The 144,179-nt window shown below is 35.2% G+C and overlaps 3 protein-coding genes and 2 long non-coding RNA genes across 8 annotated transcripts; 2 read left to right on the top strand and 3 right to left on the bottom strand.

The window, feature by feature from the left end:
* Positions 1 to 39,958: 39,958 nt before the first annotated feature.
* Positions 39,959 to 71,090, top strand: LOC117566954 (tyrosine-protein phosphatase 10D). 3 transcript variants are annotated; one of them, XM_034246607.2, is made up of 11 exons: positions 39,959 to 40,301; positions 56,406 to 56,652; positions 57,739 to 58,026; positions 59,104 to 59,776; positions 61,370 to 61,815; positions 62,978 to 63,409; positions 64,323 to 66,496; positions 68,072 to 68,330; positions 68,398 to 68,526; positions 69,081 to 69,473; positions 69,900 to 71,090. In XM_034246607.2, exons 1-11 carry the CDS (start codon positions 40,176 to 40,178, stop codon positions 69,929 to 69,931), a joined length of 5,199 nt encoding a protein of 1,732 aa, XP_034102498.1. In that variant the 5' UTR covers positions 39,959 to 40,175; the 3' UTR covers positions 69,932 to 71,090. The 3 variants fall into 3 exon arrangements, with proteins under 3 accessions (XP_034102498.1, XP_034102489.1, XP_034102507.1); XM_034246598.2 differs by having other exon boundaries at positions 69,063 to 69,473; XM_034246616.2 differs by lacking the exon at positions 69,081 to 69,473.
* A 2,236-nt stretch (positions 71,091 to 73,326) lies between these two features.
* LOC127565472 (uncharacterized) lies at positions 73,327 to 143,355 on the bottom strand. 2 transcript variants are annotated; one of them, XR_007954774.1, is made up of 4 exons: positions 143,213 to 143,355; positions 102,405 to 102,442; positions 87,700 to 87,766; positions 73,327 to 73,380 (listed from the first exon to the last, which is right to left on the bottom strand). It is a non-coding gene; the product is annotated as an uncharacterized LOC127565472 (long non-coding RNA). The 2 variants fall into 2 exon arrangements; XR_007954773.1 differs by lacking the exon at positions 102,405 to 102,442 and having other exon boundaries at positions 143,213 to 143,342.
* On the bottom strand, positions 73,508 to 73,998 carry LOC127565471 (uncharacterized). Its single transcript, XR_007954772.1, has 2 exons — positions 73,748 to 73,998; positions 73,508 to 73,679 (listed from the first exon to the last, which is right to left on the bottom strand). It is a non-coding gene; the product is annotated as an uncharacterized LOC127565471 (long non-coding RNA).
* On the bottom strand, positions 83,431 to 84,625 carry LOC117577888 (uncharacterized). Its single transcript, XM_034262866.2, has one exon. It carries the CDS (start codon positions 84,478 to 84,480, stop codon positions 83,536 to 83,538), a length of 945 nt encoding a protein of 314 aa, XP_034118757.1. The 5' UTR covers positions 84,481 to 84,625; the 3' UTR covers positions 83,431 to 83,535.
* On the top strand, positions 140,751 to 141,440 carry LOC117571993 (uncharacterized). Its single transcript, XM_034254505.2, has one exon. It carries the CDS (start codon positions 140,824 to 140,826, stop codon positions 141,421 to 141,423), a length of 600 nt encoding a protein of 199 aa, XP_034110396.1. The 5' UTR covers positions 140,751 to 140,823; the 3' UTR covers positions 141,424 to 141,440.
* Positions 143,356 to 144,179: the final 824 nt, after the last annotated feature.

Raw genomic sequence — 144,179 nt, 5'->3', positions numbered from 1 at the left:
TCAGCGACGACGCAGTCAGTGAGGCACTCAACACGCACACACACACATTCATACATACACACGGACACTCACCCACACACACACAAACACACACACACAGAGAAAAGAACCAAGTTTTTGGTAGTTTGAACACGAAATATTTTATTATTATATATAATTTGCTATTATGATGATTATACGTGGGATGTGGATTTCGATTTGGATTTGGATTCCGACTTCGACTTCGATTTCGATTGCCCGCCCCAACTCTATATATGTATGTATCTATGGATATGAATTCCGTGTTCGTCGTCGTCTGTTCAGTTGGAGTTTCTCTCGCTCTCGATGTTGCTGTTTCTGTTACTATTTCTGCCGGACACTGCATACTTTATAGCTGTTGCCTGTTGGCACAATCACGGCCAAGCTTCGGCTTGGAGAGGGAGCACTGCCTTCTCTCTCCCTCGCTATCTCTTTCTACCAAATAGAATTGAATAGATTTCAGCATTGTGCCTGCGCCCACGTTTTATGCACTCGCAAACAGATGATGTCCACAACCCGAGGGAAAGACAGTCTCCACCTCAATTTACAACACGTAATTCCACATACGACTTCATAGCGAGCAGACAGTTGAATATTTTCCATATTTTATTGCATTTGCAATGGTGTTGTGTATTTAAACTGGGCCGATGTCTCGAAACAGTTGTCAGCACTAGAAATTGATTAAAGTGCGAACAAAAGTTGTTCAATCAAACTTCTTTATTCTCTTCTCTGAATAGAATTTAATTTTATTTAAATGACTTATCTTTAATCTAGTTAATTAGCTGTCAATCGTATCTTCAATCACGCCTCAAATAAGAGAATGCTATATATTCATATATTTATCAGCCATCAATCAAGCATCAGTCATTTAATTTTATTTGAATGACTTATCTTTAAGCTAGTTAATTAGCTGTCAATCGTGTCATCAATCATCAGTGAACCGTATATAATTGAATTTCATTTGAATAGCTGTCATTTAGCCAGCTAATTAGTTGTCAATCGTGTCTTCAATCACGCCTCAAATAAGAGAATGCTATATATTCATATATTTATCAGCCATCAATCAAGAATCAGTCATTTAATTTTATTTGAATGACTTATCTTTAAACTAGTTAATTAGCTGTCAATCGTGTCATCAATCATCAGTGAACCGTATATAATTGAATTTCATTTGAATAGCTGTCATTTAGCCAGCTAATTAGTTGTCAATCGTGTCTTCAATCACGCCTCAAATAAGAGAATGCTATATATTCATATATTTATCAGCCATCAATCAAGAATCAGTCATTTAATTTTATTTGAATGACTTATCTTTAAACTAGTTAATTAGCTGTCAATCGTGTCATCAATCATCAGTGAACCGTATATAATTGAATTTCATTTGAATAGCTGTCATTTAGCCAGCTAATTAGTTGTCAATCGTGTCTTCAATCACGCCTCAAATAAGAGAATGCTATATATTCATATATTTATCAGCCATCAATCAATCATCAGTCATTAATTTATCATACAAAAGTTAAACAATCAATCACATACAAAATGCTACATAATCATATTAATCATGAGTCTATGAGATATCAATGAGTCATGTATCAGTTGTCAATCATACCTGTAAGCCTTATCAATCAATCATCAATCAGTCATAAATTTGTTTTATTTTATATTTATTAAGCAAGGATCAGTTATCAATCAGACCTTCAGGCTTTATCAATCAAACATCAATCATTCATCAATTCGGATCTCTTTATTAAGCATCAATCAGGACTGCATTAATCAATCTTAAGTCAAACATCAATTAGACATGTATAAGTCATCCATCAGTCATCAATCAGGCCCGTAATTGGCAGATCCTATAAATTAATTATCACGCAGCTAATCATCAATCGTCTTCAAAAATGATGAGCCATCAATCAAGCATCAATCAGACATCAATTCATTAACATGACGTATAGAAATCAAGCAATTGGATGTGTGCCAACAACCAACACTCATGTAACAATTAAAAAGTATCCGTACGTCAATCAGTCATCAATCACTTATTAAAGCCAAAGTCTGCCTTTCTTTAGCTCTTGTTTTCCACCTCTTTCCGCACCCGAAGGCCGTGAAAAGTTGAGCCAAATTGGATGGATTATCATGGCCAAAATAATCATCAGATTGTCAGATTTGCTTGCAATGCAGACGAGAGAAAAGTGCGAGGAAGGCAGAAAAGAAATCACTTGGCGCATAAATTAAGAATGGATGGGGGACAGAGACGGGGATAAGGCAAAGAGCTTAGCGGAATAAACTCAAGTTGCACTTAATTAACTGCAATAAGAAACTGAAATTAACCCCCAAGCGAAGCGACGACAGGCGAGAGGCAAAGTTTTTATCGCGATGCCGCAGCGCAGATAATGAAGCTGCCAATGAGTAACATAATGATGATGATAATGATAATGATGATGCAGATGTAGATGATGATGATGATGACGATGGAAAGTGCAACAAAGGCGCGCAAAACTTTTTGCCTCATAATTTCGTTAGCTAATTTGCGTCGTTAGATTCGAATGGGAAAGAAAAGAAGTTGACAGATAAAACGAAAGAGAGAGAAAGGGAAAACGAGGGAGAAAGAGAAAGAGATTGCAATAATAATTGCGTTAATAATTACTAATGGGCAATCATTCGCAATGTCGAGCGATGCGAAAGTTGGTAGCAAATGTTGCCAGCAACATTTTGAGTTAAGCAACATGTTGCCAGCGGAAGACGACGACGAAAACGTCGCGACGCCTCATCGCAATTGGCTTGATTCGTTGTTGCGTTCGTGTCGACTTCGTGTCGTCGTCGTCATCGTTGACGTTGCCACAAAATGCAGCAACCAGCAACCAGACAAGTCAGGCAAGTGATCCCACACAGTTGTTGACGATTGCCACAGCCACAGCAACAGCCACAGCCTCTCTGCCACATTCAATTTCAATTTCCATTTCTGTTCCTCCGAGTGTCAATTGAACTTGTGCTCGTCTCTACGTTTACTTCTTCTGCTTTGCGAAAAAATTTCAAGTATTTTGCCAAGCCGAATTTTCCCCAGAAGGCGAAACGAGCCTTTTTAGCATTCCACGCATTTTCACAGTCACACAGAAAAGGCGTAAAAGAGGAAACACAACACAACACAACACAAGAAAGAAAGAAAGAATCTCTGGCCAAAAATACGCATTGTATTCGACAAAGCAAAAGAAAAGAAATCGTACTGTGCAAAACTCAAACGGAGTTTCGACTTAACCTTTAACCCGACCCGACCTTCTTCTTTTACTTCTTCTACCTGTGGCTTTGTAACTTGTGCTTCTCCAACTGCTTAAAGCAACTGCAATCTCAAAGCCTGATTTCCTCTTTTTGCTGCGTGCTGTGTTCTCAGTTTCACAATCTCCTCCAATTCCTTAGGCTGACATTGAAATTCCCCAAAGCAATCGCTTATTGAGTTTACATTTCAAAACAAAGCCAACTCCTTCCCTCTCTCTCTCTCTCTCTCTCGCTTTTCCACACATCATGTAAGGAATTTGAATTTGAGTTTCCTTTCTCTGATTTCTCAAACACATTTCTTTTTGTATTTGTTTTGAAACTGAGTCAAATGGTAATCAAAGAACACATTTTTTGCTTAACAATTTTTGAAATTCATTTCATTTATTTACTACATTAACTTCAACATACATGAGCATTAAAATTACTGTACTCTTATATTTATAATATATAGTAATATAAATTTATTATAAATTATAATATAACACTTATTATTATTTTCATTTAATTTTAATTGTAAGTTGAACAGATTTCGTAACTAATAATTTAAATGGAATTGTGTACGTTTTTATTTTCATTTATTCTTTATATTAAGATGTTAAACATTTGTTTTTTTTTCCGTTTTCTTTTCCGTTTTAGTTTGTATTTTTTTTATTATTTTCATTTAGAGTAAAATTTGTTCTTTTTCAGTTTATTTTTGATGTATTTTATTGAACATAAGAAAAAAAAGGGAATCATAATAAACATGTGGAAGTATGTAGATGGATAACTGCAGTCAAAGTTAATCAAATCAAGACACAATGTAATAATGCTAGTTGAATGGAGTCAAATGCTGCGGGAAAATATGCAAAAGGATGAGAGAGAGAGAGGTAGAAGTAAAGAGAGAAAGAGAAAGGGAGAATGGGTGGCCACTTTTGGCAAATTTAAACTGAAAGTAATTCCACTAAAATGTTTTAACAAATTCAAATACAAATGGCAATGGCGCGGAGAGGCAGACAGCCAAAAGGACAGACAGACAGACAGACAGACAGACAGACAGACAGTCAAGATGCGGAACAGTTTATATATACTATATATATCTATGAATGTAACGGTATTCGAGGAGGCGTCGCACAGGTGAACCGAGACAAAACGATGCAAAAACTGAGAACTGAGAACTGAAAACTGAACGAAGTGGAACGAAACGTTGCGCATTGTTTACCCATCGTCGTCGTCGACGATTTTTCCTTGATAGATGGTGTGGGGAGGGGGAGGAGGGAGTTGTGGAAAAGTCGTCTGAGTAAGCAGACGAAAATTTGAAAGTGAAATCAAACAATGCGAAAATAACTTGTACAACAATGTCAAGTGTGTTGTTGTCCCCCTTTTTCTTTTCTATTTTTTGGAGGAACGAGCTGGAAGAATACTTTTGCACCAGAAGAAAAGCGATAGCAGCTTTTCCACATTTTTCAAATGCTTTACTTTGATTTGTTTGCCACTTTTTTCCAAAGCATTTTCCTAATATCTTAACGAGCTATTTAATTGGCTAATATCAAAAAGTTCAAAATCGCACAATTTGTTTTTAGCCCTGTGCAAATTAATAAAGTATTTTATTTGATATTGAATTATGAAATACTTTTGCTTCTATTGCAAACAATTACAAATCTTGTTTTTTTATTTTGCCAACTTTCAGCTTTGATCTTTTCACTCTGTATTGAAGATCAAAGCTATTAAATATTTGCACAGGTGAGTTTCACTTTCTCAACTTTACTAAATATTTAATAAATATTCTTAGAAGTACATTCTGCCTTTTGTTTTTCAATATATCATTGATGTGAATTGTTTAAGTCCGAGTTTTTATTGATGTTTTAAAACTTTAAAAAGTATTTGCATTCACTTACCTATAACTTAAAAAGAGACTCGTACTTCAAAAAGGATTGTATTAAACTATCGATACTTATTGACAGTGTGCCCAGATGAACAGAAGTAGGGTTGCCAGGGTTGTTAGATGCACATACAACAAAATTTAAATTCAACTTTAAGATCTTTCTTTATGTTTTAACAACTTGTTGATTTAAGATTCTTTTTTAATATCAAGTTCTTTATTGAATTGCACAATTTATTGTTAAATTTAAATTTAAACTATCGATACTTATTGACAGTGTACCCAGATGAACAGAAATAGGGTTGCCAGATGCACATACAACAACATTTAAATTCAACTTTAAGATCTTTCTTTATTTTTTAACAATTTGTTGATTTCTTAAATCTTTTTTCTTGTTTTCTTGTTAAATTTCAATTTAATGCACTAGCCAATTTAATTCATTTATTGTTTTTGTTCTTAAATACAAAATTCAAATTGAGTTTAATATACTATTCATTTGTTTATCCTCTAACCATAGGGTAGTAGGGTATTATAACTCTGTGGTGGCAGGAAATATGTAATTTGATTGCGATCGAAAAAAGTTGTAGAAATTATTTAAGAAATACTTTTGTCGGGTCTTAGCTTAGCTATTTTGGCTGACAATGTGGTATATTTTGAACTCTATGGTATATTTTGATACGATAACCAATATTCGGTATACTTTAGTATTTATGTGGTATATTATTTGGTATATACTAAGAATAATACCGCAGTGTTGAGTTTAATAGAATGTTTATTGTTAAATAATTTTGAATTCTTTTTTGTTTACACTTTCCACTCAAATTTCTTTTATTGACAAAGTTCTTTCATTTTAGTTTTTCTTTTCTTCAACGATATACCAATATTCGGTATATTTTAGTATTTATGCGGTATATTATTTGGTATATACTAAAAATGTTTATTGCTAAATCATTTTGAATACCTTTTGTGTACACTTTCCACTCAAATTTCTAGTATTTACAAACTTATTTCATTTTAGTTTTTCTTTTCATCAAAATTCTGTGGCACGTTTGAACATTTTGCGTTTTGAATTTCGCTGCGTGTAGACGCGTTTTAGGATTTGATTTGACGTGGCTTTGGCTTTGGCTTGTCGTCATCGTGTTATATATATTTAATATATATATATATATATGTATATTGTAGACATACACATATTATGTTGCTGCAACCGCAAACAGTTGCGAGTTGTGGAGTTGCGAAGCCGGCAGGACACTTGACTCAAGTGCATCCTGCTGGGGAAGCGAAGGTAAACGTTGAACGTTCAACGTTCAAAGTTGATGCCATTCAGCGTGTTTCATCGCACTGTCAGTGAACGAGGAGAGGTTGTTGTTGTTGTTGTTCTGGTTGTTGTTGTCATGATATCCTTGGCTGGTTTGTGTGGTTGTGTCGCCAAGTAAAAGTTAACTTAAGCAGCTGCCAAGTGACTTGAAAGCACTTGAGCGCATCCTTAAGCAGGATATCAACTGGCAAAAGCGGCGCTGCGAAACGAGCAACAGCTCTCTTGTTCTCCTTCTCTCTCTCTCACTCGCTTTTCTCTCTCTCTCTTTTGCTCGCTCTCAAACTCTTTCTTGATGCCTTGCAAATCTCAGCCAATGTCAAAGAGGCAACACAACAAATACACACCGAACGACAACGCAGAATGTCGCCCAGAATGTGTCCGCATCCTGGACACACACCCGCAACGCTCTCCTCTCCCCTCCCCACCCTCCCCCGTTGAACTGGTCGCGACCGCGTTGGCAGCACGTTGTGGTCTTTTATTAGATACGTGCTGTATCTCTGTTTACCAACTTTGATGGTGTTAATGCCTTTTGTTCTTCTTGTTGCCACCGATATACATCTATGTCAACCAGACACACACACACACACACACACACCGCCTCCTCTTCTTCTTCCTCCTCGTTAAAAGTGCAGCGTATGTGCTTTTTTTTTGTTGCTAAAGAAAGAGCTGAGCAACCTTGACTTCAAGCACTTCAAGCCACACACACTTTAATGTGCAGCTTTAATTTTGTTGGCCTATTTATGGCCAACTGAAAACTGACTTCGCAACATTGTTGCAAAAATGTAATTAAAACGGCAATTGCACAAAATGGGCGACGACGATTGTCCAACGACCACAGCAATAGCAACAGCAACTAGAGATAGTTGGAATAATGTCAGAAGAGGGGAGGGGGGGAAAGGGAAAGGACGTGCAGCAACTCTGTCGTATGCAACAAGAATTGTTTTCGGACTCCAATTGGAGGTCAAATGCCAGGGGCGTAGATTTCAACGGGGAGCGGCAAGGTTCAAAAATATAATAGAAAAAGTAAATATAAAATAAGATATATAAAATATAAAATATGAACGAAATAGATTATAAAATATAAACAATTAAGGAAAATAGAATAGAAAAAGTAAATATAAAATAAGATATATAAAATATAAAATACAAAGAAATTTAAATACAAAATATGAACGAAATAGATTATAAAATACAAACAATTAAGGAAAATATAATAGAAAGAGTAAATTTAAAATAAGATATATAAAATATAAAATATGAACGAAATAGATTATAAAATATAAACAATTAAGGAAAATATAATAGAAAAAGTAAATATAAAATAAGATATATCAAATATAAAATACAAAGAAATTTAAATATAAAATATGAACGAAATAGATTATAAAATATAACCAATTAAGAAAAGCGTATATTGAATAGAAGAGTTGCTATTTATCTTATATTTATTATTATTATTTATTTTTAATATATTTTTAATTTACATTTTATTTAGTTTGCAAAGACAGTTCAAGAAATACATAGAACATAAACTAATGCAAGAGCATTAATAATAATTTTAAATCTGATTGAATAGATCTTACAGATTGAGAAGATAAAGAGGGAAATAAGAGTGCGAAAGAGAGATAGAAAGAGAAAGATTTGTAGTCAAAGAAAGATTAAGATATATCAAATTTGATTGGCTTTTTCTTTTTTGTTTTTGTTTTTGTAAAACAAAGTATCTGTTGATTGAAAAGCTGCTAATAATAATTTCTATATTAAAATTGTACATTATGAGAAGACGACTAAAAACCATGATTATAATTAAATTAAAAACCAAATTTCAAGTATCGAAATATTTGAAACTATGCAACTTATCGATAGTGACTGCATTTTTACATCTCAATTGCGAAGCAATAAACAAAAATTGTATTAATTAGAAACAGTTTCAAGTAGCAATCATTTTAAGTAAAGGGTTTATTACAGTCAAATGTTGAGTGCAACTTTTTAATTGGATTGAAATATAATTTCGTATTTGGTTTTATTTATTTCGTTGTTTAAATATGTGATGTTTGACATCCGTAATACAACTTCATTTAATCGAAAACGAATTTGAAACAGTGACAAATGAGAGTAATGAAAAGTAAAGGGTCTATTGCAGTCAAAACTCAAATGTGATTTTCTTAACAGTCTTGAATTTATTTTATCATTTTGGTTAAATATAATTTAATAGATTGGTTATAAAATTTTTTATTCAAATTTACAAGTATTTTAGTATTATTAATTATTTTTACAATTTATATGTTAATTAATAATTATCAAATTAGTTTTTCTTCGAATTCTTTTGAGCAATTTATGTGATTTCCATTAAGGTAGACAATATTTTGAGTTTTAAGAGTGCCACAAATTTGGAAGCAATTAATCTAAAATAAGTAAAGCAGTAAAGATAATTAAAAGAAGTCAAGTAGTATATACTTGATACTATAAAATATATTTAGTAAAAATTGAGCGAAAGAAAATGAGGTCTATGACCCTCCAACGATAGGAGTGAGACTATAAAGATTTTGGTTTGCTCTGAAGGACTTTCCTCTGTAACTACGCCATTGTAGTGGTAACCACAAGGACAGCACGGCAGAGGAAGCTAGCGACAAGGGATAGGAGGAGGGGGATGAAGGGATGAAGGGATGTTGGAACTGCAGCAAGCGACAATCGCTGAAACCGGAAATGCGCAAAAACTAACGGATAATGGAAAATGGCGTTTGGGTAACGTTGACTGCGAATGCTAGAAAGAGCTGAAGAGTATGATGAGGAGGTGGGCGGTGGGAGGGGGGGAAAGAGGGGACAAGGATGCACACATAAACTGGGAAAATAACGCTAAATGTCATGGTTATGTTTACATGCGGTGAGCATAGCGAATGAGGCGGAAGCGAGCGTTAAAAACATTCCAAGCGCATCGCGGGGCCAGTTGCAATTAAACCAAATTAATGCAAAATTCATGTCGTAGATGGGGCAAGAGATGGAGAAGAGCGGGGGAGCGGGGAAGGGGGGAAGCTGGTCAGCGATAAGCTGATGAAGCGAAACGCTGACAGCAATCAGCAAAGCTGTAAATTAACCAAAAACACGCATAGAGAGGGGCTCGGCACAGAGAGGAAGAAAGAGCATATGTCTGTGTGTGTGTTGCAGCTGTTGTGGCATGTGGCACGATGCAAATGACATGCTGAAGCAGAACAGGCAATGCTGTGCCACATATGCAAATGCACGTTTTTGCCAGCGGCTCTTGCAATTGATCAGTTCAGCGTTCAAGTTTTGACTTTTGCCAGCAAACTTGTAGAAATTGCCATAGACACTAAACACTCAACAGGTAGAGAAAGATAGAGAGAGAAAGAGAGAGAGAGAGATAGAGAGAGAAGAAGCATAAGAAGGAGTCACAATTGCCAAAGTAATCCCAATGTCGTGGCACGTTGTGGTAATTAAATTATGTGCAAAGAGCAGCGGGTGGCAACAACAACAACAACAACAACAACAACAACTTCAGCAACAGCAAGAAACATTGTGTGAAAAACGCAGCAGGTAACAACAGCAGCTGGAAAATGTTGCCCAGCTGAAGTATCCAGCATTACAACTTATTGAGAATCGTTTAGAAGAGCGCAAGAAAAGATAGTTTACGGAAAATTAGATAGAACAAGTAAGAAAGCTACAGTCGAGTGTACTCGACTGTGAGATACCCGCTACCCATTTTGAATAAAAGAAATATATTTTGCAGTATTTTTTCAAAATATACGGAAAATACAAAAATACTAAAAATATACCAAATAGTATATTTGGTATATTGATATAGTACCACATTCAAAATATACCATAGACGGCACAATATACCAGATTGTCAGCCAAAGCAACTAAGACCCCTAGTAAGTAGGCATTTTTGCCCATACAAAAGTATTTCTTTAATAACTTCCACAATTTTCTGATCACAACCAAATTCTCAGGAATCGTAACTACTATACTAATTATTGTATATACCAAAATTCGCAACTCTAGCTTTAAAATTACGCTTGTTATTCGACTTTTTTGATTTGCGGGGGCGGAAGTGGGCGTGGCAAAAATTTTAAATAAACCTGATCTGCGTGCAAACATAACAAATGCTGTCGAAAAAAAATTATAGCTCTATCTCTTATAGTCTCTGAGATCCAGTGTTTCATACGGACGGACGGACAGACGGACGGATTTCAATAAGAGTAAAACAGTCAGAAAGCATTAAATACCAGAAAACTACTCAAATATACCAAATAATATATTTGGTATTTCGATATATTAATATTTCACCGAAATGTGTAAAGGAAAATCTTGATTATCGATAGCTTCAAGTGCAGTGTTTAATTTGATTACAAATATTTTCTTTCTCTGCAATTGTGTTGCAATTATTTACAATCATTTCCCAAAGAGCTCAATTTCAAATAAAATAACAAAAGACTAAATGCAGGGCAAAGTGCAAAAGACTATGAACTATTTTTCTGACGATGCCCAACTTCGTCTGCAGTTCGCATAAGACGAGTGAGTGCCTAATATTTATTTATTTTTGCCATTTTATGGCATCTACCATTGTTATTGTTATGCCCCCTTCCCCCTTCCCCCTGTATCTGCCACATGAGCTGCCACATTTGGTTGTATATTCATTTCTGTATTCTTTTTTTCCCTCTCTCTCTCTCTCTTCTGTGTCAAAAAAGGACTTGCCAATTTGCCAGACTTTTAATTAGTTTGTGCAAAAGGCCACAACACACACACACATGTAAAATAAAAAATAGTAAATAAATAAATATGTAAATAAATGCTGGGAATATCAACAAAAGAATTCAATTATGCATGCCTAATTGCATTTGGGACACCTCACAGTTTGCCTCTCGTTTCTTGCCCCTCCTTTCTTCGACTCCTTTTGCTAATTTAACTTTAAATTCCTCGGCTTGTGGTCGGCTCCTTGGCTAATTCAATAAATGACCTAAGCTCCAACACAATCTTATTGAAGTTTACATACTCTTTCTAATATTGTATAAGGTATCTAAATACCAAATATTGCATTTGGTATATTTTTAGTAGTTTTATGGTATTTATCAATAATACAGTTTAAAACTTGCATTTTGTTGGAAAACATTTTAGTTCTCTTATTTCGACATTTTAAGTAATCATAGTTTGTCATTTCTATTATCAATTCACTGAATAAGTTAATTTAGTCTAGTTTTGAATTGGTCAAATCTCAGTTTCTGTTATGGTAATTATCAATAATACAGTTTTCTGTTAAATCAGTTTCTGTTAAATCACTTAAGTGTTTCATTCTTTAAGTCTTCAACTATTTTAATCAGCTTTAAATGTAGTTTGCAAGTAAATTATATTTATAATTTTATTTAGAAAATGTTAGTAAATTAAATTTAATTATTTCAAGATATATTTAAAGTCAAGTTAGTTTAAATAAATTCGTTTTTCATATGCTGTTTCTGTTCTGATTCATCTTGTTGTCCACAGATTGATTGCATACAATTTACAGTGTAAATCAGAGGCCTGAGTTTTTTTCAGAATTTCAAATCATAACTTTTTTTATTCGTTTGGCAATTTCCCTAGTTTTGTCCGCTCAACTCGATATTGTTGCTGTTATAGCTTCTTGATGGCGCTCCCGGCACTTTCTATAATGCGTTCCGTTTTATTACATATTGTGAACTTATTGTTATCTACACACACACACTCACACACACACATTCTCCCACACTCACTTAGAGACATTCACATACACTTTCTATATGTTGGGGGGGGAAAAAATATCGAAGCAAACTATTCCGCAAATGAAAAATCAGTAGAGCAACTTTTTAATACACTTCAAGTTTCGTGTTTTGAATATAAATAATTTAGTTATCATTTTATTAAAAAATTCAATTTCAATATTTTACTATAATAAAGAAAAAGTTTTTTAACCTCAAAACGATGATTGAAGAACTAAATTAAAATTCTTCAATCTAAAAATCTTGTTTCAAGCTTGTTTTTTTTAAGATCGAAAAGTTCTTAAAATATGATTTACAATCTTCTTTTCAATCCAGGTTTTTTCTCTCAGTTTTCATATTTAATTTAATAATAATACTATCCAATCTAATAAATTAGAATTTTTCAATCTAAAAATCTTGTTTCAAGTTTGTTTTTTTTTAAGATCGAAAATTTCTTAAAATGTGATTTACAATCTTCTTTTCAATCCAGATCTTTTTTCTCTATTTTCGTATTTAATTTAATAATAATACGATCCAATCTAATATAGATATAAGTAATTTCGATTATTATTTTGACTTTTATCATATGAATAAATGCATTTTCCTTACTGATATGTATTGTTAGTTATTTCAAAGTTGAATTCTTTTTACCATATATCATTATTTTCTAAAATTTAGTTTGTATAGTATTTAGCATTTAGCAAGTGCATTCGAACTTATCAATAGACACATGAGACTCCTTGTTAGAGCATTGAAGAGTGGCCAAGGACAGCATGATAGCAAAATAAAAAGGGAAAGAGGAAAACAGAATGCCCCAGAGCCCAATAAGGGATGATGGGAATTTTGCTAAGAATTTTTCATTTCCTTTAACGCATCGTGTATGTCAAGTGGGCGGAGGGCGTGACAAGACGAAGAAGGGAGTAGAGGAGGGGTTGGGTGCAAAGATGTTATTGCTGCGCCCCCCTCCCCCCCCCGTCCCAGGACAAACAAACTCCTCGTACCAATTTTAGTTGCCTCGCAGATATCTTCCATACAATTTCAATACAAAGACAGAGACAGAGAAGAGAAGCGTTTTGGGAGCTTTTCAATATATGATAGTATATTGGCAAAGAGGAAGAAGCATTCGTATATCATTTATGTTATGTAGTTGTATATTTTTGGTATATTGTCATTTTGTGGCAGCCAATGACGTGTCCACCAATCGACTCAGCTGTAACTAGTACTAACATCGAATCTGGGGGCGGATATTGTCAAAACGCACATTTTGAGTTATGACCACTCACAAAACTTTGGTATAAGCTCTAAGCATCGAAATCGAACAAGTGTGGGCAAATAGTATTGCCGAACTTATTAGGTCAGATTTGTGGCTGTGATTGCAGAAATAACTACCAAAAATGCTTCTACTCTATAATACCACTAACAAGTTGCTTAAGCAAAATGCTTTGTTTGACTAGAATATGGTATATTTTGTATTGTATGGTATATTTTGCATGTGAAAGTTATAACCAAAACAGATCTTAATTGCTTTGTTTGGCAATCGAGTATTTTTTATTCTTTGGTATATTTTGCATGCGGTAGTATATTACATGCATATAGTAGTATATTATAATACCAAACACAGAAATTTAACCGGTATATTTAGTTGAGTATATTTACCGCTTTCTCATTTCTGAACATTTATTTGGTATATTTTGCATGTTGTAGTATATTGCAATATCGAATACAGCATTTGGTATTGGTATAGACATTCTACTCTATAATACCACCAACAAGTTGCTTAAACAAAATGCTTTGTTTAACTATGGTATATTTTGTATTGTATGGTATATTTTGGATATGAAAGTTATTCAAGTGGTTATTTAATATAACCAAAACAGATCTTAATTGCTTTGTTGGTCAATCTAGTATTTTTTATTCTTTGGTATATTTTACATGCGGTAGTATATTACATGCATATAGTAGTATATTATAATACCAAACACAGAAATTTAACTGGTCTATTTAGTTGATATATTTACCGCTTTCTCATTTCTGTACATTTATTTGGTATATTTTGCATGTTGTAGTATATTGCAATATCGAATACAGCATTTGGTATATTTAGTTGATATACTTAGTTCATATATTTCGATACCTCTTTCACACTACTGCATCTTTCGGGCTTGTTGTATGTTATCTTTAGTATGTTACAATACCAAACAAAGCATTTGGTTTATGTACGTATTTCTTTGGTATATTTAGTTGGTATATTTTATCTTTAGTTTTTTTTTTAATTTTTTGTTGGTTATGTTATTAACTTATATATTGTTCAATTAAGCTAAAGTCACTAATTGAATATTTTTAGGAAAATTAATGGCAAATTTTATTTGCGGCATAGAAATAAAAGATTCTTTTAGTACAAAGTTTAAAATAATAAAAAGCAAAAAGTTCGCTGCCTGTCAAAATTGCAACCTTGTGCTTCGTTATCTTACAGTGATGATGATTAAAACAGCGACATTTTTTTTTTGGCAATTTGAAATTGTTTTACTTTTCCTTCACTCGCAATTTTACACTTCGCATTTTCCGACTGTCATGTACAATAAATGAAATCAAAAGAGCAAAACCGATTACACAAAGTTGTCAAAGTTGTTTGGCTGGCTGGCTGGCTGACTGGTCGACAATCTACTGATAATTACTATCTGGGGACCACTAACTTATAGCTCTCCTAGTCATTCTCATTTCCCATTCCATTCCATTCCCGAACGTCTTGTTGCTCCTCCCCATTTTTGGCTGACTTGTTTTCGATTCAACTTGTGAATACTTTGCGGCAACTTGAACTTTGCTCAATTGGCTTTTTTTGCTTTGCCTTTCGTTTATTTTAATATGTATTTATTTTTGTTTAGGTGGCAGAGGTTATTTTTTTATTGTATTAGTTTAGTTGAAAGAACTGAAATGTAATGTTTTTTATTTTCGTATTAGTAATCACATTATGATAGTATTAATTTGATTGGATTTTTTATTCTTATTGGTATTATCTTAGTATTTATTAGTATTTTTTAATATTTTTCAGTATTTACTTAGTTGTTTTCTTATTAGTTTGGGACAACTTTAACTTTGCTCAACTTGCTTTTTGTTTTTTTTTTTTTTTGTATTTATTAATTTTATTGGATATTTATATTAGTATTTATTAGTATTTCGTTAGCATTTTTTAGTCATTTTCTATTTAGTATGTTTTCTTATTCATTTGAAACAACTTGAACTTTATTTTTCTGTTTATTTGTTGTGTTAAATTGATTGGAATTTGTTATTCTTTATTTTATTAGTATTTATTATATTTATAACAATTTATTAGTATTTATTTGATTGGTCTTTTTATTCATTTCATTTTATTAATATTTTTGTATATTGAATCAGTATTTTATTAGTATTTTATTGGAATTTTATTAGTATTCGTTAATTTAGTATGTTTTCTTATTAATTTTTAATTGCAGATAAAACATCAATCATTAATTGAGAAACCCAAACTCAGCTTCAAATATTATTGCCACATAAATTAATGTTAAACTACAGAGAAATTTTGATGGATTTAAGAAGAGGTAAGTGGAAATCGATTTGACTATTTGTGCTGATATTAATTAGAGCATCTAATGTGCGACAAATGCGTTGAACTTGCAACAAAAAAATAAAAAAGAAATTGAAGAGAAGAGAAGAGAAGAGAAGAGAAGAGAAGAGAAGAGAAGAGAAGAGAAGAGAAGAGAAGAGAAGAGAAGAGAAGAGAAGAGGATATATAGATAGAAATATTGGGGCAATCAGCGACAGTAGCAGGGGAAGAAGAAGAAGAAGAAAACAAGACGTGCAACACGATGCCTGTCAAAAGTTGCAAGCACTCGTTGCTGTTGCTGTTGCAATTATTTAACTTTTCATAACTCATATAACTAATAATGCAATATTACGGCAAATATTTGTTGACAACACACACCGTCACACATAGAGCAGGGGGCGGTGGGTGTGGCACATGTGACGTGTGTGACAACATTGTTGACTCGGCTCAAAGTCGCAGTCTCAGTCTCAGTCGCAGTGGCAACTCTTGCTACTACTTGCAACTTGGGATTTTGTGCCGAAAATTACTTCATAACTGTTTGCCACGCTTTGTATTTGTTGCATGCAACAAACATTCGTTGCTGTTGCTGCCACGATGGTGGAGAAGTGGAGAAGGAGACCAGAGAACAGCATCCCCATATTTCGTTGCAGCATTGCGCTGACTAATTAAATATGATAAATATGAGACGAGCAACTTTTTGTGGCGCGTGTCAACAGCTGAGACGCTGCTTACGCTGCCACATGCCTCGTGCCTCGTGCCCCGTGCCCCTTCATGCTGTCAGGGCTTATAAAGTTGCAGTTGCCAAAAACCTCGAAAACATTTTGCAGACCCGAAAACCCCAAATGCGAGGCATTCGTTTCGGTTTTTATGGCATCGAAACGCGAGAATCCCACAAAATTAGCCAGCTCCAATGCGAACTTTCTGCAGCTAATGAGAGCGAAAGAGAGAAGAGAAAATGTGGAGGAAGGACATAAGGATAGTACTAAAAAAATTAATATCATAAAGAAAGAGAAGTATAGATATGATAAACAGTGCAAACAATTGACAAATATCTCTGAGAGAAGAGAACAAGAGGAAATCCATTGAAACTAACAAATAGTTAGGATGAAATTAAATTGAATATTTTTCAGTAATTGCTAAAATTTCAAATGCAATAAGTGTGAAGAAAAGTGTAGAACAATGGGAAGCAATGCACTCGGTAAAATAAAATTGTACCTAAAAGACGAAACAATTACTGAAAATGGTGCAATTGAGATTAGCTAAGATATGAGTCATTAGATTGGACACACAATTAAAAGGACATTAAGCTACTTTAGATCTATAATTTGTTTGTGAAATCTTTTAAATACAGCGAAGCAATTCATTTTCTTATAGATTTACTGATTAATTAAATTTTCAATGTCTCGTATACATTGTTAATTACTTTCATTTTCGTAGCCAAAGGCTAAAGCAGACAGCGCTAGTAAATTTACGCTAGCTTATAAATTAATTTATAATCTATGCCTTTAATAACTAAATAAATACTTTCATTTGCCAATTCTACTCGTTACTTCTGATCGTTTCTTCTGATTGTTACTTTTGCTTGTTACTTTTACTCGTTACTTTCACTCGTTATTCTTACTCGTTACTTTCATTTGCCAATTCTACTCGTTACTTTTGATCGTTTCTTCTGATTGTTACTTTTACTTGTTACTTTTACTCGTTACTTTTACTTGTTACTTTAACTCGTTACTTTCACTCGTTATTCTTACTCGTTACATGTTCTCGTTACTGCTACTCGTTAGTTCTGATCGTTTCTTCTAAATGTAACTTTTACTTGTTACTTTTACTCGTTACTTTCACTCGTTATTCTTACTTGTTACTTGTTCTCGTTACTGCTACACGTTACTTCTGATCGTTTCTTCTGATTGTTACTTTTACTTGTTACAATTACTCGTTACTTTCACTCGTTATTCTTACTCGTTACTTGTTCTCGTTACTGCTACTCGTTATTTCTACTCATTACCTGCACTCGGTACTTCTACTCATTACTTGATTTCGTTGGGTTCACTAGCTACTTTCAATCGTTAGTTCTCCTCATTATTTGTATTGACACGTTCTACTCTTATTTTCATAAAATACTTACACTTTTGTCTTCCACTTTAGTCATTATTTCTGCGCTTTACTTTTACTCGTTGGTTCTACTTTTTACTTCACAAGCTGATTTCAGTTAATACTTTTATTCATTACTTTGAATAGTTACTTTCTCACATTATTTAAACTCGTAACTTTAACTTGTTATTTCTACCAAACTCGTGTTCTTCGCGATACTTCTAAAGGTAAATTCTTAACTGATAACCTTTAGGAAGCCATAGCTATCTATTAAACTAGAAATAAATTAAATTCGAGTTCGTAAACGAATTTTGATCACATTTAAAATGTATAAGGTATAACACTTGGCAGCTTGTATGATGTAGTCTACAGAATGGAAACTCTCCACTCGCTATTAATACCAACGAGTAACGAGAACAGCTTTAAATGCGCCTAGCAACTGATAGCAGAAAGCACACACTCAAACAGCGAATGTGGAAATCAAAAAGTCGCGCAGACAATTAGCAAAAGTCAGGCAAAGGACAAGGACGTGAACAAGGACAACAACAGGCGAGTAGGACGCTTGGCGAGTGCGAACATGTGTGCGAATGTGAATGTGAATGAGAATGTGGTTGCCAGTGGAACTGTGAATAGGACTGTGAATGGTACTGTGAATGCCTCAGGCGGCAGTCAAGCTCAGTCTCAGGCTGAGGCAGGACATAGGTCACAGGTCGCCGCCAGTTGTTGCCACTGGGCCAAATGGGGCAACAATGACAAATGCCTGCTGTTGTTACTATTGTTGTTGTTGCTGATGTTGTTGCTGTTGTCCTTGGCTCTAGGCCTCTGTCGACTGCTCGACTTGTCGTTGTCTGGCATGCAAGGGGAAGTTTTTCGATTATGCGCTCGTAAAAGTTGCCTCGTTTTGTTTTTGTTTTGCCACCGTTGGTTGATGCTGCCGCCTCATGAGGCACGCAGCTATCCTTTGTCCATGGCGTAAAACAAAAGCCACATGCTCCGCCAGGGGTTGCGTTGTGTTCTGATGATGGGTTGACGGGGAGTTGGGGAGCCGGATTATGCCAATGTCATAAACAAGCAATAAAAAAATATAAAAAAAAGAAAAGAAAGCAAAGCAAAGAAAAAAAGCTACAAACGCTTCGCGCTGTGATTACCATGTGATCATCATCAGCAGCGTCGCGACGACATCCTCCGTTCTCCTTTCTCCTTCCTCCATCCTTCGTTCGCCCCCAACCTCTTGCAATGCCATAAATCTTCCCGTTCCCCCCTTTGCTTGGCCATTTTTCTACACATTTGCTCACACTTTGCAGCTGTTTCTTGACGGTCTGTCTAATGACAACTTTGAGTATCATTTTAGGCGTCAACTTTTTGACCAAATTCCAACACACACAAACGCCTGCAAATCGCCAAAATTTCAACGAGAATGGAAAGCGAAAGTAGTTGGTCAATTTCTGCCAAAATAAAATATAAACTACATTATCACATCAAAACAAGATTTCTGCTTAATAAACCATCGCAGAAATCTTCTTTTGACTTTGTTGAATACTTGAAACTAATTTCGCTCTCAAATCGCCACAGAATATAATTTTATTGGAGCACTTTTTGGCTGTTCGTTTTTCGCAAACGTCGTATGCTTTAGTTATTAACCTTTAACACAATCTACAATTTATATGTCTTTTTCATTAACTTTCTATAGTGATAGTTGTCTTTAACATTTATTAAGAATTTGCATTGAATTTTCTTTTCCCAATTTCACAAGTAATTTGGTATTCAGCTTTTTTTATCTTCAGTTCCAATTAGTAGCCATCTTCGCCCGCAGCATTAGCCGTGTTGCCTTTTCATATATGAAATTATTAATATTCTTCTCAAGCTGTCTTTGAACTGCATAGGTCTTGAATATATAATCAAATTGATTTTAATTAACTTAATTTTGTATAAACCTTCTAAATCGTTTATATTTCAATATCAAAATGAATTCGATGACCCTCTATGGTATATTATGAATGTAGTAGTATATCAATATACCGAATATAGGTTCTGGTATATTTTAGTATTTTAATGTATATTAATTTGATATATTTTTATTATTATTTTGGTATATTTTATACTCCATGTTGTATTTTCGATGTAGTAGTATAACAATATACCGAATGTAAGATTTGGTATATTTTAGTATTTTAAAAGGTATATTAATTTGATATATTTTTATTATTATTTTGGTATATTTCCTACTCTATGGTATATTTTGAATGTAGTAGTATATCAATATACCGAATGTAGGATTTGATATATTTTAGTATTTTAGTGTATAATAATTTGATATATAGTATTATTATTATAATATTTCGGTATATTTTGTACTCCATGGTATATTTTGAATATACCAAATGTGTTCTTCGGCATAGTTTACTATTTTTGCGGTAACTTAGTATATTTTTACAATACCGCACTAATTTTCATTTAATTCACAATGACTAACAGGTATCTCACAGTCGAGCACACTCAAATGAAGCTTTCTCATTTGTTTTAAGCAGCATCGCGGGTCGAACTTGTCGAAATTGTTGTGACCATCAGTTAAGTTGTTGGTTGCGATTGCAAGTGTAAAGCAATTGTTGTTGTCAGTTCGTGTTGTTTAGTTATAATTTTTAGTTGTTGTTGTTGTAGTTGTTGTTGCTGTAGTTGTTGTTGCTGTAGTTGTTGCTGTTGTTGGTTAGTTTACGAGCCACAGAGTGTGTTTATTGTTGTTGGGCTATTTTTGGCACGTTTTGTTTGCTGCAGCACCATTTGCTTTGCGTGGCCACACACACACGTATACACATACACATACACCCAAACACACACACACACACACACACACCTTAACATAGATTACAGTGTCCCACTTGCAACATCAACTACGCTTCTCACTCACTTTAATTTTCATTGCGCTTTTCATGAACGTCTGTTGTTGTGCGTAAGCTGTGTGTGTATGGTTGTGTGTGTGTGGGTGTGTGTGTGGCTTAAGGTGTGTGTGTGTGCTGTTTACTTATGCATGCAGACTTTAAAGTCGCTGTGCCCCCCAACTGCTTGCCACATGTGTCGTGTGGCACGTTGTCTGCCTACACAAACAATTCATTTTTAATGCAAATATTTTACTTTATTTTTCACAATTTTAATGTTGGACCCGAAAATCATCTTTTCGCTCGATGCCAGGTGCTCAAGCATAAGCATCAAGTGTGCCAGCGACGTCGACGTCGACTGCGACTGCGACTGCGACAGAGACGGAGACTGAGCGAGGCCGATCAAAGGTTAAAATAAACTGGGGCACGTCATGTAAATGTTTACACATCATCACCAACATTCAGCTAAGCAAACATATCGACCTCATCGAGTGCCAACAGCAGCACCCAGAGGGAGAGAGAGAGGGAGAGAGAGGGAAAGAGAGGGAGAGAGAGAGGGAAGCTTGGCTACATTATTGGCGCATATGTTCAGCACAAATTCCACAGATTGATGCTGGAATTTTTTTATTAGCATTTCTATTTGCCCTGCGAGGCACAGCTTCCCCCCCGCTCCCTTTGTGCCACGCCTATGCGCGACAAGCCTGCAGAAGGGATAGAGGAGAGGGAGAGAGGGAGGACGTAGCTGACTTGTTGTTGTTGTTGTTGTTGTGTCCTTTGTCTGCAATTTTGCAAACAAAGGCATTTTTCAATTGTTGTTTTTACTTTTTTACGCCCCTCGCTTTCCTTTTTTACTTTGATTTCTGTCGAGTATGTGTGTGTGTGTGTGTGTGTGTGTGTGAGGCTGATAAATCACATTGTAGGCGCCGCTTGAAGCGTCAATCGATTGATTACATTGATTCGGCCTCGTTTTGCAGACGCTTAAAAAGGTCAATAAACTTGGCTAATAACGAAGCAACAGGTTATTAAAATTGACAACAGAAAAACGCAAATTATATGTTATAATAAGCACAACAATGCGAAATTCAGCTTGCAACTCGAAATCATATTCACATTTAATATTTATTATATCCGCTACCCAAAGCATCCAAAAGGTATGAACACCTAGATCTCAGAGACTATAAGAGACAGTGTTATAATTACAATCTGGTATATTTTGTACTCTATGGTATATTTTGAATGTACTGTACTGCACAAAAATACCAAATATAGCCTTTGGTATATTTTAGTATTTTTTGTTTTATATTATTTTGGTATAATTTCAAAATACAAACGCTTGTAACAGACGAATCTCCAAACTTATAAAGTATATATAATATATATTATCGATCAACGTCAACAGCCGAAATGATATAGCCATGTCCGTAAATATCGATATACCAACTATAGCCTTCGGTATATTTTATTATTTTTGCGGTATTTGGCTTATTTTTTATTTCATTTTTTTTTTAATATATAATTTTGCTGTAATTCTTCATTTTATTTTTATTTTTCATAAGTTTTTATATTTATATCTACATTATTTTACAACAATGTGGTATATTTTTCACTTTATGGTATATTTTAAATGTATCACTGTACAAAAATACCGAATGTAGCCTTTGGTATATTTTAGTATTTTTTGTTTTATATTATTTTGGTATAATTTCAAAATACAAGCATTGTAACTGAAGATCTCTCCAAACTTATAAAGTATGTATATATTATCGATCAACGTCAACAGTATCTGCTGTAGCCATATCGATATGATGTAACGACTATAACCTTCGGTATATTTTATTATTTTTGCGGTATATTAATTTAGTGTATATTAAGATTAATACTGTATTGATCTTATGTATAGCTTATTTTTTATTTCATTTTTTTCTTAATATATAATTTTGCTATAATTTTTTATTTTATTTTTATTTTGTATACGTTTTTATATTTATATCTAGATTATTTTACAACAATGTGGTATATTTTTCACTTTATGGTATATTTTCAATGTACTAAGTGTAGACGTTGGCATATATTGTAATAATTTGTTATATTTAAGAATAATACAGCAATGTTTTTCTTTTATTCAAAATGGGGAGCGCGTATCTCACAGTCGAGCATACTCGTCTATTACTATCGTACTTGCTTTGCATGTATTTCTATGTTGTTTGTTAATTTCGTATTTGAGAATTACTCATAATTAATTCATTGTCATCATACTTAAACTTTGAATTCAAATGAAAGTATTTAGTATTTAGTATATTTGGGGATCTACTTTCAAGTTTGTGAAACAGCAATTTAAGTGAAAATGAAAGTGCTGACTGCTAATAAAAATTTTCAGCTCGAATTCAAGATCAGGATGGCAGTAAATATTCTTACCTTACATATTTTTTGATATTTGAATTATTACCTCGACAACTGAATTTGTCTCCTGTTTCAATAGCTAAAGAGAAAGAGTTGAAATTTCGTGCAGAGTTGACTTTCCACAAAACAAACAAAAACTTGACACTTAAAGTTGCGTTTTTTTTTTCAATTTTCAATTGTCGAGAAGGAAAATCAATTGCAATTGATTGAAATAAAATGAACTTAAAATCTTCAAGTGTGTCTTGACTTGCGTTCGACATCGACAACGACCCAAAAAAAGGGGGGCGAGTGGGGAGAGTGGGGAGGAAAGCGAGTGGCAGCTCCATTTAATGATTTATACGTATACAAGGGTTACGACTCTACAACTTTAACTTGAGCATTTAACAACAACAGGGTGAACTCTGAATACAAGTGAAATGGAAATAGAAATTTCAAAATCTGCAAATAGAAAACTCACTCGTGAGAGCGGAGGGAGGGGAGCAGAGAGAAGAGGAGAGTGCTTAAAAAGAAAGGGGAAGTCACGACGAAATGTTATATTACGTATGCCAAACACGACACGAAACTTAAAAACTTTGCACGATAAGCCAGGCAAAAGTGAGTTGAGTGGCAAAAGGGGGAAGTGGGCGTGGGGAAGGGGGGTGAAGAGGTGGAGGTGGAAGTGGAAGTGGATTAGGAGGAGGTGCACAGCTCATTCAATCCTCCAGCGTCAACTCAGCGTCAGGCTGACATGGGAAGTGCTGCCAAGGCAAGGCGCAGGCAACACACAAAAAAAAAGAACGTAGAAAAAACTGACTTTTGTATACTCTTAAATTATGTCAAAATTCTTTGCTTAAGCGCTGTTTAAGATGAACACATCTTTTGAGTGCGGAAAAACAATATACTTCGCAAGTTCCACAAATATTAGTGTGACCGTATTTAACAAAACCATATGACCCTAAATTTGACACAGAAATGGTAAATTTAGGGTCACACTAATGACAAAAAAAAAAATAGTAGATGAAATCACATTCATATTCTATTTCTTTGGCGACAATACTCGTATTGCAATATTTGTTTAATTTTAAATTTAATATATGATATAGTCTTGCGACTCAACAATGCTAGAGAGAGTAAATTATTCTTAATCTTTTTTGAAAATTATCCATTCATAAATATATTTACAGCACAAAAGTTTGTAAAATAGAATAATATTCATTTATTAACGTTATCAGCATAGCATTAATTTTACAATATTTTCATGATATCTTCAATAGATTAAAATTTGCAAATATTCTTCTATTATTCATAACATAGTTTATCATATAATATATTCAACTGTTATCGCGTTGATACTGTGAACACTTAAAGCTACATTAAACAGCTAAAACTCTACCAAATTTCAGCCAAATTGCAGCGCTCAAAACTGAGTTCACATATGTAGTTAGTCACATTTATAAAAGTATTTAGTATTATTATTATTAAAACATGGATTACATATGACGTTAATTTACCAGCCTTTGGCTAAAAAATATTTAGTTCGTTTCTAATAACAAAGAATATGAATTCGATCACTTCATCTTTATTAACCCTCCAAGACCCATTCTATAAATGTGTAATCTAAAAAATGAGAGAATTTTCAGTAAACATATGATATGTGATATTTTTAATATTTGATTATTCGCTAATCACACTTATATGAAGATCGGTAACATATAGCGTATAATCAGTGAACAAACCGCTTTGCAGAACTATAAAACTCTTGCTAGGGGTAAAAGAAATATGTTAGGGCATCAACCAGAAAATACAAAGTGAAATGAGCGCCAAATAGAATAAAGCTGAAGGTTGACTATGTGATTGCAAGGGGTGCCAAATTGTCAGAAGGTTGTCAACTAAAGAAAAAGCGAGAAAAAAACGAACGAACGCAGAAATGTCAGGCAAGAAAAGTAAGAAAGAAAGAAGAAAAGAAAAACTGGAAGGAAGAAGAAAATTTTGGCATTAAGGCTGAAAATCACGTACGCCGGATTTTCTGTTCCTGTATTTCTATGTCAACGATGCCGAGCCGAGGATGATGACAATGACGGAACGCGATGATGAAAGCCAGCCAACAACAACAACAACACGATGATCATAGCAATAGGTTGGTGGTGGGTGGGGCAGACTGAGAGAACGAAGAGAAGGAGAGGGAGAGAGAGAGAAAGAGAACTGAACGAATGTCTCTCGCCTTACTCTTTAGGCCTTTGAAAAAGCGTTTGGCGAATTGAAATGAAATTGAAAATTATACTAGTGTGGGTGCATGTGTTTGCCTGTTTGTGTGTGAGTGTGTGTGTGTGTGTGTTGGTGTTAGTGTTTGTGTTTGCAGCCTTGTGATGATAATGAAGCTGCCTGTTTGCCTGCTCTCGGACTGGTTAATCAAGTTGTTAAGTGAATTGGCTGAGTTCGCTATATTGCCACAGTCAAGACTGCCTACAATAAACTGAAAACACATACATACATATATCGAACATAGGTTGCTCTTTTTTTTGCAAAGTATTTTAAACATCTCCTCAATTTATTCGACATCAAAACTCTTCAAACTGTTTTCAACATATTAACTTTTCAATAAAGCAGTAAATTTTTTTATATTAAAACACTACAAAAAATTAATAATTTAGAATAATTTTTTAATATTTCAAATAATTTAATATATTTTTGTATAACATTAACAAATTTAATTGAATGCAAATATATTTGATATATAAATCAATGTTTAAAGCTTTCTCAAATTTATTTTTTTTTTAAAACATATTTGAAATAATGTAGAATAATTTTTAAATATTACCAATATTCAATAATTTTTATTGTTTTCACAAGTTAAATTGAACTCAAAATTTAAATCTAAATCTTAAAATAATGCCACCGTTTTTTTCTCACATTTATTTATTTCAAAACATATTTAAAGTAATGAAGAATAATTTCTAGAAATAATAAACACAATTTTATAATAAATAAACATTAATTCGTTTGAAATTTATTATAACTTACGTAAACTCTATGATAATCAATTTCTGCCATTAAAATTTTAATAAAATAAGTAGGCTACAGAAATTTCTTAAATCTAAATGAATACTGAAATGATCTCTTTAGATGCTCAGTTAAAAACAGTTTGAAGAGCTTTGATTATGTTCTTTGTCTGTCAAATTTTCCACACTTCTTTGCTAGTAAATATGTTTACAAAACAATTACACTGAAAAAAACGTTATATAATATCAAAATTAAACCAAGAAATTATCCTAAATCAAGATCAAAATTCTATTAAAATTCCAGATTGCACAATCTTGAAATCCACGATTATAATCTTGTTTCAAGACAAATCTAAAAATTGATTAATTCAAAATTGAAAAAATCTTTAATTAAGATTTGCAATCTAATTTTCAATTTAGATTTTCTTCTTTCCATGTAGAAATAATTGTTTGACATAACAAAATAATGAACCTAATTGAATTCGTGGATTGGATTTTGTTAAATTGGTGAATTAAATGCTGTAAAAGTTTGTTAACATTTAAGAGATTTTTTTATATTTTTTTTTTGTTGCTGTTTTATATACTTTTTTTTTATTAGTTTATTTGTTTACAGTTTCCATTTTCAACATCTTCAAAGCTAAGCTTGCTTACCATTAATGAAATAAATTTGATCGTTCTCTGTAGCAAATTTTCACTGTAGTTTGCAGCTCGTTAGCAGCTCAGGTTTTCTTCATGTTTTTGATATTCTTATGAAATTTTGAGTAGCGAGTCGAGCTGCTTTCAATGTGGTTGTTGCTTAAGTAACTGACCACCGCACCACCGCATCGCACCACCGCTTTGAACCGCTCGCTACACCACCGAAATATGACGTTGGCAAAAATGATGCATCTTATCTTAAACTGTCCTGTCGAAGCAGCTAAAGAAACTCTTTTCCTCCCTTTTTATACCCGCTACCCATAGGGTAGAAGGGTATTATAAATGTATGTAACAGGTAGAACGAGGCATCTCCGACTCTATAAAGTATATATATTCTTGATCAGCGTCAACAGACGAGACGATCTAGCCATGTCCGTCTGTCTGTCTGTCCATATGAACACCTAGATCTCAGAGACTATAAAAGATAGAGCTATAATTTTTATTCGACAGCATTTGTTATGTTTGCACGCAGATCAAGTTTGTTTCAAATTTTTGCCACGCCCATTTCCGCCCCCCGCAAATCAAAAAAAATCGATTAACATGCGTAATTTTAAAGCTAGAGTTGCGAATTTTGATATATACAATAATAACTACAGTAGTTATGATTTGGTTGCGATCAGATAAAAATTGTCGAAGTTATTAAAGATATATTTTTGTATGGGCAAAAACGCCTACTTACTAGGGGTCTGAGTTGCTTTGGCTGATAATCTGGTATATTGAGCCGTCTATGGTATATTTTAAATGGTGTACTACATCGATATACCAATCATACCATTTGGTATATTTTTAGTATTTTTAGTATTTTCAGTATATTTTGAAAATAATACCGCAATATTTTGCCTTTATTAAAAATGGGTAGCGGGTATCTCACAGTCGAGCACACTCGACTGTCACTTTCTTTCTTTTTTTTTTGTTGGCTTCCGCTTTGCCTTGTAGTTACAACCGCAAGCTTACCCCGCTCTCTCTCTCTCTCTCTCAGCTGCAGTTGCATCTCCAGCTTCTTCCTCTTCTTTGTCCTTTTCTTAGCCCCTTCTTCGCTGTTGCCCCGCCTCCCTCTTCTCGGCGTCTTTCGCTCGCTTCGTTGTCGTTCACAGTTGAGAGCTTTTCCTTCCACTTTGCCTTTTAAAATAAACACAATTTTTGCAGCCCTTTCCGCTCTCCCCCTCCCCCTCTCTCTCTCACTCTCTCTCTCTTTCCCTTTCTACTCTCCGCTTACTATCTGCATATTCTTTCACATCCTTTTCCTCCTCCTTCTACTTTCTTTAGCCATTTGCGCTGCGGTCGCTTGTTTCATAGTTTCCAATTGCCCCGTCTCTCCCCCGCCCCCACTCCATCCCTCACCTCTCCCCTCAACCACAGAGTGAAATGCTTGTAGTTTCATTTTTCCACATTTCCAGTGCACCCCCCTTCCCCTCCCCTCCCATCTGCCCGGCTTTTGGCCGCGTTCCATTTGGTTTTGGCTAACGAAAATTTTATTACAAGTTTTCTATAATCGACTTTGCGTTGGCTGCGGTTGCAGCTGCAGCGAGCTTTTACTGCATCTTTTTGCTTATCGCAAATATCATAAAATTCTTAGTTAGCCGACGTCGCCACCCCCTTCCCCTTCCCCTTTCCTCACCCACTTAATTCATTCTTCTTCTTCAAGAGGATGGAACGTGCTAATCGAACTCATCTCTAACGACAGTTATCGATTGCACACACACGCGGCTCACATCAATTGTCATGCTTATCGAATATTCATAAAAATTTCTTTCGCCAAATTTTCTATAAGTCGATTCAATTTTATATTGCTGGAGTCTTTGGTAGTCAAATGCAACTGCATTTAAGTTATACGTTATAACATTCGATAAATTAATCGAGTACACTTAAGGCAACGTTTGCACATTCGATAAATTAATCGAGTACACTTATCCCAAAGAAGCATTTTAAGCTTAATCATCTTTAGTTTGATTCTTTTTTATAAGTTTTTATTTACATTTACATGCTTACAGCAATATCTTATGACAATTAAGTTGTCTAGCAGAATTATTGAATATTCGATAAATGATTCGACTACAATTTATAGCAAAAGTGACGATTTGCTTTAATTAATCGAATCAAATGTATTATATGATTTGCATTTGTTATGTTTAGCTAAATATTTTGTAATATTTGATTACATTTAAGTTATTCCAAATTATTCGATACTAATCGATACATTTGTCGACTGTATTCAAGGCATTTATCGGTAAAAATCATCATCAAGTCACCGTCAGCTCACCACTCTTTACTTCAATCCATTTCATTCAAACGAATTATACATTCATGAAATATCTATCACATAATTTGATAAAAGTTCCAATAAAGAAGCAAATAATATTTGCCAAATATTAAATATTGATATCGAAGAAAGAAAAAGAGGAAAATGCAAAGAGTAAACCGAAATCACTCGCTGGCAAATTACAAAAGTAACGAGTGGTAAAGCGACGAGTCAACGCAATAATGAGACTAACGATTGGAGGAAATGGGAAAATGGGGAAATGTGAAATGTGAACTGAAAACGGAGACGTGTTAAATAGCAATTGTTGCTGGCATTTTGTGTTGGCGCTTTAGAGGAACAAATTGTGGTAGACTCGTTATTATTATGGGACACCCACAACACACACACACACACAAAGGAAGAGAGAGAGGGAGAGGGAGAGGAAGACAGACAGAGAGGCTTGAGCGTGTGCTGGCAAACTGGAGCGTGAGGCACTTGTGTCATTTGTAATTGAAAATGAAAATGCAAAAACAACAAAAGGACACACACATAGAAGAAGCGAGAGATAGGCAAAGAGAGAGGGAGAGAGATGGAGAGAGTTGGGTAGAGTGAGACTTCTGTCTGTCAATTTATATGCCGTTAGCGTGCTGTCGAATGAGCATGAATATGAAGCGAATGCCAGAGTTACAATAAATAAGTAGACGAGTATACTCGACCTTTGCATACCCGCTAGACATTTGCAGAAAATATTAACAATAGTTTGTCTGAATTACAGTTACATCTCACTTAACGGCCACAATATATTTACTATCCACTTTCACTTAGCAGCATTTATTACTCGCTTAAGGGCCACACAATAAAAACACAAAGCAAAGTAAAAGCTTAGACAACAGAAAAATTGTTTAGCTTTAACTTTTAGCGACATATTTGTTTGTTTTTGTTTGTGGCCGCTAAGTGAGATATGCGTGTATTCAAATTAGAAAATGTATATTTTAGTTATTTAATACAAATTATACATTTATTTCGTGTATTTCTATTTCTATTTCCGTTTTAAGGCAGTAGAAAAGCAAAGTTAGTCACTCATTATTTTATTACCGTTAAGAACAGATCTAAAACAGTGTGACCATATAGTTCGCTTAGGTATTTTTATTACTCGCTTAAGGGCCACACAATAAATACAGAAAGGAAAGTAAAAGCTTAGACAACAGAAAAATTGTTTAGCTTTAACTTTTAGCGACATATTTGTTTGTTTTTGTTTGTGGCCGCTAAGTGAGATATGCTTGTATTCAAATAAGAAGATGTATATTTTAGTTATTTAATACAATTTATACATTTACTTCGTGTATTTCTATTTCTATTTCCGTTTTAAGGCAGTAGAAAAGCAAATTTAGTCACTCATCATTTTATTACCGTTAAGAACAGATCTAAAACAGTGTGACCATATAGTTCGCTTAGGTATTTTTATTACTCGCTTAAGGTTCACAATACAAAACACACACAATAAACAAAAAGCTGAGAAAACAAAAGTGATAAAGCTTTAACTCTTAGCGACATATTTGTTTGTTCCTGTTTGTGGCCGCTAAGCGAGATATGAGGGTATTAAAACTGAAAGATGTAAGTTTTAGTAATTTAATATAAATTGAACATATATTTTGCGTATTTATTTTATTTTCAAAGCATTTCAAGGCACAAGAAAAGCACACAACTTTATTCAGCAAGAGAATATCTGAAACAGTGTGACCATATACATTGTTTAGGGATTTTTATGGTGTTAATCAACGACACATCGATTATGTCATTATTAGAAGATATTTTGGTTTGAAATCTTCTGTTTATCCGATCCCTTACTGGCCACTTCATGATTATACCCCATTAATGTTCTGTGAGTACCGGGTATTCACCTGCCGCACTGAGCTACACAATGGAATGCTCCACTCGTTGCCTGGCTGCCTGCTTGGTTGGTTAGTTGGTTAGTTGGTTTGGCGGTCTGTCGAACGAGACGCATTCGTCAATCGTTTTGGTGGCTGCCACTAAAAACTAAGGACACACTAATCAACAAACATTTACGCCGACATTGCGTGCATATTAAACAGCACACAAATCGCCTCCCCCTCTGCCTCCGCCTCCACTTCGAACTCCTCTCCGTTGTCACTTGTCGCCGGCAACAGCGAAAGAGTTATTAACTTGACTGCCACAATGCCATACACCTTCCCCTTCCATCTCTCTCGCTCTCTCTCATTCTGTCTCTGTTTGGGCGTTACGTAAATTATGTTCTGCCATTTATCATTTAAAAGTTTAATGTGCCTCTATAAATTCAAGTTGCATGACTCGGAGCGTGGGAGGAGGCAAGAGGCAGAAGGGAGGAGGCATGCCTCGCTATTAGTTGCAAAATAAATTGTTAAGCCCACGTCTTCGACTTCTACAGCGAGTGGGGCAAACAAATTCTCTCTCGCTGAAGGTCAAACTACAGAATACAGCAAATCGAAGTGTATCGAAGTGAATGAAATGAATGGACTCATTGAACAAAACAATGCTTCAAGTTTCCACAATCTAAAGCTTTACTTAAGCACTTGCTCTTTACTTGAGGTTTTCAATTTATGTAATATTTAATTATATAAAATAGTATTATACAATAGAATAGTGCCCTTAAATTTGTCCGACTAACCAAATTTATATTTTTTTATAGGTAGACTCGGATTATTCGCTGAAGAGATTCTCACTTTTTGTTAGAGGTATGTAAGACGGTTTTTAATTATATTTATCTTATGATTAAGTATATATACATTTTAAATTATGATTTTTATATTACTTATATAGTGTAGAAGGGTATTAAACCTTTGTGCCGGCAGGAAATGTATGTAACAGGTAGAACGAGGCATCTCCGACCCAATAAAGTATATATATTCTTGATCAGCGTCAACAGCCGAGACGATCTAGCCATGTCCGTCTGTCTGTCTGTCCGTCCGTCCGTCCGTCCGTATGAAACACTGGATCTCAGAGACTATAAGAGATAGAGCTATAATTTTTTTTCGACAGCATTTGTTATGTTTGCACGCAGATCAAGTTTGTTTCAAATTTTTGCCACGCCCACTTCCGCCCATGCAAATAAAAAAAAATCGAATAACAAGCGTAATTTTAAAACTAGAGTTACAAATTTTGGTATATACGGTAATAACTATAGTAGTTATAATTCCTACTTGGTTGCGATCGGATAGAAATTGTCGAAGTTATTAAAGAAGGGTCTTAGTTGCTTTGGCTGACAATCTGGTATATTGTGCCGTCTATGGTATATTTTGAATGCGGTACTATATCTATATACCACATATACCAGTTGGTATATTTTTAGTATTTTTGCAGTATATTCTGTATATTTTGAAAATAATACCGCAAAATATATTGCTTTTATTCAAATGGGTAGCGAGTATCTCACAGTCAAGTACACTTTCTTACTTGTTTTTATATTACTTATATACTTTTTTTCTAAGCGGTAACCATAGCTGTAGTGGAGTTAATATAGCTTTCGGTATTTTATTTAGGTATATTAATTTGGTATATCATGGCTTCAAAATTAATAGGTATAGTATGTTATATTGTTGTTATATAACTATAAATTTTTCATTATATTTATTTTCAACAAACAACCAAATATGTTTTCCGGTATATTGCAGTATTTTTTTGAATATATTATATTAATTAAGCATATTATTATTTCGTTACTATATTCGTCATACCCTGCGTATACTTAACATCGAGCATGCATTTCTTAACCCTTGCCAATTTGACTTTGGGCTAGGGTTTTTGCTCATTTTTCTTGTCAATATTGATGCCAGATATTCAGTAATTTCTGTGTTAAGGTTGCACAATTTTTTTGGGTTCGACAAGAACTCGAAAGTAGGCCTTGGTTTTTTCTCATGTGAAAAGTGGCATTTCAAAAATATTTGAGAAAATGATCAGGAAGATACAAATGCCAGCTTGTTCGATGCCAATGAAAAATTCAAGGCGATGATCATTGTCATTATGCTGATGGTTTCTTTGGCTTGGGATTGATTCATCTACTCAACTGGCTGTCAAAATATTTGGTTTTAGCCGCAAGTAGATAAAGATTTTATATATATCAAGGACTGTTGAAAATGAGCTGAAACTTAATAGAAGATTGCTAACAAAAAATATAGTAAGGCATAAATATTTAAAAGGTGAAGAGCAAAGTGAAATGAGGACTGGTCAGAAAGTGATTCTTCATTTATATTATTTTTTGAATACGAGTGAAAATAAGTTCAATTTGTAGTGTTGGTAATTGAAGAATAACGCGTAGTTGTGGCAACTTGAGGTGGCACAAAAAGAAAAAAAAAGAAAATGAAACGCAGCTGGAGGGCAAAGAGAAAAACAAGAAAAAGAGTTGAAGGATATTGGGGCGAAACTATTTGCGAGGCGACAGAAAGTGGTTTAGGAATGCGACAGACTGACGTCAGACTGTGTGGCAGCTTGGCCAGCACGTGGCAGAGTGTGGCACGTGGCACGTGGCAAAGTGAGAGAGCGAGAGGAGAGCAGAGGACACTTCTTACACTTCCTTTTTCTCACTTCCACTTCCACTTCCACTTGACTCCGTGCCATGCGGCATGCAATTTGTTTAGTGTGTGAAAATGAAACATTTTTTTGCCCTGCCGCACACTTGCCTCTTCCCCCTCTCCTCCTCCTTTCTCTCATCTGCGTTTGTTGTAAGACGTCGCACAACACGGCGAATGATTGATGGTTGTTCCGAAACGCAGAAGCGCTGCAAAACAAATGAAACTTTTGTTTCTTGCATAATAAAATAACGTAAACAGCGCTGGAGGAAGACTTTGAACACTGCATCTGGATAGGCTAAAGCAGGACACTTCGGGCAGCAGGCTGAAAGGAGCAAACAGGATGAGTTAGCCAAAGACAAAACCCCAAGAAAATGACAACGAGAGAGAGAGAGGTGAGATATTTGTTATACGGTGAGGCAGAAGTCGTAAGAATAACTAGTTTTTCAATCACACGGTAAGGGAAATGCTCTTAAAAAAAAAACTAATAATATTTTTACATAATATATGAGTAGATGAACAACACTTTTTATACCCGATATTTTAACTTTGACCTGGCAGGAAATGTATGTATTAGTTAAATGTACCGACCCTGTATAGTATATATATTCTCAATCAGCGTCGACAGCCGAGACGATCTAGCCATGTCCGTCTGTCCGTCCGGTCGTATGAACACCTAGATCTCAGAGACTATAAGAGATAGAGCTATAATTTTTTTTCGACAGCATTTGTTATGTTTGCACGCAGATAAAGTTTGTTTCAAATTTTTGCCACGCCCACTTACGCCCCCGCAATTTAAAAAAATCTAATAACAAGCGTAATTTTAAAGCTAGAGTTGCGAATTTTGGTATATACAATAATTACTATAGTAGTTATTAAACATACCATTTGGTATATTTTTAGTATTTTTTTAGTATTTTCGGTATATTTTCAAAATAATACCGCAATATTTTGCCTTTACTAAAAATGGGTAGCGGGTATCTCAACTTAACTTTCTTACTTGTTATAATTCCGAATGGACTTGGGGGCCTTGGCTGACAATCTAGTATATTTGTGTGCACTCTATGGTATATTTTGAGTGAACTACTTTATCAGTATACCAAATACAGCTCTTGGTATATTTGTAGTATGATTGTGGTATATTTTAAAATTAACATCCCAATTTTTCCTGTCATTCAAAAAAGGTATCTTGCTTTCTTACTAGTATTATATTTTATTTATTTTTAATTTTAATTTTTTTTTTTTGTGTTTTAATTTTTTTTTATTATTTCATTTTTTGTGTTTTACTTTATTTAATTTTATTTTTATTTTCGTTGTATTATATTATTATTATTTTATTTTATTTTTTTTATTCTATTTTGATTTTTGTACTTCATTTATTTTTAACTTTAATTTTTTTTTTGTGTTTTAATTTTTTTTTTGTGTTTTACTTTATTTGATTCTATTTTTATTTTCGTTGTATTATATTATTATTATTTTTATTCTATTTTTATTTTTGTACTTTATTTATTTTTAATTAATTTTTAATTTTTTTTTTGTGTTTTAATTTTTTTAATTTTTTTTTTTTGTGTTTTACTTTATTTTATTTTATTTTATTTTATTTTTATTTTCGTTGTATTATATTATTATTATTTTATTTTTTTTTATTCTATTATTATTTTTGTACTTCATTTATTTATTTTTTTTAATTATTTGTATTTGAATGTCTGGTAGTGAAGTTATTTTTTATCTATGTAAATTAGTTTTTCTTTATTAATTTGGAGTCGAAAGATTTCGAAATGATGTGAAATTGTGATAAAGTGATTGTTGAAAAATAGAATACAAATGGCACAAAAATAGGCAAATACCCGGACGAAGAAGAAGAGCAGCGAGTACGAAGAAGAAGAAGCGGATGAGTGAGTGAGTGAGTGAGAGGGAGATATGTACAACTAACGCTTAATTCCTGCAAGACGAAAAGAATTTTTCAATTTTACGCCAAAATAAGTTCGGGCCGAGCGACGTAATTTTTCAAAATCAACGCTGAAGGGGGGAAGCGAAGCGGGTGAAAGGGGGAAAGAGAAAGGGAGAGGAAAAGGAAAAGTCGACTTATTAGATGGCGTAATTACTTGGTAATCATTTCAATAAGCGCAACAAACAACAACAAAAGCATTTTAAAGCCTTGCCACAAGCTCAAGTTGAGTGTGCTTGTGTATATGTGTGTGTGTGTGTGTTAGACATGTTACCGAAAACCGAAAGTGTCAAAGCTTATAAACGTCAGACATAATTATGCCTGCAGGATAATTGTTTAGACACATGAGCATAATGAAAACATGACACGGCATCCTGCGAGGATCAAATGCGAGTGTGTGCGCGACTCTCTCTGTGTGTGTGTTGGTGTGTGTGTTAGCTAATGTGCAAAGTGTGTGCCAGTCCCCCTACCCCTACCCCGCCCCCTCTTCCGCTCTCCCAGCTGGCAACACTTGGGTTTTAACAAGCGCCAAAGGCGTCTGGCATTTGGCAGGCGTTGGCACTAGACTGGGGGGAGGGAGAACGGGAAGGGGAAGGGGAAAGGGAAAGAAGAGGAGAAACTGTAGCTGTTGCTGTTGCTGAAGACATCAAGCGACCACGTGCAACGCCAACAGTCAAAAGCACAAACAAAAGAGCGAAAGAGATGCAGATAAAGATGGCGATGGAAATGGAAATGAAAATGGAGAGAGCCAGAAACGAAGAGAGAGAGAGAGAGAAATGAAGCTACAGTTGTTGTTGCTGTTTGCTACTCGACACTTCACACACACACACACTCGCTCACACACACACACTTGCACACACACACTCGCATTGCCCTCACACGCATTTTAATTACTGTTATCATTATGAATCGCATACACTTGCTAATTAGTGTGTTACACTTTCATCTATGTAGTGTTTAGGCACACACACACACACTCTCTCTCTCTCTCTCTCACACACACACAGTGTTGGACACCCTGCAACCCCTGCAGCTATTGGGCAAGTGTTTAACATAATGAACACGCGTATTACGCATGGAATTAACATGACAGTTAACAAATTATAGCTACACTAACACAAAGAGTCAGCACGACCTAAACATACCCTCTAAAAATACGTTTAATATGCCAAAGAAATGTATTAAAGACACTCTGTATTATGCGTATAATATACCAGTTAACAAAAAACACACAGGGTCAGCACGACTTAAACATACCCTGTAAAAATACGTTTATTGTATCAAGGAAATGTATTAAACATACCCTGTATTATGCGTATAATATACCAAAATGACGGTTAACAAATTATAGCTGTGGAACACACACAGGGTAGGCACGACCTAAACATACCCTGTAATATGTTTACACCCAACCAATGTATTAGCATTATGTTTTGCATGCAATGCTTAAAAATTAGCTCATTTTAGTATACGCTAAGTACGATTACAGGGTATAATGCAGTCGGTTTGCCAGTTTGCAAATTAAACTACAATAATTTATAAATTATATACAACAAAAAAGTACTGAAAGAAAAGGCAAGTGAATTAAATTGAGTTACTCTAGAATCTAGACGAAGTACAGCCGATTTACAGGGTATAGACAATCAATTCAACCAAAGAAGCGTTGAACGTACAAAACAAATATTTATGCATGATAGAAAGTATAGATACAACATAATCAAGAATTCGAAAAGTAAAGAGCTGCAACCCATATACCCTCCGCATACCCTGTGTGTGCCTCCTTAAGCCGAGTTCAACTCTACTTGCTCTGCATATATAATAATTAGTATATAGAAAATTGCTGTCACTAGGGTTTTTAATCGCTCTAGAGGGAGCTCTTTTTGAAAGTCATTCGCTGGACAACGAAACACACGCAATTTTAAACATATCTCCAATTACCTTTCCAGTTAACGTTTGAATTCGGCGCCCACTTATTGACTGCGATATTGATAACTTCAATCGATACTTTGCTGAGCGATTTGGCACTAAATAATCCAGCTGTAAAGTGTGCGCGCCAAACACACATTTTCAAATAATCAACTACAGTTTAATTTACTTAGTACAGAATGCTTATTAATAATAGTTATTATATATATTTCAACTCAACAAATTACGTTCTTCTACCTTGTTACAGATGTGATGCGTTGGCAACAATCGATAGCTTGGCAATCAGCCTGCCGCCACATTTTCCAAACACCAGCTGCTTACAAATTTTGTTGCATACTTTCGGGCGGCGCTTGAAATAGAGGTAAGTTGCTTGCTGCTTGCAGCGTTTGTTACTAAATTATTATAGAATATTGTATTTAATCGTATACTAGAAAGCAGTTACGTTCAGCATTGAAGAATATTTAGTAATACAAAGTACAAGTTGTTAGGGTAAATCTCTTGGTATTTCAATTGCAAAACTTTAGGTGATGCCAAAAATGTCAACGGGCCCCCATTTCCGACCACAAAAGCGAACAAAAGCAAAAGCAGATATCTCGCATATTACGCTCATTCAGTTTCATTGTTATGCTTATGTGCCCATTACAACGCCCTTTTCTTACACGTTGCACTTGAGGCGCTGCAACCAAGTTTAAGCTGTTTTTAAGCACTTCCTAGTGGCCTTAGAAATGGGCTAAAAAACAAGTAAAACACTTTCCTGCACTCTGAAAATAATACTACTAATATTAAATGTAGATATACATACTTTATTTAATACAATTTAAGTCAGCATTTAAACTCGGTAATTACCTATCGCTGTTAATGCACTGTTAGCTATCGATATCGATTACTTGCTGAGTTGTGGGAGTTTTGCAGGTGCCTCTACCGATATACCAAAGCAACACTGTTTTGGTATATTTTATCTGTTTATTTTTGGGCAATTCAAACTGCGGTCACGCTGGCCGTATTGTTTTTGTTCATTTTTATGCTCTTCTTCGTTCGGCTCGGTTCGCTTCGGCATATATATTTGTGTTTGTTGCTTGCGAAGCTCCGCGCGCATTTAATTTCGTCATTTAACAATATGTTTTAAACAAATTGTTGCGCCGCGCTACGCTCTCGGATTTGTGTTTTTTTTTGTTTTTTGTTGGCGCAAAGCCAAGCCGCCCCTGCATATAAAAAGGAAATAGCACAAATGTTCAAGTTATCGGCAACAAGTAAATAAAAAAAAAAAACAAGACTCCCGTGTGTGTGAATTTTTTTCCCCTCGTCTTATTTATGTGCATGTTGTGTTATGCTTGTGTGTGTGTGCGAGAGTGTGTTGGAGTGTTTACAACGCCGCCGTGGCTGCTGCCTGAATTAATTTGTGTGTGTGTGTGTGTGTGTGTGTTACTTGTATTAGTTAATAACTAATTTAAAATAGTTGCTTTTTTCTTTTGCTTTGAATTTGCGCATAAAAATGCAGAGCGGCTGCGACAGCGGCGTCGACGTCGACGGCCATTGAAATTTCACCGAAAAATAACAAAAAGAAAGAAACAATTTGTACTAAAAGCATCAACCAAAACGTGACTAGTTTATTTTATTAATGCAGCAGCGACGTCGCCAGCAGCAGCAGCAGCAACAACAACAACAACAACAACAATTACAAGTGAATTTATTTTGTCTTCTTTTGTTGCGACGTCGCTGCCGCAGTCGCTGTTGCGCCGCCGCATTTCGTACATGAGAATGAGCGACTGGCTGTGAGTGTGTGTGTGTGTGTATGTGCGAGTAAAGGGCGGCGACAGCAATTCACAGTGTTGTTGCTGTTGTTGAAATAAATGCGTGCAATTAGCATTAATATAATTACAAATGCTGGTGTAGGTGGAGTGGGGGTGCAATAATTGTAGAAGAACAGCTTCAGCATTAAATCAGCAACAACAACAACAACAACAATTGCTTAGTAATTGCCGTTGCGAACGCGCAGTTATTTCGTAATGCAGCCAACAGCAATAACAGAAGAAGAAGCAGCAGCAGAGGAAGAAGAGACAACAACTGCGTCGGTTGTAAAGCGCCGTTATTACACGCACTCGCACACACACAAAGAGACTCGTGCAGATGTGTGTATGTGTGCGCAATGCACATTCACACGCACTTGTGCGTGGCTCTCTTTGCACCACAGACTGCAGCGACGCGTCATTTGCTTTGCTTTGCTTTCTACCTGCAGAAACAAGTAGCAGCGCAGCGTGCTCTCTCGCTCTCGCTCGCCTGACATTATTCAAGAGAGGATCTTGCTGGCGCTCTCAGCAGCAGCATTTTGGCAGCGACGCATTCCTTGAATTGCAGTCAGCGTCGCTCGCGTCATCAACTCTGCCGCTGTCGCAGTCGCAGTCACAGTCATTAGCGCAAAAAAAAAAAAACCAAAAAAAATAGCAACAATTTTAAAAGTAATTCTTGTTTTTGTTATAGTACTACATATATATAGCTAAAAACGCCGCCTTCGCTGTCACAAAACCAAGTGCAATATTAATTAAGTGAAAGAAAGAGAGAGAGAGAGAGAGAGTGATAGTTATTCACGCACACAAAACATAAAGACAAATGATGTTATAACAAAAACAACAACAACACAACGACAACTGCAAATACAAGAAGAAGAGCGACTTTTGGGATTTCTACTGTACTCGCAATGGAGCAGCAGCAACAAAAACAACAACTGCTACAACAAAAGCACAACAAACGAAAAAAACATCAACAGCAACAACAACAACACACTTTACTTGCTTTTATCATTTTGACAATTTGCTGGCCACAGGTGAGTGACGTTATTTCAACTCTCTTTCCTCTTTCCCCTCTTTCTACGTGCCTTTAGCTACCTTTCCTTTTCCTTTTCGTTTCATTACATTTGACCCCTTCCACACTTTCCACTCGTTGTTGGGCTTGCTGGGAATTCCGAACTTCGTAATTCACTAAAATTCGTCACACACACAAATGTACAGTGAACGAAATTAACGGTGTACTTGGCCAAACTATCGATATATCGATAACTAGCTTGCAATTACACAGCTTCGAATTCTCCTTTTTTATTTTCGATTGCAATATTATAATGGAATATTGAGTTCGTTTGAAAGATTTAAATTTATATTTTAATATTCGACACACACACTTGTATTCGTTTATGTCGTAAACAATTTTATTATTCTTCAATTAAAATATGCGAAAAAAATAAATTGAATTAAATTTCGAATGCAAATCTTTGGTTTGAATATTCAATAATTGAAAAGTACATTAATTGCAAATATTTATTTAATTGCATTCAATTAAAAGATGAGATCGGCAAAAAGTTCTATAAATATTTGAAAAATAATATATATTACTCAATATTTATTATTTTAGTTAAATTTTTAGTTTTCAATTTCGATTTGGGTTCGTTAGAAGTAAAGAGTAAATTATATTTGGATTGCGTATATATTATTTGCATCATTTAAAAAGAATTTGAATTTCGACGAAATTTGTGATTATTTTTAATTGATGATTAATTTGAAAGTATAGAAAAAGAATAGAATTGTTTGGAATTAACGTTGCATTTACCGTTTTGCTGAAATCTGAAATCTGATAGAGCTGCAAATGTTTTGGTTGAACTTTAATCACAACTCACAGGTCTATATATCAGATCAGATCTATAAATATTTCGCACGAATTCGCTTATGAACTACACAAACACCACACAAATGTGGGGAATAAGGGGAAAGATGAGAGGTGTGACAAAATTCCAGAGAAATGAGATTGTTGCCTGTTAAGTACACGTCGTACTACGACGAGTATTTCGGGATCATAAGATAAATTTCGCTTGTTGAAGCGAATTGAATCAATAATACTCGTATTTGTATTTGTTTGTCTGTTTAGCGAACTGATGATCACTTCAAGATTGCTCATTAACTGGTTGCGATCTGTCCTCATTCAGTATTTAGTATTCTCCAGTCCATTCGAATATCATATTCAAATACTTTGCTTTTGTACATATTATAGTACATTGTACCATTTTGGGTTTTCATTAAATAAACAACTGCAACAACTTTCGCTTCTTCCAATTCAAAATGATACCCTGTACAATTTCAGGTTGAGAATGGAGAAGTGAGAATGAGAACGATGCAATCAAGTTATGCGAGACATTTTTTTTCTGATTTGTTTTTTTTTTCATATAATTGTTGAGATCATCTTTTCAGGTCAGCAGCAGGTCTGTATATTAATGTTGTTGTTGGGCAAACTTCAAGTGCATTTTTGTTAGATAAAGGTCGGAGTTTTTTTTTTTTTTTGGGTATGTTTTTATGTGATTAAATTGCGAAGTTTAAAATTCGCTGAAATTCATAATGACAAAACTTCTGAACAAGTTTTTATTTCATTTGTTACGGATAATTTAACAAAAATATGTTTGCGACATTTTGAAGAAAGGTTTTTTAATTCATTTTTACTTTGTAAAAGTCATTTGCAAAAGTTATTCATTTGCATTAATATATTACTTTACTTTCTGAGTGACAAAATTCGGAATTTCTTTGAACTAAATAGTCTAAACAATTTAAAGGAATTATAATAATAATAATTTATCAGGGTTGTGTTTTGAAGCAATGTTCAAGAAATATTTATTTTAATCAAATTTTACTTTGTAATGAGCCATTCAATCATTTGCATCAAAATATTATATTTTCTGACAGACAAAATTCGGAATTTCTTTGAACTAAATGGTCTGAAAATTTCAAAGGAATTTAAGAAAATATTTGTTTATCAAAATTTAATTTGTAATAAAAACGGCAAAAGTCATTCATAACAAAATTCGGAATTAAAAAAAATTCTACAAATTTCATGAATTTTTCATTAGTTCTTACAGGGTATTTCTCTAGTCGCGACACGTTTTATTGTTTATGTTTCTGCTTCTGTGTTGTGTTTTTTTTTATATTTTCTGGGTGAACCCGTCGTTAGAGTCATTAAATTTCGATTGTTATTGTGGCTCCGTTGCAGGTCAATTGGGAGATTTACTAAGTACATCTGTTTCCCTCCCTCCCTCTCTCTCTCTGTCTGTCTCTCTCTCTCTCTCTCTCTTGCTCTTGCTCTTGCATACGCAATTAGGTATCAACAGACAATTTATTCAAATCTTTTGCTTAGCTTTGTACATTGTACATTTTGTGCATTTTTATTATTTTGTTCTTCATGTTCTGCCTCTGCTGCGTCTCCTTCTCCATCTTCTCCTCCTCCTCCGCCTCCTCCTTCTCCTCGTTTTCCTTTAGTTGGTGTCATAAACTTTTTAATCACTTGCTCAGCCGGTTTTGTTATTGTTGTTGTTGTTTTCTTGTTATTCGATCATTCCATTCCACTTCATTCCATTTCATTTCGTTCCGTTGCGTTCATTGTTTACGTTGAATGGGAGTTAAAACCCGCGATTCCATAACATCGTAATGTCACCAATTATTTGTAGCTTTATTGAGAATTTCAAGTTACATCACATAGCTAATTACTATAATTTATAATTTTACGATATATATCTTCCATTCTCTAATATCTAATATGCAATTTAGTTATTCAATCTTTATATGGTATATATATATAGGGTATTACTTTAGTCGCTGCTCGTAATTCTCTCTGAATTTTTTGGCATTTACCTCAATCTACAACTGGTTTCTTTTAGAATTAGCTGCGCATAGCAAACAGCCAAATACACTACAATAATAATAACTAGATGCTCACATTTCTTTAGGCATTTAGCAATACGATTTTATGGCATTTATTGATGAATCAAAGCTCCATTCTCACCTTGATATAAACAAAGAATCATTTGCAATGTCGTAACTCGAATCCAAAATTTAAATTCCTGTCGTAATTCAATTTGAAGACAGATGTTTCGCTTATTTGTTTATGCCCCGTCGCATAGAGTATACAAAAAGAAAAAAGAAGCAGAAAAAAAGTACTACTTGTAAATCTGAATAGTCTCTCAAGGTTGAGTGACTACTGTGTGTGTGTGTTTTGTTGCTTGTTACTTGTTTCTAGCCGGCTTAAAGTTGTCCTGTCAGATCAATACAACAACAACAACAAACCGTCTCTCTCTATCTCTCTCTTGGCATTTTGTTTATATAAAATCTGAGAAGAGAATTGTCGCGTCTCAAAGTTGTTTTTTTTTGTGTTTCTTTTGCAGTTTTGCAATTAAAGTCATTCGGAATGCGGCCGCTGACTGTTGTTTCGTCTTGTGGCTCACGTGCCAACACAAATAACATAAACAAAAAGAATAAACATAAAAATAATTGTTGTAATTTTATTATTTTCTTTTGAAGAATAAAAAGTTTTGCCTTGACTTTTGAAATGATCATGATTACGTGTCTCCAAAAACCAAAACCAAGTAAGAAAGTTACAGTCGAGTGTGCTCGACTGTGAGATACCCGCTACCCATTTTGAATAAAAGAAATATATTTTGCGGTATTTTTCTCAAAATATACTGAAATATACTAAAAATATAACAAATGGTATATTTGGTATATCGCATTCAAAATTTGGTACCTCATTCAAAATACACCATAGACGGCACAATATACCAGATTGTCGGATAAAGCAACTAAGACTCCTATTAAGTAGGCGTTGTTGTCCATACAAAAGTATTTCTTTAATAACTTCGACAATTTTTATCTGATCGCAACCAAATGATAACTACTACAGTAATTACTGTACATACCAAAATTCGCAGCTCTAGCTTTAAAATATCGCTTGCTATTCGATTTTTTTGATTTGCGGGGGCGGAAGGGGGCGTGGCAAAAATTTGAAACAAACTTGATCTGCGTGCAAACATAACAAATGTTGTTAAACAAAAAATTATAGCTCTATCTCTTATAGTCTCTGAGATCCAGTGTTTCATACGAACGGACGGACAGACGGACATGGTTAGATCGTCTCGGCTGTTGACGCTGATCAAGAATATATATACTTTATAGGGTCGGAGATGCCTCCTTCTACCTGTTACATACATTTCCTGCCGGCACAAAGTTATAATACCCTTCTACCCTATGGGTAGCGGGTATAAAAACTTGGCTGCACACAATCCACATTCGCTACTCCACCGCTCACTACTCCATTCACTACCCACTACCAATGAGTAGTCAACAAGCACACTCCCAACTCAGCTCAATTCAACTTGATTCAATGCTTACTAAGCGCGTCCTCCCCCCAAAAAGTGCGATGACATCAGCGCTTGAAGTTTGCTATTGTTCTTCTCTCGCTTTGGTTTTTTTTTTTTTTTGTAGTATTATTATTCTTTTTTATTATTATGTTTTTGTTTGTTTCATTTTTCTTTTTTATTTATTTTTTATTATACTCTTCGTCGCTTTGTCGATTGTTTTAGATATGTAAATGATGCGCTAATGTTGCCAACTTGCTGTTCTGTTGTCATCAGTTATCTGGCAACGCTCGGCATAATTCAATTTTGGAATTACGCTCAAAGATCAAACGCAACTTTAATTGGAAAGCTCATCCCATTGTCAGCACTTTCTACCCTCTCTCTCTCTCTCTCTCTCTAAATGAAGCACCCCGAATTGAGGGTCTATTAACTCTGTCTCTGTGTGTGTGTGTGTAACGTTGTTATTAGTCTCAATTACATGAGGCAATTGGATTGTTTGATTTATATTTTTCCTATACCCTGCAATCATCATCTGTGGTTGTATGTTTATGACTCTCGTATTGCACAACTGCATTTTTATGACACCGCGAGTTCGATTTTCCCTCGATTTTAATAACTAAATACCAGTTTTAACTGGCACTGTTCTTCTTCTTCTTCGCTCGCCGCAAAATTCAATCGATGCAACATTGTTGCATTCGATTATTAGCCAAAATCTGTTAAAAGTTGATTTGTTCGGGGGTTTTCTTTTTTGTTTATGTTTATTTATTGCAAATGTTAATATTTGTGATTTACGTGGAACTTTTATGTGTTTTACAACTACACTTTGAAATCAAGTATGAGTTATTTTTCCATATAACTGTTTACATTTTTATTTATTTAAATGCGACACTTGACAGTTGAAAAGTTTAGCAAATCTAGTATATTTCTGATGATCAAATTGCAAATCAATTGCAAAATAACTTTAAAGTTCATTTTCGTGATTTTTTGTTAAATTTATGGAGTATTATTTATGTGTTTTGCAACTTTTTGAAATCAAATGTAAGTTTTTTTTCCTTATAACTGTTGATAATTTGATATATTTGACAGCTAAAAGTTTAGCAAATCTCGTTAGTATATTTCTGATGAAAGAAATTTTAAAATTTCTTTAATTTCCTACATTTTTATAATATATCTATAGAGGATAATTACTGTATTGTTTGGTAATTTATTTTAGAGTCGATATTTGACTTAATAAATTTCGAAATTACTTTAATTTGCTATATTTTTATTATATTTCTCTAGAGGAGAGTTTAAGATTTAGTTGGTAATTTATTTTAGAGTCGATAATTTATTTATTGAATGTCTGTAATGTGTTTTTTTTTTAAATAGGGTATGTCACACGTCGGTCATAGCTGATGAACACTCGTTGAATGCTGAAGTTGTTTGTAAATTTGTTGCTGTAATTTAAAGTTTACTCGTGTTCTTCGTTCTGTTTATTTGTTGCTGTTGCTCTCGCTTTTGCTTTTGCTGCACTTGCGATCGTCTCTGATCTAATTTTAATTAATTAACCCGTAAACGAATCCGTATTTTTTGGGGGCAGCGGTTTTCGTTGATTTCTTCTTCGTGCTCATTCAATTTCGATGCCAATTCCCATTCCCTCAGGGTGTGGTCTGCATTTTTAGCTTCGTTTTTTTTTTGTTTACTGGAATGCATTTCAGAGATGGAGTTATTGCTCATTCTGTGGTTATTATTGGTATGCATAGTGTCTGCTTTTGTATCTTCTGTGTAAGAGATTCTATGCCAGTTAATAAAAGCTGGCCCCAAAAATGGATGAACTAAAATTGTGCAGTTTATGTTGTTCGTTTACAGCTGGTTTTTGTCGTCTCGCAACTTCTTGTTGCGGTTGGAAGACAGCGCAAAATAAGTGGAGGAGAGATAGTCAAGTCAAGTCCGACTGTCATTTGTCGCTCCCAACACTGAACTCTGGGATATTCCACAACACATCTACATCTACATATAGATACATCTGTGTCTGTGGGATTGTGGCATGCACCCATCCGGCATTGCCAGTCGTCACTTGATGGAGTGCCTTTTTAAAAATAGCCAACCATTTAGCGGCAAATTATTTGTGCTGTCAGGCACCGAGTGCTGTGTAAAGTAGTGTAAACTAGTGTCAAGAACAGGGCTCATTTTTTCTCTGTTTTCTGTTTTTCCTTAGCTTCCCTTACCATTAACCCATCGCATATCTGCACTTCTTTTTTTTTCTGCCACTCCGCCTGTCACACAAAATAACTTTTGAGCACTTTTACCCGGAAACCCGGAACCTCTGCATAAATCTGCCACAACTTTACAGTTATCGATAGCTAATTATCGTTTTGGGAACTGTTGAGGTTGTAGTTAAGATTTCTTATGGTGTCTGAGCAAAGCATCTAAATATCGAATTTGTTTATCATAAACAGTATCTGAAAAGTAAGAATTTGAAATAGACTTTCTTTGAGACTTCAACTAAATATCGAACTCGCTTATCATAGAAAAACTTATATCTGGAAAAAGTAACAATTTGAAATAGATATTTTTTTAAGACTTTGACTAAGTATTGACGAATTTCAATTCGTTTGTTATACAAAAAATTAGTCTGGGATAAGTAACAAGTTAAATTATAAAATATATCAAGGAGAAATAAAAAGTTTATAATCTAAAATAAAGATATATATGTATATAGATTCTATCGCAGATAGAAGATAAAAACAAGTAAGAAAGATACAGATTTTGAGTAAAAGCAAAACAGTGCTTAAAATATACCAATATACTGCAAAAATACTAGAAATATACCAAAGGCAATGCTCGAAATATTGATTTGGTGCTACATTTAACTATTTCAATATTATGGTATTTTCAGTATTTTTTTTGTATATTCATTTGGTATATTTTTATACCAAACAAAATAAATATATGCCAAAGGAAATATTCGTTATATTGATAATGCTAAATGAAGTACTACAACAGTATACCCAATACATATTTTTGGTATATTTTTAGTATTTTTGTGGTATTTTAATTTGGTATATTTTAGTAATAATAACTCGCTGTTTTGCAGTTATATGCAGTACTATATCAATATATCAAATATGCCATTCAGTATATTTTTTAGTATTTTTGGTACATTTATTTAGTATATACATAGATTTCCTGTGCGGCCCAATGTTATAATATTCTTCTACCCTTTGGGTAGCGGATATGAAAATCGCTCTATCAAAAACGTTCACTTGGTATATTTTTAGTATTTTTGTGGTATTTTAATTCGGTATATTTTAGTAATAATAACTCGCTGTTTTGCAGTTAAACGTAGTATATATACTATATCAATATATATCAAATTTACCATTCGGTATATTTTTTAGTATATTCATTTGGTATATTTTTATACCAAACAAAATAAATATATGCCAAAGGAAATATTCGGTATATTGATAATGCTAAATGAAGTACTACAACATTATACCCAATACATATTTTTGGTATATTTTTAGTATTTTTTGTGGTATTTTAATTCGGTATATTTTAGTAATAATAACTCGCTGTTTTGCAGTTAAACGTAGTATATATACTATATCAATATATATCAAATTTACCATTCGGTATATTTTTAGTATATCCATTTGGTATATTTTTATACCAAACAAAATAAATATATGCCAAAGGAAATATTCGGTATATTGATAATGCTAAATGAAGTACTACAACAGTATACCCAATACATATTTTTGGTATATTTTTAGTATTTTTGTAATATTTTAATTCGGTATTTTTTAGTAATAACTCGCTGTTTTGCAGTTAAACGTAGTATATATACTATATCAATATATATCAAATTTACCATACGGTATATTTTTTAGTATTTTTGTAGTACATTCTTCTACCCTTTCGGTAACGGATATGAAAATCGCTCTATCAAGCTCCTCCCAATGCTAGTAATACAATATATTGCAACAGCAATAAAAAAAACAACTATTAATAACTATGCACAGCTGAGCTGTGATCAATTACCAAAGATGATGCGATAACGATCGCCGTAAGCTCAACTATCGCAACGACTATCGCTTACTATCGCATGCCAGTTTTCCTAATGACAGTTGACGTCGCAGTGAAACGCAGTAGAAAAAAAAGCAAGTGTCGAATGTGGGGCAAGCTGCGCTTAATGCCACAAAACACAGACACAGACGAACTGAATTCATAAGGTTTGGTTTCATTAGCGGCCAATTGGGCCTACATAAATGGCCAACAGCTAATTGGCCAATTGGCTGATCGTTCAACACACAGAGGCGCCAAAAAGCAGCAGCAGCATTGACACGTGGTATTTTAAGTTGAAAGTAGTTTTATTTTTTTTTAGGAGGGTGTCAGAGCTCAAAAGTGTTATATAATTGTAGATAATGGGAGATCAGATCTTGAGGGGTCAGTCCCGATAAAGTCCAGTATATATAAGTTAATGATTGAGCTGTGAGTGCAACAGCAGCGAATTTTGCATTAATTAATGTTAATTGCGACAACAACAACTACAACAACTTTTGTAAACTGGGCCAAGTCAAAACTTGGTTTCTTTTCAACTTTTTTATGCTTTATTTACTATTTACCATTTTTTTTTTTGTTGCTGCTGTTGTTGTTGTGAGCAACGCAATTGCAAATTATTCACTTACTCACTTATTTCGCATATTCAGAGTTTGTCGAATAGCCAAACGCCAATTTGTTGTTTATTCCATTCAAATCGAATACAGCAAAATGAAAAAAAAATATATGTGAGTATGTGAATTAATAATAACAACAACAAATAAAAGAAGAAAAAAAAATAAATCAAATGAAATAAAATAAAATAAAACGTGGTGCGGTTTTCTGTTGCTGTTGCTGTTGTTGTTGCTTCTGTTGCTGCTCACCTAACTGGTTTCGGCGGCTGCCATATAAATAATTAGCAAAAACCAACAACGCTTTATAAATCACACACACACACACACATTCGAACCGGCCTCAAATGCCCCGCACTCTCCCCCGCTTGGCTGCCCAAAGCAGCAGTCAGCACCTGAGGCGGCGCACCTGCCTCTTGTTGTTGAGTTGTGCCTACAATCAATGCAACAATTTTTAATACACATTTATACCCTGCTAAAATCACAACTGCCCCAAAGCGGGGGTTTTGCCTCTTCTGTAAATTTAGTTTTGTTTAGCATAAAGTGAGCTAAGTAAGCGTGAAAGTTGACTACACTGCAAAAAAAAGAACAAATTTCTAAAATCAAGAATCAGGAAAATCTCAAGTCGTTTTCATGAATCATAACTACTACAGTAATTATTGTATATACCAAAATTCGTAACTCTAGCTTTAAAATTACGCTTGTTATTCTATTTTTTTTGATTTGCGGGGGCGGAAGGGGGCGTGGCAAAAATTTGAAACATACTTGATCTGCGAGCAAACATAACAAATGCTGTCGAAAAAAAATTATAGCTCTATCTCTTATAGTATCTGAGATCTAGGTGTTCATACGAACAGACGGACAGACGGACATGGCTATATCGTCTCGGCTGTTGACGCTGACCAAGAATATATATATACTTTATAGGGTCGGAGATGCCTCGTTCTACCTGTTACATACATTTCCTGCCGGCACAAAGTTATAATACCCTTCTACCCTATGGGTAGCGGGTATAAAAATTGTGTTCTTCAAAACAATACCGCTTTAGGAATCAATTCTTAAATGGTATATATACCACCGATATATTCTCAAATTCTCTCTCTAAGTAAAATTTCCTAAAACTAAGAACATTAGTCTTAAAAATGCCACATTCTCCACGCAAGACCAAAAATACTAGACTTAGGTTGGAAAATTCCGTAATTCATCGAAATTCCCATAATGATTTTATCCAGCTTTGAGTGGTTTGTAATTGATTATTATACAGTTGAATAACTTAATGCGTTAATCAAATAATAAAATGCTAAAATAACAAATAAAAATAGTGAAAAGAAATTCATTCAAATATAATGTGCCATTTTTTTTTATATTATAATAAGATTTTTGGTCTTAAAACTATGAATAAGATAAGATACGATTTTGTCCTCTTAATTTATAAGCTTTTATTTGTTCTTGAAATCAAGATGTGTTTTCTACGAGTAGCATTAAGATTTTCCTAGTACTCAGACTAAAATATTGGGTTTAGAAGTTGTTTTTCAGTGTATCTATCAGTCTTGAGTTCTATCAGTTAAGGGGTTAAAGACAGCTTAATACTCTAGGCAATATTTATTTTGCTCCCGTCCAAATATTTGTCTTTATTTACTTACTACATTTCATTCAAAATGAAATGCTTAATGCTTCATCCATTTACATATATTTCTATCTTTACTTTATATAATCAAAAATGAAGATGCTAAGTGAGTTTTATGACACACGACTTTAATTTGCTTTCAACTTTTATACGTAATTTGCAATATAAATAACTCAATTTATTTTGATTTGAAATAGACTTTTTTAGGACTAAACTTTTCAGTACTTATTTTTGTGATAGCAAATCATTTATTTAACATTTATTGTTCAAACTGTATATAAGTAATGAAATTTACTTTTGTTTTTTTAATTTTAAATGCTTTATTTTTATCTAAAATACAATTATGTAATACAAATTCAATTTTACCAATATATTAATTTTTGACGGTTTTTAAATTCTTTGTTATTTTGAAAATTTTCATGGGTTTTCAATGTTTTTTGTTTATACAATTTTTACATATTTTTCTTTTCAATATTTAGGTTTGATTTTTGTCGATTGTTACAATTGTTATTATGTATTATATTCAAATATTTAAGTTTATTTTTTAGCTTCTCACTTGTGTTTTGCAGGGTAACTGTTAGTCGTTCACTGCTATTCAAAACGAAAGTCATGCCTTAATTTTTTGCAACTTGAGCTGCGGTTTTGTGTTGCCTGAAAAAAAATGGTTTGTTTAGTTTTGTAATTATTACAAAATATTAAAAATTAAAGCGACAGGAAATCGACGCTTCCATGGAAAATTTTGTTAAGATGCCCGTTGTTCCTCCCTGTCCCTCTCTGTCTCTGTCTCTGTCTCGATCTCCATCTCCCTCTCCCCCTCCCACAGTTGCGGCCCCAGCCTCTGCTTGGCACCGCTTCCGCCTGCTGTGGCCAAGTTTGAATCGCCTTCTCCCTCGCACACAGAACCGCAGATCACTTTTTTTTTTAGTTTTATTTTGTATTTTGTGCGTTTTTTTTTTTGTTCAGCATCATCAAGATCATTATCATAAACAGCGCATGACATTGGCTGCGGTTGCTCGTGTTGAATTTTGATAAATACCCTGTAAATTGATTGCGCATAGAAGCAGGCATTTGTGTTGCGGCAATTGATGCATTTAATCAAAAAGGTACAAACTGCATTCGGCATTTCCCTTTTCTTTTGTTGATTGAAATTAATTTCCGTTGTCTTTGTGAATGCTTGAAGAGATGTTGCCTGCATTATTTTTAATTAATCTGAAAACTTTTCGAAAGGGAGTTGAGCAGTCAGTTGTCAGTTGTCGCCTGACAAGTTGTGGGGGTATATGAAAGTCGAGCACGCTCAATTAGTGCCATAGGGGTTAGGTTAGCACTGGGCAACGGGCATTTGTGCTGTGTCGCTTGGGTGAGGATTGGTTCATGACCTCCTCGTCTTTTTTTTTTTTGTGGCATCAAAAAGCTAATTGCAGCTTGCAATTGTGCGACAATTGCATTTGTAATGAGCCGACAAGGTCGTCGCTTCATTAATGCAAGTCCCGCATGTGTGTGCGACGATGACGGTGACAGAAAGCTGACTGCTATGCGTAACGTAGCACACAGCTCGTAACTTTCCCGCGTTGTCCGAAATTGAAATCGACCAAAATATATATACAAAACGGAAAGTGAAAGGCAGCCAAGACACTGACAAAGCAAAACAACGACAACAACAACAACAGATGAGTGCCGCAATGTCAATCGCAAGTGCTTTATAAATAGCCCAGACGCCCACAAAACACACTCATAGGCACTCACATTCACACACACACACACACACACACACACACACACACACACACAGTTACAGCATTCGATCTCACATTCAGAAACTCCCTCGAAACTCTCTCATTGCAATTTCAATGAATAACAACGATTTGTTACATTACAAATATGAATCTGATACCGAATACTTTCCTTTTATAAAACACCCAAAAAAAAAAAAGAGGAAAAATATGAACATAAATAAAAAAAACAACTGAAAAGAGGCTCTAAAAAAAACCTTTATACTTCAAATCTTTAGGTTTCTTTCAATGTTTTCGCATATTCATGCAAATCAATAAACAAAATGTCAATTTAGCTGACGTTATTTTTGCTAGGGATTAGCACCTAATGAGCTTATATTTGAGAGTGGAGCAAATAAAGGAAATACGCGTTCATCTATCTACACACATTTGCGTATCACAATGTCGTGTTATATTTTTAGCGAAATCGTATTGGATAAGGGATTGAAAACACAATGGTACAATGTCTTCTACTCAGTATTTTTTATATACTTATAATCTATCGCATACGCACTCTGATACTTAGGTTTATAGTTAGTATTACTAACAGATTTATACTTATACTCAGCCTTTTATGTGTTACTAAACTAAGTCTTCTATTCATATTTAGTGTCGTCGATCGTATAGGTTGACTTATACAACCTGTTCTGAGTTCCTCGGTATTATACTTTAAAGCATAGTCAAGTTCAAGCTTTGTTTCAAATTTAATACTTTCATTGTGGGACAGTACTTGTTATACTTGAACTTATACTCAGTCTTATATGTTATCGTATACTCTTCGTTGTGCTGCATCCTTTTTATTTTTTAGTTTGCTGATCAACTGAGTCTTAGTTCTATATTTAAACTTCTTCTACTCACTCTTATACTTTGTGCCACATCTTTGGCGATTGTGGAAATTAATGGCAAAGCAAGTAGCTCTTATATTCACTTTAAATTTCCACATCTCTGGCTTTTATTTGCTAATCAGCTGCGCCTTCAACTCTTATACTCAGCCTTATACTTTCCCAAATTAAACTTTTTCACTGTGTTGCATCATCTTTACTTGTAGTTTGCTGCTTAACTGAGTCTTTTTATTATACTCTTATACTCAGTGCTACACATTTGGCTTTTACTTGCTGATCTTATACTCACTCTTATACGTTGTGGCACATCTTTGGCAATTACTTGCTGATCAAATAACATAATGAAAACGCAAGTCGCTCTTATATACACTGCGCCTTCAACTCTTATAATCAGTCTTATACTTTCCCAAAATTAACTTTTTCACTGTGCTGCATCTTTATTTGTAGTTTGCTGATCAACTGAGCCTTTTTCTTGTACTCACTCTTATACTTTGCGCTACACATTTGACTTTTACTTGCTGATCTTATACTTACTCTTATACGTTGTGCCACATCTTTGCCATTTACTTGCTGATCAAATAACATAATGAAAAAGCAAGTCGCTCTTATATTCACTGCGCCTTCAACTCTTATACTCAGTCTTATACTTTCCCAAATTGCACTTTCTCGTTTTGCTGCTTCCTCTTTATTTGTAGTTTGCTGCTCAACTGAGCCTTTTTTCTTATACTCACTCTTATATTCTGTGCTACACATTTGACTTTCATTTGCTGATCAAATAGCATCATGAGAGCAAGCTTGTCGACTCACACAGGGTATGCTCATGGTCAGTACTTTGTTGCGTTAGTCAAACGGTGTTTAGGTTCCAATTGTAATCGAGTATTGAGTGTATTGTGAATTGTGAATTGTGAATCATCATCACTGTGAGCCAATGCCGCGTTTAACATTTAAGTGGCATGGCTCTTTTCATTGAGTAGCAGCAAATGGAAGCTAAAACCAACCACCCACAATCAGTTTGGAAAATTACAAATTAACTTCCGTACGTTTGAATTGTTCGCATGTCCCATGCAACCATAACAACAACAACTATAGCAACAATTTCGAACAGAATCTCAATTAATATTTCATATTCAAACGTGAATAGCTTTTGTGTGTTTTATTTTTGCTTTTTGAATGTGTGGAAAGTTGAAAAATCAATTGCGCTTCTCCATTGTGATTTTCCGCTTGTTTACTTCAAGCATGGGAAATTATAATTTCATTCAACATTGTTAACATCTCCCAAGTGCAATGAGATTACCATTGAACCGAACCCCAATCCCAAAGTTGAATCTATATCACGTGCTTCTCACAGGTTTTTCTGGGTTTTGGGTTTTCGGTTTTGGCGAATCGTGATGTGCGTCATCACAAAAACAACAACAACAACAGATCAACAGTAAATTAACGAGTCAGGCCCAAGAAATTTGCTAATCTCTCTCTCTCTCCATTAATTATCATTGAAAATGATCACAGAATATATTATATACACTCTATTTATAAAGATATCACAAACTGCGTGCTATTGCAATTTCCACCTACCGAAAACAAAAACAAAGCAAGTGATTGAAGAAATTACAATAAAAAATGCATTCAAAGCTGTTGAGTCAGCGTTAAAAGATAACAGCAACAAAAAAGCAATGATATCAAAGCAAATTGCAAAAGTGCTTTATTCACTGGCTTAGATATATTCTGGGAACCAAACAAAGGTCATATAATATTATTATTCGAGTGCGCTTCATTCACAAATGTTGACAGACAATGAAAGAAATTGCAATGATATCGATGCGACATTCAAGACGTAAAAGTCAATGGAATGCTAAAAAATCAAAGATAAGATTAGTTGAGAAAAGTTGAACCTGTTAAAAAGTGAATATAATTCTTTGGCTTAGATATAATCTGGAAACCAAACAAAGGTCACATATCATAATTCGAGTTCGCTTCATTCACAGACTCACAGAAATTCAAGAAGTAAATGCTAAAAAATTATAGATAAGATTGGGATGAACTTGTTAAAATGTGAATATAATAATCATATGCCTAGATCGTAGACCCCATAAGTTAAATACATTGAAGAAGAGCAAGAAAATAAAAAGCACTTCCGTTTTGTACTTCCTCTTCCACAATATATAAAGAGTGGGGACGGGAAAAATGCATTATAACAATGCATCAGAGTGTCAACAACTGAGAAATGTGTTTTGTTTGCCTTATGCAACTGTCGAATGCATCGAGTTTCACATTGGATGCTGCTGCTGCGACCACAGTCATTATCATAATCATCTATATAAATTAATGTAAAACTTAATGAGCACGAGATGCAATCTGAGTAGAGACAGAGAAAGACAGAGAGAGAGAGAGAGAGCAAGAGAATCATTTATACAGCCGTGACATTGTGACTCAACAGCGCTTTTTTTTTGGCATTACTATAGATTAGGGTATGTTTCTCCTCCAGCTGTGTGTAAAATGTAGACTTTAGTGTGTGGCTTATCGCTATGATTAATGTGTTGGGAAAGAGAGCAATGGCACCGCGCGAGACACAGCAATAAGAGATTAAAACATTTCACAATATAGGTCAGTTATGACTTCAACACACATACACATACACACACAGAGTCGAGGCACTACTATCAATCCATCAGGCCGTCAGTCGGCCCATCTATCATGCCATCAATTGACCCTGACTCAACTCCAGCTCCAACTCCAACCTGATTCATCTAAACCTCACTTTGACGAACATCATAAACTCAGTTCCACTCTCTTTTTATTTTGTTTTCTTTGGGCATATATATTTTTTTTTTACCACTTTCTTACAACTCTTCTGTAATCTTCTCGACGTTTTCCAGGTCGCTAATGGCGCCGATTTGGTCATCAGCGTGCCGAATGCCAGCAGCAATGACAATGCCTTTTACCGTATTGACTACAGTCCACCATTTGGTTATCCGGAACCGAACACAACCATTCCCGCCAGCGAAATTGGCCAGAACATCAAGCTGTCCAAGGTGCGGCCGGGCAGCGAGTACAATTTTTGGTTGTACTACACGAATTCGACGCATCGCGAGCTGCTCACCTGGACGGTGAACATAACCACAGGTGAGAATGATTGACATATGATTGAATAAGCACTTGACTAAGCAAAGTTTTGATTTATTTTTGGATTTCTGTTTTGAAGTGAATACACAATTAATAGCGATAGCAGTGATTGATTGACTGGTCGGTTGACTGATTGAATGCATGATTGTGCAAATATGTTATACATTAAATTTGATTGAATTCAATGTTGATTTTACCAAAGGGTTGCCAATTCCAACATCAACTTTGATTATTATGGAATTTGATTGAGTTCAGTCAAGTGACTTCACAATTTCTAGAGCTAGCAATGATTGACGTGATTGTTTGAGCGATTAACGGTGCAAAATTGTTGGTCACAAGTGTCCACACAATTCTAAGCATTCGTAGTGATTAAATGATGTGCATATGATGGAATAAATGATTGACTACAGTTTTTGTTTGAATTCGCTGATTGATTGATTTAATCTAAGTGCTTAATTTGAGTTGAATGATACAATATAACTATGACATTTATTGATGATGATTGACTGATTGATGAACTAAATTTGTGTGTAGAACTGAATGAGAGATTGACATAATGATAGATCATTTGATTGATGATTGATTGACTGATTGACACAATAATTTTTTGTGTTGAGCTGAATGAAAGATTGAATTTGCTTGTTTCAGATTGATTGACTGATTGATGCACTAATTTTGTGTGTAGAGAGATTGAAATAATGATTGATCATTTGATTGATGATGATTGAAGATTGATTGACTGATTGACACACTAATTTTTGTGTTGAGCTGAATGAAAGATTGGATTTGCTTATTTCAGATTGATTGACTGATTGATGCACTAATTTTGTGTGTAGAGAAATTGAGAAATAATGTTTGATCATTTGATTGATGATGATTGAAGATTGATTGACTGATTGACACACTAATTTTTTGTGTTGAGCTGAATGAAAGATTGAATTTGACTGATTGATTGACCAATTGATGCACTAGTTTTGTATGTTGAGCTGAACGAGAGGTTGACATTGCGAAGACTTTGCTTATTCAATTTTGTTTTAATAACTGCATTATGACTGATTGATTGACCTGATTTTTTTTGATTTACAGCGCCCGATCCGCCCGAGAATCTAAGCGTGCAGCTGCGTTCGAGCAAAAGTGCCTTCATCACATGGAAGCCACCGGGCTTGGGACAATATTCGGGCTTCAAGATCCGAGTCTTGGGACTGACGGAACCGGCGCACAGTGAATACAATCGAAGTTTTCTGGTGTCGGGCAACGAGACGCTGCAGTTGTCCGCCAAAGAACTGACGCCAGGTGGCACGTATCAAGTGCAGGCGTATACGCTATATCAGGGCAACGAATCGGTCGCCTACACCAGTCGCAACTTCACCACAAGTAAGTCCCGTCACGCGGGCACTCGCAGTCCCAACAACCCCTGTAATTTCTAACTGCCAAGTCTTTAAAACGTGTAAATCTTAACTCTTAATTCCCGCCAAAGTCTTTGGGGTAATCTAATACAATAATACAACGCTCTGTCTCTTTCTCCACTCCATTTGCTTTTGGTGTATGATGTACGTTTTTCTCGGTGTTTGGTAATCTAACAAAAACAAAAAAATGTTCATACTTCTTCCACTTCTTTCTCTTTTTGTACTTCTCTTAATTTTTGTTCTCTATCTCTATCTGTGTTTTGCTTTCTGACTCTCACTCGCTTTCTACAGCCGAGCAATGGAGCTTCTCAAGGTAACCATAAGAATTCTTCGTAATTTTGTTGTTCTCCTTTTTAACATGTGTTGTGTGTTGTTGCAAATAAAAACGTGTGTTGTACGAGCAAAAGCGAAAAAAAAGAAAAAAACAAATTGCTGCTCGCAAGTAACTCAAACGCCGCTTGCCCAGTGATCTCCAATCGCGAATCGAGTCAATGCTATAAAACGCATTTTAAATTTCTAGAGGGAATATTTCCAGCTAGCAAGCATTGCAATTCTTATTGTTCTAATGCTAATGAGTTTTGTTTGAAAACTAGAACATAGCCCAGAGAGTTTTTAGCAATGAGTTTGCCAAGTTTAACACGAATTTGTTGCACTCAGATTGGCTTCAGAAAGAAGTTCAACTAAAGTGTTTTTAGTATTACAAAAATGTAGTTCACAGCTCAGTTATTGTATAAAACGTAATTCCCCTAAATTATGAAATCATATTTTACATATTTGTGCTTGATTTGGAGATCACTGCAGCTGGCTGTGTTGCGTCTTTATTTCGAATTCTGGTTTTCACATCTCTCTTCTGTTTGGTTGTTGTTGTCATTAACTACTCACACACACACCCCCACTCCCAACCGACCCGCTAACCTAACACATAACACATAGTAGTTGTAGTTGTAGTTGAATAGTAATCGTATAACTCATATCGAATCGATCGAATCCAAAACAAAAACCCGAATCCGCCTCACAAAACAACGCACAATTCCCATACACACAGAGCCCAATACGCCCGGCAAGTTCATCGTGTGGTTCCGCAACGAGACGACGCTCCTCGTCCTGTGGCAGCCACCGTATCCCGCCGGTCTCTACACCCATTACAAGGTCTCCATACGGCCCAACGATGCCATCGAGAGTGTCCAGAACGTGCAGCGCGAGGGCGAACCTCCCGGACCCGCTCAGGCGGCATTCAAGGGTCTCGTCCCCGGACGTCCGTACAACATCTCGGTGCAAACGGTGTCCGAGAACGAGACTTCGGTGCCGACGACAGCGCGTTATCTCACCGTGCCGGAGCGACCGTTGAATGTCACCTTCGATCCGGCGTATACGACAACGAGCGGCTTCCGGGTGCGTTGGGAGGCGCCCCGGACGTACAGTGAGTACGACAGCTTTCAGGTGTCGCTGGTGATGCCGCATCGCAGCTACACCGTGCCACGCACCGAGGCGAACACGCTGCATTTCGATTACCCCGAACCTCTGGAGCCCGGCAAGAAGTACGATGTCGTTGTGAAGACCATCTCGGAGAATGTGAACTCGTGGCCAGTGAACGGACAGATCACGTTGCGCCCGCTGCCTGTGCAGAGCTTGAGGGGCTATCTCGATGATCACACGAATGCCGTTCATTTGTCATGGGACCCAGCTGAGGTGGGCATACAGGATAGCTATCGAATCAGGTGAGTTTGCAAGGCTATATCTTAAACGAGATAAACTATTGAGAAGCCTAAGAAATTGATTTGAAAACTACCATTGTCAGAAATTCAAAATATATTATTATTCCCCTTCTAGGGTAGAAGGGTATTATAACTTTGTGCCGGCAGGAAATGTATGTAACAGGTAGAAGGAGGCATCTCCGACCCTATAAAGTATATACATTCTTGATCAGCGCCAACAGCCGAGACGATCTAGCCATGTCCGTCTGTCCGTCCGTCCGTATGAACACCTAGATCTCAGAGACTATAAGAGATAGAGCTATAATTCTTTTTCGACACATTTGTTATGCTTGCATGCAGATCAAGTTTGTTTAAAATTTTTGCCACGCCCCCTTCCGCCCCCGCAAATCAAAAAAATCGAATAGCAAGTTATTTTAAAGCTAAAGCTGCGAATTTTGGTATATACAATAACAACTATAGTAGTTGTGAGTCCTGAAAATTTGATTGCGATCAGATCAAAATTGTGGAAGTTATTAAAGAAATACTTTTGTATGGGCAAAAACGCCTTCTTACTGGGTGTCTGAGTTGCTTTATCCGACAATGTGGTATATTGTGCCGTCTATGGTATATTTTGAATGTGGTACCATATCGATATACCAAATATACCGCTCGGTATATTTTTAGTATTTTGTGTAGTATTTTCGGTATATTTTAAACTTTCTTACTTGTTTTCATTAAAAACGATTCGATCAAAAACGTTTATTCAGGAAGAATAATAGAATTTATGGAAACATGTTAGCATTACAAATTTGGTGGTCAAAAGTTTTTATTAAAAAAAAAATGACTAAATGAAAGTATCTATAAGTTACAACATTATTAAACAAGAAGGAAAAATAGTTTGCTAAAAGTAAAAGTATCATATTAATATACTAAACATACTAAAATATACAGAAGGCAAATATTTAGTATATTTGGAAGCGTGTATAAAAATACTATTCAAATAGTATTGTATTTAAGAAAGAAAGCTAGTAAAAATACTAAAATATACCAATTACTATATTCAGTATATTGAAAAGCGTGTACAAGAGTAATTCACTGAATGTAGTACAAATTCCAAGATTCCAGGATACAGTTTAAAGAAATAATTCTGTACTTGGGTTTTGCATTATAGATAGAACAGAGATTCGAGTAACAGATTTGACATTAGACACAAATGTGCATTTATTATATTCTAATTAATCCAATTCGATGATTCAAAGGCTTATTTCAAAAAGACTAATTAATTAAATAATTGCATAAGAAATCTGCAATTAATATTTTCTTTGCAAATTCAAAGATTTAAATGAAGAAGACAATTATTTTGTAATCCTTTCACCAAACTTTTCTTTGAAGTTTTTCTCATTTTCCAAGTTAATTTATTACAATTCGCTGTTCGATTTTCGCAAACCAATCAATTGGAATTTTTCATGTCATTTTTTGTGAATAAATAAATAAAAGTTTTTAAATGCAATTTTGTACAACAAACTAAACAATTTGCAAGAAAAGTTGCAAATTGTTTTGCTGATCGATGGCTCTCCACAACTCTTTCTAATCTTTTTGGTGCACTTACTTTTGCAGCTACTACGAGAAGAGCAACGAAACGGAGGCGGATGCAACCACACCGCAGGTGGTCGAAACGAAGAGCACCGAGTTCAAGCTGGAACCGGTGGAACCACTGTTGCCTGGACGTCGCTACCAGATCGAGGTGCAAGCGCTCTCCAATGGCATCAGCTCGAATGCAAGCATTTTGCATCGCAACACTCGCCCCTCGGCGCCCATCATCCAGGAACTGCGGAGCATCTCGCAAGGCTTGAACATCAGTTGGCGCAGCGATGTGAACTCCAGGCAGGATCGATACGAGGTGCACTATCAACGTAACGGCACCAACGAGGAGCGCACCATCAGCACCAATCACACCAGTCTGATCATCAAGTATTTGCATCCCGGATCCGGCTACGAGGTCAAGGTCTATGCCATCAGTCACGATGTGCGCAGCGAGCCGCACTCTTACTTCCAGGCAGTCTGTAAGTATAAATAACTGAGATGGGAAACCACATTTGATATAACTATTTAATTATAAAGCTTATCAATCATCTGAGTCTGTTGGTCAGCACAATACATTGTGATATATTAGAATGCTTATGAACTAATTTTGTGTGTAGAACTGAATGAGAGATTGACGTAATGATTTATCATTTGATTGATGATGATTGAAGATTGATTGACTGTTTGACACACTAATTTTTTGTGTTGAGCTGAATGAAAGATTAAATTTGACTCATTGATTGACTGCTTGATGCATGAGTTCTCTTTAATTCGATAATATCAAAGTGTTTCAAAGTGTTTTACAAGATTGATTCAGTTTTAAAATAAGTGAAACGATTTCGCTTTGATTGACAGCAAATCCACTCACTCATTCTTATAACTTATCAATATGATGCATCAATCGTTGTGTCAATCTAGTTTCATAAGCTTAAACTCATCAATCGATTTGATTCATATCAAAAGTGTTGGCAAACTCAGCGAAGAATCGAGGATTAAAGCTTTAATTTCAACTGTGTGACCAACTTCAGTTGATCAATCGTTTTGCTAAGAAGCTCTCTTTAACTGTCATTTAATTTTAATCATACTCGTCATAATCAATAATGATTTATTGACATTTCCTTGTAACTCAAATCAATCATAAAGTTTTTAATAGCAAGCACTCTTAAAATTTATTTCCTTCATTTACCGATTGAGCCCCAAGTCATAATACTTTGATTGAGTATAGAACTTTTAATGATTGACAGTAAGTTCATCTTCTTCAATGTGAACCTTCTTCAGTTGCTTTCAATCACTCCCTTTTTTTGTAGTTCAATAGCTAATATTACTTTTTAATGCTCAAGCATAGTTTCTTCTTCCTAGCGAACTCTCTTTAGTTGCCTTCAATCACTCTTGTCCCACTCACCAATCAATCTCTCCTTATTTTTTCATTACTTTTTAATGCTCAAGCATAGTTTCTTCTTCCTAGCGAACTCTCTTTAGCTGCCTTCAATCACTCGTGTCCACTCACTCCAATCAATCTCTCCTTATTTTTTCATTACTTTTTAATGCTCAAGCATAGTTTCTTCTTCCTAGCGAACTCTCTTTAGCTGCCTTCAATCACTCTTATCCCACTCACCAATCAATCTCTTCTTATTTTTTCAGTTCCAAAACCGCCGCGCAACCTCACCCAGCAGACAGTGAACACGAACCTGGTGCTGCTCCATTGGCAGCCACCAGAGGGCAGCGATTACAGCGAGTACGCGGTACGCTATCGCACAGCAGCCTCGCCCTGGCAGCGCCTGGTCAACGTACATGAGCCGCAGGCACGTATCGAGGATATGCATTATGGAGAACGCTATCTCGTCCAGGTGAACACCGTGAGCTTTGGGGTCGAGAGTCCATCGCCACTGGAGCTCAACATCACAATGCCACCGCAGCCAGTGTCGAATGTTGTTCCTCTAGTGGACTCTCGCAATCTGACTCTCGAATGGCCGCGACCCGATGGCCATGTCGACTATTACACCATCAAATGGTGGGCCACCGATGCACCGCAGCAGCTCGAATACAAGAACGTCTCGCAGCAGCCCGAAGAACGTGAGTATTCGATCATTAACGATCAGAAAAGAAAACAACAATGATTATTTATTGAGGCATAGATCGACGCTGATGATTTAGAATACTGCGCAATTATCTATTATTGGCATTAAAGTGCACATACATTTAATTGCACATTCAACATAAGTGCATAAAGTTGCATTAAAATGCAGTGTACTTATTGTAAATATTTTAAATTAAGTGCAATGCACACTTGGCATTATTGTTGGCCAATGCGATGTGATTTAGAATACTATGCAATTATCTATGTACATTAAATGAAATTGCATTTAAGTGCAATGCACACTTGCAATTATTATTAAGCCAAAAATACGAAATACGAAATATTTCTAAGATTTAAAGGCATCTAATTTTATATTTTGTACTTACTTTTTGGCTTAACACAAACAAAATCGTGTTGTTTACTTTAATTGCACATTGCAGATAAATGCCACTTGAAGTTATTTGCTATAGCAGAAAAACATTTCGCATAAAAAGATAATCTTTTTATACCCGCTACCCATAGGGTAGAAGTAATAACTATAGTAGTTTTGAATCCTGAAAATTTGGTTGCGATCAGATAGAAATTTCGAAGGAAATACTTTTGTATGTGCAAAAACGTCTACTTACTATGGGTCTTAGTTGCTTTGGCTGACAATCTGGTAAATTGTGCCGTCTATTGTATATTTTGAATGGTGTACTATATCGATATACCAAACATACCATTTGGTATATTTTTAGTATTTTCGGTATATTTTGAAAATGATACCGCAATATTTTGCCTTTATTAAGAGTGGGTAGCGGGTATCTCACAGTCGAGTACACTCCACTGTAGCTTTCTTAGTTGCTTAAAAGATAATTTTCATAATATAACTCTCGCTTTCTTCCGTTTCTCCCCATACACCATACACAGTGAGTGCAAGCAGTGTGCGCATACCGATCGAGGAGCTGTCACCAGGTCGTCAATACAAATTCGAAGTGCAGGCCAGCTCCAATGGCATACGCTCGGGTATTACGCATCTGTCGACGCGCACCATGCCGCTGATACAATCGGATGTGTTCATCTCGAATGCCCAAGACGAGATGGAGGACAACGAATCGCCCGTGACGACGTCGCAAACAAGCCAAGGCCAAGGAGAGCAGAGCAACAGCATTACGCTGAACTACACGCCGACGCCAGCGTCGAGCACACGCTTCGATATCTATCGCTTTTCGCTCGGCGATCCGCTGATCAAGGACAAGGAGAAGCTGGCCAACGACACCGAGCGCAAGCTGAGCTTTACTGGCTTAACGCCCGGACGTCTGTACAACATCACCGTGTGGACGGTGAGCGGCGGCGTGGCGAGTTTACCCATCCAACGATTGTATCGACTGCATCCGCTGGCGATCGGTGCTCTACAGGCGACCAAGCTTGAAGCTCGCGAAATCACGTTGAAGTGGACGCCACCCGCGGGTGAATACACGGACTTTGAGCTTCAATACCTGAGTGCGGACGAGGAAGCACCGCAACTGCTGCAGAACGTCACGACACAGACGCAATTGACGCTGCAACGTCTGCAGCCGTATCACAACTACACGTTCACCGTCTCGGTGCGCGCCGGCAGCGATGCGGCAATGATGCGGACCAGCGCTCCCATCTCGGCCAGCTATCAGACGCTGGCCGCACCACCGGGACGTGTGGATTACTTCCAGCCAACGGACGTGCAGCCCGGCGAAATCACATTCGAGTGGCTGCTGTCGCCGCAGGAGCAACATGGGGCCATCGAACACTTTCGCATCACCTCCGAGAATGTCGACGATGCCCTCGACACACTGAGCTACGAGTTGCCCCCGAATGCGACATTGGCACGCATCGAACACCTCGTGCCGGGCAATACTTACGTCTTTCGCATACAAGCCAAATCGGCGCTGCAGTTGGGCTACGGCGCTGAACGGGAGCATCGCCAGCAGATGCCGATCCTCGCTCCTCCGATGCCAGCGGCTCACATTATGCCCATCGAGGTGAGTCGCAGCAGTTCAACGATTCAGATCCGCTTCAGGCAGAATTACTTCTCGAATGCGCACGGTTTGGTGCGTTGGTATACGATCATTGTGGCCGAGGATGTGGGCAAGAACGCCTCCGGGTTGGAGATGCCCAGCTGGCGGGATGTGCAATCGTATACGGTGTGGCTGCCTTATCAGGCCATTGAACCCTACAATCCATTTGCCAATCGCAACGGTAGTACCGGTAGTTTGGGTGTCGAGGACTTTATCATTGGCAGCGACGGTTGCGAGAAGCGAACCATTGGCTACTGCAACGGACCGCTGAAGTCGGCGACGACGTATCGCATCAAGGTGCGCGCCTTCACCGAGGAGAACAAGTTCACGGACACCGCGTACAGTGAACCGATCACAACGGATCGTGACGATGTCCTCTGGCTCGCTGGACTGCTGGCGATGGCGTTGTTCGTCGTCTGCCTGGTGGTTGTCATCGGTTACTATCGCTATCGGTGCAACAGCATGCGCCGGGCCACCAACAAATCGACCCGGATGCAGGATGAATTGACCGCACTCCCCGAGGGTTACATTGAACCCAATCGTCCCATTCATGTTAAGGACTTTGCGGAGCATTATCGGCTAATGTCCGCGGATTCGGATTTTCGCTTCAGCGAGGAGTTTGAGGATCTCAAGAATGTGGGACGCGATCAGGCGTGCAGCTTTGCTGATCTTCCCTGCAATCGGCCAAAGAATCGTTTCACCAACATTCTGCCCTACGATCATTCGCGTTTCAAGCTGCAGCCGGTCGACGATGACGATGGCTCCGATTACATCAATGCCAACTATATGCCCGGGCATAATTCACCGCGTGAATTCATTGTCACCCAGGGACCGTTGCACTCGACCCGCGAGGAGTTCTGGCGCATGTGCTGGGAGAGCAACTCGAGGGCCATTGTGATGCTGACGCGTTGCTTTGAGAAGGGACGCGAGAAGTGCGATCAGTATTGGCCCATCGATCCGGTGCCCATCTTCTATGGCGACATCAAGGTGCAGCTGATGACGAATACGCACTTCCTCGACTGGTCCATAGCCGAGTTTATGGTGTCAAGGGTAAGTTTTGGGGGAGAATTGTTCGGAGGGAAGTACAACGGCGAGTGCTGGAAGAAGAGTGAGTCATTAAAAGATGAGAAATTAAATGAAATGAAAAGCAAAAGAAATGTGCTGAGAAATAGTTCTGACCGAGGGAAGAGAGAGAGATAAGAGTGAGCAAAAGAAATTTGTAGAGAGAAGTGTTAAGTGTCATGTTAAAAGAAAAGAAAGTAGCATTTAGAAAAGTTAAGTACTGGAATTATAAAATGGAATAACGAGACAGGAGCGAGAAGCCAAAAAGTGAAGCAAGAAGTTCTTAGAAAACTCAATAAAAATAAGTAAAGGCAAATGAAAAACAAAGAGAAACAGTTGTGACAAAAAGAAGAGAGAGAAGTTCCTAGAGAAGTACAACAGCGAATGTGAGCAACAGTTTACAGAAAAGCTTCTTAAGAGAAGATTAGCAAAAGAATTATAAAATTCAATACCAGAAGTTCTCAGTGAAGACATTAAAATATGTGAGATGAAGTGAAATGCAAGGGAAAACATAAGAGAAACAGTTGTGACTAAATCGCGAAGCTATTGGAGAAACTAGAAGTTCGTAGAGAGAAGTACAATGACTGAGTACTGGAAGGAAAGTAAGCAAGTGAAATTCGAGAAACAATTTAGGATTTACTATATACAGAAGTGAAGAATGAAAGACATCAAATTGAATAACGATAAGTTTATTTAAAGTACAAGAGAAAAGCGAGCATTATTACGAGAAGAGACAAATTTCTAAAGAAGTACAATAGCAAATGTTGAGCCAAACAATAAATGAGTAAAGCACTTGGAGAAGTAGACAGAAAACTTATATAGAAGTAGTGAATGGAAAATACAAAATTAAGGACAAATTCTTAAGAGAAACAAGCAGCTATAAGAAAAGCAAGAAAATTTCTAGAGAACTGCATTAAGGAATGTTAAAACATTTAAAGAAGTTAGACAGAAAACTTATATAGAAGAAGTGAATGGAAAATTCAAAATTCGATAAGGAGAAGTTTTTAGCAATAAGCAGTAAAAAGAGAAGCGAGAAAGAGAAAAAATGCAATGACGAGTGGTGACAGAAGAGTATACAATAAACACCAGATGTGAGAACTAAAGAAATACAATGAAGTACGGAATGTCAAAAGAGTGTAGTCATGAAAAGAAAGAAGTTGCTGGATTGTAGAAGAGAGAAGCAAACAGGGAAGCAACTTTTACAGTGCAAAGCAAATAAATTGCAATGCTATTAATAAAAGATTAAAGGTGTTGAAGAGTGCGAAGAAAGTGTAAATGATTGTGTTAAAAAAGTGAAGTGTTACCAGACATTTAAACAAAATGAAGTGCGAAAGAAGTAAACAAAGTGAGAACTTAGGAAATTGATTAGATTGAAGAGAGAAGTGCAATGAGACGGATTGATTAGCTTTGAAGTTAAACTTCTGCTAAGTAAATATTTTTTCAAATTTTAAATTTGATTAATATATTTATTTAAAAAGGCTAGATATAATTAAAATTACGTCTAACACTCTGACTGTACTTATTTGTATAGTTACGTTTTAATATCTTAAAATTCTCTTTCAGAACTGCGAATCGCGGATCATGCGTCACTTTCACTTCACCACCTGGCCGGACTTTGGAGTCCCAGAGCCTCCGCAGTCGCTGGTGAGATTTGTGCGGGCATTCAGGGATCGCATTGGCACCGACATGCGACCCATTATCGTCCACTGCAGCGCTGGAGTCGGCAGATCGGGCACGTTTATAGCCCTCGATCGAATACTGCAGCATATTAACAAGTCCGACTATGTGGACATATTTGGCATTGTGTTTGCCATGCGCAAAGGTAAGAGTAAAGTTAAAGAATAACTTTTATTTGAACTTGATTTAAAATCTGTTTTCTCTTTCCTTAGAACGTGTTTTTATGGTGCAAACGGAGCAGCAATATGTGTGCATACATCAATGCCTGTTGGCGGTGCTCGAGGGCAAGGAGTATCTGTTAGCCGAGTCGCACGAGCTGCACGAGAACGATGGCTATGAGGGTGAGTAGATCGCAAGATCGAACGAAGAAGAAGAAGAAGAAGATCGCAGTCGGATAAAGTCAAAACTAGTTGAAGAGAAACAAACGCTTACTGCCTCCTTAAGTCTCTGCTATCCACCCACAACTTCCAAGTTGAAATGTGTGTTTCTTGACTAACACTCACACACACACACTCTACTAACACACTGAGAAAAGCTTCATCAACATTCAAATTCTAATGGCTGCGGTGTCTTATTAAATGTGTTTTTTTTCTCTCTCTCTTACTGTCAGCGATTCAAATTTAACCACTAACCAAACAATTTGTGATAATTTAATGATTTTCTTCTCTCTTTTTACACTCTACACACACACACTACACTTTACTACCACACACACACACACACACTCATACCAACTGTAAATCAAAAACACACACAATTAACCAAACACACACACACACACACACACACACTGCTCAACTGCTGCAACAACTGCGCGCCATCAATTTAAATCGAAATCGAAACGAAAAAAAAATGTTTTGCAAACTCTCGAATTCAGTGACTAAAATTTACTTAGAACGCTGCAAGGCGACGCCGCCCACATTGCAAGCCACGCCCATGCGCGCCTCAATCGCGCTGGCCGAGGAGCTGGACAGGGAACTGGAGCTGCAATTGGAATTGGAGCAGGACATCGATGAAGACGTAGACGAAGACGACGATGAGGATGAGGATGATGTTGATGATGATCAGCAGCCGTTGAATAATGAGACAACGGCAACGCTGTCAACGGGCAGCAGCAGCAACAGCAACAGTCAGGAGCAGCTGCCACAGCAGCAACCAGAGCAACATCAACAGCAACCAGAGCAGCAGCAGCAACAGCAGCAAGCAGATAACATTTGCACTAGCACTCAAACAGACACTGACACTGAGGATGAGGATGGTGATGGTATTGATAAGAGTCCGCTTTTAGGTTTGTACCACAAACAACAACAACAACAACAATACAAACAAACGAGCAAGAGTGCACTGCAACCACAGAACCAACAGCAACCAAAAAGAGAACAACCAACAACCAACTCGAATGTTTCCGAGTTATATTTGTCTTTACCTTTTTTTTATTACTAACTTTTGGCAGTTGGCATTAAAGCAATCCCCAAACCTACTTACTTACTCACTGTACCTGTAACTAGTTAACTTTTTGTGTAGTTAATAGTAGTGATTAACCACGCCCCCATCTAATACGCTTGCTTTTGAAACTAACTCGACGCTTGGCACAAATTTAGTTCCCTGCAACATGTGTGTAGATATTTGAGTTATAGATTAAGTTGAATGCAATGAAAATCGAAAGTTATATTCATGTAATAATAAAGAGAAATATTCCCCATTTGATTCACAGATGACGAAGGCATTGCTGAAACAGGCATCTGAGCGAGCGAGATGGCAACACACAAAGCAACAGAGTGAGATCGCAAATCGAGAATCGAGAAAATGAGATCGAAAGAGAGAGACAGCTAGAGCTGGAGGAAGTTGTGCTGTTTGCTGCTGATATTTATATATATATACATATAATTGTTAAGCTTGTAGTATATGCACACATATACATATACATAACATATATCGACTATATATTTATATATGTATATAATTTTTGTATGTAAAAAATCTGCCTGTGATGTGCTGGATGTGATTTGTCTATTATTGCATTGGCAATGCACGCTGCAAGAAAAAGAAATAGAAAAAAGAAATTAGAAAAGAAAAACACACACAAAAAAACAGCCACAAGAGTCGCGTCGAGAATCCCCTGACCCCTGACCCCTGATCCCAACCCCCTTTAGTATATTGCCATAGCTAGCATCCCCTCCTCTAAGTCCCACCTCACCTCACAATTCCCGAAAAAGTCGCGCGTGCAATCGCCAAATTAGACCAAACAAACAGAGCGTAATCTTAAGTTTCAGGTAATATTTAGCATTATACTACACTAATTACTATATTTTACAATATAAAACACACACACACACACATGCGAATATACATTATACGAAATATGTATTATCCTATGCCTAAAATTAATCAGTTCTTTTTTTTTTGCTCCTAGATGTTAACTTAATATAAATGTACTTATTTTTTTCGTTTTTTTTTTTTTTATTTGTTTGTCTCTTTTATTGTAAATGTCGTGTGCAAATAATGTTTATATACAAGTCTTTTTGTATTTATATATACTATATAATAATGATATTGTATTGTTTTAGATTTCCATTTGTAAATTTAAATCTTTTTTGTATAATTTTAATTGCATTTGTTGCTGTTGTTGTCGTTGTTGTTTAAGGCTTATTGTCTTTGAGCTACTGTTGAATAATCTTTCATTTTGCCATATGATCAATCAAATCATTAATCGAAATCTCATTTATAGAGTGAGTGCAATATTCTGTGCAAAAACGACAACATCAGCAATAATAACTCAAGATATCCACTTCAATTTTATATAGCATTTATGAAAACAAATGAAAAATACACACACACAACAATAACAACAGAGTGCAACAACAAAAACGAAAAAGAAGACAGTAAATATTATAAATGAAAAATTCCAACAATTTTTTATTTTTTTTGCTTAAGGAACTAGTCAGGATCTCTTTTTTTTTAATCAGCATAATTAGTAGTATCGATTTGCATTCAAAAGTTTTAATTATTCCTGACAAAAAAAATTTTCGAAATTTTTTAAGGGGTAAGTATGGAAAATGGCCAAAAATTGCAAAAAATCCGCTGTATCTCAGTCATTTAAAGGACGATCGTGACGTCCTTTGGCACATGGATTACTCTTTTGAAAACTAAACGATTGGTGTGCTCAAAAGGACGAATATCCTTACAGGACCCGAGATAAAAGAACCTTTTTGTTCACAGAAAATTGCGTATATCTCGGCTATATCCTGTCTGATCCTTGCGGGTCTTGTGTCAAACGAACTCCTTTGATGAGAGCTATCTTCAAGTCAAAGGACATTCAAATCGTCCTTGTGGTTCATGAGATATCCTGCAATTTATGATTTTCGCATGATTTCTTTGGGCTCAGGACTGAAAAATTACAAGTGTTGGTTTCTTAGATGACCTCATGTTTTTTTAATGCCCATCGATAGAGTTGATCCTTGCGAATCTAGCAATACGTGTCCTTTGAAAATCCGGCAGGATATGGACGAGATATAGCATGTTTTCTAAAAAATAAAATGTTTGCACCCTCAAAGTATGCAATAGAAAATGAAAAATATTTGACGTCAATTTCAAATTCTTAATTTGAATATAACCAACCAGAACGGAAATGAAGGACGATCGTAATGTCCTTTGGTATAAGGATTGTATTTACGAATGCAAACTAATTGGTGTTCTTAAAAGGACGAAAGTCCTTACAGTACTCGAGATATAAAGTTTAAATAAAATAGCGTATATCTCGGTCATATCCTTTTTGATCCTTGTGAGTCCTGTCTCAATCGAGGCATATTCGTAAGGACTATTATCCTGCCAATTTTGATCCTAATCGTCCTTGTGGTTCTCGAGTTATCCTGAAGTTTATAATTTTCGTATTTTTCACTTTTCCAACGGAACTAGAAAATCTTAAATGTTGAGTGCCAATCGATAGATTTGATCCTTGCGATCCTGAAAATATATGTCCGCTGAAAATCCGGCAGAATATGGCCGAGATATAGCACTTTTTCGAAAAAAGGCCCTGTTCGCATCCTTAAAGTATGCTACAAATTTTTAATATTTTTGCGTGCGAATTTGAAATTTATAACTAGACGACAGAAGAAACTCAAATCAGTTAAAGTTTAAAACTAATTGGATGTTGTTGGCTACTTCATGAAAAGTGTTTAAACAGCGAGTAGAATACCAAACGAACATAAATCAATGGCATGAGGAAACGCCTGGAGTTAAAATGCTCCTCGTGAATGTAGATTGTTGCTGCAGCCGTGAACGGCTAAAAATTGCCAGCTCAGCAAGAGAAATACCAGGCGAACAGAAATCGGCAGTAGGAAAACATGTGCTTGTTTTGTAGCGCCATCTATTGCTCGATGCTGGAATTAAATTTTACAGTAGCGCCATCTATCGACCTAGGCGACAACAGTAGGCAAACATGTGCTTGTTTTGTAGCGCCATCTATTGCTCGATGCTAGCGCCATCTATGGACCTATCTCGCAAACAAAATGTGAATTGGCGAACCCTCAAAGTATGCTACATAAAATGAAATATTTTTGCACTAAACAGCGCGCGCCAATTTTAAATTTGAATGCCTTGTTTGGCATATCTCGGTCAAATCTTAATGGATCTTGTGGGGACTTACCTTTTTGAAATCAGGATAGCTAGCTCTATTGACTGGCACTTTGGCACTGGCATTTTAATACTGATTTTCCTTGTGGTACTCAAGTTATCCTGGAATTTATGATTTTCGTATATTTTTACTTGGCCAATAAAACTAAAGAATTTCAAATATTAAATGTCAATCGATGGAGCTCATCTTTGTGATCCTGGCAATCTGCGTCCTTTGAATATTCGGCAGGATATGGCCGAGATATATTAATTTTTTAAAAAAATAATAATGCAATAAAAAATGAAATTTTCCTTGATCGCCAATTTCAAATTTGAAAACTTAAAGTTTTTTTCTAGTTACATTTATTTACTAATTTAACTACAACAGCCATAAAAACACATTTGGGAAAATCTCATACTCATATCATAAGCACGAAATTTGAAAGTAACCGACAAAAAAATAAAAAAACAAATCCATTTAAATTCAAAAACAATTTTCTTTATATAATAATTCCCTTTTAATTTCCTCTTTCATTATTCGGCATCAGTCTGCAAGTTTACCAGAATGTGTGGCATTCTTGACGCTGAAAATAAAAAAGATTTATTATTTATTATTACTACATTTAATAAGAGAGAGGATAATTTAACTTATAAAAAGACTTTTATTTAATTTTTTTTCAAAAATCCAAAACGAATCTAATAATAAGTAAATACAATCAAAATGAAATAAATATATTTATTTATATTTATTTGTTCTTTTCTTGTTTGTGTATTTTCAGGATCTATAAAACGAGTTGCAGGACATTCTCCTCGCCTGCTAGATGTTGCCTCTCGAGTCGAGTTTTGTTTAGTAATATTCGTCCTATCGCATCCTTACTCTTATCTAGTTCAAGTCTTTTATATAGCATCTACTTCTTGACGTATATATTTGATCAGTTAGTCTCTACTCACACCTTGAACTATAATTACGGCCAGAATAATTGTAAAGTTAAAAGCCAATACCACAAAAATCCACATTTTTCCTTCGTTCTCTGGTTGCATTTTCAATATAACACATTCGTCGTAGTTCGACGCAGCCATCGCAATTATTATTAAATTTAAATTGACAAAACTTGATTTCTAGTCCGAACGAGTTTTCACTACTGATTGAAAATGAATCTCTGGCAAGATTTGACATCTTTAATAAAGATGTGCCTACTTTGTACTCCAATTTTAAGCATTACCTGATACAAATCGTATATGCACAGAGTTGTTAGACAAATTGAATATTAATTGAGTGCCTACATATTTGCTAGGTTTTATTTTTGGCAGAACTTGAAGTTTGACATAGAGAACATAGAGACTTCCTACTATATATTTCATAATTTCTATTTATACAGTACAATTTTGTTGAAATTCATTGGAATATTTGCAAATTTACATTTCGAAACCATCAATGGATACCATCAATAGGCACTCGACTCCAATGAGCTTCAATAATAATAAAATACTGAACAATGCGGATGAAATAAGCTGTGACAATATTTTTTGGGCATAAACATTATTTTAAATGAATGTCTAACAAACATTACTCAAACAGTCTGCTCATTAAAGTTATGTCTGCATTTGGTCTAAGTAAAGTTTCTTAACATGACTTTATATAGTGTATAGTGAAATTTCGATAAACAGTCTAAAAGATAATGCAAGTCAAGTTACATTTTAGATTTAAAAGAAAATGTAAAATTTGAATATTGCTTTTCGATTCAACATTGACACTGCATTTGAGTTGACGGTTTTCGACGCACCATTTGCATGACGGCGCCACTGAGCAAAGCAGTGCTCCTCAGAGCAAAGCAGTGCTACTCAGAGTAAAGCAGTGCTCCTCAGAGCAAAGCAGTGCTCCTCAGAGCAAAGCAGTGAGTTATGTGAACATTGCCAAAAAAAGAAAACAGAAAAGAAATGTTGTGCTAACATTTATCGATTAACGATTGGCACGCATTTAAAATTTAAATGCAGCGATGCAGTTGCTGTTGCAGTTGTTGTGTTGTTTGTGGTGTTGAGAAAAGCATTTGAAAAATCTTAATAAGCTAGCTGCGCAAACCAAATACAGTGGAAATAATCTGGGCAATTATAAGGCTGCCAACTGATACCACAAACAGCGGAGTCCAAGTCGAAGTCGACTCTACAAGTTCCAAGGAAAAGCAGTAGCTGTGTGTCTGTGTGTGTGTGTGTGCTTGCGTGTTGTGTGTGCGGTGTGTGTGTGTGTGTGTGTGTATGCCGGCATTCGCCTAAACAAATAAAGCTCGGGACTAATTGCATTTGCACTTGTTGTGCGATATTTCTATGTTGAAATTTTATGGCCACAAGAGCGAGAGAGAGAGTGGAGGGAGATGAAGTGACTAGTCACGAATGCCAAATAGATTTTACTTCTCTCTCTCTCTCTCTCTTCTGCTCTCTCTTCCGTCTGTTAAAGGAAGACACGTCATTTGTCATTTATCTGCGGCCTTTTAGCGTTTGGCTTAATTGACTTCTTCAACAGTCTTTTTCACTCTTTCGTGCAGAAATTGTTTGTGGCCATCGAGACATGGCATAGAACATACTATATAGTATAGCAGAATGCCATAGCCATAGCCATAGCCATAGCATAAACTATATACATACATATATGTATGGCCAATACCAATTGGCCACAGCGCGGAACATTTAGCTTCATTACGTCAAACCATTTCAAGTCTGCGGCCATGGCGAGCGCACTGCAGAACCGTTTTAATTAGATGTAACCATAATAAATCAGCAGCAACCGCAACAACAACTCATCACACACACAAACACACACACACGCACAGTCATGCTCTCTCTCTTCCTCCTCTCTCTCTCACACACTCTCTACGTGTGTGTGAAGCGTGAGCCCAGGACACTTTTTTTGTTCCCATAAACCACAAGACAAATGACGAGCGCAACTCCAAAACTAAACAAGTAAGAAAGTTACAGTCGAGTGTGCTCGACTGTGAGATACCCGCTACGCATTTTGAATAAAGGCAAAATATTGCGGTATTATTTTCAAAGTATACCGAATATACTGCAAAAATACTAAAAAATATACCGAATGGTATATGTGGTATATCGATAAAGTACCGCATTCAAAATATACCATAGACGGCACAATATACCAAAGACCCCCAATAAGTAGGCATTTTTACCCATACAAAAGTATTTCTTTAATAACTTCGACAATTTTTATCCGATCGCAACCAAATTTTCAGGAATCATAACTACTATAGTAATTATTGAATATACCAAAATTCGCAACTCTAGCTTTAAAATTACGCTTGTTATTCGATTTTTGCTGATTTGCGGGGGCGGAAGTGGGCGTGGCAAAAATTTGAAACAAACTTGATCTGCGTGCAAACATAACAAATGCTGTCGAGAAAAAATTATAGCTCTATCTCTTATAGTCTCTGATATCCAGTGTTTCATACGGACGGACGGACAGACGGACATGGCTAGATCCTCTCGGCTGTTGACGCTGATCAAGAATATATATACTTTATAGGATCGGAGATGCCTCCTTCTTCTTCCTTATAATACCCTTCTACCCTATGGGTAGCGGGTATAAAAAATGCGAAGTAGAAGTAGAAGCGAAAGAAGAAAAACAGCAACGAACAACTACAACAACACTTGTTGCATAATCACAGCAGCTGCACAACAGCTGAGCAACTGTTGAGCCACGCTGTCGAAATGAGCATTTGACATGCAAGGCGGCACTTTGATGCTCCTCACTCCTCACTCAGCTTCTCTTCTCTCCATCATATCACTTCACATCGCATCAGCAAAAAGAAGTCTCCACAAATCTAGAGTGCAAAGTGAGCTTTGGCTTAATACCCACTCTTTATATGTAGTCTCTTTTAACATTTGATCGCCGAAGAATTAAGCAATTAAATTTGCATTTTTATGAACGAGAGACAAACAGCAAAGAAAGACTTTTAATATTATATTATTCTACATTTAATGTCCATAATTGATTTTGTCTTTATTCATATTTTCGCCTAACATCTTCTAACTATCCAATACTCTTCAAATATTAGCATAACACATATCAAATCAAACATTTACGTTTGTCTTGTCTTCTTTTCCTTTTCCTTTTCCTTTTCTTCTTTTTCTTTTACTTATTTGCTGCTTCTCTAATGTCCTAAGTAATTCTATACTTATAACCAGAGGGGGATCGTCGAACGGTGTTTGCCTTCCGTTCCAATCATTTACCTTCCCAGGGCTCTTCCTCTTCCTCTATATTGTTGTTCTCGGTTCTCTACGACAAACAAAAAAAATATTCCCTAATAAGCTAAATGTGTAATTTGCCTTGCGATCTGCCAACGAACTACAATATGTAATTTTCAATGAACAATAATTCGGATTGACAACAATAAATATATAAAAGTATAACATAAACATTAACAAAATATCAAAACGCGAATATGATTATAATAGAGTATAACCTTAGGAAAACAAATTATTGTCAAATGTCAGAAATTCAAAGCTGAATTAAATATTTCATTTCAATTGATGCTGAATGCTAAGGTCTCATCAAAAATAGTTGTAACAAACAATCGCAATTCAGAGTTGCTTCATTCTGTAGCATATTCATTATTAAATAGTTCATTTAATTTAAAATTATTGTAATTTAAAATATTGTCCATAATTGAAAAGAAAAGTTCAAATTAAACCTGAACTCTTTGTTAAAGCTAAAACATACTATTTGCTTATAAACTTTCGTTTACTATTATTCTTACTAAACTTTATGCATACTAAACGCAGAAACAATTCCACCTAACACAGTAGAAATATTTCATTTGAAATGCAAGTTTTAAACAAATGTAACAAAAATCTCTTCAGTGTTACTTTGATCTGTTACAAATTAATTTTTAAATATTTCAAGAACTTCAATTATATAGTATTAGAATTTATTGTCAACTGTTCTCACAAAGTCCGTTCCGCCCAACGCAGCTTAAACTGTACCCAACTGCTGTCACACAAACAAACTGTGCCCAAAAAAAGTAAACAGTTAGCAATGCTCTAAAAACTGTTCCCAGCAGTTTTCTAGCTACAAATTGTTCCCAGCCAATATTTCATTTAACATAATTCAATTTTATTATTATCAACTGTTCTCACAAAGTCATTGCACTAAAACAGAAACAGAAACAGACTTTAAACTGTACCCAAAATGTAAGCAGCTTGCTCTCAACTGTTCCCAACAAAGATTGCTAACTCTGTAAGAGTTCTTCAAACTGTTCCCAGCTAATATTTCATTTAATTCAATTTCATTATTATTATCAACTGTTCTCACAAAGTCAGTGCACTAAAACAGAAACAGACTTTAAACTGTACCCAAAATGTAAGCAGCTTGCTCTCAACTGTTCCCAACAAAGATTGCTAACTCTATAAGACTTCTACAAAACTGTTCCCAGCCAATATTTCATTTAACATAATTCAATTTTATTATTATCAACTGTTCTCACAAAGTCATTGCACTAAAACAGAAACAGAAACAGACTTTAAACTGTACCCAAACTGTTCGCAGCAAAGGTTGCTAACTCTGTAAGAGTTCTTCAAACTGTTCCCAGCTAATATTTCATTTAATTCAATTTCATTATTATTATCAACTGTTCTCACAAAGTCATTGCACTAAAACAGAAACAGACTTTAAACTGTACTCAAAATGTAAGCAGCTTGCTTTCAACTGTTCCCAGCAAAGGTTGCTAACTCTATAAGACTTCTACAAAACTGTTCCCAGCCAATATTTCATTTAACATAATTCAAGTTTATTATTATCAACTGTTCTCACAAAACATTGCACTAAAACAGAAGCAGACTTTAAACTGTACCCAAAATGTAAGCAGCTCGCTCTCAAAACTGTTTCCAGCAAAGGTTGCTAACTCTGTAAGAGTTCTACGAACTGTTCCCAGCCAATATTTCATTTAATTCAATTTCTTTATTATTATCAACTGTTCTCACAAAGTCATTGCACTAAAACAGAAACAGACTTTAAACTGTACCCAAAATGTGAGCAGCTTGCTCTCAAAACTGTTCGCAGCAAAGGTTGCTAACTCTGTAAAAGTTCTACAAACTGTTCCCAGCCAATATTTCATTTAACATAATTCACTTATATTATTATCAACTGTTCTCACAAAGTCATTGCACTAAAACAGAAACAGACTTTAAACTGTACCCAAAATGTAAGCAGTTTGCTCTCAACTGTTCCCAACAAAGATTGCTAACTCTGTAAGAGTTCTACAAACTGTTCCCAGCCAATATTTCATTTAACATAATGCAATTTTATTATTATCAACTGTTTTCACAAAGTCATTGCACTAAAACAGAAACAGATTTTAAGCTGTACCCAAAATGTAAGAGTTCTACAAACTGTTCCCAGCCAATATTTCATTTAATTCAATTTCATTATTATTATCAACTGTTCTCACAAAGTCATTGCACTAAAACAGACACAGAAACAGACTTTAAGCTGTACCCAAAATGTAAGCAGCTTGCTCTCAAAACTGTTCCCAGCAAAGGTTGCTAACTCTGTAAGCTGTTCCCAGCCACGCATGTGCAAAGAAAATGTTATTAGGCTGCAATTTTATGCGATCTTTCGATCAAAGTGTGCCCAATTCTTTTGGTCATAGCTGCGAGCCAGACAAAAATGGTTCTTGTAATGATTATTTGCTTGTTTTTTTTTCTATTTTGTATTATTTTTGTTTTCTTTTTGACCACCCACATGCCGCAGGCGCCACTTGAATTCACATTTTTTTGGATGCAATTGCAATTTGATTTGCATGCGGCTAATGACACAGCTGAAGCGGGGCAAGTTCAAGTTTAGATAGTAGATAAAATCGATTGATCGATTTTAGAGATTCGCTTAATGTTATCGCTGCTCGTGTTCGTACTCAAGTGTGTTGCGCCTCAAGTTTGTTGTCTGCTGTCTGCTCTGTGGGCCACTTGGCCTGAGCTTGGCTTAAAGCTCAGTTTAACCCAGATTCGTTGGCACAACTTCCTTTCCCTTCCCTCCTCCCGCTTGACTTTTGACAAATGCCTAGACGAAAATGCAAATTGCTGCTGTTCTCTCTGTCTATCTCTCTCTCTATCTCTCTCTCTCTCTCTTTCTCTCGCTTCTACTTCAACCCTGCAACTTGGACTTCAACATTTGGTCTTGGTCTTGAACTTGCGAATTTGTTAGACGACGAATCAAGCCAACACCACGTAAAGCCAACACCATCAGCAGCAACAATAACAACAACAACAACAATTGCAACAGCAACTGTTGCTGCTGCAACGCCACCAACGCCAGCAGCAATCAGCGGCAAGTGAATGAGCTTAAATTGTCCATGGAGGAAACTTTGGGAGGCAAAAGTTTGCAGCTGCAGAGCTGAAGACTGAAGACAGAGTGGCGTGCACAGTGGGACGAGTGCTGTCAAAATGCAGAGACGGTGAAATGAATTTGTTTACTATACACAAATTAGTAGTTTTTGGGATTGTTTTCGAAAAGGAAATAAATGATTATTAACTAAAGGGTTATTTGGTTGCTATAATCAAGAAAGTAACATTATTAATGTGTGTATATGAAATTTCGTTCGAATTTATAATTCCATTTTAACGTCTCGTTTTATAACAATAATTATCTAGACTACAAATTGTAGACTCCAAATTCGATATATCTTCATCACGCCAGTTTGATTTTGAAAACTTTTAAGATTTGAATTTAAAAACATTAAAATTTTATAAAATTAAATTTGGGAATTTTTCTATATACGAATAGTATATATATTTGATTTTAAGCTTTATTAAGTTAATTTAGTTAATTGTATGATTTTCAAATAAATATTGTATATACAAAATTTGCTAAATTAAAAAAAGATCCAATTTTTACTTCTACCTTTTTTTGGTGATCATATAACTATGGTTCTTGTAATATATTATAATATAAAAGCTATTTTGTTGATATACAAGTACAATTAAGTTAAACTGGAATGTATTTTTTTTAGCTGCTTTTTGCAGTGCACTGCAGTGAAAAAAAAATAAACTGTAACAATTTTTAAAAATAAGTGAATGTTATTCTTAAAGCTTTAGATAAGCACTATATTTAGAGCTAAGATTGATTTTAGGAACTTGATCTGTTTTCCGATAAAATATATAATTTCGTTCATTTTTTGGTTTTGCGTACGAATTTGTTAATTTTTGCAATTATCATAACAGCAAACAAAACAGAAAGAAAATTCCAAAACCATTCTTAGCTCTAATTAAAGTACTTATCTAGAGCTATAAAAATAAACTTTTCTTATTTTCAAAATTGTTTCAGTTTATGTTATTTTCAATGTAAAGAGTCTCGCACGGGACAAATTGCGTTATGGAATTACCCATATAAAAAATAAGTTTGTTTTCATTTATTTGCTTCCACTTAAAACTTTGCCCACTGTGCGACGTCTTGGCAGCAAGCCAAGCTGGCTGCAGCTTAGATGATGACTGCGAGCTGCCGCACTGTCGCACTGCCTGCCTCATTGCCCCACTGTCCGTCTGTCCGTCCGTCTGTTCGTCTGTCTGCCTGGTTGGATGGCTGGTTACCCGGCTTACCAGCTTGTTGCATGTTGTTGCCTCAACGCCCTCAGTACGTTATTATGCGGCTACAGTTGCAGTTGCAGTTGTTGTTGTTGTTGTTGTTGTTGTCTGGTCGGTCGTCTGTGGAGCATCAAGGCACTGGGGCAGCGAGGCATCAAGTTCGCAACGGGCGACAGGAGCCAGCACTAGAAAGAGTGAGCGAGAGAGGGAGAAAGACAGCGACTAAGACGGATGCAGAGCAACCGCAGTTACTTTGCTTAGTCTAAGATACACACACTTTACACACACACACACGCGCACACACAACACACACAACACACTCTGCATAGACAAGCCTCAATTAAGTTGCAATTGCTGTTGTTGTTGTTGTTGTTGTTGCTTGCGTTGGCGGCGTAGGAATTTCGCTAGCTGCTGCCCACGCGCTGTTCTGTTGGCTGCCTCTTGTTGCTTCTTGTTGCCTCTTGTTGCCTCAGTTGCTGCTGCTGCTGATAAAGTCCAAAATGATGTACTACCTGGTGGCTGTTTTCTGTTTTCTGTTCGTTGCTCGTTGTGTTTGTGTCTCAGTTTTAAGCAGCAGCAACCGCACAAAAAAACACAGGAGCGCACTGCGGGCACAATGAGCGCCCAATTACCAAGCACAGTCAAAATAATTGTTATACTTATTCTCTTAAAACAATCTAACATAAGCTATAATTACCAATTTTTATGAAAGATCGAAAAATCAAGATCATAAATTAAGATTTGCAATCTGCTTTTTGATCTAGATTTTTTCTCTCTGTGTATGCATTACAATATTATGTGAATTACTTTAACATATGCTTTTTGTTCACTGCACTTTTAAAGCTCTTCTCTTTGTTGTAAAATCCAATTTGAACTACTTTTTGCTACTCAAACTTATTGTTATTAAAGCCAGTGCATTTGATGCCATCAATATTTATACTCTTTTTATCGTAAAGAATCTGTTAAATCTGAAAAATGATGCTATTTGAACAAGAAACGTGTGTGGAATACTCCATATTTTTATGCAATAATCAATCCAGGTTTTGCCTCGTGGGTAAAGTTTATAGTAAAACTAAAGCCAATCCAATAAAAGTTAATTTAAGTATTTGTATGAGGATTATTTTGTAGTAAAACATGTTGCAAGAGTTGTTTGGAGATTCTTTTCTGCTAATGAGCGCAATTTAAAAGCAATTTCGTGCATATAGCTAACAAATAGCATATGTTAAAGTAATTCACATAATGCTCATAGTGCATAAATTGGGATTAGATTTAAGCGTTGAAATGGTAATGAAAACAAGCAAGGAAGCTACAGACGAGTGTATTCGACTGTGAGATACCACGCTACTGATTTTGCATAAAAGTAAAATTAATTTTAAAGTATATCAAATTAATATACCGCAAAATATTAAAAATATACTAAAGGCTAAATTTGTTATAGTACTACATACATTCAAAATATACCATAGAGTGGCAAAATATACCAAAATTGTCAGCCAAATCAACTAAGACTTGTTTTTCGATTACATCGATTTGCCGGGGCGGAAGTGGGCGTGGCGAAAATTTGAAACAAACTTGATCTGCGTGCAAACATAATAAGTGATGTCAAAATAAATGATATCTTTATCTTTTATAGTCTCTGAGATCTAGGTGATTATACGTACGGACAGACAGACAGACGGCTATATTTTCTCGGCTGATCAGAGATATCCTCCTTCTGCCTGTTACATACATTTCCTGGAGGCACAAAGTTATCATACCCTTCTTCCTAATGGGTAGATGCCAATCGAATAGAGTTTTAAGCTGGAACTGTATTTTCTTTCGAGTAGAAAATTCTACTATGCAAATTAATACAGTAGCAATAATAATTATATCAATAATTACAATTATTATTGCTAATATATGAATTACAACTATTAACGATAGTTGTGAATTCTATACCAATAAACCAATTAGATAAAATTCGAATAAGATTTATGCCTCGAGTCTGTGCATGATCAATTCCAGCTAATAGCTGGGGACTGGTTGGCTAAATAGACAGTAGTCAAAGAAGGAGGATCGATCGATTGCGATCGAATGTGCAATCACAATAATCACAGAGGCGCGATAAGTGCAATTTTATTGAACAACGATGGTGATTTGTGTGTGTGTGTGTGTGCTCAGAGATGATGGAGATGATCTCCTCCAGCTTCGATCACTTGCTCTCGATCGTCGTCTCGATGAGTCTGAGTCTCTGTCTGAGTCTCGACATTGCCGAAGCGACGTTGCATCTCCTTGCGCAGATCACTTGCGTATTCGAGCAGCTCGTCGATCTCTGCATGGAATTCCTGCAGATCGAACTGCATGCGGCGCACCGAGAGGAAATTCCGAGCACGTCTGTGGGCCTTTGCCGTGTTCGCTTTGATGACGCGATCCGCCTCGGTTTTGCTGACTTTCGTCTTGAGGATCGTTTGATAGCGATGCTTGCAAATGGGCAACTCGCCAGCGACTTGTTCGCTCCACTGTTGCAAGTTCTTCATTGTGGCATCCAGATGACGGCACTCGCGATGCCCGGCACACATCTGGCCACGCAGCGTGTGGAGGACGGAGCGCAAGAGGCGATAGTTGGTGATCATCTCGTTGATCTCGCACTGCAATCGATGCTGATCGTGCTGCAGATTGCGCACCTCCAACTGCTCTTGGCAGCTCAAAACTAGTTGCTTCGCTGCCTTCGCTTCCTTCACCTTCTCCAACTGCTCGGTGGATGCTTCAGTCACACCGCTCTCCACTCGCTCCGCCCGCTGCTGTTGTCGCTCCTTGAGCAACAGCTGCATCAGCTCGATGCGACGTATCTGGCAGTCGAGATCCTTCACTAGCCTCAGCAGGCGATCGATATCGTCGCTACGATCCACACTGAACTGATCATCGCCGTAGCTCAGCCCCTGCTCCCCCTCCTCTTCGTCGCGGGGCGTGAAGCTCACCTCGTCGTCGTAGTGAAAGATCTCGATCTTGTGGCAACGTATCCGGTGACTCAACAGATCCATGTAGTCGACGGGCACATCGCAGTCGCCCAGTCGCTCGATCAGCTTGTCCTGTGAGTCAGGAATTGGCTCGTTCTCGAACATTGTGCAAGTTTTAGCCGAACTATTTCTATACACTACGATATATTCTACGGTAATTTGTATCTTTGTGTTGTTCACGTGAAATCAAACTATGAATCTAATATAATGTTTTGCTTTTGAAGTATTTGTGAATGGTTGAACAAACTACTTTGATGTATTTTATGCTTTTATACAAAATTCCCATTCAAATTAATACTCTACTGTGAGTATTTAAAATTATTTTCTTTTCAAAAATTGAGAATTGTAAATCTAAGTATAAAAGATTGTTGAGGTGCTTTGATAAATTTGTTTGCTTCAGCGCTGTATTCAGATGATTGAAATCAACATTATTTGTTTTGGTCTTTTACAATTTTCGCATCAAATTTAGGCACATATAAATTGTTAAAAACGGTCACTCTGAAATTTCATTTATTTCTTTCATCTGAGAACAGTGCTTTAACTAATAAAAGAAATGACAATTAATAACTAGGAGCACAAATGGTGATCTGAGATTGGTTTTGTTTTGCTAATAGATTCTGTTTGCAAATGGGTACAAAAAATCTGCAATGTTTTTCTTCAATAACGTTTACTTTTCCAAACATTCGTTTGCAGCAACTTATTACATTATTTCACAAATTAATTGGAATGCTAAAAACCTTAATTTTTACTATTTTGGCTCGTAATAGTCTCATCAATTTTTTTTTTAACATCTTTTCTGAAGAGAAAACTTGTCCCTCATCTGCAAAATTTGTAAATGATTTCTTTAAAAATTGTTGATTATTTCCTTACATTGCTTTTCTCGCTCTTTCAATTTAATTTGAATATAATGCGAGTTAAAACAGCTAAAGAGCCTGAAGGCCCTAGATTGTTTCAATGTAATAAGGAATTGTATTCTTTCTTTTAATAAAATAACAATAATAATCATAAAGCATTTTAATTAAAACTATGTTAATATTTAATTTTGATTGCAATTGAAAATTGTTTTTCTAATGTTGCAAACAAGTTGTTGAGTTACTTTTCAAATGCGCTCCTGTTTTTCCAGCGGCTGATAAGAAAATTTATGGTTAGCCAGTTGCTCTGGCGGCATAATTGCGCACCCACATACACAAGCACACATATACACACACATACATGTATACAGATGCATATATTTGTATAGAATATACAATTCGAGCTAGAGCTCGAAATTCACATGGGCTTTGCCACGGGCCTTTGGCTTCGAGTCTCGAGTCTCGAGTTTGAGTTTGACTTTGGCGTGTGTCTCACAACTCGAGTGTAGTTTGCCCTCCCCTCTCTCTCTCTTACTCCCACTCTCGCTCCCTCTCTCTCTCTCTCTCTCTCTCTCTCTCGTTCTCTTGCTGTTGTCGGAGGCAGTTGACTTTGTTTACCCGCAAGTTGTAATTTTCTGCGAAACCATCAGCCGCAGAATTGCTTTCTGCCCGTCGCTGATAAGTCCCGCTTCTGTCGCTTCTGTCTTTCTTGCAAGTCTCCAACTCTCCCATTCTCCCATTCTCCCACTCTCCACTCTCTATCTCTATCTTCTTCTAGCAAACATTTGTGGCATTGCAATTGGGCATCGTCTGCGGTTTTTGAATACACTTCGCGTTCTTCGGACTCCGACTTCGACTTCGACTTCGTCTTTGACTTTGCTAATTGCTTTTTGCTTTTTGCCAGATTTTGGCTGCTAGGGCATTTTTGTGCAAAGAGACTCTTCGTCTCCGTCTCCATCTCCTTCTTCGTCTCGTTTCTATTGACAGACAGGCTTTTAAGCTGCGCTGATCGCGGAATTTCACGGGCTACTATGAACTCGATGAATGATGCACGGTGGACATTTTTGCGCAAATGGGGGTCATCCCAGAGCCCTCACTTCTCTCTCTCTCTCTATTTAACTCTCAATATCTCTACACTGTGGAGGAGTCTATTGTGTATTAAACTGACTGATGATTGAGTTGAGTGAATTTATTGAAATTACTTTGATAGCAGACAGTTTTATTATGAGAAATTAATAATGAAATAAGTAAGAAATCAAAAGGCTATAATTGGTATATTGATATAATACTACATTTAAAATATAGCATAAAGTGCAAAATATACCAGATCGTCAGCTAAAGTAACAAATAACGAATACGAAGTAGGCGGGAAGCTCCTTTATAGAGAAAACAAGTAAGAAAGTTACAGTCGAGTGTGCTCGACTATGAGATACCCGCTACCCATTTTTAATAAAGCCAAAATGTTGCGGTATTATTTTCAAAATATACCGAAAATACTAAAAATATACCAAATGGTATATTTGGTATATCGATATAGTACACCATACCATAGATGGCACAATGTACTAGATTGTGGGCCAAAGTAACAAAGACCCCTAGTAAGTAGGCGTTTTTGCCCATACAAAACTATTTCTTTAATAACTTCCACGCTTTTTATCTGATCCAACCAAATTTTAAGGAAGTATAACTACTATAGTGATTATTGTATATACCAAAATTCGCAACTCTATCTTAAAAATTACGCTTGTTATTCGATTTTTTTGATTTTCGGGGGCGGAAGTGGGCGTGGTAAAAATTTAAACCAAACTTGGTCTGCGTGCAAACATAACAAATGCTGTCGAAAAAAAATTATAGCTCTATCTCTTATAGTCTCTGAGATCTAGGTGTTCATACGGACGGACGGACGGACAGACGGACATGGCTAGATCTCGGCTGTTGACGCTGATGAAGAATATATATACTTTATAGGGTCGGAGATGCCTCGTTCTACCTGTTACATACATTTCCTGTCGACACAAAGTTATAATACCCTTCTACCCTATGGGTAGCGGGTATAAAAATCACTTGTTTAATATATGAAAAGCTACTGATAAATCTACTTAAATTTAGACTATGTTCCTTAGTTTGTTACCGCTTAGCTAATTTGTTTTAAGTTGACCTGTAATCTCTTTTTCTTGCACTAAAACATTTACACTTGACTACTTGCTTAATTTAACTTAACTAGCCTGATGGTCAAAGTTGCAATGACTATTTTATTGTAATATTGAATTATACTACACAAAAGGTACAAATTTACTTTATTGAAAGTGAGAGAGCGATATAGAAGTTTTGGACTGAACAATATGTCAGTTTGCTTGCTACAAACTCAAGAATACCTTGCAGCGAAATATGCAACTAATTTTTTTAGAGACATTTGAGAAAGAACATATGTATAGTATATATAGAGGCTATAGAAAAAGAAGCTTGTACTCACTTTTCAACAATATATATAGCTGATTGACCAGGAATATTAAATATTGACCAGTATAAGCAGAAGTTAACTAAAAAAAAGCAAAAAGTAAAATAAATGCATAAGACAGTGTACAGTAATAAGCTATAATCTATAACTACAATTTTATAGATACATACGAGATGAAAGAAAACTGCAGTCGAGTGTGCCTGACTGCGAGATACCCGCTACCCATTTTGAATAAAAACGGTGTGGTATTAATTTTAAATTGTAATACAAGCGCTACATTTATTCTACACTTAAAATATATTTAATACAAATATAAATTCAGTCCAAGTGCAAATTTGTAATACAAAAACTGTAACATAAGTGGCAGGAGAAATTAATTGAAAGTCTGAAAGTCTTGACTAACTTAAAGTCAACCAAACTAAGAAACCAGAAAAGGCAGCAGCAATTATTTGAATGCAAATACGGAGACTATCGAAAACTCTTACGAGAAGTTGCGCTGAGAACTAATTTACATCATTCTCAGTGATGATTTATTGTATGACATTTTTGCAGGCAGATTGAAAAGTCTTGGACAAAGTCAAAGTCTAAAGTATTTGCAGTCTCACAAAGTTGGTTTTTTTTTTTTTGGGTTCTCAGAGTAATGACAAAGTGAGAGAGAGAGAGAAGGAAGCAAAAGAAGTGTACCGCTAAATCGCCTAATCACATCATGAGAGAACTGTGAACTGCGATCCCCAACTTTAGCCAGCTTACGGATCAAAAACTTGTGGTTCATCATGTGAACTCTCAGCTGTGATCATTGCTGGTCATGCAGGAAGTTCAAGTGCGAGAACAAAATGCCCATGACATGTGCGATTGTGAGTTATGCACTGCGCATTCGAAGAGGGGGAAAAAAAAGAACAACAAATGGTATCGAAACGAAAGAGAGAGAGAGAGAGAGAGATAGGGAGAGACAAAGGCGAGTAGCAAAATGCAATATACATTAGATATATATGCCAAGAACGAGGCTATAGAAAATTACGATTTATGTAACAAGTTAAAGAATCTGAGCGCATTTATTTCCGCATCTTCTGCAGATGGCAAAAAGCGTCAAGCGATGGAGATGGAGTTGGAGTTGGAGCTGGAGATGGAGATGGGAGAAGAAAAAAGCCAACAAGTCGTCGCGGTAATAGACAGTAAGTCAGTCATTCATATATCAGACAGATTGACTGACAGACAGATCGAGAGACCGACAGTCAGTCAGTCGGTCGGTCGGTTATTAAAGAAAGAGAGAGCAAAGCAACTTATTACATAAGATTCTGTGAGCGAAACAGATGCGTTAAGATGGGGAGCAAAAGAATTATAATTTTCCAATCAACTGATAAATTTTTAATGACGTCCAGCCGAGAGACCTGAGGAAAATGTTGTTCAAAGTGCATGCTGGAATTTTCAGACGCTGTCGATGAATCGCCATCGCCATCGCCATCGCCATCGACTGCGGACATGTGTAAGAAACATTCCCATAGGTGTGATTGCTGGCGCGCAAGAACAAGTAAAACACCAAATTACTGTTACTGGGCAAAGTCAGCAAAGAAAGAGAGGGAGAGAGAGATAGAGAGGCAACTCTAATGCACTTGGCTGCAGGCCATTGGCATTGCCTCGACTTTGACTTCGAAGTTGGACTTTTGCTCAGTTTGCGGACCACAGCGTCGCGTCGCAGTGATCGATGATGAGCTGATGATGCGGTTGACTGCCTTCGGTAAGAGCCAAAGTCAAAGCTGAAGCTGTTGCTGATGCTGTTGTTGATGCTGTGATCTCCCCCCTCGCTGTGTTGCCTGCCCGCTTGCCGCTGTCAGTTGTCGCTTTCGCACTTGCTTAGAGCTCACGCTGTCCACGACACATTTCTCATGCAAATAACAAAAAAAAAAAAAAAAAAAAAAAACAGACAAAACAAAAAACAAGTACGAAAGGTTCAGTCGATTGTGCTCGACTTTGAGATACCTGCTCTCTAATATACCAAGAAAATACTAAAATATACCGAAATGTATATTTGGTATATTGATATACCAACTGTTGTTAAAAACAATGCGGTATTATTTCCACAATATACCGACAAAATACTAAAATATACTAAACATGTATATTTGGTATATTGATATAGCAAGTGCTGCCTCACATAAACAATGCTGTATTATTTTTGCAATATACCAAATTAAAATACCAACAAAATACTACAATATACCGAAATGTGTATTTGGTATATTGATATACCAACTGTTGTTAAAAACAATGCGGTATTATTTCCACAATATACCGACAAAATACTAAAATATACTAAACATATATATTTGGTATATTGATATAGCAAGTGCTGCCTCACATAAACAATGCTGTATTATTTTTACAATATACCAAATTAAAATACCAACAAAATACTAAAATATACCAAAATGTATATTTGGTTTATTGATATACCAAGTGCTGCCTCACATAAACAATGTTGTATTATTTTTACAATATACCAAATTAATATACCAACAAAATACTAAAATATACTAAACATATATATTTGGTATATTGATATAGCAAGTGCTGCCTCACATAAACAATGCTGTATTATGTTTACAATATACCAAATTAATATACCAATAAAATACTAAAATATACCGATATGTATATTTGGTACATTGATATAGAAAGTGCTGTCAAGACAAAGCGGTATTACGGTTGATAAATGTAGCATTAATCATCAAAAATACTAAAATATACCAATGGATATATTTGGTATATCAATATACTACTACATTCTTAAACAATCTGGTATGGGTTCTTATACTGCCTGTTAAATTTATTTCCTTTTCTAATACCCTTCTACTCAATGGGTAACAAGTATAAAAACAGACCAAATAAAAGAAACTGCAAGCAAGTACAGTGACTGCCAGTTGTTTTTGTACTCAACGAGGCATTGACTTCCACGTGGACGTCAACATACTACTCTGAATAAGCTACTCGGAAGCTCGATGCAAAATAAAAAGTTTATGCTAAATAAGCCTTAAAATAATAAAAAGAAAGCAATTTTAATATATGGAAAAAATATCTACGATACTTAAGTTATTTATTAATAGTATATTTTCTATTGCAATTTGAATTTAAATAATGTGTATTAATGAGTATTCCTAATAAAAGTTTCTATTTCTATATAATGTTATGTGTTTTATAAAAGTAAAAGCAACTAATTCCCTTCTATTTAACTCTTCGATTACTGTTTATATTTAGTTGAAATGTTTAGCGGACCTTTTGATATCGTGTTGATTATTCGATTTGCGATTTACACTCGCAATTCGATTGCGATTTATATGAATAGAAATTTGAGCTATGACTTGCGGCCATCAAACAATTGTCGATGCTCGCATGGATCGTGGAGGAACTTTAAAGGCAATTCAATGTGGACGAAGAAGCACCTGCTCTCGCCGATCGTGTGAGTCTATGAATACGTGTATGAATATGAATACGAATACGAGTGTGCGAGTGCAACTCTAGTCAACAAGTAAGTCCAATATGCATGCCGCTTTGGCGACCGTTATTTAATAAGGAAATTTGTAAGTTTATATTTTCATTTGGTTTGCATCGTGAGTCGTCTGTCTGTCTGTCTGTCCGTCCGTCTGTCTGTCTGTCCGTCTGTCTATGTTGGCTGCTTGGCTGGTTGAGCTGACCAGAGGCCACTCTCGAGAGTCGATCGTCGAGACGTTGGGCTGACTTCGCTTTGCTGGCGTCTCAGGTGTCTGAGCCAGGCGCCAAATGGGCAACGTAAAAAAAAAGAAAAAAAAGTATATAGTATAGATAGAAAAAAGAAGACGCCACGCTGCACGCATACAAATTGCTAAATACAAAATGCAAAATGCGAAATGCGAAAAGCTCTCTGACCAGCCAGCTGGCGAGTTCTCCACTTTGCTGTGCCCGGTTCTCGCTTCAATACACTGTACAAAAAATTAGCATTTCCTAAAATCTAAATTATATTTAACTTGAAATAAGTCAAAATTATTGAAAGTAAGAACGTTTATCAAAAAAATGGCAACTAAATCTCAGTTATTATTTTGCAGCACACTTTTTAGTATTTTTCTTAGCATTTTTGTTTTCGCAATACTGAATGCTCTATACTGAGTTGTTCCCTGACCAAAAATAGAGATTATATTTAGCTTTGAATAAGTCTAAGTTACTGCAAACTAACAATATTAATCTAATTAGTGTTTTTGTTTACTTAATGTATATTAAAGAATATACTTTTTGGTATTTTCTTATTATTTCTGTTTTTTATGTATATTAAAGAATATACTTTTTGGTATTTTCTTATTATTTTTGTTTTTTATGTATATTAAAGAATATACTTTTTGGTATTTTCTTATTATTTCTTTTTTTTATGTATATTAAAGAATATAATTTTTAGTATTCTTTTTTAGTATTTTTGTTTTCTCAATGTATATTCCCCAACTGAGTTGTTCTCTGGCCGCAAGACGCATCGAATCGTTTGACTCAGCGTTCGCACGCTTGCGTTTTTCGCGCATTTTCTTTTATATTTTTCAATTACAACAATATTTTGCCACCTCTCCCCCCCCCTGCCACAATCGATCTCCCTCCCTTTCTATACTCGGTCGGTATTATTGCTCTTTTGTCAATTAATTGATTGCGCTTCAACAACGATTCTCCAAGCTCACAATAATAACTGTCGTATTTGCGCTTAAATATGTGCAGCTCAATTGCCAATCGACTTGACTTCGAGCGTTCCTCAAGAAGATCATCAGCGTCCTCATCCTCCTCCTCCTTCGCCTCTCTCTGCTTCCTTTAATTTTCCCCACTTGTGTTTTTTCCCCCATTTAGCTGCTTGTCTCTAAACAGTCTCTGGCGTAAAAGTTGTTCTTCTTTTTATTGTATTCCTTGTCTTTCTAGTCGTCTCTCGTTTTTGTCTTTCTTCTCCTTTTTCTTCTTCTTATGTTGCCGCAGGGTTGTCGAGTCTCTCATCAATTGATTTATCATATTTGGAGCTATAATGACTCGATGCTTGAGTACCGCAAATTGCGACCGCTTCTGACCCACAATGCAATTCATATTCGCAACTTTCAACTCGATGCAAATCAAATGCAATCTAATCATAAGTCTATGTTTTATGTTTTCTAAAGATAAGCTGAAACTATGGAACAACAGTGCTGAATTCTAGGTGGAAACGCAAGTCTATAAAGCCAATAAAAATGAGTTCAAGTTTTAGCACAATCTTTTGCACTTTAGGCGAATTTATCTCATTACTTTTAATATTTAATATTTCTGCATCGTTACCTTCAATAATTATTGAACATTTTCTTGTACTTTTGCAATTTATTTGTTCACTAATCATTAAAAATGAAAACATTAAATGAAATTAACTTTGTGCTGAATTCATAAAAATGACTTTAGTATATTTCTCGTTTGTGATTTAATGACTTCTTTAGGCATTGTTCTGTTTATTTAATGTCCCATTTTTGTTGTTCTCATTCAGAATAAATCAAATAGCTTTCTACTCGTAATATTTAAGAATTTACAGTATTACACATCTGCTTAGGGTTTAGGGCTTGAGAATTTACATGATTCGCGCAGCTTCAAAAAAAAAGGGAAGCGATTAAAGCTAATGGTAAACCATGTCCCTATATTTGCATTAACTATCGATAGGCCGGGAATTTGCAAGTTCCAACAGAAGCCCATTAAAGCAGCAAGAAACAAAAAAATAAAAAAAACCAAAGAATCAAAAAGGCAGAAAAGAAAGCGAGCCCTGAAGTTGAGCAGTTGAGCATTGTGTATTTTATATACTCAACTCTATAGTTCGACGATATGATTGAACACGTATGCAAATCAGAGGTGGCTCAATAAAGACGACACCTTTTTAAATGTCGTTCAGTAAGTAAGAAAGCTACAGTAAAGTGTGCTCGACTGTGAGATACCCGGTGACCATTTTCAATAAGAGTGGTATTATTCTGAAAATATACTGAAATAATATACCGTGAATATACCGAATACAAAATATTCGAGCACACTCGACTGTGAGATACCCGCTAATCATTTTCAAAAAGATAACAAAAATTGCAGTACTTATTAATTTAGTACCACAAAAATACTTAAATATACCAACGGCTATATTCGGTATATTTATACAGCATTTAATTTGAAACCTAGCAAACATACTGAAATAAAACCAAATAGTTTGGTATATCGAGTACAAAATGTCCTAATATAATAAAATACTGATATATTACTACGACCAAATACTAAATTCTTTGTTTCTGAAAATATACTGAAATAATATACCGTGAATATACCGAATACAAAATATTCGAGCACACTCGACTGTGAAATACCCGCTAATCATTTTCAAAGAGATAAACAAATTGCAGTACTAAATTAATATACCACAAAAATACTAAAATATACCAAAGGCCATATTCAGTATATTTATACAGCATTTCATTTGAAACCTAGCATATATACTGAAATAATACCAAAAAGTTTGGTACATCGAGTACAAAATATACTAATATAATAAAATACTAATATAATACTACGACTAAATACTAAATTCTTTGTTATGTCGAGGACAAAGTATACTAGAATAAAACATGCTCAAATAATATACCAACAAACTAACAAAATCCTTTGGTATATCGAAAACAAATTATACCAGATTAAAATATACTCAATTAATAAACCGATAGAATACTAAATACTTTGGTATATGAAGTACAAAATATACCAGATTGTCAGGTAATGTAATTAAGAACCGACTGCCGCAGACATATTTTGCAATACAAAATTCTTTTTTATATTCTCGACAGCGATCAAGAATATATGTTTGCATAAAGCTATAATACCCTTCTACCCTTTGGATATTGGGTATAAAAACAAAAACAAAAAGGGCTGGCGACCTTGCTGTGGCAAAGAAAACTAGCTAAACAACAACAACAAGAAGAACAGAAAAAAGCTACATTTGGACCAATTAAAAATCTATAAAAATACTTTAACAATATGCCAGAGACAATGCAGCAGGCAACAACAATAGAGAATTTTTGAATTTTAGGGTAATGGAATCGGAATCTGAATCTGAATCGGAATCGAATCGAATCGGGGGAAGGAGAACTGCATTCATTAAAAGCCAATCAAGTGAAATAAACTCATTGGCTTTCTATAGAGCATCCTAATTGGGCAACAAAAAGACAGTTAAAAAATGAATTCAATTAAGTTAAGAGAAAAGAAAAGCAAAGCAGCCGAGAAAAAAAAAACACACACACACGAGACAATAGACAAAATAAATAAAATAAAAAACCGAATAACCGAAAAACATCAACAGACAAAAAAAAACGCCAAATAAAGAATTTATTGAGCATCATTGTGAATAATATTGAATGACGCATGCAACTCTCGTCGCCTTCCCCTCGCCTATATCTAAGTATTTGCCATAAAACTAATCAATTTACATACTCAAGACTTCAAGTTCTAGTCTAGCCATTAAAAATAAGATATAGACTCAAAATCAGTTGAAAAGCAGAACGAATGTTTGACAACAATTTACGGGAGAATTTCTCCCAAAATTGATGACACAAAGTACTCAAATAATGTTGAATTTTTTGTAAAGTTTATATAAGAACTCAATGCAATTGAATTAAACATTTAATAGTATTCAAAATGCATGCAAAATGAAATAACAAACAAAAGAGAACTAAATCAAAATGTGAAATGTAAATCAAAAAATGATAAGGCCAAAATTATGTGTTTCGATGGATTCCCTTTTTAATAAAATTAAGTGAAGAATATTTCAAATAAATTTCAAATTTTATGCTACACAATCTTTCTATGCTTAACTTCTCTTTACAACAATCTCTCATCCAATTCAAATATTATTTTTATCTTACTAAATTTCGAAGTGAACATTTTACATTTCACATGTTCGCCAGGTTATTGATCTTCTCTCGTCACACAACAACAACTGTTAGGAAAAGGGATGTGTCTTTTCTTTCTTCTCCCTTTTCCCCCTTTTTGTTGTTTTTGTGGTTGCTTTGCAGATGCTTTCCCCAAAGATTCTTTCTCTCAGTTCGCACTTCCGTTTCCCACATTCCGTTCAAGTCTTTCGTTCCCGTTCCCAAACTGCGGAAGCATCGCTAAGGCAGCTCCAGCTCCCTCCTCTCTTTTCTTCTATTACTTCTTCTTATGTTTTTGCCTTTTTCTAACCCAAAACGAGGAGCATAAAATCGAGGGAGCCGCGCCTCCAGGGACAATAGACAAGTTTGAAGTGTTTCCCACCAGGGCGCAACCCGTTTGCACCCTTCGACCGCTCAGCTCAGCTCAGCTCAGTCTGTTGATCTATCAGAAATCTGTCATGTGGCAGCAGGTAGAGCATCAACCAACAACAACAAGCAACAACCACCGTGAAAAGCAGCGATGCAAAGCAGAAGCTGTTCGCATATCGATCAACATGAATTTCGATTCGCATTTGCTCTCTCGACGTGGGAAACTCACACAGGTGCTGTTTCCAAAAATGCCAAAAATGAAAAGAAAAGGCCAGCTAGAAATTTGATATGTTTTGTGCAGTTTGGCGAATATTCAATTCTGATTCAGCTGCCACATGTTGCAAATAAATATTTAAGGAGTTTTGAGTTTTGAGTTATGGATTTTCTTCAAATTCCCATTCTCCATCGAGTTGCAATTAACAGAAATCAATATGAGCGAAGAGAGAACTCTGGTTATGTGAGCACAGCAACAACAACAGCAGCAACAACATCAACAGAGAACAACAACGACAACCGCAATAATGACAGTCACAGCACACAAATCAACAAATCACGATCGGAGACCGCCACACAAAACTCACGATTTCGTCTTGTCCCGAAAAATAATCAAAAAAAAAAAGTACACATAAAGACAAAAATCGAAAAAGAAGTAGATTTTCAGTTTGTTGTTTTTTCGGTAGCTGCAGAACAAGACCATGCCCCATGTTGCAAGTGCCCAATAACAACAAGGAATCGATTTACCCTGACTTGAAGTTACCTCGCAAATAGCAGAAACTATCAAACGTATTTCAAGTTGTTCAAGTTCCTGAGTTGAAATTGACTTAACAACATTGTTTTAAGATTTATTTTAAGATCGAAAAGAACTTATATCAAAATTTGCAATCTTCTTGTCAATAAAGAATAAAATATTCTTAAAGCAAGAATGTTTTTAATCTTAAAATGCAAATTTAGCATACAAGTCTTATCAAGATTCTTTTGGGATCGAACATTTTTTAAATGCGTATTTGTAATCTTTTTTTTAATCTCGAAAAAATAAGCTGTGTTAAATCTTAAAATGTAAATTTAGCATACAAATCTTGATTTAAGATTCTTGTAACCTAAAAGTTTTATTTCCATGTCTTTAATAAAGATTTGCAATCTAGTTTTTAATCTTTTCATTAAATATTCAACATTTACAAGTTTCTTATAAGCAGTTAAATTTTTGCGAACTATCAAATATCAATCAATATCAAATATAAATCATCATCAAAATATCAATATCAAATATCAATATTCAAAATTTGAAATACTTTTTACTTTTATTTGAATTTCCTAAATTTTGCAAAATATGTTTCATCAAAGGGAACTTTGAAGTCTATTTAACTGTTTCGATTGAACATATTATTTATATTATTAGACTTGCAGTCTTTAATCAGCTTCCTAGCATACCCAACTTTGTACGGCTTTTGCGAGTTAGAGCAGAATATCGATGGGTTTGCTTCAATGAGCAGCAATCGCAATTGCAATTGCAATTGTTGTGCTGAGAGAGACAAAAGGCAGCTACTAAGTCAGTTAGGCAGTTGGTCAGTTCATCAGTCTGTCAGTCAGTCAGTCTTTCCCTTATTCTCTCTCTCTCTCTCTATCTCTCTCTATCATCCATCCCACTCGCAACTCTCGAACTGTGCCATTTGTGGCATTGCAAAGTTGTGGATGTTGTCAACATTTGATCATGGCGCATGCTTCAGTAGCCAACAAGCAGAAATTGTGGCCAAAATGTGTAAGCAATTTGTCAATATGTTATGACAACGACAACGACAACGATAACAACAACGGCAACAACAACAGTTGCTGGCAACAGCAGCAGCCACATTATTGACATTAGGGCACCTGTTTGTTTGCCAACTTAAAACTATGATTACCGTTGTTGTTGCTGTTGTTGTTGCTGTTGCTGTTGCTGCCATTGTCATTGTTGCCGGCAGCACGCGTACAGCACACACACACACACACACATAGAGACACACACACACATGATCACAACTCGTGACTGAGTCGAGAGACGGCAGCCAACGTTAATCACAGACAAAATAAACCACGGCTAAGACTGCTGAGCAACAACAACTAGAAAGAAAAAAAAACAAGTAAGAAAGCTACAGTCGAGTGTGCTCGACTTTGAGATACCTGCTAGCGATGTTGAAAAAAGCTAAACTAAACAGTACGGTATTCATTTAAAGATATACCGAATTAATATACCACAAAAGTACCTAAAATAATAACACATTCAAAATATACCATAAAATATACCTTATATTTGGTGTATTAATATTACTGCATTTATTTAACTACATTCAAAATATACTGTAGAGTATACATGGAATAAAAAATATACCATACAGTAAAGAATATACCATAAAATTAATATACCATAAAATTAATATACCACAAAAGTACTCAAAATAATAACACATTTAAAATATACCATAGATATCGAAGATACTAAAAAATTACCAAAGGTTATTTTGGTATATTAATATTTCTGCATTTATTAACTACTATAGAGTACTAAACATACCATAGAATAAAAAAATACCATACAGTAAAGAATATACCATAAAGAAAAGAATATACCATAAGGTAGAGAATATAGTAGAGTACTACACATACCAGATTGTGAGCCAAAGCAACTAAGATCATCGGCGTTATTTTCAATATTAAACAGAAAGATATACCGAATTAATATACCACAAAAGTACCCAAAATAATAACACATTCAAAATATACCATAGATATCGAAGATACTAAAAAATTACCAAAGGGTATATTTGGTATATTAATATTACTGCATTTATTAACTACATTCAAAATATACTATAGAGTAATAAACATACCATAGAATAAAAAATATACCATACAGTAAAGAATATACCATAAAGTAAACAATATACCATAAAGTAGAGTATATATAGAGTACTACACATACCAGATTGTGAGCCAAAGCAACTAAGATCATCGGCATTATTTGCAATACTAAACAGTATGGTATTCATTTAAAGATATACCGAATTAATATACCACAAAAGTACCCAAAATAATAACACATTCAAAATATACCACAGAGATCGAAGATACTAAAAAATTACCAAAGGATATATTTGGTATATTAATATTACTGCATTTATTAACTACATTCAAAATATACTATAGAGTACTAAACATACCATAGAATAACGAAATACCATACAGTAAAGAATATACCATACAGTAAAGAATATACCATAAAGTATAGAATATATAGAGTACTACATATACCAGATTTTGAGCCAAATCAACTAAGATCATTGGCATTATTTGCCATACTAAAGTATTTCTTAAATAGCTTTTACAATTTTTTTCTGATCACAATCAAATTCTCATAAAAATATGCTAAACATTTAAAACGAATTTGGTCTGTCAAAAATATATTATATCTCTATCTCTCATATAGACGGATGAACATGGCTATATTGAGTCGGCTGTTGGGACTGATCAAGAATATAGAATCAAAGATGCCTCCGCCTGCCGGCACAAACTCATAACACCCTTCTACCCAATGGGTAGAGGGTATAAGAAAAAACAGCGCCAAGTGAAAGAGCCAAATGCGAAGGCGCATTTGCAATGCTCTCGTTGCTGTTGTTGTTGTTGCTTTTGGGTTTTTGGTCAATGAACAAGAAAAATGGGTTTTCACGGTTACATGCGTCGACGTCGGACAACGACGACGAAGACTTGCTACATGTGAGTACCTCAGCGCACACACACACACACACACACAGACAGCGACATGTGCACAACATAAGTACAAACAACATGCATATGACATGTTGCCTAGAACCAACAACAACAGCAACAGCAACAACAATCATAGAACAACATTCGACTGTAGCATTAGGCAAGTTCGTTGCCTAAGTCTTTCGTTTACGTTCGCGTTCTTCGCGTTCTACAACAAAAGGCACCGCCAAGCAAATGTGATTGGTTCCGGTTTGCAACTAACGTTGAACGCTTTGGCTTTGGCTGGAGGAAACAAAGTTGCACATTGTTCTTGCTACCCAAAAAAGGGTGCAACACGAAACCAACAACAACAACAACTGGAAAAACTTGGATTTTATTTTTAAAGCAATTAATGTCTAAGAAAAGACAAACATTTTGTTAATGTGTGTTTGCCCAGAAGTCTGCTCGAAAAAAGAACTAAATGCAAATGTTTTTAATCAGCCAATACTAAAGTAAAAATTCCTTGCAAGAAGTTTAGAGCTTAGAAGATTGCGCAAATTTAGAAACATTTTATACGAAGGAAAACTGTATCAATCAAAAATATTAGAATTGTTCTTATTAAGAAGAAATTTGCAAGGTTGGTTCAAAATATAATCAAATGTAATGATTAAGAAAAATTTAAGATGTAAATAAATAATAAAAGTATCAAAATAAGTCAAAGAATTTATATTAATTGATAAGTAATTCAACAAGATTTTAAATTAAAGCCCGTAGTTCTGAAAAGACAATTTTAAAAAATATATATATATAAAATATATTTTTTTTTAAATTAATTGAAAATATAAACCTAGCAAATAATATAGCCAAGTTTTGCATAAAGTTTGCATATGAAATCTTTCATTTTTTTTTGTGCCACATAAATCGAACGAATTATACTGGTAAACAAAATTATTAAAGTCTTTTAAAACAAATGCACAACAAATTTTATATTTAATCTGTCGTTCTAAATTTGTGTTAATATTTTATTTATATTTTATATATTCTTCAATCTGTCATTACATAATTTTGTATATCACAATTGTAAAAATGCAAGCAAAAAAAATAATAATAATAATAAAATAATAAAAGCATTTGAGATGGGACACTCTCGCATAAATATTATCTTTAATCTGTCATCGTTTCATTGTGGATAAAAGAACAGAGCAGAGTGTGTGCCATTATAATAAATTTCCATTTAGTTGCCTAAGCAGATTATGATTATTATTATTATTATGAACAGGACTCGTGTGAAGGGAAACAAAATATCCAAACGCACTTCCTTTTTTTCTTTTTTTCGAAAAAATCTAACACGCATCCTGGCATCGCCTAGAGATTCTCACGCTTCAACAAAACAAAACGAAAATGAAGAAGGAAAAAAAGAGGAATAAAAGAAGTACGCCCTCGCGCGTTCATTGTGTTTGTGAATTGAATCGACGACCCTCGACCCTTGAGGACTTTCAGGTAGCGGAGCACTCAGGTGAGCATCATCAGCAGGTACTAAAAGGATCACAGCATCAGCATCAGCATCAGCACTTTGTTTAGCTCTCTTTATCTAGCTGTCACTGTGCAGCACTTTATCAATGTTTCGTGTGTCCTTGATCCTTGAGACACTTTTACTTTTACTTTCTCTTTCAATTTCAGTTTATCGGCTGCTTAATGCGTTTAATCGCAATTGTCGCTGGCATCCTAATGAGTCCATCAGCATTTCATTCTTCCAATTCCAAATGCGACCTCCCGCAGTTCCCGAGTCCCGAGTTCGGCTTCGTTGAGCGGAAGAAGCTTCTGCGATTGAGCAGTGGAAAAATAACTAAATAAACATTAAGCAACCGAATATGGAAATCAAGAAGAAACATCAGTAGCTTTTCAACGGAACGGAATATTACACGGCTCAGCGACTTTGTTAAACCCTCACACCCACAAACTTACCCCACCCCACTTCCCCTCACTTTTCTTCTCCTACGCAAGCTGGTAACAGGTGGCTGTTAGGTGGAAGTCAGGTGGTAAGCTGTTAATTCCCAGAACGCAGCTCCAAATGCGTTTAGCATAAATGAAAATATTAACTATCGACGCGTCTTTAATTAAGTTGTGGTAGCATTTTTTTTCGGTAGAGATGGGCAAACACTTTGCACTTAGAGATGAGAGCCGAAAAGAGTGAAGTTTATATATTTGGTAATTTTCTGTTTTTTGTTAACGCAGATTATAAATTAACAAAAAAAATCATTTAAGGAAGGAATAAATAAATCGATAAATCTTTAGTTTCAAATATATGTCTAATATATATATATATATATATGTGTAATTCACTATTTACGACAATAATTAAAGGTCTTATAGCACTATATTTCGAGCTAAGATTGATTTAAGGAACTTCTACTGTTTTACGATAAAATATATAAATTTGTCCAGTTTTTAGTTTGCGTATGAATTCGTTCGTTTTTGCAATCATCTTTAAACTGTTAAATAGTTTTAAAATCTTTCTAAGCTTCCATACTAATCAGGAGCTATAAGATTCAATTTCGATTTCAAAATAAATGTTTTAGTATATGGTTTTTTTACTTTTTTCGACAGAGAATTTCTCACTTACTTTCCATATACATAAAGGTTAATGCAAATTACTGAATGTGATTTCAAATTTAATAATATCAGTAATAAATATCAATTATTAAATGGCGTCTGACTTACCATTAGTGCAAAGTATTTGAAAATTCTTTTTGGTATATCTGAAAAAGGAGTGAAATCAGAATTAAACACAAATTGAAGCTCGAAAATATATGAACAACAAAGAAACGAAACAATACAAAATATTTAGGAAAAATCTCTGTTTAGTTTACAAAAGACTTTAAAAAATTGTGAGACGAAAATAAATTTAATAAATGAAAGACAGCTGCTGACGTTCGCTTAAAGTTATAATATAAAATTGTAAATGAAATATCATTTTTTGTAGCTCAGCTTGATTGTTATGTATGTTAAGTGTACTCTGCTTTGGAATTGAATTGTATTAAAACATAAAGGAACTAAAAAGTACTAAAGTACTTAAAAGTAGTAAAAAAGAATTTATGTACTAAAGATGAACAAGATGGAACTAAAAATAAATAAATGTAACATAATTATGCTCTAAATAAAATTCTAAAAGTCTAGCGATGAACTGCTGATGTTGGCCATCTCTAGATCTAGCTATAACTATATACTGAAGAAGCAGTTGCCACCCTCACTTGAAGTCGAAGTCGAAGTCGAAGTCGCAGTCAAAGTCTTGACCCAGTGAACAGGCCACCGAAGTTGAAGTTGAAGTCAAGCCAGATGACAACTCTGTGTGCATAATTAATGTACTTTGGCAGCAACAACAACAACAACAACAACAACAACAATAACAACAACCCAGACTGAGCATATTTAATAACTTGTTTATGGACGACGACGCCAGTAGTAATATGTTAGATGAATGCAATGATGATGATGACTGGCTGACCACAAAGCTTAATAGGGCACGTGCCCTGCTTGTTAGGCCAAGCGACGATCAAATGGACGCCTTCTACTCTTGTGGAGTTGCATGTTGCATGTTGCAAGCAGCCAGTTGCTGCTGCTTTGTTGAATGGTCAATCATTGCACGCAGCTTGCCGTTAAGCCGGCGACTCAACTGTACCCTGAACTTGGCCCAGAGAGACAGACAGAGAGAGAGAGAGAGAAGGTTGCGCGTTTTGACCAAAAGTTGAAGCTGCAGATGAAGTTATTAAAACTGGCTGTAAGTTGTTGTTGTTGTTGCTGGCTGGCCAAAACGGCAGTTAAAAATCAAAACAAGATGCGATGCCAAAACATAGAAATGCAATTGCTAATGCTGAGCAGATGTTGCAGCTGCTGTTGCTGTTGTTGTTGTTGCTGTTGTCGCTGCAATTGCATGTGGAGCAGCAGCAGCAGACACAGCTGCAGCACAGTTGCCGCCAGTTGGACTCGGCTGCCTGCACGTTGTCTTTCAAGTATTTGTCAATTAGATTTTTAATTGCTGAAATATGAATGTAGGCGCAACACAGCAACAGCAGCAACGCATTTGCCGTGACTTTGACGTTGACAGCAACAGCAACAACAATGTTCTCTGGCTGCTTTTTTTTAGCCTGTTTTGCCTGTTGCAAACTTGTTGAGGCTGCAACAGACAACGACAACAACGACGAAGACGACGACGACGACGACGATTATTAAATGCAACTTAGATCAGATCTGCAACAGCAGCAGCAGCAGCAGCAGCAATAGCAACAGCAACATCAACGACAGCAGCAGCGAGAACTCGATTAAATCGAAATGCAATGCTTCTTAGTGTCTCCTCTTCCACTCTTTGGGCTGCAGTCAAGATGAATCGCGTGCCAGGCAACTGCGACTAGCTGAAATATTATTATTATGCTTTGGCTAAAAGTGAATGATTGCCGTGTGGGGCGCAGCTGCAACAGCAACAGCAGCAGCAACAGCAGCAGCAGCAACTGTAACGCACAAGGCAACTTGCAACTTACAACTTGCAACTGGCAACTTGCAGCATTGGCAACATGATGCGCTTTGATAGACGACGATAGATTATCGGGGCTGAAAAGCGAAACAGAATAAAAACCAAACATTTTGCTGTCGTCTCGCTAATTTACGAGCCAAATCCACATGCCGCAAAATCAGAGAAAGGTGACTTAAAGAAGGTGAGGAGAAGATAAGAGATAAGAGGGGGCTGCTGTTCTATCAAGAAGGGGCAAAAGAGAAGCCAGAAATGAGGGAGTAGAAAAGTAGCAATAAGAAGTCGACAGGTAAATGAAAAAATATATAGAAATGTGTTTAAAATCAAGAAACACGCAATGAAAAAAAAATATAAAAGAAAGGATTCTATAAAAAGAACAAAATTGAAAAAATACTGAATACAAATACTAAAAATAAAAAAGAAATGAATATACTAGAAACATTAAATAAAGTATTTGAACAAAAAAATAAGTAAGAAAGTTACAGTCGAGTGTGCTCGACTGTGAGATACCCGCTACCCATTTTGAATAAAAGCAATATATTTTGCGGTATTATTCTCAAAACACACCAATTATACTACAAAAATACTTAAAATATATTTTGTGGTATTATTATTAAAATATACCAAATATATTAAAAATACTAAAAAAACAAATGGTATATTTGGTATATCGATATAGTACCGCATTCAAAATATACCATAGACGCCACAATATTCCAGATTGTCGGTCAAAGCAACTCAGACCCCTAGTAAGTGGGCGTTTTTGCCCATACAAAAGTATTTCTTTAATAACTTCGACAATTTTTATCTGATCGCAACCAAATGTTCGGCAATCATAAATATTATAGTTATTATTATATATACCAAAATTTGCAGCTTTAGCTTTAAAATTACGCTTGTTATTCGATTTTTTTGATTTGCAAGGGCGGAAGGGGGCGTGGCAAAAAATTTGAAACAAACTTGATCTGCGTGCAAACATAACAAATGCTGTCGAAAAAAATGATAGCTCTATCTCTTATAGTCTCTGAGATCTAGGTGTTTATACGGACAGACGGACAGACAGACGGACATGGCTAGATCGTCTCGGCTGTTGACGCTGATCAAGAATATATATACTTTATAGGGTCGGAGAAGCCTCGTTCTACCTGTTACATACATTTCCTGCCGGCACAAAGTTATAATACCCTTCTACCCTATGGGTAGCGGGTATAAAAATAAAAAAGAAATGAAAATACTAGAAACATCAAATTCAGTATTTGAACAAAAAAATATAAATGAAAAAGTAAAGATTATACAAACAAAAATTGAAAAAAATATGAAATTTAAAAGATAAAATAGAAGATTATATCTTTAAACTTTAAATCTTTAAAAAACTGCAAATGGAAAAGCAATAAAGAAATAATAGAATGGAGAAACACTAAAACACTAATAAACACACTAAATGGAAGGAGAAGTGGCGACAGTTGTCCATGTTGCAAGCACTCTAATTATCAGCCGCACATTGCGCATACGCCACGTGTGTGATGAGCGAGAGCATTTTAGCCTTATATGTTTGCATAGCTAACTGTAAGCTAGACACACAAGAGTTTAGTTTGCCGCACGGCCGCCTCGAAGAGAAGGCAACGTGCCTCGCTTGCAACAGCAACAACAACAACAACAGCAACAGACCTTGGCCATGGCCAACTGGCAACTGGCAACTTGCAACGCTTGCCACTTGTGGCAACTGCAGCCAGTTGCTGGCCTTGCTCTGGACAGCTTGTTGTTGAAGATGTCAAGTCGAGCAACTGTTGCTGGCTGCTGGCTGCTGCTAGCTGCACCTGCAACCAAAAACGTTTGCGCATCTTTTGCCAAGCCACACAAAAAAGAAAAACAGAAACAGAAACAAATCCACCCAGTCATCTATCTATATCAACTATCTAACGAACTAAAGCATTCATCTATCTGCATATCTATTATGAGTCGACTTTATTATTAACTCTGTCTCTGTCTCTGTGCTGTGATTCCTTTCTCTTTTCCAACACGCCACAGAACCAGCTTTAAGCTCAACGAAAATCACACAAAACAACAAATAATTCAACTTGAAATACAAAAAATACGAAAAATAATACGCTAAAGAACATCTCTTAATAAAGTGCGTAGAAAAATATCATCAACAATATACATATTCATTAAGAATTAATATCATAATGTGTCAGAAAAATGGAAAATAGTTTGAATAATACAAATTTCTATAAAAAGTAAATAGCAAAATAATTTCAACAACAAAAATTTGCATTAGAAATAGTTCTAGTCGGAAATATTCAAAATATTATAGGGAAATATAGTATAGGGAAATAATTAAAATATGGTAAATAAGAAGCTGCAATTGAGTGTAAAATTGCCTGCTACCCATTTTTAAGAAAAGTAAAACAATGCTGTATTATTTTTAAAATATAGCAAATAAATATACTGAAATAAATACATACTATTAAATATATCATTATTAAAATATACCAATTAAATAAACAAAAATAAATACTGAAGCATAACGAATAGTTGGTATAATATGGCTATATCGTCTCGGTTAATACCGCTGATCATGAATATTATTATTATTAATATACTGAAATAAATACTAAAATATACCAAAGGCTATATTTGGTATATATCTAGACAGATAGACATGGCTATATCGAATAGTTGGTATAATATTGCTATATCGTCTCGGTTCATACCGCTGATTAAGAATATTATAATTATTAATATACTGAAATAAATACTAAAATATACCAAAGGCTATGTTTGGTATATATCTAGATATATAATTTATTTCATAAGTCATTTATTTTATACCACATAAAATACTACAAAAATACTGTTTACATACTCCATAAAGTATGGAGATGCATTTTTTTTGATTGTTAGATACATTTGCTGAATATATAAAGTTATACATAATAATCTTCTATCCTATTGAGTGGTGGGTATAAAAAGTAGAAAAATAAATTGAATATTTCATTCATAATAGTAAGTCTTGATTTATCAGTTGTATCAACTCAATTCAGCAGCATTCTCTACAATTCACATATTGATTAAACAAGCTAACATACAATAATGTTGATTATCGAAGAAGAACAATTTGAGTGGAGTGCACTCTTGTACTTGCTCTTGTCCATTGTGCTGATCAATACACTTTCTTGGCTCTACAAGAAAGATGATCCAAAAGTAAGTGAAGTGACAACAGCGGGAAATTTGATGCCTTTAAATTTGTTTGTAACTTGTTCTTCTTATTAGAAATCAGCTCAAAATAAGGAGGAGAGTGAAGCAAAGATTTAAAGATGTGTCATGCTCGAAGATAAACAAACTACATAATATATAATACAAGAAATACAAAGAATAAACAAAATTAGTGGCTGAATTTTTATATAATTTTGTATATAAAAGGATGCAATTTTTTCACTAACTAAAAGCGATTCAAGTCTGGAAAGAAACTTGCAAGTTTATATTACATTTATATTTATTTAGAAAGAATACAAAAAGGGGAAGAAAATATCGGACACTAAATTGCGACTTGGATTGTTTTTTGTATACCGAAGCGAAATGGTTAAATGTACTTGAAAATAATACAAATATGTTATGGATAATGTTATATACAATATTTAGTATATATAAAGTTTAGTTTCATCATTAGAGAGAAAAAAATCTAGATTAAATAATGTTATATACAATATTTAGTATATATTTAGTTTAGTTTCATCATTAGAGAGAAAAAAATTTAGATTGAAAAATAGATTGTAAATCTTTATTAAAAGATTTTTAATTTTTGGTTGAATTTTGACATTATATAATCATGAATAAAGCTTTCATTCTTGATTTTCGAATGTTTTTTCTTTCTATGTATAAGTTTCTATTCCAATTGAAACACATTTATGTTTAAAGACGAAATTAAATGCAAAATTAAAGAGAATGTTGTTCGTAGTCATTAAATTGCAACTATGTTAAAAGCGGATCTAGTTTAAAGACAAAACTAACTAGTTTTTGAAATATAGTTTGAATTTAAATTGGAAATTGGAAATTGTGAGTTGAAAATAAAAATTGCATATTGATTAAAATGATGCCATCTCTCCACATTTGACGCACTAAAATTTGTGTGCAATTCTACGAAAAATGGAAACATCGAGACATCAAACTGGAAGTGTCAAGAATGTTGCTAAGAGAGAAAGGGAGAAAGAGAGAGAGGGAGGAAAAGGAGGAGGTGGAAGAGGTGAAGATAGTTGCTTGTGCATGCCGTTCATAATTCAACGATTTGTCATTTTGTATTCAAATATTTCTATTCGTAGATATTCATTCTATGCGAGAACATTTGCATTTCAATTGATTCTCATCTGCGAGACGCGACGCGACGAGTGTTGAACTTTAGCGCGCGCCAATGAATCGAAACGAATCGTAACGAATCGAATCGAATCGAATCGAATGAAGAATCATTTACACACTCACATACATACTCAAATGTTGCTGTGGCTTTTCACACCTTCCACTGTCTAATAAGTTTTGGGGGCATTGCTAACGAGACGCACGACAGATAAAGATATCAGTTTCGTGTTCAGTTCGTTGGAGAAGAAGAACTATCTCAGATTCTAAGAGAGTCCGTCCACTCACTCAGTCAGTAAGTCAGAGTCAGAGTCAGAGTCAGAGAAGCAGGCAAAGTTCTTGGTTCTTAGTGCTTTTGACACTTTCGAAAATTTGTTAGCAACGATTTGCATAATTTCACAGTAAATTCCTAATTCTAATCTATGCCCCAGCAGTTGAAGTTGAAGTCTCAACTTCGACATTAACTTCATCTTGAGAACAGACAAAAAAAATGAGAAAAAAAAGTCAATATGTATATTTATGTTTGATACTTAATCGCTAATAAATACACGTTCGTATTTCAAAACTGCCATCGACACACACACTAATTTGAATATTTTTGAAAGGCCAATCGATCCAAGAGTTGAAGGGAGGGGAGGGGAAGGGAGTTGCTGCTGCTGTGCAACTCCTGTGGCGTTTGTTTGTTCGAAATCAAAACATTTCTCACCCAACCAAAGAGAGAAAGAGATAGAAAACAACAACATCTTAGTTTAAACAGTTGAAACACATTATTCACACCTAACAAAGATTATAAATTATTAGCCTCACCCCACTAAAAACAACTTAATCTTGGACTAAGTAAATCATAAGCTTAATCTTAATCTGAATCTGAATCTTTAAGCCGAATCTGAAACTCAATGTGCAGTTTAATCTTTACAAATCAATTGCATTTGGTGCTTGGCTGACGAATTACGTTGTCAATTTTTCAATTTCATCTGCATTTCTTTTTCAAATTTTTCCTTTTATTTCAATGCCCAAACATTCACTTTACTCCAATTTGATTAACGATAGAAAATCTTTGACATTTCCTTTTTATCATTTAAAAGTTGAAAAACGCTTCTAGAAGCAATTCAAATTATTTGAAAATCAACAAATCTGAAAATGATTCCCACTTAATATTATTTCATTTCCAATGTTGGTTGTGTTATAAATCACTACTCCTCACAAAATCTGCATTATTTCTGAGCTAATTTTCAAAAATACTTAATATTATATCATTGTCAATGTTTTTAGTTGGTTATGGACTAAACCAATACTCTTCAAATACAATTCCTCCATTTTCATTTGAATGTTGTATGTGTTAAAAACGTTTAATTATGAAAATCATATTATCAGCATTATGAAATATACTTTGTCTTCAGCATATTTTTTCAAAATTATGTATTACTTCATTTTAATTCCCAAAATAACATAATGTTTGGTAATATAATGATTCTGTACTTGTTATTTCAGTAATAAATAAAGATTTTTAAATGCATTTTCTAACGATAACTTTCCATTCTGCCAAATTTTGTTCCTCCTTCTTTAATTTCTCGTACATCAATAAATAGTAAAGAGCGAAACAAATGTACCGTTAGTTATGATTAAAATGATCTGTCTCCTCTTTATTTCCAACTAAATCATAGTTGCATTTGACACCTTCAAATCCAATTCAAAATTCCAGTAAAAGTATCTGGTTTGAATTTTAGAGGAGGAGTTCCCACTACTCCGCCTTCAACATGAATATGAATGGATAGCAGGCCGCAGAGTGAGTGTTGTGTGTGTGTATGTGTGTGAATGTTTTCTGAATATATCGGAATAAATAGATATATTCACAGCAATTTATGTATCTTAATTGTGCCCCAAAGCGCCCCATTCGAAGTGTGAATGAAAGAACCTTTTTTCTCCATCTCCATCTCGATCTTCTCTTCGCTTCTTCGCTTCTTCTTTTGCTGCTTTTTTTTTGGCCATATTTCAACTTCAGTTTTCATGATAACTGCAGTCTGCGTTCTTTTAGTTTGCTCTCAAAATGTCCAAGTTGCACTCGTATTTCATCAATGAACTGAGAGCTGCCTAAAGTCTTTCATCTATCTATCTATCAGTCTTCAGTGTTCAGTCTTCAGTCTTCAGTCTTGGGCTTGGTCGCACGCGTTCCTTTCTCACGATCTTTATTTTATTTATATGTTTAAGGTTTTTTTTTTTATATTTTGGGCTACTTTAAACACTTGCTTTATATTGATATTTATGGCTGATAATTTGAGTTTATGTCGTTCTCTCTGTCTCTGTGTTGTTGTTTAAACGCCGAGTGAAAGGTGCCGGCAATCGACATCGACATCGACATCCACAAATAGTAGAAATATATCCACTTAAATGCTCTGCTTCATAGAAAGTTTATTTATTTTTTCGACTTTTGACAAATTAACTATGCAAATGAGTCAAGTTGCAGCTTACATATTAGGATAGTTCACAAGAGCTCCTGAAGATGCGTTTGTTCGGAACTGCTTTCAATTTTTCTATATATGACATTTTGTTTAACTTAAAAGAATGATTTGTATTAACTCTTTGCAATTATTATTATACTTGTATATTAATTGTCTAATTTATGACAATATGTCATGTAAGTCAAGAAAAAAAGAAAGAAAGAATAAGTTAGAAATTCTTCTTTTCTTTAATTACATTTGATCGCACTCTTTTATAATATTTTCTTAATTTTTGAACTTTTAATTGATTTCAAATAAAAATGCAACTTGGATAAAAAAACAATTATAAAATTCATACAATTCTAATTCTTTTAATGAATTGAATTTAATTGCATTCACCTGTATTTTTGCTTCTATTTTCAACATTTATAAAATTCCTAATCTGATCTCTCATTAATTTTATTGAACCATTTGCACATGTGACAACTTCAACTTTATTCCTTTTGACTCTTCTCTTTATCATCTTTGATTTTCTGTCGTTTTTTGTCAGCTCTTAGAACTCCCGAAATTTTGTTCTTCACCTTGGCAGCAGAAGCAGAAGCAGGAATAACAATAGCTTAAGACGTGCTTGTTAACATTTTTATTAACTTCATTGACGCATATTTAAGACTTAGCGACAGCCACAACACTTTTGATTCTTTATCGCTTTGCTAAATCTCTTTCGACATTCCCTCTCTCTCTCTCTTTCTCTATCTATCCCTCCCACTGTCTCTGTCTTTCTTTTTATCCCTTCCTCTGTCTCACTCTTTCTTTTTATCTATTGATAAATATTTCAAAGGTTTTTTAAACGTATTTCATTCGCATACAATTTCAACAGTTGTCCGTCTCTCTGTCTCTGTTTCTGTCTTTGGCAACGGCATTAACTTCACGCCAAGATCAAGTCCAAGTCCAAGTCCAAGTCCGGCTAAAATTGTGTGTTGGCATCTGTGACAGCCGATGCTAATATTTGGCCCAATAATTTAGCCAGTCTTTAGTGTTTGCCTGGCATTATGCAAAGCCGAGCCGGCGCGAAGCTTCCACTCGAATTCTTCACAGCTTACAGAGCACGTTTTTTATACCCGTTACTCAAAGAGGTAGAAGGGTATGCAAAATACCCGATAAAGTCATGTCCACCTCTCTGTCTAGACAGATGATAACAATCTAGTATATTTTTTTAGTTTATGGTATATTTTTGACACTAAGGATATACTAAATATGCATTTTGGTATATTTCAGTATGTTCTCGGTATAATAATTTGGTATATCTTATAAAATTATATGTATATTTCAGACCCTACAAAAGTTCGGCAGAAGATGACAATCTAGTATATTTTTTACTTTATGGTATATTTTGGACACTAAGGATATACTAAATATACATTTTGGTATATTTCAGTATGATCTCGGTATAATAATTTGGTATATTTTAGCAGAATAAAGTGTAGTATTATATCGATAAGCAAAATATGAATTGTAGTATATTTCAGTATTTTGTTTGTATAATAATTTGGTATATTTTGTAAATAACTAAGTATTTACATCTCAGAGACTACAAAAGCTAGACAGAAGCTGGCATTTTACTATATTTTTTACTTTATGGTATATTTTGGGCACTAAGGATATACTAAATATACATTTTGGTATATTTCAGTATGCTCTCGGTATAATAATTTGGTATATTTTATAAAATTATATGTATATTTCAGAACCTACAAAAGTCAGGCAGAAGATGACAATCTAGTACATTTTGTACTTTATGGTATATTTTGGACACTAAGGATATACTAAATATACATTTTGGTATATTTCATATAATAATTTGGTATATTTTGCAGCATAAAATGTAGTATTATATCGATAAGCAAAATATGAATTGTAGTATATTTCAGTATTTTGTTTGTATAATAATTTGGTATATTTTGTAAACAACTAAGTATTTACATCTCAGAGGCTTCACAAGCTAGACAGAAGCTGATATTTTACTATATTTTGTACTTTATGGTATATTTGCGACACTAAGGATATACTAATGAACATTTTGGTATATTTCAGTATGGTGTTGGTATATTATATATGTATATTTCAGACCCTACAAAAGTTAGGCAGAAGATTATATAACATATTTGAACTTTATGATATTTTTTGCAGCATAAAATGTGGTAGTATATCGAAATACTAAATATGAATTGGTATAATTTGGTATATTTTGTAAACAACTAAATATTTACATCTCAGAGACTACAAAAGCTAGACAGAAGTTGACAATACTTACTGTATTTTGTACTTTATGGTATATCTTGGACTCTACAGTATATTTTGTGGTATATAGTGCAGAAGTATGTGGATATATATACATATCGGTATAATAATACAATCTAGTATATTTTGTACTTTATGATATTTATGGACTTTACAGTATATCTGGTATATATAATGTAGTAGCATATCGACAACAATTTGGTATATTTTCCAAACAAAAAAATCACTCAACTTAGTTTTGATTGCAAATCAGTAGCGGGTATCTCAAGGTCGAGCACACTCGACTCCCATTTGTTGATAAATTATTGTGTGACATCGTTAGCCTATCGATGCCATCTGGCTAACCCAAAACATGTAAACTAAATGATTTTTATCGCCTCTCATCTACTCATCTACTCAAGTTACAGTAGTTCGTTGTGCTAAAGCGTCTCAATTATTTCACAATTGCCAAGTTGATTTGTGATAACATCAGCGAATTAAGCAAATTTATTTCAGAATCTAGCATTTGATGTTAATTAGTGATTATTTTTGCATTACTTGAAAGATAAATGATTTCATAATTAATTGCAATATTTACCTAAGTCATTTGCATTTTTAATTTGTCATCTAATATGTGGAACAGCATTTTTAATTCATAAAAATAGCAGCTATCTAAATGTATTATAGAAATGAATGCTTTTAGCAGTTATCAAATTGTTAATACATGCTAATGTTATAGACAGACTTACTCTGAGATTAAAAACATATTAAGCGGGTTTCATTATTCAGTTTTTTTTCTTCTTTTCATTTCTTTTCATTATAGTATCTATAATAACTCCTGCTTTCTTCGCAGGGGATTTTCGTAAATTATATTGCTATTAAAGTTGACTATTAAAAAACACACAAAAATGATTTAACTCCTGCTTTCTTTGTTGAGATTTTTACACTGAATTTTAGTGAAAAATATTTGTCGGCTGTTTTCACAATTCTCTTGTTGGTTTTTTTTTTTTACTATGTAATAAGCATTACGTAGGGGGCACTTAAGTTGCGAGATCGTTTTGTATAATTGCAATCGCTTTATCATCCAAACATTTTATCAAACGCGACTTTCTCGGTGTCTCTTTCTCTCACGAATGCAAATTAATTCACAGCACACAAAAATTGCTATCATTTATTTGCGAAAAAAAAAAACAAATATAAAAATAAATAAATGCTTCAACAATAGGTTTTTATCGTCATTGTTATTGTTCTTGTTGTCGCTTTGTTTTTTTTTTTTTGTTTTGTCTGCGCGCCGATCATCGACCAACTAGTCAAGTATTTGGTAACGGTTTTAATTGTCAACGTGTGGCACACACAACACACACAACACACAGAAATAGCAGTCCGGGTTTTGGTTTTTGTTTTTGCCTTTTTTTTTTTTTTTTGGTTTCTTCAGGTTTGAGTTTGAGAGTCTATTGTGTGTGATGGGTGTATTGACTTAGATTGCCAGACAATAGTCCTGATTTTTATTGTTCAGAGAGTCCAACACTCGAAATCGAAATGTAAATCAAAATATTCGTCAACTGCGACTGCGACTGAGCGACTGCGATATCAGAAATAATAATAGCAATAAAATGAACAAAAGCTTGTCATCAAATTTATTATGTTTTACCGATATTTTGTGGGCCTTCGTTTAAGTGCCAAACTGACGTCTTTCTATCTATCTATCTATCTCTCGTTATATCCATCTCTATCTGGCTCACTTATCTAGGTCTCTCTTTGTCTCTTTCTCTCTTTCTGAGGTTTTGAGTAAATGTTCTGCAAACACACACATTGTGTAGTGTGTGCAGTGTGTGTATTTATGCTGAATTGATAACTTGGTTAACTTCTCTTCATCGGGTTGTTGAACCTTCTTCTTCACTCTAACTCACTATCATCTTTTTTTTTTTTGTATTCAACGTTTGTATTTTTTTCTTTCTATTCTCCCCGCGCTCGCTCTTTTAGTGCGCTTTTAATTAATTTTTACGAGCGTTACATTATAAAATCCATCACAGTCTATAATTATTATAATGGCTATTAAAAACAATTTTCGGTTTTACTTTTTAGCCGTTGATCTTGGCCATAAATTCAATTTGCAAGCACACTGCTTAGCCACTAACTAACTGGGACGCAGCCAAATTGCAACACACACACACTCGCAGTCAGAGAGATAGGCACAAGAAATGTTTAACAGTGTGACAAATAGCAAACACGTGTAGCCAATTTGAAGCCCAAATCCTCAGCTTGGCGCAACTGCAAAAGTGCAGCCAAGGAACAAAATCAAATTGAGATGACACTTTGCCAACTTTATGGGAGAAGGAATTTTAAGCGATAGTTTATACAGATTATAAATTACGGAAAAGCACAATAAATAAATAAATAAAATTAATCTTAAATAAAATTTAATTAACGAATAAATAAATCTTTAAGGAATTGCAAATCAGCTGTTCAAATAGTCAAAATCAAGTTGATAAGAAATATTTGCCTTTGCCCAAACTATTCTGTGTATTTTGAGCAAATAGAGAAATACAAAAAAATACTATATATTCTAAATACTAGATAAATATCAATGCAAACTGCAACATTGTAAAGCCAGCTTCATTTCCATTCAATGAAGTTTTTTTATACCCGCTACCCATAGTGTAGAAGGGTATTATAATTTTGTACCGGCAGGAAATGTATGTAACAGGTAGAAGGAGGCACCTATAAAGTATATATATTATTGATCAGCATCAACAGCCGAGACGATCTAGCCATGTCCGTCTGTCCGTCCGTCCGTATTAAACACTGGATCTCAGAGACTATAAGAGATAGAGCTATAATTTTTTTTCGATATCATTTGTTATGTTTGCACGCAGATGAATTTTGTTTCAAATGTTTGCCACGCCCACTTCCGCCCCCGCAAATCAAAAAAATCGATTAACAAGCGTAATTTTAAAGCTAGAGTTGCGAATTTTGGTATATACAATAATAGCTGTAGTAGTTCTGATTCCTGAAAATTTGGTATATTTTAAGATTTTTTGTAAACATTTGTTATATTTTGAGAATAATACCGCAAAATATATTTCTTTTATTCAAAATGGGTAGCGGGTATCTCACAGTCGAGTACACTCGACTGTAGCTTTCTTACTTGTTATATTTGTTATCGATTACTAATTATTTTCAATTGCCGTCTTGAACGTATGTATATTCAAATTGAAATCTCTGTGGCAGTCTTTTCAGCAAATATTCGTTCAACTTGAGAGGTGATTGTTTAACATAAAATATAAAATGCTGCATTTTATATTGTCCATGGGCCATCTCTAGGCGCGTTGGAAGAACAAGGCAGCAACAGTGTTGCATATTTGCGCTTGTCTCTTGGCCAGCAAATTAACGCTTGATTAAGAACGAACCAGGTAAGCAAGCAGCCTTAGCCTTAGCACTGCCCCAAAAGAGTGTGTGTATGTGTGTGAGTGTGTGTGTTGTTGTAGTTCTGGTTCTGGTTCTGCTTCTCTCTCTTTCTCTCTCTCTCTGTTTTTATGTCTCTTTCTCTTGAGTGAATGTCCCTCTGTCTTTCAGTCTTTCAGACTTTTTCTGTTTCAACTGTCTGTCCTGCTGTCTGTCCGTCTGTCTGTCTGTCTGTCTGTCTGCTCGTCTGCTCGCTTCGTTTCGACTTGCCTCTGTCTGTGGCACTTTGGCGAAAATGTGTTGCTAATTGTTGCACTAAACTGTTGTTGGCATGCGTTTGACAGTCAGTCCAAGTGATGGCCATCAAATTGGCACCAGCTTCAGCTACAACTCCAACTTCAGCTTCAACTTCAGCTTCAACTTCAGCTTCAGCTATTAGCTGCTGCTATCTAGAAGCCACTCTTGCCACTTGCAACTTGCAACTTGCAGCAACCTGCAAACGTAGCAAGTCACAATTTGAGGCTGGCCAAATTGCCATCATTTCTTGCTGCATCTTTGCTTTTAGCATATGTTTTCTTTTAACTATAATACACTTCAAGTCACTAGAGTATACAACATTTTGCGAAAAGAAGAATAAAGACAAGTAGGAAGCTATAGTAAAAAACATATCAGTATGGTATTATCTCGTTAAAATATATCAAAAATAATATACCAACCAAATACTAACATTTGAGAACAAGAATAAGGACAAGTAGGAAAGCTACACTCGCTTCCCATTTGGAAATGTACAAAATTTGTATACCAACAAATAATCAAAATATACCAAAAGCCATACTACTCCATGTTAAATATCATATAGCAAAAACTATACCATATAATGTGCAAAAAAGTGCGGTATAATAGATAAAATGTACAACTTTTATATACCAAATATACAAAAATATACTAAAAGCTATATCACTTTGCTTGAAATGTACCATAGAGTACAATATATACAAGATCGTCTTCATTATCGTTAAAATATACCAAAATTGATTCACCAAAAATACTTAAATATACCAAAAGTTATAGTAAAACATTTTAAGTATACCATTATGTACAAATATATACCAGATTATCTGTAAATTAAGTGAAATTTCTATAGACTAGACACTAGACTCAAAAAGTAGACCATAGAGTACATAATTACAAAAAATTGATTCACCAAAAATACTAAAATATACCAAAAGTTATAGTAAAACATTTTAAGTACATTTAATACATAATGGTAATGTACAAACATATACCAGATTATCTGTAAATTAAGTGAAATTTCTATAGTCCAAATATACAACATTAATATACCAAAATATATAAAAAATCATACCACTAGACTCAAAAAGTAGAGCATAAAGTACGTAATACCAAATTGTCGCAAAGAGAAGTACAATTTCTATATGCAAAATATACCAAATAAATATATTAAGAAATACAAAAATATAACAAAAGTTATACACAATTCTTTAAATATACCAAAAAATACCAAATGGTCGCTGAAATAACTGTCATTCCTCTCTTATTATATTAATATTAAAACTTATTGCTCGCAAATCGCTTAAATTCCAGATTCGCTTTGAAATTTTCATTTTCTCGAAATGAAAGAAACATATTTTTAGAGTATCTTTCTCGTCGTTTGCCCAACTTTGTGGCGTTGCATCTTGGCAGTTTTTCAATTATTTTTTTTTTTTAGTTGCATTTTTGTTGTTGCTGTTTTTATGCGACGATGTCGTCAATTTATGTTGATTGAGTTATTAAAATTCTTGTTTACACAAAACCAAATGCGCCACTTGCATAATCAATTAACAAGGAACCGCAACTGCTTGGTTGCTGGCTGTTGTTGCAACTTTACTCTATCTCTCTCTCTCTCTCTCTTTCTCACTGTGTGTTCTCTTCAGCTGTTTATAATTTAAATGTGCGTTGTTTTTTTCTCATATTGTTTAATTGCATTTTAATTTCGCATATTGCAACAAAGACTTCCGCACTTCCGCTGCGTGCAGCAGCTCGCTTCCGCACATTTGTGGCAGGCAGGATGTTACCTTTAGTGAGAGAGTGAGAGAAAGATTGCCACAATTTCAATTTAATGCCTCATTTGCGAAGCTGGGCGACACATTTGCATGATTATGCCACGCTCTGGGTTCCGGTGTTGTGCTGTGTTTATATAAAGTGCGCTCGCCATCGATCGATCAATTTGCAAATCAATTTTGTATTATCATTTTTGCATCTGCTGCTGCTTGTTATTTTAATTTCTTTGCCAATTGACATTGCAAAGTTGTTTTTTTTTTTTTTTTTTGCTTAACTGTTGTTAATCGCCTCGTAATGCGGCACAAGTTGCATGCAAATTGCTTTTGCAACAAAGCACTTACGTGTTATATATCCAAATGCTTGGCCTTCTTGTTGCACAACACAATTCATTTGCAAAAATAATAGAAATGTTATGCTTGAAGTTATTTTTGTATACGCTTCTAATTGCTGCTAATTATGTAGCTTTCTTTTTTGGCGTTTTTTGTGCCAGATTTTGATGATTTCTTAATTAAGTTTGATGTCACAAAATACGATTTATCAAATACGCCAGCTATCAGCTGATAATGTCTTCATTTCGATGCGTTGATTTGCTATTCTAAACGAAACAAAATGATTATCTACATTGCTTTGTTGAAGTCAGGCTGATGTTGATCTTGATCGTTGCCTTGTTTGCCAGATCAGATGAATGTCCTTCGGCATTAAGAAAAAAAAGCGAAGAGAGAGAGAGAGAGAAAGAAAGAGACTTGTATGTATTTTATTTAGTACATGACACAAGAGGTTGGGCTTTTGTTTATCTCAAAAGCGATCAATGCGATACGATGCGATGCGATGCGATTGGATTTTGTTTAGCAAACAATAAAGCAATAAATCAATCAATTATCAGTTAAACGCTCGAAAACGGACAGCAGCAGGCATAAAAGTTGCAATATGAAAATTGCCTCGAAACCTTTTTGGGCAACGCTATTTTTGTATTTTTTTCTTTTTTTTTGCTTTGTGTTTTTTGTCGAAGAAAGAGAGAAGCGAGAAGCAAGCAGGCAACAATGTGTATTTGTATAATTTGTCAGTGTGGCATCAAAAAGCGAGAAACGCAATGCGCAAAGCAAAAAAAACTTGCGAAAAGTATCTGGCAGATACGTTTCGCGTTGACTGTTTTTGGAGTTTAGCCAAAAGCGCAGTGGCGCCAAAGTAGGTCAGCTCCTCCAGCCACAATAGCTGCCAATTTGGGCGCACAAATTCCTGGACTGACAGGCAACAGACGACGACGACGACGACGCAGTCAACGACGACGACGCATGCCAATTAGCCAGTCTGTTGGCCAAGAACTGGGCCCAGTCAGCGCCTGCTGGTATGCAATGTCAACGGCACAAGACGCCTACAATCTTGTAGATACCATATCAGTATCTGTATTTGTATTTTTATCTTTTCCTACCCCACATCGCGTTTAATCGCGTTTAGTTTACAGTTGTCTGCAAATTAAAGATAACTAGGAAAGCAACAGTCGCTACACCTTTTCTACACCTTTTTATACAAAGTTTATATACCAAAAAATTACTCAAATATACCAAAAGTCATACTATTAAATGTTAAATATGCCATACAGTAAAACTATACAGTATAGTCTCGTAAAGAAGCGGAAACACTAAAAAGGTCGGTATTATCGTTAAAATATATAAAAATTCATATACCAAAAATACTAAAATATACTAAATTGTATACTACTATATTTGCAATATGGACTCTAAAAAAGTGAAAATTAAAAAAAATAATAGCTAAAATATACCAAAAGTCATATCACTACATGCTAAATATACCATATAGTAAAAAATATACCAGATAGCCTCTAAAAGAAGTAATGATGTAAAATAGTACGGTATTAAACTTAAAAATATCAAAATTGATATACCAAAACTTCTAAAATAATAGCAAAATTCAATAGCAAAATATACCAAAAGTCATATCACTACATGCTAAATATACCATATAGTACAAAAATATACCAGATAGCCTCTAAAAGAAGTAATAATGTAAAACAGAACGATATTAAACATAAACAATATCAAAATTGATATACCAAAAATTCTAAAATATACTACAATTTATACTACTACATTTGAAATATACCATACAATACAAAATAAACCATAAGAAACAAATAAGTGCAATTTCTATGTATATATTAATGTTTTGAAACAATTTGTTAATTAACAATGTTTGCAAACTATTTAACTGCACATTTCATTCATTTTATTCGCTTTAATTTGATATTCTAGTTACTTTATCAGTGTATTAATCTTTTTCTACCTCTCATAATCCAGTTCAGTTTACAGTTGCCCAAACAAAATTATGAACTACATCATCTATTTATACAACTCGCGACAGGTATTTTAGCTTTTTTGTTTTTATGTTTTGTTTAACTGGTTTCAATTTATGCGACATGCATATTCAATAATATTTAAGGCATTTGATTTTTTTTGTAACCCGATTGGTTTTCTAGCTCGACGATTTAGCATTTTATGGTGTCATATAAACATTTATGTGTATCCGACATTTTCTCGCGAACTTAATGCCAATTTAATGGATCTACGCGAAAATGTTTAAAGATGATTATGTTAATCCACTCATCGATTGCAAATTATCAGATTGTGTTTGCAAACTTTTAGATTGTGCACGCTTCCTTTGAAATTTCCAATCCCACCCCGCCTTTGATTCTTTTTGTTTAAATGAAAGTGTGACAATCTATGATCAAATATCAGATACAAAAATCATGTCAAGTTCTTAAACAAGTCTAGCCCATTAGCTTTTAAATATTAATTTACTGAATGAATAAATATTTTTTCTTTGTTTTTTTTTTTTGTTTCCACATTAACATAGAATTCTTGAAATTTGTACGAATAGAAAATTGAAAAAAACGACAGCTGAAAAAGTTTCATATTTTGTTTAAGCCAATATTTTTCGAAATAAGTTTTTGAAAATTGAACAAAGTTCCGAAAGTTCCGAGAGACAAATTAATTGAAAGAAGTTTTGAAATCATAAGAAAAAAATTAAAATAGAAATGCACTCACATCATGCATCTTTTAAATAGACAAAGAGAAAAAAGTTGAATTTAACTTTTTGTTGAAATAAATATTTAACTCTACAAATTTGCAAATTTACGCAAAGAATTGCAGCAGAAATCACAATTGAATTCTGCACATTCACTAAAAAATTCTATTCAAACCAAAGACTTGACCTTATCAGCGCTTCATTTGGCTTTAGCTGTCCGACTCGCTGAGTTGTTGACACTTGGAGAGGAGGCGAAGCGAAATATCATTAAGAAAAACCTGGGGCCAGTTTCACAGCTCAAATAATTGGCGTGAATAGATTTATATAACGGCTTTCGATAGTCGACACAGGGAGGTCTATCTCCCCTCCTCTTCTGCCCTCTTCTGCTTCACTCTTTCCTCTCTTGTGGTCTATAGTAAAACATACATCATCAATGGGCCGTCACTTTGCGTTCGTTGCCTGCAGGTTGTGCCCCAAAGGGGGGCATTAATTGGTTGCAAGAAGTAAAATATTTGCCAGAGCTTTAGCTAATGAACTGTTAATTTCGCCACAGTGCAAACGAGACAAGAGAGAGAGAAAGAAATAGAGAGAGGGAGAGTGAGTGAGACAGCAGACTGACAGCAGGGAAATGCTGAAAACTTAATTGTGTTTAATGGTCAAAGGCCCATTTTTATTTTTTCAAACGTTTTTTGCTTTTATTTCTTTTTGGCACTTGATTATGCAAAGTCTTAATTTGCTAAAAAAATTAAAAAATAAATATATCCACAACAATTTATATATATATAGAAAAATACAAAAGCGCACAACATTTTGACACTTGGGTCACTTTAATTGCCATACACAAATATATGAGAAAAGCGCGCTGAAAATTAACCAAAAAGAAGCCAATACTGAGAAAACTTTACAAAGCCGAATATGAAAAATACCCTACAACAAGATGAAAAAGTTTTATTAAAATTCAGCTTTAGATTTCATTTTCTAATTACAGTTTTTGAATATTTCAAAGAAATATATAGTTTTTAAGTAATTTTTAGCAACTTGAATTCATTCATGTTACATAAAATTTGTAAGTCATATTTTGTGCTTCATCTCATTCATTCATTTAGCTTTAACTTCTTTAGAAGTAACAACATTTATATTTAAAAAGATCCAAAAATTTTTGAAAACCATGTCTACATATTTTCCATTTATTATTATTCTTCAAATTAAGCTGTAGACAATATAAAACTTTTTAATTTTTGCCCAGAAAATGTGAAATACGAATTTCAAAACTTATTGCTTTAAAGTAAATATTCTATAAATTAAACAAGATGAATTGTAGATAAGTAAACTAAACATACAATTGTTTATAAATATTTTGGAAACAACTGTGCCAAATTTCAGCAAATTTCGCCGCAGAAGTTCAGAGTTCACATAGTTGGCAGTTGATGTAGCCAGAGAGTATAGAGTATTGGGCCCTTGGGGGACATGCGAGCGAGCTGTGCGCGCGCCAAATATTTGGACAACGTTTATTATGGGGCTGGCTTTCTATGCAAGAGGCTGGCAATGTGAAATATGATGTATGAAATATGAGACTATGATGATATATGAAATGCCGAAATATACATATACATACATATTTAATAATTGCGATTGCCGTTGGGAGGCTGAGAGGCTGCTGCACCGCTCTAATGGCATTTTAATAATAGATTACGATGATGGCGACGACAGTCGAAAAACAAAAAAAAAAAAAAAAAAAAAAAACTAATGCTGTTGATGAACTACGATGAACTGAACTGAAATGAACTGAACTGATGAATTGCCTCAAGACAAATGAAGAAGAAATAAAAAAAAAACAAAAAAAAAAAACAACGCACATTCTTGTGACAGTTGACAGTTAGAAAGCACTGTCTGAGAATCTTCGAATCTCGCATTATTTGCATAATTAAACTCTAATACAAATTGGCAAAAACGAGGAAGAAAGAAAAATGCAGACAGATGGAGAGTTAGTTTGACTCTGAGAACTTGGCACATTTTGTTGGCTAATCATGCGCATGATCGTCTGCACTTTTTCCGAGTTAGTTGTTCCACAGAGTCTGGGAGTCTGTGAATCTCTCACACTTCCATAGAGATGCCAAGATGCTGGGGGGGCCGCACACAATGTTGCAAGAGAGCGAGAGCGAGAGACTCGTCTCGTCTCGACACGAGATATTAAGATTTGATTGCAGTCGAGGAGCAGCTCTATAATGAACGCGACGTGCACACACATAAAAATTTGTGCACTTCTGTGTTCTCTCTTTATAGAGCAGCTCCACTGTAATTAATGTTGTTGCGTCTGGCTAATAGCAATAATAATAATTCATCATCACTACAAATCTCTATGCATTTCACATTCATATCCTTCGAAGCTAACGACTGCATAAATTCATTTTGATTTGCCTTTTAAATTTCACTTCAAAATAATTGCCTAAATTATCGTTTGATCAAGCAGCAAAATTTGTAATATATTCCATACGTTTTTAAAGAGATATCAGCAAAATCGAATAAACCGAATTTGGAAAACATTCTATAAATTTTCTTTGCATTTTTTTTCAATTCATTCTCGGGAATTTCCAATTCCAAATAAAGATGATAAAATTGCTAACAAAAGATTTGGTATTTTTTAACGTTACGATTTAATATATTAGTTTGACTAATTGATACCCTAGAAAGTGCTACAATAAAAAATGAGCTTCAATAAGAAATGTAGTACTTTTATTTTTGGTATATATTGAGGAGTTAGTAATAAAATACTTAATATAGTACTGTTATCTTTAGTATTTTTTTAGTATATGTAAAGCAAAGTGAAGTCCTGTACTAATATTCTACAAATTATAGATTTTTTGAACAGTTTAAAGGAAGTATTTTACAAGTATTGCGAAGTGAAAATAATGTTTTTTTTAAAGATTGTTTTAATGTGAAAACGTTAAGCATAATATTGTGATTTTTGGTATATTTTTAGTATATATAATTTTGGTAATAGAACAATTTTTCAATGTGAAAAACATAAGCATAATATTGGCATTTTCTTTATATTTTGTTATTATTACTAAATTTGTTGCTCATGAATTATTTTGTGAAACTTTGCCAAGCTGCTTTTTACTGTGATGATATGCTTGATAGTCTGATAAAATCTCTTAACGAGTGAAACCATTCGTTTCGGTATCTTTAAATACTAAGTACTGAGAGAGTGCTGAGATTTCTGTGCGCTTGCTGTTTGAGTTTGCTTTGGAATACCCTCGAGTAAATGTCGTGCTTTGTGTTGTTTTGGACTGATATGCAAGTGGAGCCGAGTTTATTTGATGACCATGATGATGCTGGATGCTGAATGTCTGACTGTGTGTGTGTGTGTGAGGTGCAGCATCAGTGGTTGCTGCTGCTGTGCTGCTGTGGACTTTGTGCTGGGCAAATGGCACAATAAATTCCCATGACAACTAATTTAGCTGGCGGTGATCGGAGCGCGCGTTGCTTTCTCATCTTTGCCGCCAACGTTGCAACGTTTTATTGACTGTGCAACTGTGACTCTGACTCTGACTTTGCACTGTATGTGTCTGTGTGTGTGTGTGTGTGTGCGACCGTTTTTGGTCAAATTATGTGGAGATGCCTAATGATTGTCTCCAAAGCTCAGAAGCAGCAGCAGCAGCAGCAGGAGGCGGCGGCGAATAAATGCCAGGCATTAAGTATACGCCACCGAAATGGGGAAGCAGTAGTAGAAGAAGAAGAAGAAGAAGAAGAAGTAGAAGCGATTGCAAAGTGTCAAAGTGAACGAGCAACCCACTGCAACGCCCACTGCACACACAAAGTTGTGGCACAGTCGCAGCAAAATACAATTATTAACTGCTTGAAGGAGGCGGGCGCGAGTGTGCAACCCGGTTGCAACAACAGGCAGCAGCAGCAGCAACGTGCAATGCCGCAAGGCACCAAAGTTGCTGCTTGCTGCTTGCATCTTGATGACATTGACGCGCGAATGTTGCCTGCCGTCCATCAGCGCGCGAGTTGCAACTGGAGCTGAAGCTGTCAGTGTGAGGCCAATGTCAGGCCTTTGGCTATAATTTAACACCCACGCGGCAGCAGCATGCGGCATGCAGCATGCGGCATGCAGGCAGGCAAGCAGGCAGGCATGTGGCATGGCCCCGAAATACGTTTATTATCAGGTGTCGTCGCTTTTCACGACTGCCAAACAATTTGCAGCACAATTTGTCAAGAGTCAAGTTCGAGTTCGAATGCTAGTTCGATAACCGATTACCAATTTATCGACTTGCTGATTTATCGATAGCGCCCTGCCACCCTCTGAAGCACACAAATTAAGTGCGATAACCGATTACCGATTTATCGCTTGCATACTCTGTAGAACACAATTCAAATTCGATAGCCGATTACCAATTTATCGACTTGCTGATTTACCGATAGCGCCCTCGCACCCTCTGAAGCACAAAATTCAAGTGCGATAACCGACTACCCATTTATCGTTTGCATACTCTATAGAGCACAATTAAAATTCGATAACCGATTACCAATTTATCGATTAATAATTTATCGATTGATACTCCGCACACCATGCAGATCACAATTCGAGCTCTATAACCGATTACCAATTTATCGATTACACACTTTGCAAAGCACAATTTGAGTTCGATAACCGCTTACTAATTTATCGACTTGCTGATTTATCGATAGCGTCCTCCCACCCTCTCAAGAACACAATTCAAGTTCGACAACCGACTACCCATTTATCGTTTGCATACTCTATAGAGCACAATTAAAATTCGATAGCCGATTACCAATTTATCGATTAATAACTCATCAATTGATTCTCCGCACACCCTGCAGATCACAATCCGAGCTCTATAACCGATTACCAATTTATCGATTGCTGATTTATCGATTACACACTTTGCAAAGCACAATTTGAGTTCGATTAACGATTACCAAGTTTTCAACTTGCTGATTTCTCTATTGCACACTTTGCAGAGCTCAATTCGAGCTCGATAGCCGATTATCAAATTTATCGACTGCTGACTTATCGATAGCAAACACTCTGCACATTTAGCTATTGTTATAAAGCCCAGCATTTTATGGGCCCGTTGTCAGCGAGTTGTCAGGCATTGTAAAGTTGTTGCATAACTGCAGTTTAGAGCACGCGACATTTTGTCGCAAGTTTACGATCGATGACGATGACGATGATGGCGCAACTCGCAACTTGCAACTTTGCAACCAACAAACAGCTGGCGGCCTTTTGGGATGCGGCCGAAACCGAAACGAAACTAGAGATGCACATGACTGCGATAAGCAGCTGAATTATGATTGGACGCTGCTCATATCTATTGCTATATACGACTTTGTCGCTGCCCCAGGGTGGGGCAACAAACAGCGCAGAAAGAGAGAGAGAGAGAGAGAGAGAGAGAGAGAGAGAGAGAGAGAGAGAGAGAGAGAGAGAGAGAGAGAGAGAGAGGGGGGCAGCTTAAGGTGGCCTTGTGAGAGCTTAAGTCTCTGCGCAACAGGCAAATGTCAAGGCAATTTAATTGCACAAATTGGCAATTGATGAATGCACAAAGCGAACAGCATAAAAGAGTTACAGCTGAGTAAGAGAAAGACTGACAAGCACACAGAGAAAGAGAGAAAATAGCTAAATTCTTCAGTCAATTGATTAAGGTGCTGAATTAATTCTGGAACAAGCAAAGAATGGTTTGCCTAATAGAGTAAATATAAAAATAGGTAATTAAAAATTCTAAATTTTCGGTAGCTATACGTAAATATAATCTAATGCTTAATAATCGTAAGCTAGTTGTTTTGAATTGTTTTAGTTTACGAACAGTAATTGAAGCCTAAATTTGATTTTTGGAAAGCTACAATTAATACTAAATGAATAAAGTTGACTTGGAACCTTATCTTAGATTATCTAATAATAATAAATGCCAGAATCTGAAGCATGTCTTCTTAATGAGCAACTTTGCATATTAATTTGACATTAGAGAATTGGGTTCTAAATTGTACTTGAAAAATATTTGGAATCTATTTTTGTTTCAGAGTTTAAAAGCTACATAAAAATAAATATATTCTTTTGGTTTTATTGACTGCACACGCTTATATAGTTGTAATTGTTGTTGCTGTTGTTGTTCGCTGCTGTTTATCAGCATTGGACGCAACATTTTGGACGCTTGGCTGCATTTTCATCATTTTCTTAATCAGTCAAAAAAGAAGAACAAGTAGAAGTAGAACTTCTTGTGGCATATGCCACACGAGGCACGAGAGGTGCCACTGGGTAATTATAAAGTACACAATTAAAGGCAGAGTGCGAGAAAGGGACGCAGCGAGAAAAAAAAAAGCGGAAGAACGAACGCGCCAAAGAGTCTCAGTTGGGTAATTAAGTCAGCGAGCATGGCAAGTGCGCTGCGATTCCCCTTCACCGTCCCACCTCTTTGACGTTCCCTTCCCGAAATTGTTATATAACCCATAGACATAGACGAACGTCGTTTGTTTTTGGTTGCTTCTATGATTTATGATGCTTGAAAGATAAATTTCCTAAAGCGCTTGTTAACTGCGGCTGTCAATAGTCGCTCGACTTCAACTTTAGCTTCGACTTCCCCCTCCCGCCTGGCGCCCTCCTCTCTCAGTGCGGCATCCTTGAGCTGATAATGTTAATGATGATAGTGTCAATGCTCTGTAGCGGTGAATCGTTGCCTAGCACATTACGCATACGCGCTGTGGTACACACGTCATTCGGCATTTCATTGCCCACTCCCAAAGTCCAATTCTCTCTTCGCTTCGCTTAGCTTCTTTACTCTTCTCTTCTCCATGCCTAGTCTCTTGCCATTTGGCGACTTTGATGTTGCGCCGCCTGCGCATAAATCAATACAAATGCTGCAACTGCAACTTGCCACACAGCCGCAGCCGCAGCGACAATTCACGGTATTCCTCCCTCGGCTGCTGCTGCGGCCACAAATTAAATTTGCCGCATCTATGTGCAGCAAAATCGGTTGCACAATGCACAAATTTGATGGTCATCGATAGAGTAGAACAGAACGAAGGAGAGCGAAAGAGAGAGAGAGAGAGAGCGAGAAACTCGTGCTTTCCTTCTTCAGTGCATTTTGTGTTCTTGTCCATCGTTCGATTAGACTGTCATTGATAATTATGATGAATGTCTGCAATAAGTCTCTCCTATCGATTTTTCTCTATCTCTCTGAAATGCAAAAAAAAAAAAGAAAAAAAAACTCGATCCACATTTTTATTGCTTTCTGCACTCAAGCCTGTTGACAGTTGATAATTATGACAAATGCCATCAATGCATATCGCAGTTGAAACGCATTAATCGATTAGTTATCGATTCGCAGAATCGTATGTCGCCTTGACCTACATTCACTTTAATGCATCGCATCGATAGCAATGGAATTCTTATATCACATCTATTGAGAGAACATTTCATAGTGATATGTGCATATAAAGATCAGTTGCTGATAGAAATTTGATGGTTTTAGTTAGTGTAAAAATGTACCAAAAATAGCATTTGGTATATTTTAGTATTTTAGTGGTATACTAATTTGGTACATTTTAAGAATTGATATACCAAATTTATTGTATTTGGTATATTTCAGAATTTGTGCAGTATAATAGTTCGGTATATTTTAAGAATAATAATTTTAAGAATAATAATATCGATATACCAAATATAGCATTCGGTATATTTTAGTATTTTAGTGGTATACTAATTTGGTACATTTTAAGAATAATGCAATACTATATTGATAAATCAAATATATCATTTGGTATATTTCAGTATTTGTGCAGTATAATAGTTTGGTATATTTTAAGAATAATAATATATCGATATACCAAATGTAACCTTTTGTATATTTTAAAAATAAATACCGCACTCTTTTTTTTCTTGTATTCAATAGGGGTAGAGAGTATCTCACAGTCGAGCACACTCGACTGCAGCATTCTTACTTGTTTAACTTTATTTATAGCATATCAATATAAATATTTATATCAATTAGGAAAGATTCAATTCTAGCTAAGAATTTTCTGTCCTATTATGGAACACATATTTCATATATTTATGCTAATTCTGAAATTCAATCTATTATTTGAAATATTTTGTTTAATTCGAATTTTAACTTTATAATATTTTTGTGCATTATTCTGAGAGACACTTAAATCCTAAATATCTAATCATTTTGCATTTAGTATTTATATTAATAGCGAAATTAAATTGCAGATTGAAAATTGAATAGAATTCCAAATTTCACATGGTTTTCGAACTTTCTCACTCTGTCCCGTCCCTTGCACACACTTTTCTTTCTCTCTCTCCCTCAATTGGGAATTCTTCCCGCTGCTGATCGAAGACTTTCAACGCGCTTTGAATGATTACGATCTGTGTAAATAAATTTTCACTTGTCTCGCAGTTTGAGGTCGCCCAACGGCGTCTAGACAGCGACCAACAGCTTCGTCCGTCGCATGCTTTTCACACGCACTGTGTGCCTCACATTATGCAACAGCAGAAGCAGCAGCAGCAGCAGAAGATATGATTTGATTACGATTAGGATTTCGATGACGATTCTGTGTGTGTGTTTGTGCCCTGTGGCTAAGTCAAGTGCCACAGCGGGATCGACTTTAAACCTTGGGTTCAACGATAAACACAAAAACGAACAAAAAAAAAAAAAATAAGAGTCTAGAAAATGGAAATGGAGATCTCGGAGAGATGTTGTGACAAGTTTTAATGGCAGGAAATTTCAATCGAATTTCATTAATTCAGCTGGACAGAAATTCTTTTTTCTTCGTCGCATCATCACATAAATTTTAATTAAACATTAGAAAATGTTTATGCATTTTGTATTCAAAATGAAATCAAAAATGCCAAATTTTCAAATTTCCAAATTTCGTGGTCTTTTCACTAATTGCGAATTGATCGAAATCGACAAAAGTTATTTGAATATTTATATGGAAATCATCATCGCAGACGATGTGAACTCACAAGTGTTGCGTGTGTTGCATTATTCTATCTCTCCCTCCCTCTCTCTCTCTCTCTCACTCTGTTTGGAGTTTTTTCAATGAGCATTCGTGCTACCGTTAGAATACAAAAAGATGAACACAAAAATAACCAAGAGGGGAAAAAAACGAGCGAACGAACGAACTCATCAGTGGCGTCAACAGCAACAGCAACAGCGCCGCAGTCGCTTTTGAAAAACATTAATTAAATTAATTAAGCAACTCGTGCCAAGAAATTCATACAAGAAGAAGCATGTGCTGCACGAAGAATAGGAAAAAATTGTTTGCTGCTTGAAAACGCATAATTAATGCGCTCAGCGCCCAGAACCAGATTAAAGTGCGACGCTGTCTGTGTGTGTGTGTGTGGCTGTGTGTGTTCAGTCTAAGGTCTATATAGTGCTATATAATGTGCTCCCCTCGGCTGGCTAATCGGCTAGCTAGCTAGTCAACCACACACATATGTAACAAATGTATGAAACTGCGACTCGTCTTTAATGCTAAACTGAAACTAAACTCAACTCTCGTCGTTGCTCCAACTCCATCTGCAACAACAACAGCAACAACAGCAGCAGCCTGTGGCATTTGCCAGCTGATTCGGTAGCACAGATAGAGATTTCAGTTATTTATGACTTTGACTGCGGCATGCTGCAGTGCAGCCTTTCAACTTGCCACAGCAGCGAGCAGCAGCAGTCAAACAGGTGCAAGGCTTAGATTTTTGTCAGTGCTCAAAAGCCAAAGCGTTTTCAAAATAGGCGAAGAAAAGTTGTTTCCTGCCAGCTGAAAAGCAAACACAAACACAAACACACACATGCAACATTGTAAAACGGTTTCCGATTTCAATTCGTTGCCAGTTTGTTGCTTAAGTCTTTCGATTCAATAAAGCTAAGGTCAGTTTATTGGCTTGTCAAGTGTAGCAATCTGCTTTCCCATTTTCCTCGACTCATCATTTCTTGCATTTGTTTTTTTGCGTTTGCTTTTGCATAATTCTTTTGCACACGATTCTTTTGCTTCGCTCTGAACTCGGCAAGTTCGTTGCCTAAGTCTTTTGTTTATGTAGTACTCATAATGATGTTTAATATAACACAGTTGAATAATGATATATCTGTCTACATTTTAACTTGATTGTCAGCGTCATTTACATATTTCCCAAATAAAGTTTGTCGTCGGAGTCTTTTGTTACTATTATTATCATCATTATCATCAAATATATTAATTATAATTAAATATTATATCTCTCTCCGATTTTGTAGTGTATTATTCGTCTCTCTCTCTCTTTCTTTTTTTAGTTTATCATGCTTTTTTCCATGCCTCAACTTCATATAGCTTAACAGCGAGTTCGTTGCCTAAGTCTTTCGTTTTTATGGAACAGTTTTTTATTTGATGCTACGTTCAATCAAATCTATCTTCATCTAAATTGCAGAGGTGAACTTTTTTGTTTTCTGTGCAAGTTCGTTGCCTAAGTCTTTTCTTCTCATTGCATTGCAAGTTTATTGACTAAGTCTTTTACTAGATTTTAAAGTTTAATTCAATATTCTCTAATGTTTCTAACCATCTAGATCCCATTTTTACTAGTATCAACCGATTTTCTTTCCTCGTCAAGTTTGTTGCCTAAGTCATTCGTTTATATGGATGAGTTTCTATTGGATATTATAGTTCAGTGAAATATTCCCAATATTTCTTTCCATTTAGATCTCAGTTTTATATAGTGTGAATTTACTTTATTTCCTCTATAATAGTTCTATCTTCATCTAAATCGCAAAGGTGAACTTATTTTGTTTTCTGTGCAAGTTCGTTGCCTAAGTCTTTTGTTCTCATTGCATTGCAAGTTTGTTGCCTAAGTCTTTTACTTATATGAAACTATTTCCACTAGATTTTGAAGTTTAATTCAATATTCGCTAATATTTCTTCCCATCAAGATGCTATTTTTACTAGTATCAACTTCTTTTATTCATTTGTATGAATGAGTTTCTATTGGATGTTATAGTTCAATGAAATATTCCCAATATTTCTTCTCAGTTTTACATAGTGTCAACGTACTTTATTTCCTCTGCAAGTTTGCTGCCTAAGTCTTTTGTTTTGAGAATAAATACCTAATTATTGCGTATGCATTTAAATTAACACTTTACCAGATTTTTATCCAGCTTTAGCTTTCCCCCCAAGGTTAGTGTCACGTGCTTATTTCAATCCTTCATGCCAACGAACAATGGATCGAGTGACCAACTTTGGCCAGCTTAGCGAAGCAAGCAGCGAGTTGTCGCATTCAACATTGAACACGTGCCACAGACAGCCAAACACAAATCACAATCGATTGCTGTGCCACAAAAGGGATACAAATGTGTCTGTGTTGCAGCTGCTGCTGCTGCGATGGAAAACAATCAAAAGCGAATGTATCAAGACACAAACAAAAAAAAAAAAAAGAAAACAAAAATAACAACAAAGAAATGGATAGTGTGAATTTGGAAATAAAGTGGCGCTTAATTGCGAGCGATTAATGAGGCAAGAATTTCAACAAACAACAAACAAGAGACGCGCTGGGCCGCAGGGCTCACTGCCTCAGGTTTCCAAGTGTCAGATGTCAGATGTCAGCGGGCAATGGCAAAAGTTTAACGGTGCTTTCAGCAGTTTCGCCGCGTATCAATCAAACTCACACTCACTCCGCACACTCCACACACATACAATATTTTTGGCCGCCAACAGCTACAAACTACAAACTTCGACAGTCGGAAGGTCGCGCGCCATTCGCAAAGTGAGAGTGTTTGATGATGCCACAAATACCCTGTCAATTACAATAAGCAATTGAAAGCTGAATTCCAATAGAGGAGAAATTATATTTTGATTTTACAAAAACGAAAACTACGGCAACTTTAGTTTCTATAAATATTGATTTATATACATATCTTTCAATAAAACTACAAATCTCAAATACTAATTAAACTTTTTACACACTTAAGCTGAATTAGTTTTAGTTTTTAGAAGCTTTACACTAGAAATGTACGAATTTATTACATAAAACGTTGCACTAAGGTAAGTAACTGAATAATGCGAAAAGTGCTTTGAGAAACTTATAAAAAATCGTATCGTATCAACTTGCCATAGTTTAAATTTGAAACTCAAATTAGAGAATTTATTATTAATGCTGGAAGCTTAAGTTGACGTAGTTTTTTTTTTTGTAAACTTAAAACAAAAATCAAATTATTAATTAGAAATCATTTGCAATTAACTAAGCGAATGAATCAAATAATTCTTGAAACCAGTTAACACCGAAAGTCATGGTATATTATGTATTCTATGGTATATTTTGAATTTCGGACAATATCCATATATCAAGTGTAGCTATTTGGTATATATTATATTAGTATTTTTGTGCTATATTTTTATAATCGGATTTTATTGCAAATGTGTACCGGGTATCTCTCAGTAGAGAATACTCCACTGTAGCTTTCTTAACTGTTAGTTTTACCTGCAGTTCAACAAACTAACTGTCAAATTTACTTCCTCTTGAAAAATCTTCCTAACTTACATAAACATTACATTATATAAACTATAGTTTAACAGTACTTGGCCCACCTATTTAATCTAAACTCATAGTTGCTGGGTATTCAGGTTCAAGTGCAATAAGGTATATATACATAATATTAAACAATTTAACAATAAACCAAGCAGACAGACTCTGAAAAGGGAACTCAACTTTAACTAGCACAATGTGCGCATGTCAATAACCAATACAAACAAGTAAGAAAGTTACAGTCGAGTGTGCTCGACTGTGAGATACCCGCCACCCAGCGACTCTTTACGAAAAGACTCAATGATCAACCGATTTATGGGTTCTTGAATGAGATCGCTCGGATCGCTCTCAGAGACTATAAGAGATAGAGCTATAATTTTTTTTCGACAGTATTTGTTATGTTTGCACGCAATTTGTTTCAAATTTTTGCCACGCCCACTCCTGCTCTTGCAAATCATTAATAACAAGAGTAATATTAAAGCTAGACGTGCGAATTTTAGTATATACAATAATAACAATGTTGTTTGTGATTCCTGAAAATTTGGTTGCGTCAGATAAAAATTGTTTAAGTTATTAAAGAAATATTTTGTATGAGCAAAACCGTCACATATGTATGTATTGTATGTATGCGTATACGTATATACATTTTCGTCTATATTAGCATCTGTATGCATAGGGGGTTCATAAGCAGTGCGATAGCTCAGGTGGTAGAGTGCAAGCCGAGCATGATGTGGTGCCCGGGTTCGAGCCCGCTTGAAGTACAAACTTTTTTTTTTTTTTAACCACCCGGTCGGTGGTGCTCGAGTTCAAATCCTGATCGAAAATACATGCATATTTATTTTTAATATTTTGAGATTATTACCGTAATATTTTGCTTTTATTCAAAATGGGTAGCGGGTATTTCACAGTCGAGCACACTCGACTATAGCTTTCTTACTTGTTAAAACTCTATTTAAAAAAGTTTGAACTTTAAAATTTTGGTTTTTACATTTTAAGATAACAATAACTAACAGTGGCTCTAGGCTCTTTAGATTCGAATCTCGACTAGTCTGGACACAAGCCTATAACTCCTTTTCAACCTACCTCAATTTCAAAATGCTATTAAATTCGACAGACATTCGCCGACTGGATAGTGTAATCGGTAGAGAGGCTCGTCTGCTCTCTCTATCAAAAAATGTTATCTATCCAGTTGTGGGTTCGAATCCCACTGCGGGCATGGTTGTAGTGTCTGTCTCTACACTAAAAAAATAGTCTTTCGTCTGAACATCTCACTTTGTATTTGTCCATATGTGCTCATAAAAATTCTGAAATATGTTAGAAATACACTCACAAATAAAAGCACTGTGCTGTTTCGAGAACTGAATAAGACTATTTTGTCACTGACAATTTATTACAAAAAGTACGACACGTGTGTATGTATCAGTCAGTGTATGTCAGAATCTACTATGAATGAGTGTATTAGGTGTACCGGTATGAAATGAGCATTTTTTTTGTGAACATAAAAAAGACGGACAGACACACAGACGGATATGGCTAGATCGTCTCGGCTGTTGACGCTGATCAAGAATATATATAATTTATAGGGTCGGAGATGCCTCCTTCTGCCTGTTACATACATTTCCTGTCGGCACAAAGTTATAATACCCTTCTACCCTATGGGTAGCGGGTATAAAAATATCAATTCCCATTTCGTTTACCGATTACCGATTTCTGTTTACTGATTTCTGATTTCTGATTCCTCATGCCCAATTCGTCGAGTAGTTTTCGCGAACTGATTTTGATACGCGTCGCGTGACACAATTTCCAAGTGTCTGTCTGGCGAGAACCTTTGCGACTAGGCTGCCAACACCGGAGGGAAGGGAACGTGGTACAGGAAGTGCAGACAAACTTGTGAAGCGGCGGCGGCGGCGGCTTCGTAAAACGTAAAAAACGTAAAATGTAAAAACGCAAAAGCGCAAAAGAGAGGAAGAAAAAACAACAACAAAAGTAAACGCATAATTAATATGGAGAACGTTGACAGTTTGTCGTAAATGGTCAGCCAACTTCCGATCGACAGCTCGACTCAAATTTGGCAGGCGGTAGGCTCAACCGCCTCTCCTCCACCTCCCCTTCCCTTCACCCTTCAGGCTGCTTAACCAAATAAACTGCAGGTGATTGCCTGCCTGGAAAATGTTGGATGCGCGCATGTCGATTGCCACCTGTGGCGGACAATGCCAAACAAACAAACAAAACAAGTATGAGGGAGAAAGACAGCGAGAGAGAGGGAGAGAGTGAGGGACAGAGGAGTTAATCAAACAAGAATGAAAAGCTTAATATCAAGAAGCTCCACACTGTATACTCTTTCTTATACAGTTGGCATAACTTCCACAATCTGATCGTAACCAAATTTTCAGTAATCGTAACTACTATAGTAATTATTGTATATACCAAAATTCGCAACTCTAGCTTTAAAATTACGCTTGTTATTCGATTTTTTCGATTTGCGGGGGCGGAAGTGGGCGTGGTCAAAATTTGAAACAAACTTGATCTGCGTGCAAACAAAAAAAATGCTGTCGAAAAAAAATTATAGCTCTATCTCTTATAGTCTCTGAGATCTAGGTGTTCATACGGACGGACGGACAGACGGACATGGCTATATCGTCTCGGCTGTTGACGCTGATCAAGAATATATATACTTTATATATACTACATTCTCATTATACCATAGACGACAAAATATACCAGATTTACTAAATCATATACCGCCAAAATACTATAATATATCGAATAATCGAATAATATTATATATATATATATATTATATATAGCAGACAACTAAAACTCCTAAGACCTGATTGTAGTAGGCGTTATTTACCATACAAATATATTTCTTAAATCTGAAATATATTCATAACTTTAACCATTTTTAGCTAATCGCAATAATTTGAAAATATTTTGGAAATATAAATGATTATGTAGGTATAATATATATGTATATATAATATATATCATTCTTTTTAATAACTTAAGCAGCTTGTCAAACAAGTTGATAAAATCGTCGCTACTCGCACTCTACTCTAACGACACTTGACTGAAAAATTGTCAATAAAAAACAACACACACAACAACAAAAAAAAAAAAGAACGAATTGAAAACAACAAAATGTTGGTTGGGAGGAAATCCCATTAATGACAAAATCGATAAATTAATTTGTTTTCATCGACGACGAAATGCATAAATAAATGTAAATAAACACAAACACAGAGAGAGCGAGAGGGAGAGAGAGAGAGAGAGAGAGAGAGAGAGAGAGATAGAGACAAAGTGCCGTTAAGTTAAATGTTGTTGTTATTGTTTTGCGTTGTTGTTTTGTTGCTGCTGTCGGATTTGAACACACAATATTAATTAAGATCCATCGAATGCTCCAAACAGAATCAATAACTTAATAAATTGCTTAATAAAATGCGCGCACAAACTCAACGGGGAGGCTGGCTTCGATTCTATCCGCTCTCAACTCCCAAATGTGATTGTCAATGTGAACGTCAATATGAATGAAATGCCATTTGTCACATAAATCTAGAGACAAATTTACTCACTTTAACGACTCATCGAATGCAGCTCCCAACTAGTTAGAAATGATCTATGAAATCCATCTGAGAACACAAAAAAACACACAAAATTTGTTGTCAAACTCATTTGACTGCGCTGCTTCACCATTTGACATCGACATCGACAACGACGACGACGACAAAAGCAAAAGAATCTCTGGTATTTCTTTCTATACAATTGAAATTCTATATTCACTTTTTTGTCATGCTCTTTTCCAATTAAAAAAGAAAGATTAATCATGATTTACAATTGAAAAAGCTTCTTGAATATAGAATAATATTTATTAAATTTAAAGAAAATATATATAAATAATTAGAAAATAAAATGCATATGCTTGGTTAACAAAAGAAAATTAATTGTGAAGCAAGCTTTTGAAACCAAAATTGGGTTTAAGCAAACAAAATTGCATATTTTTCAAGAAATTCAGACAACAAAGCCTCTACATTTGTAGTGTAAAACTTTTTATAGAGAAGAATAATGAATGGCGAAAATAAAATTTAGAAAATTGTATTAATGTAAATGTAAAAAAAAAATCAAATACGAGGTAAGTTTTTGATTAATCGTTTATCGATATCAAACGTGGTCGCACATGAAAAAGTTGTATGGAGCTTTTATCGATACAAGTCCAAACTTTTTTTGGGAAATAGCCAATTGGTCCTAATATGGCTAGAAGTGACCTAGGCCAGAAACTTAACTAGCAACCCTCGTAAATAAATGAATGCTTAGAACTAAATTTATGCGTATTAAATTCTGTCTAAAAGTTCATAAATTGAGAAAATAATTTATAACAAAGACTTTAATAAAATAACAAAAAAAAAAGAAAAAAAAATGAAAAGCAAAAATTAATTGAAATTGATTTATACTTTTAGCACTTTAAATATCGAGGTAAATATTGTTGAATGAAATGCATAAAATAGATGCGTCTTGATAAAGACATCATCGCCAACAGCTGATGCATTGCTTGCTTGATGTTCGCAATTGCATCAACTGTAAATGGCATTAAGTCAACTGGCAAGTTGCAAAGTCAATGTGACAAGCGGATTACGCAATCATATGCACAACTCCGGAGAGAAGGAGAAGAGAACTTTCAAGCTGGCTGCTGGCTGCTTGCTGGGGGGGCTCCAACTGAGATCCATCAATTGGCACTGCTCGGGTGATGCCCGGAAAAGTCAATCTGAGTAAAGATTGAAAGACTGCGACTTGAGAACTGAACTGAGCTATGAGCTATGAGCTCTGAGCTGAGAGCTGAGAAAATGGCCATTGGCAAGATATTCGCACACTCGCATTGATATTTAAATATGCCGTTGCATTAATCATGGAATTATACTTGCACTGGCAGGAGCAACAACAACAACCAGACCATTTAAAAGCATATTAACAAGCGCCAACCAGTGGAAGAAGAGGAGAACGAGATGAATTGAGGGAGTGCAGAAGAGCGATAAACTCCAGTTGTATAATATGTGACGAGTGACGAGATATATTTTAGATATACTCGCAAATAATATTAATATCTACCAAGTAACGTGTTATGTATTATTCATATTTAAAAGTAAACAGCGAGTAACGAGTTGAATTTCATTTATACTAGCCAGAAACTAGCGACGAGTAGCGAGTTGGTAGGTGTAAGACAATAAAGTGAAGCAACGAGTAAAAAGTTGCATGTAACGAATGAGATTTAAGAATTACTATTCAGCGACGAGTAACGATTAACGTGTAACGTGTTGTATATTATTCATATATAAAAGTAAACAGCGAGTAACGAGTTGAATTTCATTTATACTAGCCAGAAACTAGCGACTGACTAACGATTGACTAACGACGAGTAGCGAGTTGGTAGGTGTAAGACATTAAAGTGAAGCAACGAGTAAAAAGTTGCAAGTAACGAATGAGATTTAAGAATTACTATTCAGCGACGAGAAACGATTAACGTGTAACGTGTTGTATATTATTCATATTGAAAAGTAAACAGCAAGTAACGAGTTGAATTTTGTTTATAATAGCCAGAAACTAGCGACTGACTAACGACGAGTAGCGAGTTGGTAGGTGTAAGACATTAAAGTGAAGCAACGAGTGGAAAGTTGCAAGTAACGAATGAGATTTGAATTTTGTTTATAATAGCCAGAAACTAGCGACTGACTAACGACGAGTAGCGAGTTGGTAGGTGTAAGACATTAAAGTGAAGCAACGAGTGGAAAGTTGCAAGTAACGAATGAGATTTAATTACTATTTAGCGACGAGTAACGATTAACGTGTAACGTGTTGTATATTATTCATATTTAAAAGTAAGCAGCGAGTAACGAGTTGAATTTTATTTATACTAGCCAGAAACTAGCGACTGGCTAACGACGAGTAGCGAGTTGGTAGGTGTAAGACATTAAAGTGAAGCAACGAGTCGCGAGTTGCAAGTAACGATTGAAATTTAATAATTACTATTCAGCGACGAGTAACGATTAATATTTTATTCATACTTGCAAATAAACAATGAGTAACGAGTTGTGCAAATAAAGTTGGTACAATTTCTCTGACTGTTGCAAATGATTTTACTGCACTTTGAGTCATTGCCAAGGAGCACCCATCTGAGTGAAGTGGAGTGGAGTGAAGTGTAGTTGCTACACTTGACCATGTCGTGTCATGTGTCAGGTGTCCGCTCGTGACACTCATTAGCCAGGCAAAAAGTAAAACGAAAAAACAAAACCAATGAGAACTGCATTGAGTTGAGAATTGAACTAGAATTGAGTTGAGCAACGTTCAACGTTCGCCATAATTTTCTATAATTAAACAATTAAATCAACAAATCAACAGATCAGCAACAACGAAAAATATCAATTGACTGACTCAAGCTTTTCCAGTCACGAACTCTGACTCAAATTCGAATTTGAATTGAACTGAACTGAAAGTGTCAAAAGGAAAATGAGCTAGAAAATATCAAATTTTGTGTGAATATCAACAATGAGGTGGTGTTTCACTTTGTTGTGGTGTCTGATGTTTTTGCTGCCATTTGCAGTAAATGCGTATAAATATCAGAAGTTCGTGCTGCCCAAACGTTGCGAATACTTGAAGGACAGCAAACAGATTATGTATCAAAAGTGTAAAGGAAAATTCCCACTTGTGGCGTACACAAAGTTTCGTGACACATTCATGAAGCAGGACGATCGCATGGCCCTCTTTATGCCCAAGTCGTTGGAGTATGTGATGGTTGCCCTCAAGGAATCGGAGTTGCATAATTGTGCCAGCATTCGACTGGTCGAGCTAAAGGAATACATCTGCTACGATGAGGATGGGGGCAAGCGAACCGTTAAATTTAAATATGTTCGCATGTATTGCTTTCCCTTTCACATTCAAATCACCGATGATCTGACCCACGAGTGTATTGCCGATCGAGATGGCATCTCCAATTCGCAGCTGGAGCAACAAATGCTGGAGACGAACCAGGGCATTATTCATTATGTTTTTGACAATGATTTGACAACACGATTGCAGCCATTGCCACAAATAATAATAATTATTACGACGCTCTTTCCGCTGGCGAGTGCAGCTCGTCAGTGGTAGCGAGTAACAAGTAACGAGTAACAGCTCATTAGCTGACTCATATTTTATACGTCATTGTTTTTAATTGCAAGTAAAGGAGTGAGTAAAAGAATTCATATTGTCTTTTACCAATATTAATATCTATAAAGCAACTAGTAATATAGTGGCGAGTGGCGAAATTGCATTTTATTCAAATTTCTTAATAAAAAGTGGGTGATTTTTAATATTAAGTAACGAGCTGTATATTATTCATATTTGTAAGTAAACGGCGAGTGACGAATTGTATTTTATTTATACTTGCAAGAATCTATCGACTGACTCACGACGAGAAGCAAGTTGGTAAGTGTAAGACATTAAAGTGAAGTAACGAATATCAAGTTGCAAGTAACGGATGAGAGTTAAAAGAGATTATTCAGCGACGAGTGACGATTAATATGTTATTCATACTTGCAAATAAACAGCGAGTGACTGTTAACGAGTAACGAAATGTGCTTAATCGGAAAGCCGCAAGTAGTTCCTAGCCACAAGCTGGATTTTGGGTATATTTTTTAGTAAGCAGCGATTTATTGGTTAGCAACGAGAAAATTACAAGCTAATATTGGCAAAGTGAAGGAAAACATTATTAAAGAACATATAATTTTACACCAAGGAGTAGTAATTAGGTAGGCAACGAATGGATTAGAGAAGACACAAAGCAACGAGACGATTAACATCAATGGCCACTAAGTAGCGAGTAAAAATGAAAGAGCATTTGCCAACGAGTAGCAAGTGACGAGTTACACAAACAACAAGAAACACTTTTAGAGGCACTTTTAGAATCTCATAACAGTCTCTCGTCTGGTGGCCGGCGCCCGACTCGCTGCTTGCAACCTGCTGCGTTTCACTAATTTAAGCTCGTAAATTTTTATATGCATCTCGCCCATTGAGAGCCAACGAGCCATCGAGCCATCAAGGAGCCGGCCATAAAGATTGATCTGTGTGGCAAAGACTTACACAGCGTCATAAAAAAGCATGATGCAGTCAGCTCTTGGCGATACTTATTCTGTTTGTTATTGTGTTTTGTTTTTCATTTTGGTTTTTATCCAAAACCGAATCTGCCATGTTAAATATTTATTTTATAAACATTAAAATGCATTTCGTAGACATCGAACGACGCCCCATGTGAACAGAACAGAACAGAAGACAAAAAAAGGAAAAAATCAAAGATGCTAGATTGCGAATGCGCAAAGACAATGCAACGTTTTGTAAATTCTTTTGCTCACGAAATGAAAGAGAAGAGAAAAGGGTAAGGAATGGGGGGGGGGGTAAAGATATTTCTCATATCACGTTGCCTACATATTTGTTTGTTTTTTCTTTTTTTTTTTTTTTTTGTTGGTCACCTGCGCGTTTGGCGTGTGCGTATCATTTGCATCTGGTATCAGCTCTATTTCCATGCCCCATTCATCCGGTGGCTAAATCTAGCGGTTCGAAATTCACATCCAAGGAAAAGCCTTGGCTCGTCCATTGCCCCCTCAAAGGGTTGCAGATTTTAACGTAGTAAAGTGAAACGAGAGAAGAGTAAGGAGGTATTTGCAATCTTAATTTGAATGCAAGCATCGCGAGATGTTGACACTTCACTTGGCAAATTTGCATCTTCGATACGAAATGTGCCGTTGTCTGGCCTCGCACAGTGGCGCCAAAGCAATTTACCCCCCAAATTGAAAGTGACACAAACATTTGACTTTGAGTTGAACTTGAGAGTTGACGAAGAACAATTGAAGTCGTCTTACCAAATTATATCAATTGATAATAATTCATTTATTTCACTTACCGATATTCCAGATATTTATATTTCAATTCCTTTCAGTGAGTAAATTCCAATCATTCAAAGCATTGTTTGCGATATTTTTGATGATTTAATGCACTTCACTTTTTCACTTATTGCACTTTATTCACATTTTTCACTTTATTTACTTATATCATTTTTTTCACTATATTTACTTTTTTCAATATATTCACTTATTCACTTAGTTAACTTTTTTTCAATTTTTTCACTTTATTCACTTTTCACTTATTTGCACTTTTTTTTTAAATTTTTCACTTTATTTACTCATATCATTTTTTTCACTATATTTATTTATTTTTTCAATATATAAACTTTATTCACTTTTCCACATATTAATTTTGCTTACCTATTTCACTTTATTCATTTTTTTTTTTTATTTTTTTTACTTATTTCACTTTATTTACTTATATTTACTTATTTCACTTTATTCACATTACACATAAGTCTGAAGGTAACGATTGTTTAAATATACTGCAAAGCTAATTATAAACATTTGTTTAGTGCTGCATTTTGTGAATTTTCATGAAAAATTCAAAGAATTATCTGTAAAAGAGCATAAACTTTCAGTTAGTTATGTTAAATATATATTTAAGTGTAATTCATGCAATGATAAATTCAAAATCGGAAAAAAGCTCCTAATAATGATATTTATATTCAAATAACAAAGAAAATGTATTTTCGTTTTTGAGTAGCTTTAAGAAAATGTTTGAAGAAGACAATTTTATTAAATGACGATGAATATCATATTTAAAGTATCATTTAATACCAAATAGTTTTGTATATCAACTTCCTTTCAATCATCATTGAAATAATAAATAATAAACGTATAACATATTCGTACTCCTTATTTATTTCTTCAAGTAATACAAATAAGTTTGCTCCACTGTGCAACAGCAGAGCTCACACAAGAAACAACACCCACAATTGAGCAAGTTGCTCTTTTCTACAGCTA

Source organism: Drosophila albomicans, chromosome X, assembly GCF_009650485.2.
Source record: "Drosophila albomicans strain 15112-1751.03 chromosome X, ASM965048v2, whole genome shotgun sequence".
NCBI lineage: Eukaryota > Metazoa > Arthropoda > Insecta > Diptera > Drosophilidae > Drosophila > Drosophila albomicans.
Note: the sequence above shows the minus strand (reverse complement) of the source record. Positions and strands in the feature narration are given on the sequence as shown.

What these genes read in the sequence shown, in the direction of transcription:
- LOC117566954 (XM_034246598.2), top strand. Translation starts at nt 40,176, where the DNA reads ATGGAGCAGCAGCAACAAAAACAACAACTGCTACAACAAAAGCACAAC. An exon ending in TGACAATTTGCTGGCCACAG is followed by an intron (nt 40,302 to 56,405) that starts GTGAGTGACGTT and finishes GACGTTTTCCAG; the next exon opens with GTCGCTAATGGCGCCGATTT. An exon ending in TGATAAGAGTCCGCTTTTAG is followed by an intron (nt 69,474 to 69,899) that starts GTTTGTACCACA and finishes TTTGATTCACAG; the next exon opens with ATGACGAAGGCATTGCTGAA.
- LOC117571993 (XM_034254505.2), top strand. Translation starts at nt 140,824, where the DNA reads ATGAGGTGGTGTTTCACTTTGTTGTGGTGTCTGATGTTTTTGCTGCCA.
- LOC117577888 (XM_034262866.2), bottom strand. Translation starts at nt 84,480, where the DNA reads ATGTTCGAGAACGAGCCAATTCCTGACTCACAGGACAAGCTGATCGAG.